At 38.9% G+C, this 144179-nt stretch overlaps 1 protein-coding gene across 6 annotated transcripts; it reads right to left on the bottom strand.

The window, feature by feature from the left end:
* Positions 1-77864: 77864 nt before the first annotated feature.
* On the bottom strand, positions 77865-141144 carry Slc16a9 (solute carrier family 16 member 9). 6 transcript variants are annotated; one of them, XM_058578040.1, is made up of 8 exons: positions 140795-141133; positions 140544-140690; positions 112451-112485; positions 111098-111324; positions 95489-95632; positions 86075-86170; positions 80819-81736; positions 77865-80488 (listed from the first exon to the last, which is right to left on the bottom strand). In XM_058578040.1, coding segments are annotated over exons 3-8 (1566 nt in total). In that variant the 5' UTR covers positions 112453-112485; positions 140544-140690; positions 140795-141133; the 3' UTR covers positions 77865-80309. The 6 variants fall into 6 exon arrangements, with proteins under 6 accessions (XP_058434023.1, XP_058434022.1, XP_046275746.1 ...); XM_058578039.1 differs by having other exon boundaries at positions 140544-141133; XM_046419790.2 differs by lacking the exon at positions 140544-140690.
* Positions 141145-144179: the final 3035 nt, after the last annotated feature.

The following is a 144179-nucleotide window of genomic DNA, read 5'->3' as shown; positions in this document are numbered from 1 at the left end:
CTTGGGAGCCTAAGGCAGGAGGACTGCAAGTTTGAGGCCAACCAGGACATTTTAGTGAGAAAATAAAAAATAAAAAGTGTTGGAGATAAAGCTTAGTGGTAGAATGCCCCTGGGATCAATCCTAGTACCACAAACATACCCCAAAAATCCAATTTGGAAAAGTCACGAACAAGTTTGTTTACAACATTATGTATAAAAACAAAAATAAAAATAAAACTTAATAGTAAGAGAATTATTAGGTAAATTATAATTATTAGTAGCACATTAGTTCTGCACATAATGAGTAAGTCACATATATAGAGATTATTGGAATTGACTGGCAAAGAATATTCACTTAAAGAACATTATACATTAAATTAAATCAGCAAAAGTTATATAAAATATACCTTAAATCTGGTGAGGATACAGAAGTCAATCTGAAATTAAGGAGAAGAATTGTAAATTCTGAGCCTGTAGGCACAGATAGGGACACACACACCCTCACACATGCACACAGGCAGATGGAGAGGGGGAAGCGTATGCATCGCGGGGGCAATGCTTAATGTCTGGGGAGGTTTGAGCTAGTGTGTGGAAGGCTTCTTCCCTCACCAATTTGGGGTAACTGGTAATTTTTTGGCTGAGCAGACACTTCCTCTAACAACTGCATCATTTCTTGAAAGTCTGACTCTACAAATCAAGTCAAGAGCAGAGGAGCTCAAGTTTCCACCTTCAAAACTTTAGTAGCTCAGAAGTGACCATTGCCTGGACGTGCAACTTTCCCCATTAGTCTCTCTTTCAGTAACAGTGTCATTCTCTTTCTTTCCAGAAAATCAAGCTCAAGGGGAACAGGAGCTTTTCTGCCTCTGCACCCACACCAGTGCTAGCACGTAGTAGGTTCTCCATGGACTCATTTGGCCATTCATTTATTCCACAAGTGTTTAACTTGCCTACTAATGTGCTTGTACTTATTCTTGGCCGTGGACTCTGCCCTTCTGCATGTTCAGTGGAAGCACCTGTGGGTTGGTGCTTCCTGCTTTCCTTTCTCCCTGACACAGAATGCACCTGGGCTTAAGGAATGTAAGAAGCCTTCACAACTACCTCCTCACTAGGATGGCTATCATGTGTTGCCAAGTGTTGAAGAGGATGTGGAAAAACTGGAACCTTCATACACAGCTGTTGGAAATATACAACAGTAGAGTCACTCTGAGAAATAGTCTGCCAGTGTCTCACAAGGTTCTCACAATTCTATTCCTAAATATATACTTTGGAGGAATGAAAATATATGTCCATACAAAAACCTTCACGTGAATATTCATAGCACCATTAATCAAATCAGACAACCCAAATGTCTGTCAATAGGTGATGGATATACAAAGTGTGGTACATCTGTGCAATGGGGTATTTTATACAGCCATCAAAACAAATACTGATACATACTACAACATGAAGGAACTTTGCTAAGAAACAAGCTAGTCACAAAGGACCACCAAATGTATACTTGCATTTATATGAAATGCCCAGAATAGACAATTCCATAGAGACAGAAAGCAGATTAGTGGGGTGAGGTTGGGGGTGAATGTGAATCAAACGGGGTGGTGATGGCCAAGGGGAATGGATTTTCTTTTTAGAGTAATGAAAATGTTCTAAAATTGACTGTGGTGAAGTTTATACAACTCTTTAAATAAACCAAAATCATTTAATTACATATTTTAAATAAGTAAATTGTATACTATGTGAATTATATCTCAATGAAGCTGTTTTAATCATTTTTTTTTTTGGCCACTGAGGCACTGGGGTGCTCTACCACTGACCTACATCCTCAGCCCTTTTAAAAATTTTAATTTGAAATAGGATCTACCTAAGTTGCCCAGGCTGGCCTCAAACTTGTGATCCTCCTGCTTCAGCCTCTGAGTTGCTGGGATTGCAGTTATGTGTCACTGTACCTTTATATTAAAAAAATTTTAATGTATAAAATATCAGTATCTGATAGTAGGTATTTGGAGCTATCATAAAATGGTCTACATAAAGTCCAGCAGTTATTTTCATGATCTAAATCTCCCTTAAAAATAACCAAATTGTGGTAGCCGAGAGTGATTCATCATCAATTTTTAACCTTTTCAAAAAACTGAAAAATTGGCATCACATGACAACAGACTTTCTTTTTTTTTTAAATGGCATGAGCATTTGCAAAAGTCACCAAGTCTTTTTTTCCCCCTCAGTGGAAATAGGATAGCTAAAGTTGCACAGCTGGAACACATCAATAGACTGAAGAAGGCTTCTGCTTCCCTGACAACTATTAGCAACAAAGAGTCAGACAGAAAACAGATAGATCTGTCTTTCTGTCCAGCTGGAACATACTCACTGAGTAATAGGTGAGAACAGCAGCAATGTTAGACTTCTTTCAACATATGCCTTAATAAACTTAAATAATTAAAAATTCCTTATTGGATAATGCAGCATGTATATTTCAAAATAGTGTTTAGGAAGCAAAAGCATCTCTTACAAAAATGCAAATGAAACATGGGTTTTGCCATTTGTAGGATTCTAAACTTCATCTATTTGCTGAATTATTATGCTGAAGGACAGCCCAGAAGGGAACTGGCTGTTTGTGTCCTGTCCACCAGCAATCTGCCCTTCCCAGATGACAAGGGAGGAAGGAGCAGCGGCCCATGGCCTCAGCGGGGCTCAGCTCAGTGCCCTGCGTGACTGCAGCCTTCCAGCCAGCTTGATGAGTGATGTTTTATGCCTCATGCCGGGGCGTGCCAAGCCAAAGAGCACTGTCTCCTGTCACCACACAAATGATCCCATTGCAGCAAACCTTGCAACATTTACTTTTTAGTTTTGTTTGTATGAGCTCAAAACCAAAACCATGCTTTGTTCTGCAAGGGCTTGTTTCTGTTCATTTAGGCTTCCACACCATGCAGTGACCATGAAAATCTTTATTCAAAAAATCAAGGCTTCCAGTATATCAGGTGGACTGTTTTAAACAGCACTCTGGTTTTGAATTTAAACAAGGAAGTCCTCTTAGGTGCTTGTGCTACTCATGTAGCACTATTTCTACGGAATACAATTTCATCCTTACCACACGCCTATGTAAACTAAGGCTGAGAACCCCGATGGCAGTAGAAAGAGCAGAGAATGGACACACCTGTCCGAGAAGTCTGAAATGCAGCTCCTAGGTCTCCCTGAGCATCCATTTTGCTGTGTGCTCGCAGGCAAGGTTCTCACCATTCTGGTTCTATAACATGAAGGATTAAATTAGGTGTTTTCTGAGGTCCTTTCCAACTCTTTTCCATCATTTTTCATTTAACTCAGCTAAAATTGGTGCCTGAGAAACCCAATCAATTCTGCTTCTCCTTAGTATGCAAAACTACCTATTGTATGAGAAATTGGCTCTTGGTGACTCATTGAAGAGAAATAATCAGAATTCATAGCAAACAGCATTTATTTCTTTGCATTTAGGATTCCAGCTTTAATTTGAGAGTCACTTCCCGAAATGCAAAATGAAAGAATTTAAAACAAGAAGCTGCCAAAAGATTCCTGGCTAAGAAACTGCTTTGGCAGCATCTTGATTTCTCAAGTCATTTTTTAGACTTTTTTTTTTTTCCTGCAGTTGTGTCCTGGCAAATCTGATCAAATCAATATGTCTTTTATGGCCAGACTGTTCTTTGGCTTCATCTATCATCTGTTGTAGAAAAAGCCATTAAATTAGGAGAAAGAAGTTGTGGGAGATTTTACTGTAGAAAATGAGGTTATTTTTTTTTTTTCAATACAAAACACTGACCCAATCTGGAAAAGTGTGAATATAGCAGTTTCAGGAATCAAAGTCAAGGTCAGTCTTAATCATTAGAAGAATAAAATGTGAGTATTGATGTTTCCAAGACCATGCCAATAAAGTTCTCCCCTCTCCCTGCCCCTCACCTTCAGATGACAATAGGAAGTAGCTCCCTTAGGCAGAAAGGATTCTATTTTAAAATGCAAACTTTCTGGTAAGGCGTCAAAAGGAGAAATGAGGACATGTTAGGAACTGAGGGCATCACAGAAATGGTGAGATTGCAGTGCTGGGCCTCTGGAAAAATCCCCCAGGGTGCCAAGGAGTAGGAAAGAAAACAGTTCCTGAGACACCTTCCCATACGTGAGATTTCATTTCTTTCTTCACAATCTTGATGTTGGTTTTTATTTCAAGCCATCTTATATACTTCAGGATGTATGGATAGTGTGAAATAGAACTATTAACTTAGTGTTGATGCCAATCAGAGTAGAAAGTTCATTGCTTTTTGTTTTTAATTGAAAGGAAAAGCCCTCATCCTTCCTTAACAGACATATAGCTGCATACGCTATTGGGTCAAACTTTGAAGACACCATTTCTTCTCTTCTAGCAGAACTATCTCTAAAAAGGCAACATAGCAGCTCTTGTTAAGTGGAGGCACCATCTTGCCACAGCCCAGCTGGCTGCGGGGGTGATGAGCAACTTGTGTAGATTGATACAGCAGGAGTAGGAGCCGTTATTGTAGGACAGGAGGGGTATATATACATTCCACACAGCTCATCTTAATTAACATAAACTAGATTCAGCAGTCAACCAATAAGGAATCTCCACACTTAATGGCTCGCTGGCGTTACTTCACAAACCACTCCCCCTGGCAAAATGCCAGGCACCATCTTGACTTGTTTACAGACCCTAACACCATCTCTCCACACTCTGCCTCTGGAAGACCAAGATCATAAGCAGCATAAGAAGTGCCATTCTTGAATTGTTTTATGTTCTGTGGGCACTGCACAGCTTGAGGCCCTGTCTGGCACAGAGGAGCTCAAGATGTTCTGGGAATTCTACAACATGAGGAGTGTTCTTGATTTTCTCCCCTTTCAGAGCCACTTCTCTGTGAGAGGTCACTGCTCAAACACATTAAACAGGTTGACAGGAAACCTCGGCTGTATTGTAATCAGCCATCAGGACCCAACTTAGTCTCCTGCAAGGCCACCAGTCAACCGGGGAGAATGGATTCAGTTGGCCATAGGGCCTCCCCTGAGAGATGTTGAGCTGAAGACACTGCAGATTCTCCAAGCTTTCAGTGTAAGGTATGAGAGCATCACTGGGAGAGAGCTGTGATTTATGGGTTCAGATCAATTCACCTTCTCCATGATGAGGCCTTTTCCAACCTCTGAAACCCTCATTTCCTTGTGGCTGCCTTTCTCCAACTTCTTGTATTTCCAGTGTTTACTGTGGCTGTCAGCAGGAAACTTTCTGAGCCAGTGTGGGGCTCAGTAGGAGCCTGCTGGCCATGTCTCCATGAGCACAGGAGAGGAGCAGTGAGATTCTAACCTTCCTGGCTCTGTGCTATTTACCTTATCTTGCTGAAGAGGACATGAAGTCCTTAGGCCTAAATCATATATGGTAGACTCGCCTTATCTGCAGGTTTACTTTCTGTAGTTAGCTATGCACTCTCAACCACAGTCTGAAACTATTTATGGAAAATTCCAGAAATAAACAATTCATAAGTTTTAAAGTATATGTTATTCTGAGCAGCATGATGATATCTTGTACCTTCCCACTGTGCCCTGTTCCCCCACCTGGGTGTTGAATCATCCTTTTGTCTGGCATGCCCACACTGCATACACTCCCCACCTGTCCGGTTAGTCACTTAGTTGCCATCTCAATGATCAGATCTTTAGCTTTAGTACACAGTGCTTGCAGCCACATTACTCTTACACAGTAGCCTAATGCTAAGGCACAAAGCCTACCTCATTCACCTCACTTCATCTCATAACATAGATGCTATGTCATCTCACAGAACAGGGATTTATCATCTCAGGAAGACAGAGAGTACATAAAGTACAATAAGATGCTTTGAGACACAGTTCTCACATAACTTTTATTACAGTATATATAACTTCTATTTTATACTAGTTATTGTCATTAATATCTTACTGCACTTCATTTATAAGTTAAACTTTATCATAGGTATGAATATACAGGAAAAACAGCATATATAGGGTTTTACTTTCCATAGTTTCAGGCATCTACTGGGCGTGCACAAGACTGAGGTTCCTGAAACATCTCTCCCGTGGACAAGTTGGGGACTACTGTATTCTGCTTTTCCCATGCCAAACACAGTGCCTATATATTTATTTTTCTTGACTTGAACTATCATCACTAACTCCCTGCAATCCTAGAGTCCTGGTTGCAGAGTTACATAGAGATCCTATTAGTTTGCTACCCAATTTCTGTAGCCATCTCAGAACTTCTTAATTCACATATATTTTCTCTTTCTTGCTATCTCTTTCTATTGCTTTTTTGCTTGCTGGATAAGTTTGGATGATTGGGGTGATATAATGACACACATTAGAGAACATTACCATATGGTATATAATTAAGTGCTAAATTATGTGGCATGAATTGCAGGGATTTAGGGGTAATGGATACCACCATATAGCCATATCTAGTTAGTTTGTGAATAGGTGGTCTTATCCCTCAAATACTTATTGAGGGATTGTGAGCCAGGTTCAGTGGCAGACACTAGAAAACAACAATGAGCAAAACTGGCATGGTCCTCATGACATTTGCAGGCTCTCTTCCCAGATGTGTGTACACACATGGGTGGGTGCTCTGTGTTTAGGAGCAGGTCTTGGATCTGAAGCTACCACCCTGAACAAACAAAGATCAAGAACCCAGTGCCCAGTTCCTCAAAGAGCATCTCTCACACAGAGATGCTTTGCTTTTATTTTTAACATTCTCAGGTGTAAATGGAATCATAGGCCGTACACACTCTGTTGTGTCTGGCTTCATGTGCACAGCCTACTCATCTGAGATTCATCTATGTTGTGTAGGTCTAATGGTTTGTTCCTGTGGATCACTGAGTAGTATTCCACCATATAAATGTTCTACAATTCCTTTCTCCATTCTGTTGTTTATAGACATCCAGGCTGTTCCCAGTTTGGTGCCTTGTCCCCTTCTTGCCTGTTACTTTGCCTTCTGCCTACTTATACAGGCCTTCCTCCCAGGTTTAGAAAAATGGTCAGATTGTCCAGAGGCAGAGCTATTGATATTGAGGAAGTTGTTAAGTTTCTTCAGGGATAATAGTGATAATACCTAGATAATATCTTATAATGGAAAACAGGTCTAAGAGCAGGACCTGGACTATAGTCAGTGCTTAACAATAGCTTTATTTTTCTTTCATTTACTGTATTGCTTTCTTAGGACTGTCATAACACAGTATTCCAAACCCTCACAGTCCTTTGGGGTAGAAATCTGAAATCAAGGTATAAGCACAATCATATTCTCTAGGTTCTAGAGGAAAGCTTGTTCCATTCTTTTCTCTTATGGCACTGCCAGCAAATCCTGGGAATGTTTGGCTTCTCGATATATCATTACAATTTGTCTCTGTCTTCACATGGCCTTCTTCCTGTGTCTTTTGTCTCTGTGTTGCTTCTTTTCTCATAAGACTCTGTCACATTAGATTAAGGGCCCACCCTACTCTAGTATGACTTCATCTTAACTAATTACAGCTTACAATTACCCTATTTCCAAATAAGTTCACATTTTTGGTTTCCACGTAGGAGTTGAAATTGAGCAGGACACTATCCAACTAAGTATAATTATCGATCCAAAAAAAATGATGAAATGGTGTATTTAAAAGTTGTGCCTTATACAGTATTGTTGTGCATCCTTCTTGCACACTTAGTGGTCAACTGATGTTTGAGGAAGCAGAAATGGATGACGGATTTAACCTGTTCTTTAGAGGACAGGCAAGAAGAAAAGATCCGGGGGCAGGATGAAGTGTAGAATTTTAGCCTCAGTTTGTGTAGCCTTCACTGCCCTCTTTTGGAAGTCAAGAAACTAAAAGTCTTGTGCAAGCAGGTAGCCAGTCAGATAGGTACATGTTTTTCCACCTAGGAGTTTTCATAAAAAGTGAAGTTACAGTGGGTAGTCATAGTGCATGCTTGTAATCCCAAAGACTGTAGAGGCTGAGGCAGAAGGATCTCAAGTTCAAGGCCAGCCTCAGCAACTTGGAGAAACCCTGTCTCAAAATTTATAAAAAAGAAAAAACAAAAACCGGGGGAGTGGCTGGGGCTATAGCTCAGTGGTAGTAGCACCTTTCTCTAGTATTTGCTCTCAAATAAAACCGAGCTGTAACATTTTCCTAGACCTGAAAAATTCCACCTGAGAAGCAGAGATTAACTGCTGAAATACACAAACACAGAGTCATTCACTTGTCAGCTCAGTTCTTTAACTAAGCAGGGAAAAACACATCAAGTTCAAATTCCTTGTTTGTACAAGGATGGATATTAACAGGTACCACATCTATTTTAACTTCCTTTGTATCTTTTCTGTTGTTTATGCAACTTTGCCCTGATGGCCAAATTCCATAGTAGTAGAGCATGTCAAATATCAGAATCAGAACCAGCTACAAGTTACACACAGTTCCAGTCTTCCAACCTATGGTATTCAGTGGGTATGATATATGAAGGCTGCCTGATTTCTTTTGATGGCATTTCATCCTTTTTTTTTAATTGATGAAAAGATACAAAGATTCCCCAGAGTTTCTCAAAGGTGCTTAAATATTAAGATTTCAGTGCCTTAAAACATGATGACAATGATGATTTTTCTCACTGGCAGTTTTCTATGTGGTTCTGCAAGTAACCTAGTTATAGGAAGACTTGTCTGTCCAAAAGACTTAAAAAAAAAGATGCTTTCCTTTGGAATGCAAATGAAATACAACTAAAAGAAATTTTTATTTTTTTCTGAACATGCTACAATTTGGAAGCAGTTTCTCTTTCCCTGCTAAAATGATTGCTTAGAAGGTTGCCTAACTATCCAAACCAGTTCTCATACCACATGAGACATAGAGACAGCAGAAAGACCAACTGTATGCTGAGCAGAAAACCCCAGATGTTTACATAGAGAGGTACGGAACCCCAAAAAAGGGGGGCTCCTCACAACACCAAGTGTAAACCGTGCATGTCCTTCACTTTTTCTGAATTCTCTCCATTATTATCTTGTTTCATTTAAACTCCCAAATATTTGGATTAAAAATACAAACCCTTGAGAGCTGGGATTGTGGCTCAGCGGTAGAGTGCTGGTCAAGCACGTGCTAGGCGCTGCGTTTGATCCTAGGCAACACATAAAAGTAAATAAATAAAATAAAGGTATTGTGTCCAACTACAACTTAAAAATTTTTTTAAAAAAATACAAACACTTGATGAAAAGTTTTAAAGAATTTAATTCCACAAGCCAACTATTAAAAATCAGGTTGTATTAACTTAAATTTAAATAATTATATTTCAAAGCAATTTATCATTTACTTTTATTTTACCACATTTCACTATTATCAACTATACTCAGGTCCTTTAGGACTCTTGTATCCTTGTGGTAGAAATTTTACATAATGGTGTGTCACTTCACATCTCTCCCAACTTTTCTTCAATGACATCAATCACATTTGTAGCTTGAAATTGGTCATGTTGGTGGTATTTACACCACAGAAATCTATAAGTGTGAGGGAAAAGGGAGATATCAGGAAATGAAATTGATCAAATTATATTATGTACATGTACAAATACACCACAATGAATCCATTATGTATAATTATAATGCACCAATAAAAAATCTTATAAAAGAAGGAACTCAATAAGAACTCCAAGTGAGGACATGATTTATCAACTGTCTAGACTTAAGAATATAATAGAGAAGATGTTAATAATGCATATTAAGTCTAAAAGTGTATCATGTCTATAGAGTCATTGTGTCATGAATAATGCAAAACATTGAGAAAACATTCTTTCAGTAGTCAAAAATTATTATCTGACTTAACAAAGTCATTCATATCATTGACAAATGGAATAAGTGAGATTCTAATGCATGAAGCTATATTTAACTTAATGATTTTGTATAGGTATCAGAAGAAGGTTAGCAATAGGCTAAATACCATATTTTATTATATTTAATAGCAATAAATTCATCAGGAAAATGTAGAGGATTGGATGCAACTCCATTTGTCAAATTATGGTTGAATTGGAACATCTGATTATGGATGCAAGAATCATGGATACATTGAATAAGTTCTGAATAATTGGCTAAGTGGGATTCACAATAAAGCAAATTTGCTCATGCTGAGTAAGTTACCCTACCACTGAGCTACATCTCCAGCACTTTTTAAATTTTATTTTGAGATGGGGTCTCACTAAATTGCCCAGGCTGGCCTCAAATTTGCAATCCTCTAGCCTCACAAGTAGCTAACGTTAAAGGTATGTGTCACCATGTCTGGTAAAAACTCTTATTTTTGTCATTATCTTTAAATTGTGCCCACACACACTTTTTAACAGTAAAATTAGATAAATTATGTAGTGTTTTTTTTTTAATTTCTCTCTTTTGTTTTTGAAACTAGAGATTGAACCCAGGGGTGCTTTTCCACTTAGCTACCTCACAAGCCCTATCTATCTATTTATTTATTTATTTAGAGACAGGGTCTCACTAAATTGCTTAGGGTTTCCATAAGTTGCTGAAGCTAGCCTCAAATTTGGGATCCTCCTGCCTCAGCCTCCCAAATCTCTGGGATTACAGGCATGTGCCACCATGCCCAGCTTATGTAGATTTTTTTTAAAGCAAGTTAATGATCAGACATTGGACAGTATAGCATTACCTTTAAGACTTAAATAACTGAATCTTTAAGAAAAAAAAGAAGAAGAATATCACAGATTGCTTAGGGTTAATGTGAGGTTCTCAGTGTAATTCCAGGTAAAGAGTAAGATCAATAGGTAATGGCAATTATTATTTATGGCTGACAAAACTGAAGATTGTAGAAATTAAGTCATCAGCCTAAGGTTGCTTAGTAAAATGATCCACTCTCCTGGGAGTTGTTTGAAGGCATGGACTTCATTTTACTTCCTCTCAGTCAACTATGAGATATTCCCAGCACCATAAGAAAAAAAAAATGACATATTCAATCTTCCTGCAGAAAATAATTTTGAGGATACTATCTGAAGAAAGAGCTCTAGATTGGTTGTTGGAAAGACTGGGTATAGGTGTCACCCCTGCCACTAACATAAGAGAAAACTTTCAGAAGCCATTTACTGAACATCTTGAATGCTTCACAGTTATGTGCAATTTTGATCACCCTGTAAAATTCTTTTTAAGACTGAGTATATATACTGTGATAGCACCATCAATCAGATTAAATGTTGAGCTTAACAGGCCATGTAATGCTTTGTTACATGCATAACCCATTGAAAGTCAAGGTTAAGAGATACAGAGTTAAATTAATGCCACAGGAAAAAAAAAAGTATTTATTAGAACATGCAAGAACTTTACATTTGATTATGTGTAAGTCTCTCTGTATACACTTTCCCCTTGGGCAAATAAATAAGAGTAGAAGAATGGAGTCATATCACAGGTGTATGTTTAACTTTTTGACTGCTAAACTGCTTTCCAAAGTGATTATAAGATTTTATATTCCTACCACAAGTGTGAGAGTCTTGAGTTACTTCACATCCTCAAGCACAATTATATGGTCATTGTGGGTTTCATTTGCATTTCCATAAAGATTAAACTTAGTAAGCCTCTTTACATGTGTTTATTTGCTTTTATTTTTCTTTGGTGAAGAGTCTATTTAAATCTTGAACATTTGTAATTAAGGTATTCTTCTATTATTGAGATGTAAGAGATTTTTACATATTCTATGTGCATGTTCTTTGTTGGATATATGTTTTACAAATATTTTCTCCCAATCCATGAATTGTCTTTTCATTTTCTTAAGAGTGTTAAAATTAGAATTCATGCATTTTTTTGCATCATATCTAAATATTTCCCAATCCAAGGTCACTAAGGTTTTCTCCTACATTTTCTTGTATAAGTTTTACAGTTTTCATTTTTAACATTTGACAATGAATCCATATCCACTTGAGTCACTTTTTATAAATGGTATAAGGTATGGATCAAAGCTACGGTTTTTGGTTTTTGTTCATAAAATATCTCACTATCCGGCACCATTTCTTGAAAAGATCTTTCTTTCTCACTTTGCTAGTTATAAGACCATGGTTAAAAAAAATCTGTTTCTGTATATTAAGCATTTCTGGATTCTTTATTTTGGTTCCATTGATCTATTTATTTGTCTTGACACCCATACCACACTGTCATGATTAATGTAGCTGTATAGGATGTTTTAAAATCAGGTAGTGTTAGTCATTCAGTTTTGCTCTTAATTTAAAACTTTGTCTTGACTATTTGAGGCCCCTTGCATTTAAAATCATTCTGTCAGTATCTTTAAAAAAAATGTTTTCTAAGCTTTCAATTTGAAGATGTTGGATCTATAGATAACTTTGAAGAGAATTGACATATTAATAATAGTTTCTTTTGACACATGAATGTGATATGCTTTCCTCACTTAATTAGGGTCTTCTTTAAATTCTCTCAGCAACATTTCATAGTTTTGAATGTGCAGGCCTTGCACATCTTTTATCAAACTTATTTCTAAGTATTTCTTGTTTTGTTATTACTATAAGTGATATTTCAATTTTCAATTGTTCCTTGCCAGAACAGAAAAATATGATTAAATTTTGTATTTTTACCTGATTTCATTTTAAAGTAATGCTAAAAAATGTTTGCTTAATTATTATACAAATATATTTAGATTGGATTGATTTTTATTTTATTATTTATTTTTATGTGGTGCTGAGGATCAAACCAGGGCTTCACAAGTGCTAGGCAAGCACTCTACCACTGAGCCACAACCCCAGCCCAGATGAACATTTTTATATAGCAGGTTTTTTGTAGGTCTCATAAGATTTTCTACAAAGATAGTCATGTTGTTTTCAAGTATAAGACCATTTTCTTTCTTTCTAATGTACTTGCTTTAACTTTTTTTACTTTCCAAGTGCCTTTGCTCTTGTTGCTTGAATTTGTGGAAATACTTGTGGTTACACGGGTCAAATAAATATCACTAGAGTAGCTAGGTTTGAATCATCTTGCTGAGAGCCACCCAAGGATCTCAACTCTAAAGGGAATTACTGTAGTAATAAGCATATGAGATGGATGGCTTGGAGCAGGAGCTGGGAACAGATCTCCTATGCCAAGGAACCAGCACTGGTCAGACTTCTACCCCACAAGATCCAGTAATAATACTTGCCACCCGGTGGGCTTCAGTGGTCAGGCAGTTAGCATGGATCAGAAAGGCATTAATAACCAACAGAGAGAACAACATAACCAGTCAAATAAGAGACTTTTGTCCTCTATAGTCCTCTTCTCTGTTCCAAGACAATGAAGGGTTTGAGCTCAGAAGAAGAGGGTAGGAGACCAAATGAGCTCATTCTATTCTCCAATGTGAGGGAGGGGAATATAAAATAAAAGATCAGGTCATGTGCTCTCTAGCCACCACCTTTTCTCTCTCTCTCTCTCTCTCTCTCTCTCTCTCTCTCTCTCTCTCTCTCTCTCCCTAATTCCTAGAGCCACAAGCTTAGCCTATGACTGGAAAAATTTTTTGACTCTGATATGATATTGTAATTGTAAACAAATCAGACTTCTAATAACCAGAGTGACCAGGAAATTATGAATTTTTCCTAAGATGTCAGTAAGGAATCCACTATCCTGCAGAGAAGGGAGATTCAACGTAGGTTAATAGCAGATAGTGGGAGGGTGGCTGTGACAATAGAAAAATAACAGTTCAGGTTTATACCCCATCCAGTTTAGATAGGATGATAAACCAGATGTATCTGATTTGAATCAGGGCAGTCCAGAGGTCCACAGTGGCAGATGACTGGATGAGGCACATATAGGGCAAGGATCACGCTAAGACAAGAGTAAACATGAGAGCAAAGCACTACTTTTTTGTAAACAATTAGCACAATAGCAATTAGTATTTCAGCTAGTCTCTAAAAACCATGAAGATAGTAATTCATAATTGTATCAGTGAAAAATAGATTGAGTTTATCTACATAGGAAATTAGGAAGATTTGTAGGTCTATGAGATTGGGCTCAAATTGACTCAGGACAAACTTGTGACTCTAGAGTCCTTTGTGATCATTATTAGGCACTCCCACACAAGAACTCTTCCCTTATAGTTTCCAATTTTACTTACTTCTGGTAGGGCTGACACAAATATACATCTTAACTTACATTTTAAAAAAATCATTGTCTTTCATTTTAAATGTCCAGTGCTTTTATCATACATTTAAGTGGGATCACTATTAGAGATGTCACTCTATTAAATTTGTTGACTGAATATACATAATGAATTTATATAGAAAAAAATGTTAGAAAAACCTTCTTATTTTTATGCCAGAACAACCTCTCCTCAAAGTGGAGATATCTCATGACCAGGACCCTTGTGCAGGGCTGAAGGGAACACCCATAAGCTCTCAAAGCAAGAGATCTTGACTTAGAGTGAAAGATAATGGACTGAATTCTATCTGAAGTGTTTGGAATTTCTCTTCAAGACAATCATCTATCTGTTCCTCAAGGAAGCTGTATGCATGCCCATGGACTTTGGCATAAGTTGCATTCCTTCGTTGGGAATGCCTCTTTCCCACTCAGCACCAGGGGAACACCACCTTATCTTTCATGGTAAGATTCTGTGAATGCCCATCTCCTCCCTAGGAGAGAAGGATTGCATGCCCAACTCTAATTCCCACCATGCTCAATTTATCCCTCCATAGCAGAGAGTTCTTCTTAAAAGGCAGTGTGTTTTGTCTGTTGTCTTCTCTTTAACCCATCTCTCGTTTGAGGAGAAAAACTCACCTTCTGGACAGTGCATAAGTAATGAACTTCACCATATGAAATTTGGGTAATGGAAGAACGATAAAAGTAAAATCCATCAAAGAAATGGAATTGATCTATATAATAAAGAGACAGGCCTAAGAATAGACTAGACAGCACCAAGGAAGCCTCTAGAAGCCAAGTCTTTGAGAATTTGGGGGGATTGGCAATGAAAAAGAGGGAGCACTTTCAACAAATGGTGCTGGAATGATTAGATATCCAGATACAAAAATGGTCCCTGCACCATTGCAGCTATTGCAGGTGATATGAGATGCACGGGGATGGAGGAACTGATGTTTTTGTTACGCTGTACAAATGGGATTGCCCTTGGCATTCTTAAAGAAACTTCCATAGAACTGAAATTGTTTTTCTGTCATTGTACATTCAAGTTATTGTGTCTTTGAACACAACTGTGTCAGTTGTTAGTTTCACATGGCATGTCAGTTTTAGCAACTTGGAATTTCCTTTCATGAGTCTCCTCCTTTCATTGCCTCACCCCTGTCTCCAGACTCTCCTTATTTATGCGTTGTTTATTTGTTTCCCTGCTACTAGACCAGAATCTGACTATAGCTCCTAATAAATTATTCCTGTAGAAGATGAGAACTCCTCTGGAATCCTACCTGGAGTCCCCAGGAGAGTTCTGGAAGAACTGGATGAGGGTTAACCAAATGGATACATAGGGAAGGTTTAGGAGCTGTGGAGTCAGACAAATATGTATTCTAATCCAAGCTCTGCCATTTAGTAGTTGTGGGATCTCTAATTCCTGAAGTCTCAGTTTCTTCGACTATAAAAGGGAGGCAATCCCTTTACCAGCTATGTAGAGTTATTATAAGGATTAAGTGAAATTGCATATATTAAATACTAAGAATGGAGCCTGACACATGCAAGTATGTGTATTATGAAGATAGATAAATGGATAGATGATAGATAGATAGATAAATAGATAGATATTTTGCATCTAAATATATTCAAACATACAACATGCCTATTCAGCTTCCATTTTAGACCTTTTCTTAGAAATGCCCTAAACTCTTGGTTATATATATCGTAAATCCAGCATTATTTCTAAAAAGGAAGAAGCACATCAACAATAACAATACCACAATTATTTATAGATATGTTTAATTGACAGCATTAGGCACAAGAAACCCAGCTATGCATATCATTTAAAACTATGAATCTACCTCATTCTGCATCACACACATAACCTGTCAGGCAAAGGTTAATAGAGAGTTTATGAAATTCCGAATGCAATTAAGTCTCAGAGGAATCTCAGCTGGAGGCCATGCCAGTTTCTATGGCAACCAAAGGGCTCAGGCAAAAAGTATGTGTGTGGGGGTGGGGGGATTAATTTAAAGGCAAGATAGCACATAAATATAGCTCTTGTCTACCTTTCCTACCAAGCTCCAATAAGCAATCCTTGCTTATTGAATTTAAACTATTATGCAAAGAAGAGTATAAATCAGATTTTTTTTCATTTCCCAGAATTAAATACATTTCGCCAAATGTCTAAATGTGATTCCTGTTTTTTAAAATGCATCACTTCTCTGAGTATCCAATTTATAAGTGTGTCAGGTGTGATTCTCAAATTTCTCAGGGGAGAGGGGAAAAGGAGGGAGATTAAAAGAACAGAACAAGATGTTGAGGGTAATTAGGCTGCACTGTAACCAACCTTCTCAACACCAGTTAATGAGGTTTTACTTATGATCTCAGAAGTTGCAATCAGGCCAATGGAAGAAAATGTGGCCACAAGCAGAATTGGTCTTCCTGTCACGAATTTCACAACACCATTAAATTAAAAGAGACTTCAGTGATCACCTAGTCGAAAACTTTAATTTTGTCACTCAGAATGAAAATCACATAACGTAAGAAGTTGTTTAAGCACAACCAAGGCTGGAATCCAGGAATCTGGGACGCCTGATTGCAGCTTGCATTGAATTCTATACACCATTTTCTTCTCCTTCCCTCCTTTCCTATGTGCAGAATTTAGGAACATTCTTAACCATTTTCCATCCCAAGTAGTTTCCAAATGTTGAATTTCCTGATCTTCAGATTATTGCAGATGGTTGAATTTATTTTTTTTAAATCAGATGAATTTTATTTTGATATACTCATCCAAAGCTCTTAACATGGTTCACATTTGCCAAGCAATTTCAGATTTGCCATGAATGCTAGTTTATGGAAGTTCTGTAATTACTCATCTTTTTTGTGCCACCAGCCTAGTAGCTCTGTGTTCATTGGTAGCAAAGGGCATATGTATGGTCTGCACTCAGTCTATGTCCTTAGCATGAAAGAGAGAAGGGGCCAGAGAAATTCACACAGAGAGCCAGGTATAGTGGCACACACCTGCAATCCCAACAGCTCAGGAGGCTGAGGCAGGAAGATGGTAAGTTCAAAGCCAGCCTCAGCAACTTCACAAGGCCCTAAGCCACTCAGCGAAATCCTGTATCTGGATAAAATTTTTAAAAAAGGGTTGGGAAGGTGGCTAAGTGGTTAACCACTTTGGGGTTCAGTCACTGGTTAAAAAAAAATCACTTGGAAGTCACAGTGTATCAATAAAAAATAGAAAATAGACATCATGACCATCCTAAATTCAAGTCCCTAAGGAGAAAATTTGCCAATGAAAATTTCCTCCCATCCTTCAAAAATTATAAATTGCCTTTTGGTTGTATTTGCTATGGAGTTTCCAGGACCTCAAAATTTCATTAACAGTTAAGGAGGTCAATATGCCAAATGAAAGCCATCTGTGATGACAATGGTCAGGAAAAAATATCTGTTTGTCACCCACACCAGTAGGGAGACAAAGCTTAGGTAAAATTCAGTCTTTCATCCTCTGTCCTCCCCTCCGTCTTGCTTGTTATTTTCCACTGCATCTTCTCACAGAGCATTGCAAGTATCTGTTCTCTTTGCTGCAGAGGGCAGCTTCTACCTTATGGCTATTGTCCTGCATGGTGCCTGGGCAGAGCAGGTTTCCAGTCAGTGGAGTGAAAATCCTGGGCTCATTGGGCTGCATCCCTTCTCAGTTCTTTCTCCTCACTGTCCAGCAATTAATCAGCTCTTGAGAGATTGGGATGATGTGAAAAGTTTCTGCTTTCTGCATGAACAGAATACTTTCCTAACACTGACATCGTGGATGGTTTGGGATCATTATGAGAATCTGAATGGAATGAATCAAACCTTGCCTGGTTGAAAGTAAAGAACATAGAACATCTAAAGACTCTTGAGAAATTCATGAAAATTCTATTGTATAGCCTTGATCTTTCGTTTTGTGACCTGAAGTTATTCCTTTGTAAAGGGAAGATACATTTGGGTAAGGAAAAATAGAATGGTGTCATAATTCAGCCAGCATTGTGAAAAACAGTGAACTCCTAATATGCCATAATGAAACCCATTATTCTGTAAAATTAAAACCCACAAATCAGAAAGAAAAAGCAACAGCAACCATCAGCGAGCTCCTGATACTTTCCCAAGTTTTTCATTAAATAAAATCTGTAGTTTTTTATTCAAATAAATACAATAATTAAATTGCATAATGAATAGCCCATAGTATCCTCTCTGGAAAAAGTGTGGTTGGTACAAGTAGATATGCAGCTGGATTATATTCATTTCTTCAAGTCTAATATTCTAAGATTGGGAAAGGATATCAAAAGTATGATTCACATGCTGTGTTTTTCCTACAAACCACATCCTCCCTGAACTTCTTTTTTCCTGATAAAAGAATAGAGATTATCTCTGTCAACGCTGTGTCCCAATGTTATTCTGTAGACAAAAATGAGATCATGATTGGAGACATTAATTTAATATGAAACTCACCCTGTCTCCCCCACCCCCATGTATCCTTCTAAGGGATACTTTCCCATGCACAGAATTTACTACTACTAAGTATGCAGCCATGTTTGTTTATGTGACAATAATAATTTTCACACACCCACAAGTCCACAGAAATATATTGGCTGAAACAAAAAGCCACTTTTCCAACATCTGAGCAAAGACCTAAGAATGTTCAGGGTCAATCAGACTAAACTTCCCAGAAAAATGAGCTGATACATGGAAAAAATTGACATGTAAGATGTGAGACTTATAACTCAAAGGCCCCAATGGACTGAGAAAACTCAAGTTAGGGGGGGCAGAAAGGATGAGGAAGGAGGAGTCAGTTGGATTAGAAAATAGAGGACACTTAGGAGGATAGCTGAACTCCACTGAGAGCAAACAGAAGAGTGGAGGCTCAGAAGTTGCTCTCACCAGGGCTCCCAAAAGTTTGCTGGAGGCAAGATTCACCCAATCTCATTTATCACATCCTAAATAGATCTTTCCTTGTCCTCCATTGCCACCTTGGTCCATTATTATGAAATTAGTTTATAGTTAGTTGATTAACATCCCCCCAAAAGTCAACATAAAAATTTAAGCCAACTTTACAGGTACCAATTAGAGCAATTGTCAACAATCAGAACTGGAAAAAAATGTTTTCTTGGCTAACCCTTACTCTTGACTTAGAAAAAATGACTTTGTTCAAGTTCATAATACTTGACCTGAGTGTCTGGACCTGATAAGCTTGTGAATAAGCAAATAGGCAGCAACATTGTGAGTCAAGCCTAAGCAGCAATCATGCTCTTCCTTACAAGCATCACACACACACACACACACACACACACACACACACACTCCCTTCTGTACCATTGCCTGGAGTTTCCAGCATTATCATGACTTATCCTGGACAACACATTTTATTTTTCCATTTGAGATGTTTAACACACTATTTGGATAATTAATTAGAAGGGATTTGCTTTTATGATTAGATAGTTTCCTGTCTGTTAAAAGTAAAACAGTACACAGAATAGCAACTAAGTAAAGGAGGAATGTCTCAGTGAGGTTAATGGGACTTAGAATCCAGGAGAATTGAATTGCCAATAGTCATAGAAAGGTTCCAAGATAATCAGGAACGTGGTTTTTACCTGTGTATTGAATATTCCCACAGTCCACAGAAAAGGAAAGTGTCATAGAATATCTCAGAAAAGACTTCTGAGGTCACCTATTCCTCCTGTCTTAGTACATTTTGTGTTGCTATAAAAGAATACCTGAAGCTGAATGATTTATAAAGAACAAAAGTGTATTGGCTCACAGTTCTGGAGGCTGGGAAGTCTAAAGTCAAGGCACAGATGGGTTTAACATCTGGTGAAACCATTCTCTTCCAAGATGGTGCTTGCATACCTTATCCTTTACAGGGGAAAGGCACTGGATCTTCACATGGCAGAAGGTAGAAGAGTCAGGAGTGCAAGAGTGAACCCACTCCCACAAGACCTTTCATAATGGCATTAATCTTCTCATGAAGGAGAGCCCTGGTGACCTAAATACCTCCCATTAGGTCCCACCTCTGAGGACATTGCACTGTAGATTAAGATTCCGTGCATGCATTCTGGGGAACACATTCAAACTATAGTTCCACCTATCCCATTGTAAGAAAATGGGCACGACAGGCAGGTCACATAACTTGTCTCAGTAACACCACTGTAAGACTCACAAACCGAAATAAAGAACCTGCTTTCCCAGCTGAGACCCTCTCTACTGCAGCTAATGTTTATGGAAACCCAGCTCCATTTTGCTATGAACAATGTTTAATAGCAAATAATAATATTTAATTACAATGTTTAATAATTCAGCCATTAACAATATTTTAGCAAGATTTCAAACACCAGCATTTTTGAACCAAGGTTTGGTACACTGTATCTCACCTACATAAGCACAATGGTGTTCCAAAAGTAGAAGCTCTTTGCTTGAGAGATACTTATCAAGACTCACAGAAGTTGTTCACAGAGGACATTTCCCAGCCTGACCTTTCACAACTAAGGACAACATCCAGGGTGATCTGCAAGGGTTGACTTATGTTTACACTTGGTCAAAGGTGAGGGAAGTCACAACTGATTTTTCCAGAGTTTCTACTTTTCTAACTCTGAGCAGAGCTATTTCTCTCATATCTTTAGTTTGAGAGAAAAGGAGATAATGACCATGAACTTTCTGATTATCTGATTTGAATCTCTCAGCCTCTGATGATACATTAATTATTCTGGGCTTTTTTTTTTTTTTTTAATTCTTCTTTCATTCTTTCCCTTGCACTATACACAGGATGGTACCTCTCTCCCACGGGTGCTTCCATTTCCCTGCCTTTGATATGTCATTCACATAACAAAGAGACACTCCCACTTTGCTCTGCATTCACAGATTTATGCAGTAATTGGGCCCCTAAAAAAAGTTTTCTCAGTGTTTCAGGATATTGTGCAGATGGCTTTGTGTGAGTCATGCTGTTAACTATTTAGCAGTTTTCATTGTTCCAAACATCTCTTCAAAGAGGTTTTTAAGTAGTTCCTCCAAACCTACTTATAACACCACCATGATGAATAAATGGCAAAAATTCTAAGGTGAGTCTCTTGGTGAGTCCTTAATATCATTCAATAATATTTTTCAAGAAACTGAAACGCTTCAGTTGACTTTGCAAAGTTACACATTAAGTATGCAGAAAGCATGCAAATGCTGCAATGCTAATCACATGGCACCCAATAACTGCAGGTTTAGGTATGCTTTACTACAGTCTATTTTGGTAGGAGAGGGTACTTGATGGAATGCAAAATCTAAGTTAACTAAAATATTCAGTCTTTCTGAGGGGCACCAAACCAAGGCTGGGAGACTAGGTTCCAGTATCAGCTTTCGCAACTGACTAGCTATGTGACCTGAGGCAAGATATTTAATTGCTCTGAGACTAGATTTTGTAATCTTCCAAATTGTGGGGAATTTAAAAGTTCTCTGATGTTTCTTCCAGCTCTATAATTCTACCATGATGAGATTCAGAGGGAATTTAGAATCCCATAGTGCACAAAATTATCTAAATTCAATTCAGCAAACATTTATTGAGGACATTCTAAGGCGGAATTAGAAAGGAACCTATGAGAAAACAAAGGGCTGAGTAGGACTTGATCTCTGCTCTCCAGTTATACCCAACATAGAAGGGAGGAGAGATGTGCTGGGAATCATCAACCACAATGCTTTGTATCCACTCCAAAGAGGACCATGGGAAAGCAGGGCCCAGACTGGGCTCAGCTGCCAACTCCACCACTGCACTCAACCTGATCCCCCTGTCCAGACAACCAGGGCTCTGCAGAAATGAGTCTGTGTCTCCAATTGGAAATCACACAACAGAGTGACATAGGGTGAAATCTTCTTAATAGATATCCAAGGATTGTAGAAAACAGAATGACAAATGCACAAATCGATAACATTTGAGGGTGAGGGGAGCAACTGCTTTCTTCCTCTACAACTTGACCGGTTGCTAAGTTGTTCAGCAACATAAATAGCCAAGGATCGGAGAGCAATACAGAGAACTATGACCAAATTGTGAGGAGGAGGAGAAAAAGGCAGAAGAGGAATCAAAAGGAGTATGAGGATGAGGAGAAAAGAAAAAGGAGGAGAAAAAAGGCAGAATACTTGGGGACAAGGAGGTCTGTTATATAAGGATAACCAGTGATTTGGAGCAGCAGAGGCTGATGCCTTGGATCCTCATGCCTACAAGAAGTCATAGGCCCTCAGCTGTTGTGCTAAAATCTATTGATGCTCACTGCCATCAGCTTCATCCTCCGAATGGCACTGGACAACTGATTGCAGTGAAAAGTCCTAATAAAATGAGCAAGAAATACACACAGCACCAAGCTGTGAAGCAGGTCACAAAATTGCTAAAGGACAAGCTGACAACTAAATCACTGTTGGAGAAGCCTTGTCTAAACTCCCTGGGAAATCCTAGAGCTATCTCCTATAAAGAGCAGGTCAGAAGCCATACAATCTAGTATGGCCACCAACATTATTTAGTCTCTGGCATGATTAAATCATTGAAGAAAGTATCCCTTGAATATCTTAGGAAATGCTGTAGTTGTGGATTTGTTTACTGTTTACCAGGTCAGGAACAGATGGGTGACAATTGCAACTAAAGCATTCTTGTGAACTTGGCCTTCGTTACAACTCTGTGAGAAGATCTTAGCACCTGTATCCTGGATTCCTCCCTGGTTCCAGACCCCCACCTCCCACTCTTATTTGTTTATCAGGAATAGAATTGGGTGCACATTTACTTTGCTCTTGTATGAAAAATGACAAAGGGAATTTGACATTGCAGAACCCTTTGGGTGGTGATATAACCACAGTAATAATGACTCCATGTATATTGAGAAACTGTGTTGAGCAGATGCCTTTGAACTTCTGTAGGCAACACAAACTATACAGGACAGCCAAGACCTGGATCACATCTTTCCTGGAAACCACTGATGAACAGCTAAGTCCTTTTAGACACACATGTACTTAAGCGTTTCTTCAAATAAAAATCTGGAAACAATCTGAGATAACAAAACTCAGTCAGATTGGATTGAGACCTGTAATCTGTAATCATGTGAGGCTGTGTCTGGAGCAGGGAACAACAGTCAGAGGTGTCCCCCAGAGTCCCTGAAAGCTGGGGTGAGGGCTCACAGGCAGCTTCTTTCCAATATGGCACAAAGTGTAGAAGGTGTGGGGAAAGAGGAAAGTCTGGGAAGTTGGACTGCACTAGGCTCTGACCCATTCTTTGTTCTGTGAAAGCCCATTCTGTTCTACCCAGAGACTTGAGGTCACCTCTAGAGGAGCTCTTGCCCTTGAGTTTCATTTGTACTAACAAAGTAAATATTTAAGGATAAATTAAAGTTTCATGGAAAAGGTTAAAAAATACTACAGATATGGCAATACAGCTATCTAAAATAAAACACATAAAGTCTAAGGAAAAAATGAACAGATTAATAAGTTGCAAAAAAAGCTTCAAGCCACCTAACATACATGTAGTGGAATCCCCAAAGGAGGAAAGAGAACTTTACCAACCTGACAAAAGGAATTTGTGAAAATCCTGCAGCTAACCTTATATTTAATGGTGAAAATCTGAATGTCTTCCTTCTGGAATTTAAAATAAGGCAAGAAAGTCCACTTTTACTTCTTCTGTTCAACGCAAGATTCCAACCAGCCTAATAAGGCAAGAGAAAGCAAAATAAGGCATTGAAATTGACAATGAAAAGAAGAAATCTCCTCTATTCACCAATCATATGGTTTCCTATATGGAAAAATCTGGCGAAATCTTCTAAAACTTACTGGTACCAATAAATGAATTCATTTAAGCAGGTTTGCAAGCTACAAGGTCAGTGTACAAATATCAATTGTATGTAATCGAACAATCCAAGTTGAAAATTTTAAATTACCATTCACAATAGCATCAAAAATACACAGTATTTAAGAAAAAATATGTAAAAGAATTTAGAGATCTTATCCTGAAAGCTACAGAGCATTGCAGAAATAAATTAAAAGCAACCTAAACAAAAATGTAAGATACACTAATCTAGAGTGACAGAAAGGAGGTCAGTGGTTGAGGGGAGAGAGAGAAAGGAGTAGGAGGGAGAAATTACTAAGGAACAAAAGAAACTTTTAGAAATAATGTTCATATTTATTATCTTGAGTTTGTGATGGATTGTCAAGTGCAAACACTTGTTAACACTTCAATTTAAATATGTGAAGCTCTTTGTTTGTCAATTATAACTCAGTAAAGCTGTTTAAAAATATTGAGTTAGAATACTACTAATTCAGAACAACTATGTGTAGAAATTAGTAAAGTTAAATTGAGTCAACATACTCTTCATAACTGGAAATATAGGAGGTAAAAATCACAAAGTTCTTTTTCTTTTCTGCACATTTCTCCTCTTATTACATTTTTATGTTCAATTTGGTTTATTTATGTTAAAGAAATCAATTAGTAGCAAATAGAGATAATTGAAATAAAGACAAAGAAGAAAATGGGACTATTTAAATTGGGAAAGGAAAAATTTAGCACTGTTTTATTAAGAGTGTTATATTTAAGTTGGGCTAGGTGGTGCAAATTGTAGTTTCAGTGACTGGAGATGATTGAGCAGGAGGATTACAAGTTCAAGATCAGCCTCAGCAACTTGGCAAGGCCTTCTCTCAAAATAAAATAAAAAGGGCTGGGGGTGTGGCTTAGTGGTAGAAGATTCTAGGTTGGTTCAATCCCCAGAAATACACACACACACAACACACACAAAAAAAAATGGGAATATTGTAAGACTATTATTTAGCCAGATCATCTGTTCTCCGTTCTCTCAAAGGACAAGAAACTAATCTTCACAAAGGTAAAATATAAAGAAATATAAAAGAGAAAATTCATAAAAGTGATGGTTTTTCAAACTGCAATAGCTTTCCATGAAAGCAATTAATTTATAAAGAAATACGTGATCTCGATGGGGCTGAGGGATGGGTAATGTGACGCTTATGCTTCCTTCCTGTTTTATAACCATGATCTGCAGGTCTATGACTTTACCACATTTTTTTTTATCTTACTCAAGGAACACAGCCTGAGAATATTGGCTTTTTATTTAGTCTTTGTATTTGTCAAGGCATATTGTTCAACCTCTGCATAATGCTCACCTGACAAAAACTCAGGCTAATCCTGATTGATTAGTCAGGATTAATCCATTTGTTGATTGATCTGATCAGAGCTTCCTCACTATAAATAGTTTTCTGGGCTAGGAGATGGAGTGCATAGATAAAATGAGTTGGATTGCTGTGACTGACACTACTTCCTCACTGGTCAGTAGAGTGATGGAATGGACGATGTGGGGACTCTGAAGATTGCAACCACACTTTCTAGGGATTCTTATTGCATCCTAAAGACTAAGAGGTTTTGTCCCTCAGCATCCATGGTCACCTCACTAGCATGTCCCTCAAGAGCCTCTACTACAGAGGTCTTAGATATTTTTTTCCTAAGCAATCTGTTACTGCACAAGTTATATTTTATTCATAAGTTCATTATCCAAGTCTTCATCTTGCATATGATCACATTAGCTGAAAACATCCTCACTTCTCTCAATGGTCCTCATTTCCTATTATATGAGGTCCTGCCTGGGTCATTACATTCCCTAATTCATTATTATCTCATCTTTGAAGCTGTAACTTCAAAAATATCACCACAAATTTCTTCCAGTCTCCTGATTTTCTTGAAGATCTACTTGATGGTGTTAAAGAAGCAATGAATTGGGAACTTACTATTGCCCTTGGTACAGAACTTTGATATGAAATAATAATCATTATAGTCATTTATTCCTACATAAGTCAATATATCAAACCAAGGAAAAAATTAATCAAAAAGCCTCAACTCCATTGCTTACTTTTCTTTCCTAAAATTTACCTACCCTTGTGAGCAGACAAAGTAGACTTTTGTCAAAAAATTACATCTATATGAATAAATAAGACCTGCAATCAACAAACTATACTAAACTTAGTAGAGTCTTCTGGAGGAAAATCATTCTCCAGCTGATCTCCAGCTTTCTCTTTGAAAGATCACCCAGCCCTTTGAAGAATAGCTGATTGTCCAGAGAATTGTGGATGATAGAACAGACTCAGGAATCACAGAGCTTGACAAGATCAAAAACAATTATACTTTTGTTTGAGCAATACTTTGCTCCCTGAAACTGAACACATGATAGGAAATAATGCCCCCCAAGGTTGGGGGCACAGGAATATGATCAGACAAGGAATTTAGAAGGTTAAGAATATGAGGAGACTAGGTAGCAACTTATCCTGAGTATATGGGCAAGTGTTACTGTTTCTTGGTGACTTTCTTCTCTTCATTTAAAGGTCATGTTAGGCCAAAAGCAATCTTTTCATTCCCAGGTATCATGAGTTTCTAATAAGACAACAGAACAATGACTTTGTCTGATCCTCACAGCAAAGGGGGAGGTTTTGAGGCACTATGACAGAATTTTCCCTTTCCCCCAGCACAGAGCCCCTTTCGCTTTCTCTAAACTGCAACTCAATATTGTCGAAGGTGGGAAACCAATGTGGAACTCACTGTCTTCCTTCTTTTCTCATGAATCCTAAAGAGGAAGGGGCCAGATGACATGTATGTTTTAGTAATGAGTTTGAGAGAACACTCAAACTTAACCTCTCCTGGGCGTGTTACTGTAGGAGTCTGGGGCATATGAAAGAAGCATATGAAAGGGAGCTGGGGTGAGGGTGGACAGAGGATGTTGACAGAAGTGAGGTGGGAAAGTTTCTCAGGCTGTGGTGTGGGCTTTCCCACCAACAGAAGTTAACCGTGCAAGCTGAAGAGGTCAGTCTCTGCTCAATGCTCTCACCACTTCCACTGATTTTCATGAAAATGACCATCACTCAATTATCAACCAAACTCCCCTAAACTGACACCATGTAGAGAAGCAAGCACAGGGAAAGAGAAGTAACTGGAGGTGGTATGGGAGCTCCAGGGAGTACAAAGAGTAGCAGTGGTCCCCATTAAGAGATGAAGACTAAGTTAGAAGATAGGCAGAGACAGTTATAATTGAACCCTCTGATACCAAGGTATTTTACTTCTAAGTTCCTGAAACTTTCAACCTTCAAGAACAATGAGTTTGAATATTATAATAAGCTCCTATTCATCCTATTTTGACTTAACATGAAACTGCCAAAAAAATAAGTGGCTACATTCAAGACGGCCTAAGGTCCTCATAGAATTGTTCAGAGTTAAAGAAAGTAAGACCTCTTGGCCATCTGCCTATCTCTTAAGAAAAGCCTAAACTAACTTACCAACTAGGTGATCTTTACACAGGGATCATTGATGGGCACAAAAATCACCAGAACAGTTTGTTTTCGTTTGTTTCAGACATGTTCAAAAATGTTTATTCAAGCACTTTTAAGATGTCTGCCTTAAAATGCTTCCAGATTACTTCAACTGCACCATCTCAGTAACAGTATCTGTTGACTTTCTTCTCTTATTTGTGATTTTCCTGGTTCTTGGCATGAAGAATGATTCTTTATTGAATTCTGGACATTTAGGCATTAGGCTGACTAAAACAGTGGAAGAGGGTCAGCAAATCTTTACTGCTTTGCCATTGGGAGGGACTGGAAGTCCAGACTGCCCACTCAGCCTTCCTGCTGCCACGTTGGCCCCACTTAGCCCCACTTTGTTACCAGCAGGTGACAGTGGGAGTTATACTCCTGGAGTGGCCTCCATTGCACTGGTAGGGAGGTTTCCAGGAAGGGGAGCCTCCTCACCACAGAGCAGAGGCAGGAGTCCAGTTTTCCCATTAGGCTTCCTCTGACACCACTTCAGTGTGGCAGGGAAGCAGTGGTCCATTGCTTCCAGGTGAAGTGGAAGTCTGGGTCTTCTATCTACACTTTTCAACAAGGTAAAGATGAAGCATGGTTTCTTCCCTGGTGTTTTGCAGAAGTAGGGTACTTATTGCCAAAAAAGCTTTGTATATGGTATTTTATACATAATGTCCAGGGTTTGGGACTATTTGTAGTAGGAAGTTTAGGGAGAAATGTATTTACTCTATATGTCTGAAATTGAAGACCCCTATGATCTGTTTTTGTAAATGAAGATTCCTTCCCACCACCCTTCTAAGAAATTCTGCTTCCATTACATCAGTATGAAGCCCAGGAAACATGGAAGACAAACACAGAAAAAAGAGGACACTCTTTAAGTTCCGGAAACAATGAAATGAACTACCATGGTTATTAAATGTAGATAGTAGTAAAAATCTGTTTGCAGATGATTGTCACATTCCATGACCCTTGGCCTTATAGCATTTTCAGGAGAAGAATCCAAGGTAGTGATATGACTTGTTCCAAGTCATGTGGTTCATCAATAGATTTGAAGGAATTGGAACCCAGTTCTGATTTCTGGCTCATGTTCAGCCTACCTTAGCTTTAGAATTCTTCTGTATTTACCATTAAGTCTAGCTCTCCAAATCTTTTTTTTTTTTAATGTCAGTGGTTCTTAACCTGTCCACAATTAAAATTGTCTGGGGAGCCATAAAATTATGCTTCTCCCTGAATGTCCCCTCCTCTCCTGTCCCTGCTATAGGATAATTTCTGGACATCAGGATTTTATTTCATCTTCCTGGCAAGAATGGGAATCACTGTTTTTGTATTTGCTTCTACCTCAAATAATTATTTGTGCCCTAAAATGATAAAATATTTTTGCTCATAGCAATAAGGAGAAAAAGCTGGAGGTAAAACATGATCCTGTAAATTCCTCTTTTTTTGCTAAGCCTTTGTTATAACTGTGTAGCTACTAAGCTGCCACTGTAAGTCACCTCATAAAAGCATTTATGAGGATGAAAAGGTTCAGAAGGTATTAAAGGAATATTAATCATTATTAAAGCAATAATGAACTGGCCACCAAGTTTGCTATAAAGTGAGTTGGTAGCTGGCAATCAAAGGGAGTAACAATATCCAGGGCTGGAGCTTGCTACCAGCTCCCAATACTGTTACTGTATGATAATTCCACTGAGATTCCCAAATGAATATTTTTAAGAGTTATAAAAACAAGAACACTGCTGAGGGCTGAGGTTGTGGCTCAGCGGGAGAGCGCTTGCCTCGCATGTGTGAGGCCCTGGGTTCCATCCTCAGCACCATATAAAAATAAATAAATAAAATAAAGATATTGTGTCCAACTACAACTAAAAAATAAATATTAAGAGGAGAAAAAGAAGAAGAACACTTCTGACATAAGGAGCACAATACTGACCCCAAGTGGAATGAAATCTAAGTGGTACTTCAATGTCCCTAGCAGAGGTGAGACCCATAGGATCTGACAGAAGAGAAATATCACATGCATGACAAAGCTGCTGAGCTTTAAAGATGCTTGAGAAAGACTAACATGATTTGATTTTTTTTCATTTATAATAAGCTTTTGGGGGAAGTTTGACTTTTATTCACAACTACTCTGGATGGATGATTGATCCCCAAATCAAGAGGTAAGCTGCAACTGCACAAGGACCAGCAGAAGACCTCATGCTCTTATGCCCTGTGTTCATCCATCCACTGAACAGCCAGGTTAAGGAGAAGCAAAGAGCAGAGTTCACCCAGGAACCTTTGGCAGGCAGAGGCAAAAGCTGATCATGGGACACAGGAGGACAGTTCCACAAAAGCCCTTGTGTAAAGTGTTTAATTTATCAAGAAAAATACAAGATTTCAGTGACACCCCCACAAAACAAAAGAATTTTAAATTATTTAAATTAAACAATAGATGAAAGATGAAACAGGGAAGTTAAATTAACAGAATTCTCTAAGAACAAACCACTTTTATAATAAGCTTTGATAGTGAAGACAGAAGAGTTCTGCTCTCAGGTAAAATATTCTACAGAGTTATTGTGTACATAAATGACTTTCCAGATATTAGTCTGTATGGACAAGGTTAATAATCTTTAGTTTAGATAGACATAATATTTCCCCTGAAAAACACAAGCAAATACTGTGGACAGTCTCAATGATCTGCCCTAAATAGAAATAAAACAGTTTAGAAATGGGGGAAAAAAAGTTTTGAAATTTGACTAGAAATTTAGAAACTCATTTCTGGGTTCAGGGCTGAGAGATGGGAGCAGGCACTCAGACAAACACGGAAGCTCAACTCAAGGTGCTTCTTCTTATCTTCCTGTTTTGTCACCCAAACGTGTTCACTTACCTAGTTGTGTTACGAATAGGATGGAAACAGTAGGAATCACTGTTTTTGTGATTGAATGAGTTTATAAAATCACTCAGAAAGGAAGAGAAATACTGGGGAATGATACTGGCCAACTTACATTGTGATCTGGTGTGAATATATGAATATGTAACAACAAAGCCCACCATTATGTACAACTATAAAGCACCAATAAAAAATATGGGAAAAATCACTCAGAAATACTCTCTCGGCATCAGATTTAGCTTCACCTGTTTCTTCATGCGCATCTCTTGGGAAATGCTCTATGGCCAATGAACTCTCCAAAATGTCTTTTGATCAAGACTTTATCTTATTTGCTATCCCAGGGTTCCTTGAATCTAGAACAAGAGGGGAGAAGAAGCCAACCAGCATCATGTGTAGAGATAGGAAGGGAACAGAGATTGGAACAGGTAAAATTAAAGTGATCAATGAGGAAAGGTTGCTACTGTGAACTTTCAAATGTTCTTGTCACTCCTGATCAAAAAAATAATGCAGTATGAAAAGGTGGGGGAGGGGGCAAATCTTCCTCCAAAAATGCATGAAACTAAACCATAAACTGATATTGGAAAATATTATCTCTTCCCACACTTTGCCAAGGCTCTGCCCCAGACCAATTAAGACTGAGTCTTTGGGGGACTTAGAGCAGGGTCCTCAGTGTTTTCATATGTTAAGAATAGCAAAAAAATTATGAATGTCATGCACTCCTCTATTGTGATGTATGTAAGAAATAATAAATAAATAAATATATTTTTTTAAAAGAATAGCCTGGGTCCTTGTTAAACTTAGAAACTCTCATGTCTCCCAGATCAGATCTCTGGGACCTGGGAATCTATTTGTCACATTTCCTAACTTATCTAGAGTTAGAGAGAGATTTATAAAATAATTATGTAAATATATAGTGTTATTACAAAGAACAAGATATGTGTACATTTAACTTAGTCTAAGGAATCCAGAAGGACTTCCCAGGAAGATCTTCCCAGCAAGATCATTAAAAACATAGATTTAAAGATGAGTAAGTTAACTAAGTATGATGAGGACAAAGGCCAACAAATATTTCAAGTATACAGAAAAATCATAGGTAGCTTACGGTCTACTTGTCAGTGTCAAACATGTACCACAAACGTTGAATAACATGGTAATAGGTCATACGAATCATGAGGTAGGAAGACATGCAGAATGCAATAAAAACTCGGAGGCAGAATGGTGAGTGGAACAGTGTGGGGGTGAGAGTGTTGAAGGGTCATAAAATTTCCATCCTCAGAGATCAGACTTTCTAGGTAGGAAGGAAAGGATAAGCAGAGACAGGGAGACCAGAGACAATGAGGACTGTCCCTGAGCTAGCAGCAAAGGGGGTGTGCAGAAGGAGGGCAAGAGGAGCAAACAGGTGTTGGAGGAGATCTCAGAGGGCTTGAAAGATGATTAGATATTCTTCACCCTGCCTCCCATCCCTTTTTTTCCTTCAGAACTAGGAATCAAGCCCAGGGCCTGGAACACGCTAGGCCACTGAGCCACTTCCGCAGGTCTATTTAGGGATATATATATATATATATATATATATATATATATATATATATATTTGTCACATTTCCTAACTTATCTAGAGTTATATATATATATATATATATATATATATATATATATATATATATATATAGTAGTGGAAGATAAACATTCAAATACTAAATATATATATATATGGATATATATATATTTTTTTCTCTCCTGAGTATTTTTTCTTCTATGAGTCTTGGATCATCTAGAAATTCCATTTTCAGTCTAGCTCTTGAGATAATTTTACCTATTATCAATGTCCCTACTTAAAATATTTTCATCTCTTTCAATTTAAGTACATTTTATAATCATTAGGAAATATTGATTTACAACAGAACTCTCACTAACTATCCTCAGTTTCCTAGCAAATAAAAAATGATAGCAAATCTATGTGAATATCCCTGCACCCATATAAAAAAAAGCAGTAGTATAGATGACTTTTGCTTGTTCTTTTCTTTTGGTCCTTGTATTTAACTCAACTCAAAGTAGCTATGACTTTATTTTCAAATTAGTGTTCTCAAAGGAAAAAGTATTAGATTGAGGCTTTTCATTTGGAAAAACCATAATATTCTCATTACCATTTCAATGTCCATTTGGTTATTAAAAGTGATAATTCATGCTCAGGGGCAGCAGCCCTGAATCCAGGCCAATAATGAGTCTGCAAAACACGAGGACACAGGCTTCTCAGTCTCATGTAACCCAGCCACAGTCAAGGTCTGCCTTCTCACCACCCTGAGATGGTCACGTAGATGATGTCAAGGATATCCATGGCATGGTGCCACCTGTAATGGATTTTAGGATTCAAATGCATCTCATTGTAGTTTTATCTAAATGGAATAATGACTGTGGCCCGAAACCTTACTGATGAGTCTGGCTGTCCCATTTCAAGGAACAGATTCACTCAAGAAAATAAGTTTGGTGTAAGTCTCTATACAGAGGCAGCTAAGGCCTAAATCTAAATGTGTTCCCCAAAGTCCCCAAAGCAATGGTGTTGGGAGGTGAAGTTTTTGGGGGAGATGTTTAGGTCATGAGGGCTCTGCCTTCCTGAATGGATTACTGTCATTATGAAACATTCCACAAGGGAGTTTGTCCCCCTTTTCTTGACATTTTGCCTTCCACCACATGAGGACACAGCATAAAGGCTTTTACCAAAGGCTGTCACCTTGATCTAGGACTTCTCAGCCTATCCAGAACTGTGAGACTAAGAATCTGTTCTTTATTAATTTCCCAGACTGTGGTGTTCTCTTACAACAGCACAAATGGACTAAGAGACTAAGGGAAGAAGACAGTAATCAACAACTCGGGTGGATCTTAGGTCCAGCTACTCCCTCTGTCCCTCTTCTGGGCTACTTGCTTCTCTCTCATGGTATCACTGTTTCTCTCTGTTTATGTGTTCTCCCTCCTCTCTCCCCTCCAACCTCCAGTTTCTTTGCATCTCAGTCTTTCAGAGTCCACCCTGGCCACAAGCCTTTTGAATGTTTATCTTCCACTACTAAAGGCCTCACTGTCTTGTGTTCCAGGTACAAATGGTTGAAAGAGAAAATATGATTGGCTCAGCTCATCCTATTGCAGCAAACAACTATATGCCAGGCTGAGTTGTCATCCAAATTACTGTAGCTATCAGTTAGCTGAGCACTCACACTGAACAATGAGAATTGGTGCTGGCCTGAAGCCTAGAGCAGGAGTTGCTCAACCTGAAGCCTGGAGCAGGATGTTCTAAGGGTTAAATACAATTACTGGATCATGGGGAATTGATAGGAAGGTAGAGCTCAGCCAACCAGGTCAGTGGGAGGACACCCAGATGGCTCAGGGCAGCCACGCTTTCCAATGCATTCAGAAATATTTTCATATTTTAATAAGCAGTATGTCCATACCGGTGCATACCACTAAATCCCTGAAGGTAGGAAGGGGCAGGGACATAAAGAACACAATATGGCTACCTTATGAGGCAATCTGGATTTAATAGGCATTTGAGTCTTAACCCATCTAATATCTGTGAATATATTTGGGAGAGTTATGAACCATGAGGACAGTAAGGACTTGTGTGTTTAGTATGTATATTCAACTCCCCATAGAGCTATTCATGCTCTCCCACACTGAGGGAAACTAGTGAGCCATTTTCTATTATCCAACTAGTGATTGAGGGTTCCCTTGGGTCTACCATTCATTATGCATATATCTGATTATGTGTCTGTTGATCCACAACTTTAAAGGGGTGAGTTTGTTTTGTGTAGACTCTACAATACCTTTCCTAATCAGATTCCTTTATGTTCAAGGTGTTTATTTTAAGATTTGTGATCAGAGGGACAGTCAATGCCAGCTTCAACAAGGGGAAGAAAGACAGTAAATTAACATTATTTGGAAGAATTCAGCATTGTGGTGAAGAATATATCATCATGGTGGCTCAACCAATTGAAGCACGTATAACCTTGAACAAATTACCATCTGTCTGCCTCCATTTTCTCATAAAATGGGAATAATAAGCTCTCACGGTTTTGTTATGAAGAAGAAATATATAAAGTGCTTTAATCAGGGTCCATCACCCAACAAACACCCAATAAATATTAGTCAATGTTGTTTGAAGTCATACTAAAAAAATTTCATAAATTACATAACTTAAACATTTCAGTTACCACACAAGATAGGTGTCATTAATTCCATGTTATCCGTGAGAAAAAAACTGAGGCTGAGAGAGATACTTTAATTTACCTAAGTAAAGCATTGGTCACCTTTTCTCTTTTTTTTCTACATATTTTTACAACATAGCTGTACATAATGGTGGGGTTTATCATTATATATTCATACATTGGTCAACTTTTTCTTAAAGGGCAAGATGGTAAACATTTGAGGCTTGGCAAGCCATACAACCTTCTGCCACGAGTACTCAACTTTATCACTATAACGGAAAATAGCCAATAATAGTAAATGAATGAGAGGGGCTGTGTTTTAATAAAAATTTATTTACAAAAACAGGCTGGCTGGCCCTTGACAGTCAGCCATAATTTGCCAATCCCTGACCTAAGGTCACTCAACAAACAATTGGCAGTTGGGATCCAAACTCAGAAGAGAATCATTCTGTATGCAGTACACCAAAGATTTTATAATTCTATTTTTAGTCATAGAAACATCTATTGCAATTGAAATTTTTATGCAGACCTCCAGGATATAAATTAAAGCCAGAAGGTGCATTTATACCAGTTTCCCCTTGACTATCCCGACTGCTGCTCATGTTCAAGTCAGTGATTCTCAAACCATGTGTACTTTATTTTTAAATAGAGATTTGGAGGTCCCCACTTTATAGCCTCTGAATCAGATGGCCTCAGTGGTGCCTAGGGATATGCAATGAACCCTCTTACTTATGTCGTAGGTATCCTTGGTGCTGATCTCATTAATTCCAAGTACATGGAGAATCTTTTCCTAATCTGGCTATGATTCTAATGAGAAGCTATAACAGTAGAGCAAGTACTCCATAAGATTAGTGATAGGAAGTTACCTCAAGAGCTGACCTTTGAAAAGAATTTTCCCAAGAGCTCTGACACACTTCCAGAGAGTAATGACAGGATTGAGACATCTGATAAAGAAATATCAATGAATGCCTAAGCCAGCAGCTGGGGACAACTCAGGACAAGGAGAGCTTAAACACAGCGCCAGACAGGCAGCATGAGCTGATATCTAGTTCCATTTTCAAAAGAATACTATTAGCTGAGCGAGACACAGGCATTAAATTTTTAATATCACTGTAAGTGCTGTAATGTCCTCATAAAACTTGAAGATGTGTGCTTTCTGGACCCACAGAGAACAGTCTGTACTTTTCTAAGCTATAAACTTGCCTACGGGGAGCACTCGTAAGAAGGGCCATCTTTCTTTTGGCTGGTCTCCCACTTCCTTGGCCTCTCCGAGGCCACCTCCAGAAGAGAGTTCCAACCACCCCGAAGAATACTGTATTCTCCAGTGGGTGCCTGGCAGCTGGAGCCACTAAAGATGGAGCCATTAAAGATGGATCCACTAAATATGCCCCAGATAACTAAAATCCAGAAAGAGTCTGGGGTTTTTGTCTGTGAGGGTCTCCACAAATTTCTTTCTGTTTTAGCACATTTTCTACTAAGACTTAAAGGGGAACTTTATGGAAAGACTCTTGCCTTCCTGAAAAGCTGACAATCTGTTCCCTCTTTAGGGTTGCTTCAGGGGATATGATAGCACACTAGCCTGGAAATTTGAATATTACAATAACGCCTGTAGCTACAATTTATCAGAGGTCTACTATAGGTCAGGCTTTTTGCTAAGAACTGTATTTATACTAGTTAATTTCATTTTGCCACAACCTTGTGCATTTTTTTTTCTCTTTGCTATGCTGATATTCAACCTAAGGTCTCACACAATGCAAGACCCTAGGTTGAATACCAGCCAGCCCTTGACAAAACTCTATCACTGAGCTACCTTCTCAACTCTTCTATAAATTTTATTTTATAAATAAAGGCAGGTTCTTATTAATTGACCAGGTTGGCCTCAACTTTTAATCCTCCTGCCTCAGCCTCTGGAGTAGCTGGGATTACAGGTGTGTACCACTGTACCAGGCATAATCTCACTACAGTCTAGTAAATTGTATTGCATAGGTTCTTGCTCCTCAAAATTTGGTTCACAAGTTAGCAGCACAGTCCTTACCTGAAAACTTGTTAAAGCTACACATTCTTGGACTTAAATCTACAAAACCAGATTCAGTATTTTTTAATCTGCTCCCTGGCTGATTTTTATGCACATACAGTTGGAGAAACACAATTATAGCTCCCAAACAAACTCGGAGCTGAATCATCTACCTGCCTTAACATTGGCTTTTTTACTCAAAAAAACAAAACAAGGGGATTGGTAATAAGCATTTCCACTTGTTGAGTACCTTGCCTTGCACTTGTTGCTGCTAATCTTCACAAAGGCCTTGAAAAACTGCCACTTACATTTCCATTTAGCAAATCAGGAAATCAAGGCCATAAGCAGTAAAAACAGCTTCCCATTTGCAAAGTTAGAAAGCAGCAGAGCCAGGATGCAAACCTTTCCCTGAGGGACTGAAAGATAATGCATTTTCCTCTCCATTGCATAACACTTCTCAGATCATCTCTGAGGTCATTCAGCTCTTGGCCAACATCTGGTTTTACTCAGTTGCTTACTCTACAGACATATCAGAGTGTGCCCTGACTTCCCGCCAGTCATCCCCAAATAATCCCTTGTTCTTGTTTGACTTCTTGCCTGCCTCAACCCATCCATTTATCCACCCCTGTGAGAACCAGGCTCTTCAGATCTCAGATCAGCAGCCTGAAGCTTAGATGACTGGCACGTGTTTTCTAGAGTTGTGACCACTGGTCACAAGAGACTCTCAATCATGCATGTTTGAGTGCAGATCAAAACCCAGCCTCAATTGAAAACTCTCTAGGAATGGGCCTCCCCTTTCCCATCCTTTGCTGGAGTACCAGGTACTCTTAGTTTCTCATCATCAAAGCTAGCTCAAGTATAAGGTGTCACTTCATCTGAGTCACTGCTAGAGAGGAGAAAATACTACCACATTAGTAGCCCAGCTGCATGTCATCCAGTACAGCCTGTCATTTTATAGCACAGTTTGAGGGCCAGAAAGTGGAAGCCCATTTCTTTCTTCTCCCAGTCAGAAGACCTTTGTAATCATTGTCCTAAGTGTCTAGCAATGAAATCCTCGCCCATTCTATTCTATCCTATACTACAGTCATTATTGTTTATCATGTCTCTTCAATAATAAAAATTTCAATGTGTCCTATTGTTCTAAAGCCCTATAGAATTATAAAGGCTTAAAAGGGAAACAAAGTCAAAGAGGAAAAAACAGAAACTATAAAAGAAATGAGAAAATAAGGGACAAATTTTGAATTCATTTTCACCAATTCAGGAGTGGAGTTAATTGAAATTCTTTCATAGTAATAGTAAAAACCACTGCCCTTCCTTGTGAATATATAATGCATTAGGCATTCTGAAGTATCCTCCAGCTAGGAAGTTTATTAAATCCTTATAATTCCATGGATCACATACTATTATCAACCCCCCAAAGAGGAAAGTGAGACCCAGTAGTTTAATGACTAACCAAAGGCAACTAGTGATTGACTGAGATTTAAACCCTAGTCTAAAGCTGATATTCTTTAATTTAATGTCACAGGAACCAGGAGCTTCCTCTCCCTTCCCTACAAACCTCTGGAGGTGTCCAGGAATGCTGGGTTTCATGGGATCATGCTGGCCCCACACCCACAATCAGCAGTGTGACTGTGACCATAGGAGCAGTGTTCCCTCTTTTCCTGGATTCACGGGCAGCTGTGGATGCTTTGGAAACTGACATTTAATAATGCTTAACTCCTGCCCTTCCCCCCACTGGAAAAACAGAAGGTCCTCTAGTTCCACATTAACTGGTTTCTCATTATGTACACAGTGCAAGCCATCTTCATTCAATTTATTGCTACATTAGTCCCAAACCTGGCGAGCGAAATACATTAACTTTTAATAACACGCCTTTGATGACATGTAGAAACCAGTCCCTCCAGAGCCATTCTTAACATTTATCCTTTAGAATCAGAGAGCAATGGTGGAGGGGGGGTGGAGGGAGTGGCAAATTAAAGCTACTGTCCTTCTGCAGCTAAAAGAAAGAAAGAAATTCATAGAAGCACATGGTAGTAAGTAGCCTTGCTAGCAGATTTCTGATACCACACATAATTTACTCAAAACCTGACTATCACACCAAGCAGACACAGGGAAAGGAAGGGAGTTACTTAGAGAATTTCTTTGGGAATTACTCTCCTTGATCACAACTCTAATTTCCAAGGTGAGGAGCAATTTTGGTTTTATGCATTGCTATAATAAATCTGAAGTTAATTCAGACTCTAATCATAACAACAGCCTGAGAATCAATCTAATTTTGAGTCAACATCATTATCCTCACCATCAACAAATGTTTATTAAGCATCTAGGACACCAGATACTGGGAATACAAAAAAGCCTGAGCCCTTCCTCCTACTCTGAGGGGGATTCAATAGGGAGAAAAATAATAGCCTGTGTTAGAATTCACTCAAGATAAAAGGTGTTACAGGAGATAGACTGGAGGCAGGAAAGAAAACTCAGCAAGAGGAGATGACATGGGCAAAGGGCATAGAGGTCAGAATTTAGAGAGCATGCTCTTAAAGCAAAAAGGATCATCTATTTAGGAAAAAAAAATGTTTATGTCAGGATTGGTAAAGAGAAGCCAGGAAGAGGAAGTTTGTGAAGGGAGCATGTTGAGATGCTATTGTTTTCATCCTCTGGCACTTGGAATCATAGAAGTTTCTAAAGTGGGAGAGAGATTTATGCAGAGAGCATTTAGGAATATTTCCAATGGGCATGTGCAGTATATAACAGAGGCTGAGAGTTGGGGAAACAAAGACTCATTTGGAAGTGGTCCCCAGGTTAAGTAAGGCAGGTACAGCCTCTAGGGTTGAATGAAGGAATATGAAATAAAGGACCACTATAGATACCAACAAAATTAAGTAAAATACCCATAGTTCCCTTCTACATGCCTCTAGAATTATCTGCAATTTCCCACTTAATTTCTATGACAATAAAATGACAGGAACACTAAGTTAAATATTTGCTTTTCTTCTCACTGATCCGATACTCTCAAATAAATTTTCTTTGATTTTGCCTTCTCTCTAGGAGTATTTAACTTTTTGTGTTTTACCATATTTGCAAAAAGGACTTATGGACAATCTAACTTTAATAAGACATCTTCCTCAAGAGACTCTGTGAAGGTTGTTTATCAAGTTGACAATCTCAATCAAGTGTTCAGTGCTCTTCTAAAGAAAGATCTTGGCAGATATAGAACCAACCACAGACCATTGGGTTGGTTTGCTGCCCAGGGCTTTATTCTTTTAATTAGCATGGGGATAACGGTGGCTTCCAGTACTGATTAACTCTTCCAAACAGCAACAAAGCCAAAACCATTTAGGTTGAATATCCCCAAGTGATGAATGGGTTGTTTGGGAAATATGTGAATTCATCATTTGAGGACAAAGCTTTCCCATGAAGGAAAAAAAAAAAAATATTCCCTAGCAGAAGCAGTGCATGGCCCATTACTGTGCCCTTGCACTGCAAAAGCATTGCTCTCAGGTTTTCACATAAATTATTTCATCTGTTCATCACAGCAAATTCTGTAAGGTTGATGTGATTATCATTCCTATTTTCTTGAAGGGGAAACTGGGGTTTAGAATGTAAATAATACAGCTAAGAAGTGTCAGCAGCTGTGGATCCAGGCTCTTAACCACTGCTCAGTGATTCTAAGCAGGGATAAGACTAGGGTGAGGCAAGTAAGGCACTGAACTTATCTTGAATGTAAAACTGAAGGTGTTTGCAAACAAAACAAAACTTCAGCCCCAAGGAGCCTATCTAATCCCTACTGAGGCCGTATTCTTCATTCCATAGGGTGTGGTCAACTGGGGCCAGCCAGTACATTCATCTAGACAAATCCATTGGCAGGTCTCAAAACTAGTTTCAGAATCAACTTGTTAAAATTCAGATCTGAGCTTCACCCTAGGAAATTAGAATTTAATTATGCTGGGATGGGCTTTGTACCCCTCTCTCCTCTGCAGCTAGCTTCCTGATGTTGACCCCCCACCTGGATACCCACTTGAGATGGAAAGCAGTGATGGGTTAAGAAGGGCAGAGAGGTCAGTCTGAGGACACAGCTACTTACCAGAAGAGCAGAGACGGAGAGAGATGGGACAAGAAATCAAGGATACGCTGCTTCTGGGGCAGGATAACAAAGTCTACTCTGTACATAATAAAGGATAGTGCTATTAGTCTAGAGAAATATGCTTGAAAAACATTCAGAATTAGCCAAAGTGGTACAGCTTTATGGAACAACATTGTAACAGATCTTGCCATTCCAAGAAAGTACATGCTGTAGATACTGATTAAATGCAATGTTCAGATCTAATCTGAAAAGATTTACTTGTGCATTTTAAAATATTTCCTTGAGAAAGCAAATAAATGATGTTTTTTTTATCAATGTTTAACTCTTTTCCATTCTTCAGGGTTTACACCACTAAAGAAATACCAAGAGAAGGAAAGATACGGATTTAATATTTAGTAGTCAGTAAAACGGTATCACTATATACACTATATATACTACTATATATACTAGGCATCTATAGCATATCACTTTATAGGGTTATTCCACTGAGAAGAAAACTTCCCTAGGGAAATCCCATGTCTGTCTGTTTCATCATTGGCTTTCCAGTGCCTAGCAATGAACCTGACTCACAAATAGTACCCACCCAATTAAAACAATCGAATTGAATGCTAAATTCCATCATACAGGATTAAAGTTGTATAGAAAGATCAGAAAATCAAAAGATAAATGCAATCTAGGTAATGACAAGCTTTGAAAAGAAAGAGAAACAATCTGAGTGTGGAAGATTTTTTTTAAGCTTATAGACACCTTCCCTCCCTTCCCCCTCCCTCATCTCTCCTTCCATTTCTCATTTTTCTCTTTCTGTAACAACTTCATGGTAACCATATCCAGTCCTATGATTTCCAATGTCATCTATATAGCAGAGCAATTTCCAGATTCATATTTCCATGACTCAATTCTCTTCAGAAATTCAGTCGTATATCCAGCTGCATATCTGACATTGCCATATGGAGTTCTCAAATTAAACTTTTAATAAGCCCCACCACACAACACTACTGCCAACTCTACCCATTCTTCACCATTTTCATAAATATATACTTCATGTCACAAAGGGCATAAACCTTGGACTCATGCTGACCCTTCTCTCTCTTTGAGTCCCCACTTCTCAAATGATGCTTGTTTGGCTATATATGCATGATACACCCATAATCTAGCCACTTATAACTAACACAGTCATCTCTGGCTAGGATTTTTCCTATAACCTCTTGACTGGCTACCTATTCCCATTGCTGACTCCTTCTAGTCCTTTATCCTACAAGAAATAAGGGGAACCTTTTTACTGACTACAGGACATGAAACTTTTGTTCAAAGTCCTCACTGGTGAATCATCTCAGAGCAGAAGAAAATGCAAAGTCTTTTCTGTGACCCCACTGATCTCGCTCATCTGCCTCCTTTTCTCTGCTTTAGAGATCAGTTTAAGTCATACTAGCCTTTTTGTGATTCTCAAATCCTCCAACCACACTCTAGCCTCTGGGTCTTTGAACTTGCTGTGTGTCTGTCTGGGAGACTACTGCAGATATCCGTGTAGCTCACTCTTTTACCTCATTCAGATCTTTGCTTAAATCTTCCTGACCACAACTGAAAAATAATGCCTTACTCACCTCCATGATTCTCTTCCCCTTAATCTCACTTTAATCTTGGAACATTTGATTACTTAACTCACAGAATAAATCCATAAGAGAAGGGACTTTGTCAGATTTATGACTGTGTCTCCAGCCTAAGCATAGTGCCTTGCACATTGTAGGTCTTCAATAAATATTTGTGTAAATAAATTAATTAAAAAGGAAATTTAGTGTAGTTTGATGTAAAAGTCACAGTTGGAACTGTGAATTATATAAATTATATGGGAGCAGACAGGAAAGAGCAGGGCTATAATGTGGTAAGATATTCACATTAATAAATAGTTGGAACCTATTTGGTTTAAAGTAAATTTTTAATAAGATATATTGAGATATATCCCTTGAGATTACCAGGGAAGATAAGCACAATATGTAATCCTAAACAGAAAGAAAGATATATGATACATATCAATGTACACAAAAAGAGAAACTAGCAGAAATTAACAATAGTTACCCATGATAGGTAGAGTTAATGGTAATTTTAATTACTGTCCTTTTACTTTTCTGAGTTTTCACATTTCCATAAGTATAAACTAATTTTACACCGAGAAAAATGTGTTTTGAATTTGATTCAGATTATTAAAGTACTGAAAGATGAAGTCCAATGGAAAGTCATTATCCTTTGTATGCAATATGACTGTTCAGTGTATGCCATAGATAGATATATAGATAGATAGATAGATAGATAGATAGATAGATAATTAAATGGAATAAGAGTTGTAAGAGTTTCAGGATCTCTCCCAGAGGGGACTTTTGAGCCAAAACTTGAATGACCATCAGAACCAGCCTTGCAAAGGGAAAGAATTTTCTGGGCGGAAGGTATAAGTACAGGAAAGCCTCCAAAAATGAAATAAATTTGAAGTGTTTGATGCATGGTAAACTTGGAGAGGGGTGGTAAGACCTAAAGCTGGAGAGGTGGGCTGGGGATGTGGCTCAAGTGGTAGCGCGCTTACCTGGCATGCACGGGGCTCTGGGTTCGATCCTCAGCACCACATACAAATAAAATAAAGATGTTGTGTCCACCAAAAACTGAAAAATAAATATTAAAATATTCTCTCTCTCTCTCTCTCTCTCTCTCTCTCTCTCTCTCTCTCTTAAAAAAAGTTGGAGAGGTAAGTATGCAGTAGTAAGGTGCTTAGATATTATTCTAAAGTATAATGGGAAGTCATTGAGACTTTTCAACAGAGTAGCTATACAACCAAATTTACATGTTCTTTCTGTTTCATGAAAAGCAGAAGCATAGGATGAAGTATAAAAGGCAAGTACATAAACCTATGGCTGGGCCTGGTAGAGATGGAAAGAAATTATATATTTTTTTAAATTTGTATTGGTTCTTTTTAGTTATTCATGTCAACAGAATTTATTTTGATGTAATTATAAAAGCATGGAATACAATTTGTTCTAATTCAGCCTTCAATACTTTCCTTTCCTTTCCATTCCTTGCACCTCTTACTCCCTTCCCTCTATTCTGCTATTTATTTATATTTTTTTAAAAAATTAATCTCTTGTGATGAACATGATGGTGAGATTCAGTGTGGTCTACATAAATGTACATAAGAAAGTCATTACCTATCCCATCCCTGCTCTCTCCCCTTTGTATAGTCCACTGACTTTTCTTCTATTATTTTATTCTATCCCCCTCTCCCTGCATCTTATTTTGAATTAGCTTCTGCATATAAAAGAAAACATCTGACCTTTGACTTTGGGGGATTGGCTTATTTCATTTAGCATGATAATCTCCAGTTTCTTCCATGAAATGGTATGTACTTTAAAGGCTAAGGAGTTTAAACTTACTAAGTGTTTGGTTGTGGAATGTACAGGAAAAAAAGAGAAATGAGGAAAATTACTACCAAGTCATAGGGAATCTAACAACTTCTGTGGAAATATGAATTTGCCTTACACTTAGAGCATGTCATTGAAACCTCCATACTGCTGCTCTAAAGGCAGCTACGCCCCAAAGACAGAAGGGTTGGTTATGTACTGTTAGTAAATGCACACGGGGTACTAAAATACTGGTAGGGGACATTGTTAAACATGGTGTAAAAGAAAGAGATGGGACCAATTTTTTCTATTGAAATTTATGAACTTATAAGTGAGGCAGAGAAAGAACAAATATATATAAACTCGAGATTTTTATGTACTTGAGGGTTGATGTGACCACGTGCACTGATTAATCAAAGAGGCTGATGTACTTAGCAGTTTCATCAAAAATTGTAACTCAGAAATTATGATCAAAAATCCAACTCTGTGGTATATAATTACAAGGTCAGGAAATGATCACAGTTAAAAAGATATTAAGGCACATATGGAAGTCAATCCCACATGCCCATCTTTAGCATTCATGTTTGCATAATGGCCTGTCATTGAATGACAGGATAGTTATTGTTTTATTCTTGAGCTGAATGTACCCAGCACTGAAAAGAAAAGGCTATCAGAAAAATGGACATTTTTTTTTTTACTTATCAAACTTGTGTTTTGGATTCTGCACTAAAAAGAGCACAGAGTAAAATAAAAGAAACTTGCCTTCTGGGGAAGCTACCTGAAACAAATTTGCCATCAGAATAAAAACAAATATAGGTTTGTAAAACATGTCTGATAATTGTCACCTGAAAACTCATTATTATGTAAGAATGAACTATGAGATGGAGCAAATTTTTAAAAAACTTTCTTTTTTTTTTGGTAATTATGGCTTAGTCATTCAGAAGCAGATAATTCATTAGATTCTGGAAAATTTTTATCAAATAAAATGAATGAAAATACTTATCAAATTCAGCATATGTTTTTACTCTAAATAATTTGTACCATTGAATCTAAACAAGCTACAGCAATAGATTGATCAATTTACTTTTCTTTTTCACCCTCATAGTTGGAAATATGATTCCTGATTTCATTTTTCACATTTTTATTCACTATAAGAAAGAACAAAAATTTATCAACTTATTCAATTGTCAAAAAACCTAAAGGTATTAATGGTACCTGGAAAATTTCCTTTCTGAAAAATGGGTGTCTTATTTGGAAGATCCGTCATCCATTTTTCCTTTATCTGGAGGCTGCTTACAAAGAAATCGATGCAGGACAATGGTTAGGGACACAGGAATTATAGTTAATATAAGTTCTAAAACCAACTACTCCATGAATTCACTGTGGAACCTTGGGCATGTTACTTCAGCTCCCTCATATGTAAAATGGGAATCCTGAGGAGATTAAGGGAAATAACATATGTCAAGTTTTGAGGACAGTGTCAGATGTATAGGTGTTCTAAATGGGCTACAAGGATCTTTATTCAAGAACTCATATTCCCTGTATTGTTACCACTACCACCACATTTTCCCCAGATTTTTCAGCTCTTAAAATGTGCTCACTCCCTGTTCTGCTGTGTATACTTTCATTTAGTAAACAATTTCTATTGAATGATTATTTGTGACAGATGTTGGGACAAGGACTTAAAACATAGCTATAAACATGATAAACAAGCTCTCTGCCGGCATAGTTTTATGGCCTAGTTGGAGCTGAGAAAATATAACATGATACTTGCCTTGAGATGAGAAATTTAGGTTATAATTGGATTCCCTAGCCTAGGGTATGTTGCCACCTGGACTGGGATCAGGGAAGGCTTTCTTGGGGGTTAGTATGTCACATTGCAAATAACAGGAAAATCAGGACAAAGTAATAGATGGGAGGAATAGTATTTCACCTAGAGAAATAAATATAAGCCCATGGATGAAAGATGGCATTCACAGTGGTGAAAGTAGAAGGAGGACATGTGATGGTTTTACAGATAACAGAGCCCAGTTGTAAAGATCCCTATTGCTTTTCTCTACACAGCAAACTCTCGCCTGCCTTCCACACAATCTAATGATTTCCACAGGGACGGCCTTATTTTCTTCTATCTTCTCCCTCCCTACACTTGTTGCAACTAGTAATAGACAGATGACCAAAGCTCAGCCAATGACCATCTTCCCCTGGGTTGCTGGTCTTCCATGTGATCAGAATAACATGCGCTCTGGTCCCGGAGCAGTGAATTATAAACTCAGAAGACACCAGCTTGAGTTTTAAGCCACATGGAAAGTCAATCTACAGCAAGTGAAAGGAGACATGGAAGGCAGGATAAAGTCCCAGTTGTGTTCTATTTTCTAGTCCGTATTTCTAGGGCTCAGTGGCACCTCTGTCACACCATGGCTAGCTTTTTCCATGAGTACCTCAGCATCCTGCAATAAACCTTTTTTATTTTTGCTTAACCTTGTTGAACTGGGTTTTTATCAACAATCAAAAGAAGCCTTAAAAACACACCTTTTTTAAAAAATTTATTTTATTTTTTATTAGCTACACATGACATTACAATGATCTTGGCAATTCATACATTTGAATCAATTGGGGTATAATTTCTCATTTTTCTGATTGTACAGATCGCAGAAACTAAAAAAATTAAGGATTTTAAAGTTGAATTTTCCCACTCATTTTTCTATTTCAAAAGTAGTCTTATGCTAGTGCAGTCGTACATGCCTGTAATCCCAAAGGCTTGGGAGGCAGAAGCAGGAGGATCACAAGATCAAAGCCAACCTCAGCAACTCAGTGAGACGCTGTCTCAAAATATAAAGTAAAACATCTGGGGATATGGCTCAGTGGTTAAGTGCCCCTGGGTTCAATTCCTAGTGCCATAAATAAATAAATAAGTCTTATTTTGCGTTAAGTTCATTTATACCTCTTGTTTGATAATGGAAGTAAGATAATAGAAAACAGAAAGTTTTTTTTCAATCCAGCCTAACTAGCACCAATCTCCACTCTCCATTCCATGATAAAACTCCTTATAATAAAATACATAAGATTGTGTAGGTCTGGCAATTAAAATAATTTTATTAACTATCTGAATGATAGTGAATGTACAATGTATGAATTTATTATGAGAAAGAGGGCATATTAATTAAAAGATTCTCTGACAAATTGTATAGTATTCATATCACTCATCATAAATTATAAACATTGAAAAATAAATATTGTTAGGAAAATTGGGAAATTCATCGGGAGAGCTTAAAGTACTGATTTGAAATATTTATATAAAAATATAAATGGAAATATATCCAGAATCCTGATTAATGAATTTACCTTTTTGTTGCCTTAATTTTACAGAAAAAAAAATCTGTAAAAATTAACTTCTCATATTGCTTCAAAATTGATTGATTCAATCCTGTCACAATTCATATAAAGAAAGGGCAAAGAACTTGTACAGATTTTCTGTCCTATGTCAAGCACCCTAATCAGGGCTTTCTACATATGGTATTTTATTAATCCTAAGAGCCCATTTATAGAGGAGGAACTTAAAGCTCAAAGATGTTAATCTACTTGATGAAGGTCACCCAAATGTTTAAATGCTAGAAAATAAAGCCCTTAGATTACAAAGCCCATGTTTGAAATAGTAAATTCCAAATCATTCTGTAATTTCAATGTACCAATCATAATTCAAAATAAACTGTTCACTGGAAAACATTGAAAATATTTTAAAATGAAAATTGTCTACAATGCCGCAGTCTGGCTGGGCACAAATCACGAGCCACTGAAGCAGGAACAAACTTTATTTCTGAACTCCACCAGCACACTCCACACACGCTCCCAGGGAATTCTCCCGAACGCCACGCGGCTCCTCCAGGAACCACCAACCGGAAAATCCCTCCTCCAGCACTTCCCCAACCAATTAGAACTCTTCAGGAATCGCGAGAGCTCAACCGGAACTCAACGGGAACTCCGCGAGAACTCGCTGGCGTCACCTCTCAACCACTACTTCTGGCAAAAATGCCATGCGTCATCCCGACTCGCTGTGGCCTTCAACACTACAATTCTTGAGTAAAATAGAAATAATAAAATGTATTATTTGGAGGTGCCTTAATAAGAGCCATAATTAATAAACAAAAATGTTATGGTATAAAATAAATTAATTAGGATTTTTTAAAATTTGAGGTATTGGGAGTTAGAGGAAAAGATGATGGTGACAGTGATGGCATTGTTATTTTTGGTTTTTATTTTCAAGTTTTTGCCACATGTTTTGTTTTAGCTCATGATAAAAGCTGTATTGCATCTGCTTTAGGGACAAAGATTTAATACTAACAAACCATAAGAACAAATGTGTTCTTCAACTTCAATTTTATTTTCATCTCCCTGTCAAAAAACATTGTTGTTACACTGGGAAAGGTGAAACTAATATTGGTAAGAGAGCATCAAAGCCACATACAAATAAGGAGATTGTAAACCAGACCTAGCTGCTTATAAATGAGTTTCAAGCTCAAAGAATGAGTCCAAGGGATGCCGAGGGAATTGCTGCGGATAATTTTTGAGAAATCAAAGGAAAATAAAGCATAATTATAGTTCCTATTGTCACAAATGAAACAGTGGAACCTACAAGCTCCAAGTAGTTTAAATATACAAACAGAAATACTGTAGAAGGCCTAATGTGATCTACCAACTGTGCTAATGGATGCCTGGCGACTGGGAGGTGACCAAAGAAATGGAACCAGTTCCTTTTCATCCAGTTCATGTCCTACAAAGTTGAAGTGAAGGAGAACGGGATGTTCACTCAATATTTGAAAAAAAGAGCAGCGATTTAGAGCAAAGATCCATAAAATGGCCTGGGTTGAGCCCCCAAGACTATGGAAATCACATCCTATGAAGCAAAAGGGAGGAAAGCTAAGCAACAGGGAGGAAACAGGTGAGGCGATCAGACCCAGTGACTTGTACATTCTTCCTCAAGCATCAGCAGGACGATGCTAGGCCTCCAGATACATTAGGCATGACCAGGGCTCCACTTCCACAAACAGAACATGGAACAAAAGAATAGGTCCCTAATACAGAGTCCCTGGCATATGCCAGGTCCCATGTTCAGTGCTCACAGTAACCCTATGACACAAGTTCCACAATTCTGCAATTTTACAAATAAGGAAACTGACCCTTAAAAAGTCAACCAACTCACTCCACAAACACAACTGGTGGGCTGGGGTTGTGGCTCAGTGGTAGCATGCTTGCCTAGCATGTAAGAGGTACTGGGTTTGAGTCTCAGCACCCCCATATAAATAAATAGATAAATAGATAGATAAAATAAAGGTCCATTGACAAATAAAAAAATATTTAAAAAATAAAAATAAAAAAAGTGCATTATATTCAGGATTCTTAAACACACACACATATACACACACACATACACACACACATACACACACACAACTGGTAAATACCTGTGAGGATCTGAACCCTAGCCTACATAGCCCCCAAGCAAGTACTATCTCCTCTATACTTGAACACAGAGAGATTTTGACATGCCAGGTATCTTTTCCCCACCTTTCAACATACTGCATAGATCAGGTCATGAGGTACGGCCCTAATGATGGGATTAATGCCCTGATAAAAAGGAGATACAGAAATGAGATAAGCTACATAAAGATTTCTCATAAAACAGCATACTATGAAAAAAAATTCCTATTAGATATTTTGCCATTTAATATTTTCCTTAATATAATTTTTAATGATGATATAGTACTCATTCTATCTTAGAGATGCCCCTTGGGAAAAAAATATCTTTCCCATTGTTGGACATCTAGTTTTTATGATGAATATCCTGATATATATACCTGATAATTCACAACCTAAATAGAGTATGTAGTCTAAAGGGGAAAATAATTGGAACAAATGTGATAGTCAAGCCAAAGTGACTCCATTTTGGTTTGTGACTCCATTTTGTAAAACAACCATGCCAAGTAGAAGGGTCATGATCAGAGCAAGATGTTCTTTTCCTTTTGCTATAGAAACCTTTAAGAACATGGACTACCTAATGGGGCATTGTTTCTGTAACTAAGGTAACAGGGCACTGTTTCTGTAACTGGGGTGACTGGAATAATTGTGACTGGCTAAGTGTCCCGCCACCTGACTGCACTCTCCCGCTTCCGTAACTTGGCTTGCTTGCATTGGCTAGACCCTCCAAACACCCCTTTTGCAATTTTCGGGCTCATAAGGAGCGCCCTTGCAATTGTTCAGGGCTGATCAGCGGAACAGCTTTATGCTCTGGTCAGTCGCCACTGGTGTGCTTCAATAAAGGTTTGATTAGATTAGACGTGAGTCGTGAGTGGTCTGGAAGTCAGTTTATGAAACCCAAGGACAAAGCTTTAACTATAACACAAAATATAATCCCAATCATGAAAAGTACTAAGAAGTAAAAGGTATAAGTTGCTCTGAAATTCATAACAGGGAGACATTCTAGGGTAGGGAAAGTCAGGGAATAATGCCCTAAGAAATTAGCCTGGAGCTGGGCCTGAAGACAACATTGAGCCAAATGAATGGGAAGGAAAGTAGAAAGAAAAGAGGTTTTCAGCCAGGAGGAACATGACTGATGGCCCAGAGGCAAAAGAAAGAATGTCCTGTTCAAGGAACTGAAAGAAGTCTGCCATGGTTTAAGTCAGTGAAATAATGAGAAGAGAGATAAAAACAAGACTAAGCAGTTGATAGCCACCCTTATAGCTATGTTAAGGAGTTTATATTTCATTCTAGGACAATAAGACGCCATTAATTTATTTTTGACTGGAGAGTGACAGGATCAGATATGCAGCTGTAAAGTATCACTCTACATTCAGGGTTGAGAAGTGACTTGAATGGGGGACATAGGAGGTGACCATGTCGGGAGCTACTGCTTTTGTTAAGACTAGAGAGTGTGGCAGTTTGGACTAGAGTGTTAGTCTTGAATAACTGGTGCAGGTAAATTCAAGAAATATTGAGGTGGTAGAAATCACAAATCAGTGTGGGAAAGAGTAAAATCTAGGTTAACCTCCAGATTTCTGGTATAAGTAACTGGGATACTATGGTCTAAATGATCATGTTCCACTCAAATGCATGTTGACATCCTAACCCTCAAAGAGATGGGATTAGAAGGTGGGCCTTTGGGAGGTGATTGGGTCATGTGGCAGGAACTCTCACAAATGAGATTAGTGTATTTATGAAACAGGCCAAGAGACAGAGTTTGTCCCTCCCCACTATGAAGATCCACCAATATGGCACTATTTATGAATAGGTTCTTACCAGACACAAAATCTATCAGTGCCTTAGTCTTGGACTTCCCAGTCTTCTACTCAGTGAGACTGTTATAGCAGCCCCCAAATGCTCAAATATGGGTATATAAGTGCCACCATTACTGAGGCTCAGACACTGACCAACAAACAGGTTTACACAAGAAGATTTTTATTTCATTAAGGCCTGGGAATGGATGAGAAGACCCATAAAGGGAGTATAGAGTGAACAATGAAAGGGGCCTTTGGCAGGAACCACAATAGTGAGAAATTGTAAATTAATATCTTATAAGAAGGAAAACTTCCTGTATGCAAAGGATCTCAACTTAAAAGAAAGATTAGACTGTCTATACATGCTTTTTTCAAGGTTGATCAAAAGGAAGTGGTCGACAGAGACTCTGCATCTACTAGAAGAAAAAGTTGCTATAAATCTCAGTCATGTGGGTTTAGGAAACAAATTCCTCAACAAGACTCTGAAAATTAAAGAAGTAAAATCAAGAATCAATAAATGGATGATATCAAACCAAAAAGCTTCTTCACAGCAAAGAAAAGAATCAAGAATATGAAGAGAGAGTCTACAGAATGTAAGAAAATCACTACCAGCACCTCAGATAGAGCATTAATCTCCAGGATTTACAAAGAACTCAAAACACTTGACACCAAAACAAAACACAAATAACAGAATCAATAAATGGGCTAAGGAATTGAATAGGCACTTCACAGAAGAAGAAATACAGTCAACAATATATGAAAAAATGTTCAACATCTCTAGCAATTAGAGAAATGCAAATTAAAACTCTACACCCCAGTCATAATGGCAATTATCAAGAATACAAGTAACAATAAATGTTGGCAAGGATGTAAGAAAAAGGTTCACTTATAAGTTGCTGGTAGGACTGCAAATTGATACAAACACTCTGGAAAGCAGTATTGAGATTCTTTAGAAAACTTGGAATGGAACCACCATTTGATCTAGTTATCCCATTCCTCAGTTTGTATCCAATCTGTATATATAGTGACATAGCCACATCAATATTTATAGCAGCTCAATTGACAATAGCTAAACTATGGAACCAACCTAGATGCCCTTCAACAGATGAATGGATAAAGAAAATGTGGTACATATACAATATATAATATTACTCAGCCATAAAGAAGAATGAAATTAATGGCATTTGCTGATAAAATGGATAGAACTGGAGACTATCTTGCTAAGTGAAATAAGACAATCCCAAAAAACCAAAGGCCAAATGTTCTCTCTGATATGCGGATGCTGACTCACAATGGGGAGGTGGAGTGGAGGTTCACTGGATTGGACAGGAGGGAGTGGGGGGGAAGGGGGAATGGGAATGGGAAAGAGAAGAATGTATCAGACATAACTTTCCTATGTTCATATATGAATACATGACCAGTGTAACTCCACATCATGTACAAACTCAGAAATGGAAAGTTACACTCCAGGTTCATATGATATGTCAAAATACATTCTACTGTCGTGTATAACTAAAAAGAACAAATAATAAATTTAAAAAAATAAGATTCAGTGGTTGAAAGTTAAAGATACATTTCGATTTACCAACTGTAAGAATTTTCTAACTCTTCTAGCGCTCCAAACAGTTATGGGTTGTCTGAGAACTACTCCAAACACTTTTCATGTTACCTCATTTATCTTATAATCCTGAATGGTAGACATTCCTTTCTTCCTTTTGCAGATGGAAAAACTGACTGTCAAAGAGAGTATGCAGTTCACTTGAGTATACACTGCTAATAAGTGTTGATATTGAATTTGAAATTAGATCTCTAAACCTATATTCTTTCTATCTACCACTCTGAGAAGAAAGCTGAATTAAGCTTTATAACTCCAGGAGTCCACAGTCTTAAAACAAGGAGGAAAATATGACTTCCTTCTAGAAGGATTGCTGTATACAAGAATTTATGATTTCATTTGTAAGTACAGAATAAATGAACCACTTGAAGAAGCAGTTCTGACATACACACCCCATCTTCCGTGTATGCGTGTGTTTACAAAACTTTTGCTGAAATGATGTTTGACACCGAGGTAAAGGATTGACACCTTCAGTACACAAATCTCTCTGACATAACTGAAAACATGTTTTGTGGTCATTTGGTGTAGAATATTCCTGAAAGGGAAAATTCGGTAAGAACAAATAATAATCGGAAAATCTTACTGTGGGGCTACAATGCTTTTGGATTTACTCTTTCAACAAAAAGCTGCAAGTTTTTCATGTGTCATTTGTGGTATTGGATGCAAGACATTTATAATTCTATCATATTTCCACTTAAAGCTGAAGAACTGTCAACCTCATTTCAAAGGAGCATTGGCACATGCAACCTGAATTATGCTGAGAGTTGAAAATTATAACCTTTCAGTAGCATATTAGTCTTCATTTCCCAATTTATTTGCAGCATTTTCAGACAGCAATTCATTTTTACAGCATACATATATTACCATAGTTATATAAAAGTCACATTTCATTCTAAAGCAAAGATGGATGATATATAGCCTGTCATTCTCTGTTCCCCTAGCGAAAACAGATTGTGGAGTATGGGCTTACCAATATAATTTGAGACAGCAATAGAAATGAGATAAAGAGTAGTTTAGTGAGTATCAGAATACTCAATGGTAATCAAGAGGCACAGCTGTATCTCTAAAATTTATCCTGTAACCTTGAACATCTTAGTGTTTTATTATTCATCTTCCTTTTTGATAAAATGATAATGATATTCAGATCTTATCTATCTCACGGGGATGTTCTAATGCCATAGGAGACCACACCACAAGGGAATCTGCAGGGATGCTCAAGGTCCCTGCCTAGTTTTATCCCTTAACTCACTCATCACAATTTTAAGGTTCTTTTTATGCTTCTGTGGCTCTTACTCCATGCCTTGTGTTACAGTGTTATCTCACTGATTATACCTATTGCTTTTATAATGATTTTTTTTAATTAATGAACTTTGTATTTTAATTTAAAAGAAAAAAAATACAGATCTTAGCCATATCAGGTTATAAACTGAGATTATAGGAGAAAATAAATGTTTTAGTTGGCTGATGCAGAAATCCACTGAACTTTCTGATACCAGTGGGTTCCCAAATTGTTCCAAACTAGTGTTTGTCCATATGTAGTGGGTGCCCTCTATCCTATAGCTCCTCTGTGTTTACCATTTCCATATATGACTGCCCAAATTGTCACTGCCAAAGCCTGCAATTCGTTAAGGCCTTTCTCTGAGCACAGGAACCCACTCTGCTCCCACCATGAAGACCAAAAAGTGCTGGGAAATTAATGATGTCTGGAAAAACCTTTAATTAATGACTGCTAAGAGCTGAAGGGTAAACCCTACAACCCTAACCTGGTGTCTACAGCAGAATTGGTTTTCCAATCTGTAGCCAATTAATTAAAGGCATTTTACCTGCAATACCAAGACAAATATGTACAAAAGTGATTCCCTTAATCCCACCTAAAAATGGCCTACAGTCATTTACCCACATAACTATACAATGAGGAAAGGGGATTGACCAGATTGCTTGAGAATTCTTTGATATGGGGTCTGGGCAAATATGGGGGAATGCAAATCACCAGAAGTTTCCCTAATAGAAGAGGGGGAGCAGTTGGCCTTTAGGTGATAAACGAAGTCCTGGCCTAAGTCTGTCTCACAATGGGTGGTCAACTTCTCAATTGCTAGATAGAATAAAGATGATAACCTTATCCCAGTTAAAACTCTCACATTCGTTTAAATCTGGGTAATGAGGATGTGGATGGGCCTAAGGTGAGGGTAATACTTTTATAAAGGAAAATGGTAAGTGTTCCACCAAGTCTCTCATTATGGACAGGTAGGGAAAGGTCCTAGGGACCCAGATCCTTGAAGGTAAAGGTGAGGATTCCCCTCTACATATACAACCTCCATGTGCAGAAGTGCTGGCTTGCTGGCTGAGGGTGAGGGGCATTTAGAGTGGACAGTGGAGGAAGGGGATTATAAGTATCAGTTATGTCCTTGGGACCACCTGCAGCCAGTGGAGACTATAGCTTGTCTGTGAACTCTTCTATTGTTAGAACTTTTTTTTTTTTTTAAACTGTGACTGGCCACAAATTCGAAGAAACAGTATGTGATGGAGTAAACATAACATGGGACACAAATATATCTCTGAGGGGCAAGGGACTGTAATGGCAGCCATGAGAGCCTCACCCATGTCCCCTTGACACCATCTTCTTGGCTCGACTTCCAAAGTCTACCACCTCCAACTTCCTGCCTGAGGGCTTTCTTTGTCCTGCAATGGATGAAAAGTAACTGGGATTAATGCACCTTTATTCTGGTGCAACTATTGATCAGTGTCAAGGGAATTGATGGATGAAACACCCAGGTTCCTCAGTCCTCCAATGAGGTAATTCAAGTTTGTCTTCTATACTATCTTCTAGAATTCCCAGAAGAATTAAATTCCTGCTGCCCATACAGCAGGATCTTGTTGGTCAATGATTCTTGTTTAGCTGCCTCTCCTTCCTGTTTCATTTTTCCACTCCACTTTACCAGTGTTTTCTTTGACCATCTTCCAAATAACTTGAATCCTTGTCTTGGAAATTGCTTTAAGAAGACACACTTGTTAGGAATGTATTTTCTGTTACACAATTACAAAAGAATCGCCTCTTTTGTTAGATTGATCACCCAATTTTTTTTTTGAGGCTATTGTGAATGGAATACTTAATTTCTCTTTCAGTGGATTCATTATTGATGTATTTATTTACTGGATAAAACCTAAGAGGATCTGCTCCTCTTCTGGGCATGAATCCACTGTTTTCATCCCCCTTGGGGCAGTAGGGGATTGTCAGAGGACTGACTTTTAGGCTTCCCTGTTCTTAAAGAGTTTGGTAAGGGAGTGATGGTAGCTATGAAACTTGAAAATTCTTTATTTTAGGTGAAAATAATCAGAATACATGCCAAAAGGAAAAGCTAAAGCTGTTCATAGTGGTTCCTGCCATAATCCCAGCTATCTAGGAAACTGGGGTGAGACGATGGTAAATTTGAGGTGAGCCTAGGCAACAGAATGAGATTCCATCTCAAATTATAAAAAAGAAAAGGAAAAGCTATAACCATAATAGGTAATACTTATTCGGCTCTTCAATAAACCGGATCCTCTATAAACTGCTTTACATACTTTACTATATTTTGATCTCATGGTGACTTTGGGATTGTTAGCCCCATTATATTGGTGAGAAAGTGGAAGCATGAAGAGTTCATACAGCTTTGAAGAGTCAAGTTTGGGCATGGCCACCTTGGAATTCCACACATGTGCTTTCTCCCTGTGATACATAGATCTCCTGCTATAAAATAAATGAGCCTTTGTACAGCTAGTAGCCTAGGCTTGTAGCTTGGATTATGTACCAAGTAGGTGCAATCCTCAAAACCAAAACCATGACAGAGCCTGAGAAAGAACATCAATTGTGGAAACACAGAGGAAGGTATCTTAATAAATGCAGTTGATAATTACCAAGGCTCCAGACATCACCTGCACTGCACATCTGACTATAAAAGAAACAATCCAAGTTCACCCACATGAGCAATTAGCTGAAAGTACAAAAAAAAATGCTCTGCTCAAAGTTTTCCTTTTAACTATAAATATGCATACCTCAAGAAAATATATAGAAAATAAAGTGGGATATCAAGAGTATGATCCATAAAATGAAAAAAAAATCAATGAACTGGAAATTACCACAATTAAAACAAAAAAAATTAAGCTTCCACACTGTGAAATACCCTGTGAAGAGGTTGAGAGGACAACATATAGACTGGAAAAAGATATTTGCAAAACACAAGTCCAACAAAGGACTTGTATTTAAAATGTATATAGAATACTCCCAACTCAACAGTGAAAAAAGCAAAATATTAGAAATAATAGGAAAATAGGTAAAAGACATGAATAGTTATTTCACTGAAGAGGATTGCAGGTGGCAGAGGATCACATGAAGAGTTGTTCGACATTATTAGCCACTAGGGAAAGGCAATTTAAAATGCCAAAGCGCTATCACTTCATACCTATCTAAAGGGCTAACACAAGAAATAGTGATAACTGTAAAAGCTGAGAACTAGATTACTCATACATTATTCATGGAAATGTGAAATGGTACAGCCACTCCTAAAAAAGAAGTATGGCGGTTTCTTTCAAAACTAATCATATATTTACAGTGTGACTCAGCAATTTCACTCTTAGGCATTTATCCCAAAGTAATGGAAACTTAAGTTTGCATAAAAATCTATGAACAAAGTCCACAGCAACTTTATTGATAAGTTTCCCAAACTGGAAGCAATCCAAATTGAATGCCATGCGACCAATGCATGCTTTAACAAACAGTGCCATGTCCATATGATGGAATAATACTCAGCAATAAAAACAAATTAAAAACTGTTGGTATGTTTAACAACTTGAGTAAATCACAAAGGAAATAACCTGTGAAAAATTTCTCAAAAATTACATGCCATGTGATTCCATTTATACAGTGCTCACAAAATGACAAAATTATAAAGATGAAGAATGGATTCATGGTTTCCATAAGTTGAGGTAATCGTGGCTCTCAAAAGGCAGTATGAGGGTTCCTTCTGATGGAACTCTTCTGTATCTTGGTTATGGTGCTAATCCCACCATTCCAAATAAGTGATAAAATTGAATAGAACTAAATGACATGCACATGTACACACACACACACACACACACATGCACACAAATGAGTGCACATGAAACTACTGAAATATGAACAAGGCCAATGGATTATAGTAATGGCAGTTTCCTGGTTGTGATGTTATACTATAATTATGCACAATACTACCATTGGGGGAAACTGAGTAAAGGACATATGGAATCTCTATGTAGTATTTCTTACAAGTAGGTCATGTAAATCTACCAAACATGAGTTCAACAGACCTCTTTTCTTTATAAAGCACCCTGCCTCATCTATTTTGTTATAATAATTGAAAGCGGAATAATACATAACAGAATGTACTTTTACAAAGCTATAAAATACAATGTTCCAGTGGAAAACAGGACTAAGGATTCAGGCTGTTTGTACTGCTTAAATAATCAATGCTGTTTATTGGAACAATCTGTTTCCATGTCCAGCTCTGCTCCTACAGTTTATTCTCCCAAAATGGAAAATAGAAAAAAAAAAATAAAAGCTAAGTGCTGAGACCAGTCTTTCTCATTCTGACCACACCTGTCTTGTGGTTTCTGCCTGCAATACTCACTTAAGAAGTACTTGCAAAATGATCAATCAACAAAAGAGTGAGTCCCTAAATCTCTTAAGAATGCTGAATACCAATCCAAAAATGTGGTTAAGAGAATTTTCTCCTAGGGTGCACTGGATTCAGACAGAAACTCTGATTTTGCATAGAACTTTCTCTTTTATTTCCCCATGTGTAACCATTTTTTGCCCCTGTAATTAAACTTTGATGTTGAATTAAGAATTCTCATATGTCATATGAAAGTTCATAAGTACATTTGGATTTTAATTCATTATTCCAAAAAAAAATGGGAGAGTTGTGCATGCAGGGAAGGGCATTCCCAGAGAAACAAAGCACTCTTCTCAGAGGATTCAAGCGCAGTGGGCAGATGGTAGCTGCCTCACTGTACCCCTCGGTGCCCACAAATATAATAGATGGTAAGTAAACACAAAGTGAGTGATCAATCAACTAGTTGAGAAGACTCAGATTCCCATGTTAGAAGGCCCACTACCTAGCTGTCTGCCCTTCCGTGACCACCTGGTAACTCTTGGCTTCCATTTTTCTCAAGCAGGGATGAGGGAAGTTGTTGATTCCAACCATTAAAAAGCAAAAACATTCTTGCATACTTTTTACTGAAAGTTCACGGTCTTCAAAATATGTTCCAGGAACCCTACTGAGAAAATGTCACTGCTGGGTGAAAGTAGCCAGATTGATCACAGTTTTGTGACAGTCACAGAAAACATCTAGGCTGCCATTTCTAGCTGCCTCCACAAATTGCTCCTGAGGTTCAAAAGGGGAGTGAGAACAAACAGTGCAGCTGTTCTTCAAGGCTCTTTTCTAGACCAAGCCAAATGTCAGCAAAATGGAGAATTAAACAGTTTTTTGCTTTCCATTCCTCTTCCCTCTTTGTGCGCTCAGTCTAAAAATTTTCACCTTTAAAGCAACTGTTATGACAGAAACAGAACACGTGCCTTGTAGAAAATGATAAAATATAAGTAGGTAAAACTTCAAACATAAAGACATCACAACCCCATGCAGAGGTTGCCCCAACACTTTAGCATGTGTCATTCTGGATCATTTTCCATGTGTATATCGACATACGTGTGGGAATGAGGTCGTGGGCCACTTATTACCTCTGTTTACCATCAAGAAATTTATTTTATTATTTAGAGGATATTTTATTAGTTTTTGTAATGAAACTCACACAGATAAGACCTTATATATTTAATGCAATATAAAGGGAATACATATGAGATTAAGTTTAACATTCTAATAAGACTGTTAATTTCTGTACAATGCCAACTGAGCGTAGTAAACTTGAACACTTTTTCCAAAGTTGACAGCACAGATAAAGTTTCCAAAAATTCGAATTTTATGTATGTGTATCTATGTATATAAATTGTGCGTAATATATTTCTACAGTCAGTCAATATTCTTTACATTATTATTTCAACTAAAATCCAGACAATATCCACTTTTCCCAGCTGACCCCAAAATGTCCTTGATCTGATTTGTTTAAACTAATATTTTACCCAGGATGTTGATGGCTTTTTTAAATTAGATTTTTAAAATTCTCTCTTCATCCTTTTAAAATCTAGTTTAGACCCTGGATCTGTGAAATAGCCTTGTTTGTCCCTCTTTCTGGGTTTGGACTTGCTTTATTTCTCTATTGTAGTTTGTTGTTTTTATTTTTGAAGTTTTACCTATTTACATTTTATTATTGCTTTATTTCTCTATTTTGTAGTTTGTTGTTTAGCTCTTCCTGTAAACCAGAAATTCAATCTAAAGTCTTGATGGATTCAAGTTGCATCATATCAAAGGACATATCTTAACACATTATTGGTGATATTAAGTTTGACCCCTGCATTGGTGACAATCTAGTATCACATTGTATTGTAAAGTTTTCCCCTTGCATCTGCAAGCAGTTCTGTCAGACATTACTGTGGCCCTCTCCTTCTGCCATCCATCCAAAGATATTTAAGCACAAATTGACTATTTAGGTATGAATCAATAATTTCCTTATGAGTTTCCAAAACCATATTTTCCTATTTCTTTCCTTCTTTGCATATTAAAAGTATCCATTCCCCTTTGAGCATCACTGCTGCGCGACCAGCACGCTAGCTTCATACTAGAGGTTCCAAACATAGAAGTTAACTAGTGAGATCAAAATAAAGACACAGAAAACTCAATTTACCTTTTTCTTGCCCAGCTAAGAGATGGCCCTTCCTGGCTCCTGCCTGGAGCCACCTAATGTGATAGCAAGGTTTACACAAGAGACCAGCAGGAGAGAGAGGGAGCATGCCAGAGAGTGGGCTTTTATTGGGGAACAAAAAATTCAGGGGAAAATTCCATTCAATGAAGGTCAAGGGGGACAGCATTCCAAGGTCAGGGTCAATGATTGGTTTCAGGGTCAATGGTCAGTCACACCCCCACACGGACAGGCCCTCGCACCTGGAAAGGGGTGGGGATAAAGCTCTGACACAGCTGGCCTGAGCACCTCACACCCAGTCAGGGAGGTAGACCAATCACGTGCAAGAATGGCTTCCCACACATCACAAATGTCCCCAATCCCATAGTGAATTTCCAGGGCATCATGTTAATGGTCCCTTTAATATTCTGGCTAATAAGAGCACATATGAACGTATGGGCTTCCACATTTGCCTTGCTCAGCATGGAGGTAGTTAACTGTGGTCACATCTTCAGAAACTATCACCCCATGCCTGTCTGTTCTAAAATGGCACTCCCCTCTCATGACCCAACAACATACAAGCATTGGGGCAACAGACTCCTGAAATGCTTGCCCTGTGGATGCTGGAAATGAAAGAATATAGTTTTATTGAGTCTATCTTGTATATTGGACATTCTGTTAGGAACATAATTCTGGAACATGCATTTATGAATATAGAAACTGTAGAAAGAGATATTAAGGCTCTTGCCCTGTGTTTCATACTCTGAGCTATCTTTCTGCCCATGTTACCTCACTACTTCCCGCTGGCAGAGGGCACCTTCACTCCAGAAGCTAAAAACATCACATGAGCATGTGCACCATCCAGACCAGTGGTATTCATGGAGCAGTCTTCAGACTTCTGAGATATGCTTCCTTCTCTCCTAGAAAGGAATGCCTGAGAAATGACCCTTTATCATTTTCTTTGTCTTTGCTGTGATTATGTGAGAATGTGAGGCCTGGAGCTATGGCAGTCATCTTATACCATGAGACAATTTTTTGAGGATAAAAGACAGAATTCTGATTAATGATGACAGAGCAGAAAGACAAGACTTTATAACATCAAGTGAGATAGGACTGGTGGATCTGATGGCATAAGTGACTAGCCTTGGAACTGCCCTGAGGTCCAACCTGCTCTTACATGATATAATAAAGTTCATCTACACATCCTAACTGAAAAACTACGTGTCAGTTCCTTGCTTAGCATCTGGATGGCCATCTTAAGTGACAGCCACCATTTTAAGAAAAATTTTGCTTTCCCACCCCAGGGTGTTTCTGAGAAAGGCTCACCACTCCCTCATACCAGCCCCACCCTTAACCACCCGCAGTAGGACCTGCCAGGCTCTAATCCCTGACCGTGCCCAAACCCCAAGCCTGTTTTGCCTCTCTCCATCTATGGTGAGATGGCCTTTATTTGTCAGCTCTGACAAACTTGTGTGTGTATCTCTGCCTGGTCTCCGTCTTACATTTCTTGCTCACCTGTCTCCCAGTTCCTCGCTTTCCTTTCACTAGGAAAGCCAAGGGTAAAGGTTTGAACTCTATTCTGTCTCCTTGAAAACAGAAGTTTCAATTGTCTGCTTCTCTTGGACTGTAAAATATTCAAAGGAAGCTCAGAGAGTCTACTCCCCCTGCCAGGTTCTACCTTGCTGTCTTCACACCTGTACCTCATATTCAGCTCCTCACCTATGTTTGCTTCCCTCCTGAACCAGGCCCACTGTCCAATAGTTTGGTTTATGACTTATCAACTAATGTTGGCCCTAAATCTGCCTCTCCTTCAAAGCTGTAACATGCCATTAGGTTCCAATTCCAGCAGGACCGCCCAAGCATTAAACTCCTCCTACTACAAGGACCAACTGAAGTGTCCAGGTGCTGTCCAGAAGCCCAAGGCAAATGAGAAATAAATGATAGGCAAATACTCTGGTCTCATGTAGCATAACTTTCTGCTCCTCATAGACTCCAGACATTTCTCCATCAGATATATATATATCTTGAGAGAGAGAGAGAACGTGCAGAGAGAGCCGATGAGCAGCAATGTTCCTAATGGTCCTACCTCTTGCAGTATTGTATGCTGACATTTTCTTTCAGGGAAATTCCCAAATTTCATGCCACTAACTTCCATTAAAACTCATCCTCCACAGAACCCATATAAAATGTACTTTTATGCTAAGGTTAAAATGTCACATAAAAGCTTAAATTGCTCCCTTAGCAAAATTGTGCTTTTAAGGCCTTCCAATGCTTTAAAGGAAAGGAGAAACTCAGTCAGGAATTATGGGTGCTGAGGCCACCTGGTGGGAAGGAATTTTTATTTCTGAGTTTCTTTTCCCCTGGTCACTTACGTCCCTCACATATTGTAACCAGGTGTGACTAGTACAGCAGCTCATGAGCCTCAGCAAAAATTTGAAGAATGAGACCAAGAGCAGACATGTCTTGATCTTGTGTGGCCTTTGATCTGGGAGCCTGCAAAGTCAGGGGCTGGGTCTGATTTTATTTGGAATCTGAAAGTACAGATGCCTTCAGACTCTAAGGTATAGGGGAGCTACAACACCCAGGGAACCATTAATCTGGGGGATTCAGGGAGAGGGTATTAGTAGATTGGCCCTGTCGAGTACCATCATTGTTCCCAGCCATCATTGAAGTACTTAGTTCAAATCCTGCAGGTACATGTGCATTTCTTTGTGTCTGAGCTCATCGCTCTGGACCAGGGCTACCAGCTCAGTTGATAGCAAGGAAGGGTCAGAGAGACTGGGTTCAGCCTTATGAGGTCATTTCCAGGCCACTTTTTTTTTTTCTTTTTGAAAATGCATTCACCTGAGATAATGGATCAGGAGTTAATTCCTAATTTGGAGCAACTGACAACATTAACTCACCATTTTACAGTAACAGCAGATAGAGATGCCAAGTTCTCCAGCTAAGCGGAGTCATCTGTGAAATGTGGACACGGTTGAATTTAAATAATAGAGCAGAGGCAGCCAGGATTTATGTTCCTGCATGATGTCTGCTTAGGTCAAATGGGAGCCTCTACATTGCCTGATTTCCCAGCATGCAGTTCAGTCTGTGGGAGACATTCCATAATCAGTAACAAATGTCTTTTCCTCTCAGACTTAAGGAAACAACAAAAGCCAGATGGCCCTTCAAGGCTGTTTGTTCATTATGCGCAATCATTCCAAAATGGATGCGACCCATCTCTGGGTTTTTTTTTCCTCCTGCCACAAGATGGTGGTAAAGCACAGGAAATGTTTCGTAAACTTGCCACTGTCACCTGCTTGGAGGAGGGAAAACTGGAAACAGATCCATCATCTCAGGCCTCAGTGCACAACAGAGTCCCCCTTAAACTCACCAGAGCCTGATTTCAGGAGCTCAAGTTTGCAGGCACATTAGGTCTGAAAATTCAAAGGCACCTAAGAGGGCAATTAAGTCTTTAATTTAGTAATGAAGGCAGTGCTAAGCAATAGGCTGGACAATTAATATAATTGAGCTCAGAGCTGAGAAAGCCACCATGAGGCTACCACTCTCTGTTATAAATTCTGCACCTGTTAAGGGCTGTGCATTTTTAGACATGGGCTAGCAGTGAAGGAAACCACAGGCCGATCCTCCAGAAGTCCCAGACACCATCTCCAAAATCCAGAGAGCGAGGAAAAAGAAACAGCCTTGCCCACACCCCTTCCTTAGAGCCTTGTGCCAGTCACTACCGAAACCACACGTGACTTTGGAGCTCTCTGAATTAAGATGGGCGCTAAATTCACATTGAATTTCCAAAGCAAAACAAAAAAACACATAAACTAGCTCATGTTGCATATTAATTGCATGCCAAAATAACATTTCTCATCTATTCAGTGAATAAAATAGAAAAATTAATTTTCTCTGTTTCTTTTTACTGTTTTAATTTGAATCCTTAAAAATTGTTTAATCACATACGTGGTTCACATTACCCTTCTGCTGAATAATGATGCTCTAGCAGCACGGCATCAGTACAGCCATATCATTTGAAAAATTCTGAAATACTTCTTTACCACCAGGATAACAGCAGCACCTCAGTCTGTCCCCTGTCTCCCCCGACCCCTCACGTCCCTAATGCCTTGGCCATTCAGTCCCTCAGAATCCTGCGGTACCTGTCACCCCGTCAGCCTAAGTTAAGCCCTTCAGCCCTTGTGTTCATTCTATCACCTCCAGAATGGATCCAAAGGAGGGTTGGCATTGGGGGTGGTAATGCTGGCCCCCTACAGAAAACTACCCTGTGCCCATTTGGCACCCCTTAGTCACCCTACCATGGCTGTTGCAGTGACTCTATTGGTTGTCAGAGATTTTGAAGAGTAGAGATATTTTGAATGGTAGAGATAAGTTTATGCTTATCTTTACTATCATGACATTTATCAACTTGCAACCAAATGGCTACAGTTAGGATCCCTTACTGAGGCTTCTGGCTGGGTATATTTTATTTTTTAGTGTGTAACCGAGGCCATGAATCAGCTAAATTATGTGAATAGCCAAGGTTGAAAAACACTCTGATTCAGCATATTGTGCTCAAGGTCATAAACGTTTACTTGTGAGCATGTGCCCTCTGATGTGACCTGTGGGCAGTATGCCTTCATTGTTTGACCTGCATATAAAAAGGGCCTATGGAAAAGATGGGAGCTAAATGATACTGATGGGGGCTAAATGGAACTGACTGTGGACTAAATGACACTGATGGAGGCTAAAGCTACAGCTGGAGGCTGGAGACTGGAGGCTGAAGGCTGTTGCCACTTCTGAATAAAGCACATCTACTATCCTAACTGCCTCTTGGGTCTTCTTTCACCTGCCAGAATTCTGAGTCTGTTTCCTAGGTCTGAGCCCTGCATGACCCAACCTAATTGTACTTGGTCTCTTCATAGGTGACAGGAAAAATCTTAACCAGCCTGCTCCCAGAACTGTGTGAACATGCTCATGTCCTTTATGCATACATTCTTGGTGTAGATGTTGAAGGTGAGTAAGGGAAAGACCCCAAGCCAGTATCAGGAGGCTACCTGGTGCCCCTGGACTCCTGAGGCCCTGTTGACCAAGTTGCCTCTCATATCCAGAAAGGAGGCTGTTTTCCCCACGGAAGTACTGACTCAGTGTCCCCCTTCATGTTAGTCTAGGGAAAAACACAAGGCAGGAAATCTTTGAAGAGTTTACATGGGGAAGAAAGCTGGAATGTAGAATTGAACTGTTCTGTTGGGACTCTCATAGCATGAAATGACCAAGTCACGTTCATTGTGGGCTTCAGTTCCATCTGAGCTAGTTCTTTAAACCCCCTTTCATTCCAATTTCCCATTTACTGAGGTCTGTTTCTCTCCAAGCTCTTACTTGTGTCAAAAAAATCCAGGACACAGAATTAGTTAAGTTTTCTCCTCTCTGATTGTAGGTCTAACATAATCCTTGCCACAACAGGCCTTGGAAATGAAGTCATTGCCACCTAGATCAATTGAAGAAGAGCTGCCTTTGCCACCTGAGGTCCCTAGGGAGGAATCCCTTGTCAGATTGAAAGGACAGACAGTGGATTGATTCATTCATGCCCTGAGGGAGACTTAAACTTGTCAGCAGACCTACAGGAGTTTATGGCCCCCATACCTGAACAATCACAGGAAGGACTGCATTGATATGGAGAATAGAAACTCTGCTCCAGGGTTTTTTTTTTTCTTCTTCTCAGCTCTCTAATCATAAGTGTGGAGGGGAAAGGGCTAGCTATCTCTATGTAGAGATGATTGGTGAGATTTCTCAGACTCCCAGGTGTTTCCACTGGGTGGGGAGGCAGGAGCAGCAGATATCAGCACATAATGATAAAAAATGCAGGTGGCTTTCATTAAGAAGGAACAGCTCCTTCCCAAGAGTAGAGTCCCCAGTCATGGCCAGCCTCCCTGCTACACTGTAATGAGTATTCCTGAGGTCCCAAGCTCTGTTCCAAGGGGGTTCCAAACTTCACCCAACGACCTAAACAGAAAGATAAGTGCTATTATCGATCCTCATTTTTTTACACTTGGGGAAACTGACAGGTTAAGCCGCTTATCACCGAGCAAATCGATTTTAAGAATTTCTCTGCTCTGTCTGAAGTCAAAGTCCAGCACTTACTCACGACAAAATGCTGCTTCTCATATGTAAGGGCTGTTAATTATTCAAGAAGAGACTGTGCAAAACATTGGCCTGACAGAAGATAAGTCTCATCAACCCCTGTCTCTACATGCGGGCAGTGGGGCTTGGCCTGGAGGGAGGATATTCAGGTAACACTGTCACAGCTGACACCTTGTAACTGTTCTCCAACTCAAGTGGGTGATCCAGGAGATGATTGATGAGCATAACTGACAATCAATTGTATGTGAGGATCCACTGCTACTTAATTAGAGGTACAAAAGAGAGTGTGTTGAAGTACATGTGCATACCACTTACCCTAGCATCATTTAGGGGAGAGGATGGAGGCTCAGAGATGTTAAGTGATTTGACAGTTGTCACATGACTAGTGAGGACTTATCAGCTTCTATAGTAACAGGCTGCTTCTTCCCAGCCTGGATGAGATACCCTTTCAAGGTCATTCTGAACCTTATGATTGTGTGACCACAGGAGAAATTCAGGTGCCAAAAAAAAGAATTTGAAATTACAGTGCCTGCCAAAGGTAATCCTTATTAATTAAATGTCATCTTTTCTCTGTATTGTCATAGCCCATTGAATACAGTACTTATATTTGTACTAATTAAAAATATCGATGGGAATATAATCATCTGAGAGATTTAGAAGGGATTTTTTTTTTCTCCTTAGAGTCACAGAAAGTACGAGTTAGGAAATGAATGTTGATTTGTAGCCTACTATGATTAAACATTGAACTGAATACAGTTTAGTGACACACAGAGGACTTCTTCCCTACCAGTCCTGGTAATGTTCTGGCAGGACACAGACACTCAAACTTTTCATTCTCTCTTAACCTCTCACGAACAGCTCATCAAGAAGTCTCACTGAGCTGGGTGCAGTGGCACATGCCTATAATCCCAGTGACGTGGGAGGCTGAGGCAGGAGGATCAGAGCCACCTGGACAACTTAGCAAGTTGTCTCAAAAAATAAAAAGGGCTGAGATGCAGCTCAATGGTAAAGCGCTCCTGGGTTCAATCCCAAGTACCATTAAAATAAAAATTAAAGAAATAAAAGTCACTGAGTCAGCCTCCTACACATGGCTCCATCACAAATACCCATTGCTTTCATCTAGACCATTCCAGCCTCCCTGCCTCCACTCTCTCCCAGGCAATCTGCCATCCCCTCAAGACTGCTGCCGGAGGGAGATTTCTGAAATACAAACTTGACCCTGTTATTTCCTTTCTCAAAATTCTTCTATGCAGGGAAGAAGACAAACAATAACAAAATGTATATCTACTTCTCCCAGGAGACATAAAAACATATTCACAAAATATTTGGACAATAATATCCCCTGCAGCTTTATTTATAACAACCGAGCCCCCACAAACCTAAATATCCATTAATAGGAGAATAAGTTATTAGATTTTGGTCTATTCATACTATAGAGTACCATTCAGCATTAAAAAAGAATAAAACAACTATTTAACACAACGATACAGATTAGGGTTATCAGCTTTAGCAAATAAAGACAGAGAAGTACATGGAACACTTTTATTAAAAATGAATTTTTGTTGATTTGAAATTCAAACTTTAATTGGGTGTCCTAAATTGTATCTGGCAAACAACATGGACAAAAAATCTCAAAACCATGATACTGAACAGACAAACTCAGATACAAAAGAGTATCTCCTGAGAGATTCTGTTGTGTGAAGTTCATGAGCAGGCAAGATACATATATACACTCAAATACACACTTAATAAAACTCCTCAGTTGGTATACTTACCTCGAAAAATAAACACTATCCCCCACGAATTTTCAATATTGAATATGTTGAATACAGCACAGCAGGTCCTTTCTTCTCCTGACATTATTTATCATTAGGCCTCCTCCTCTTGTTATCCTCTGTGAGTCCAAGTGTGGTAGAACTCTGACTCAACATGTCAGTGTCTGCCCTGACTCCGTCTCCTGTGAGCTGAGGACTTGTTAGACTCACTTTCTTCTCTGGTACCCAGCGTCTTGCAGTCCACTTCCGTTATAAGCACTGACCCGCTGCACTATTTTTGTCACTCTTTGCTCTCCACAAAATTGTAAATTCCTCATTAAAGTAGTGACCTTTCCTCTTTGTAGTCACATCATACAATGCAAGACACCTAGCATCCATCTATAAGCGAAAGGGCCAATCATTCACTGCAACTGCTATCCTCCGTTTCTTCAATACTTTCATTTAAAATATTCTCCAGCATAATATTAAATACATATACTCTATATACAAATATTCAAATGGCCGGGCACATGCTTGTAATCCCAGTGACTCTGGAGGCTGAGACAGGAGCATCGCAAATTCACAGCCAGCCTCAGCAACTTAGCAAGACACTGTCTTTAAAACAAAAGCTGACGTGGCTTGTGGCTAGTGGTTAATCCCTGGGTTCAATCCCTGGGACCAAAAAATAAAAACAACAATTTTTTTTGTAATTTAAATGATCAGAAGAGAATGAAGGATGAATTTTCTACCTACTCTAGTTGTAAAATTGCCCTTGCCAAAAGCAATCCCTATTTCTATTTTCTTCTGTATCAATTCAGAAATTTTTTCCTAACCATGCATATTTTGTGCATTTGTGTATATGTCTATGCCTCCTTTTGGTGTAAATGGGAGATAGTGTGCTATTTATTCTTCATCTGCTACTCTTCATTCTCCGTCCAGTTTATGTCTTATTCTTTACCTCCAGAAATGGCCCCTGTATACCTCATGACCTGGGATCCTGTGCTGTCATGTTTCCAGTTGGGATTTTCCAATGAGAGATAATGGAAGAGGATTGGTGAGCAAAAGATGAGAAAATGCAGGATACCCATTCCTTCTCTGCTTTGGCAACTCCATCCCTACACAATTTCAGTCCCTCCAGGCTCCAATACCTTCAGCCCCTTCAGCTCTAGCACCTTGAACTCTAGATTAGATTTCCTGAAAACAAATTGAGATGGAGTCGTACATGTAGGTGGCTTATGGAGTAGTGCTCTGGGAGACACACCTATAAGAGAAGGAGGAAAAGAGTCTTGGTCAAAGGAAACCTAACCTGAAATACAATTCAATGAGGCCTTGGCTGATGCTGAAATGGTTGGGGTTTCTCTACAGAATTATACAAATTTGCCACAGATGACTCAAATGTTGTGATTTTAATGAATGAACCGTGAGCACAGATGTGGGCAGGGCACATTTAGATGCTCAGACGCGAGCACCACTGGGACACTGTTACCACTCTGTAGTGGATACGATGGTGCTCCATTCAGGTCTCCTTTTCAGGGGTGATGCACCCATCTGCAGGGCTGGGAATACCAGTGGTTATTGGATCACACTGGGAATTACCCTTAGCCACCACATGGACAGCCCATTAAGATGACACCTCCTCCTGGGGGTGGCTATGGCCAATGGCTGCCTGATTCAGGGATACAAAACGCCCAATACCCTTAAAGCCCAACACTCTTACCTCAATTGTATGGTATGTGTGTCAGTCAAATTCTGTTTCATGATAGGATCCTGACTGACACACATACCACACAAACACAGCACACACACACACACACACACACACCTTCACTTAATATATCTTGAAGCGCATTCCATATCAGCTCATCTCAGTCAGATTTTCTTTATTGGCTACATGACAGTTCCCTGTAATCAATATAATGTATTTATCAAATCCCTTACTTTAGACATCAAAGTTGTTTCCAGATTTGCCCTTACAAACAATGCTGCTCTGAGAATTTGTGCAAAGATTTGCATATATTCTTATTAGTGAAACTGCTAAATCAAAGGATATGTATATTTAAATTTTGATAAATATTGTCAGATTGTCCATTGCAAGTTTACTCTGATATCTGGCATCATGGTATGTGTGTGGCTGTCACCACATAGTCACCAAAAGTGTGTCTGCCCTTAAGGGGGACTTTTCTTTTGTCCCCTGTGTGTGCCTTCTGTGGATCAGACTTCTTGCTGAACTGGAGGAAGATCACTCTTGGCCTACATGTACCTTCACCCCTGTTTTGTCCACACTCTTATTACTATCCTCACAAGACTATCTTGTGATTCTCAGGGCTACCATGTTAGATGTGATTAGTTGAGAAGTTTCCATTTTCTCTCCTTCCCCTCTGAGTTCAGGATGTCTTTAGTGATTCCATTAAAGTGTTTAGGGGGTAGAAAACTGGAAGTTAACCTGGAATCATGAGACTGTCATAGGTAACTACATCTTACTGTTTGGCCAGGAATTGGAACAGTGCCCACATTTCTCACTCTCACTCACTGTGTGTTTGCTTCCTGGGAGTAGCAACACCTCTCCTATGTGTCTTTCTGAACCCATTATCACATATCAATGGAGGAATGATCAGATTCTTTTTCAGAAAGAAATTCAGATTCATTAATTCTGCCTCCTGAGTTTCGAATGTCCCCTTAATGCCCTCCCATCTACACATAACATATAAACGTTTTGTTTTCTTTGACTAGGGATATTAAAATGAGAATTATAGCCTCTCAAAGTAGTTCTAGAACATTCTTGGAAATGGGAGAGTAGTTATATAATCTCAGCAACACAAAATGAAATGCTCCCTGTTGTGCTTGTGTGCAATTTCATCTAGTGCTTTGATCTCTTGAGCTTAAAAGGAGCTATGCTTGATTTTAATGGAGGTAGATGGGATCCAGAGCAATCTGATAGTCTTCTCATCTCTTGTCCAAATTTGAGACACAACCTGTGACAAATAGGCAATCTGGAGAGGTTCAGAGAGTCAACTTTTGCTGGAGTCGACTTCCAGAAACTGAGGCAGGGCGAGGCTGCCCCAGGCTGTGAATGTACCAGGCTGTGAGAGCTAAAAGCCATCCTTCTCTCCCTTCCTGTTACCAGGAAGACATAGCACAGGAGAACAAATTCAGGCTGCTACTCACAGTAGCTCTGTGCAGCAGGGCTGAGCCAGCTTCTAGAATCTGACCAAAAGGGAACCACAGGAGACAGGTAGTCAGCAGTCCTGGGTACTCATCCTAGCCCTGTGCCTTGAGGAAATTCCCAAGCCACTGGAATCTAAGTTCCCTCCTCAGTAAAATAATCAGCATCATCACCCTGGCCTACATCTGTGATTGGTATGCGGATCAGATGAAGAACAGAGTACTTTGCAATCCAGGCTGTACTACAGAATCAAAGGAGGCTATTATTTTACATCCCCATCCATGTGACTGCCACCCAAAAGGTCCAACCAGAATGCTTTGTCCCAGTTTATTCCATTCAATGGAGATACCTTTCAGGGAAAGGGATCAACAGTTAGCCAGACATTTCAGGTTGTTTATCCAGGACTGTGAATGAGTTTGCAATGATTTGTCCACACTCTCCCAGTAGTGAGTATGATGAATGATCAAAGTCAGGAATTCATTTTTGACCATGAGTCAAAGCAAAACAAACTGGCCCTGAATTTAAATCTCACTTAGGGATATAAGCAGAAATTTGGGGCTAATTGATACCATGCCCAAGTCAGGCAGCAGAGTTAATGATATTCTCATCATAAAGCTCCCTTAGAGTTGATATTGAAGGTTCCTAAACACTTTTCCCCATTCTCCCTTGAATCCACTCTCATCAGACACTTGTGTGCTGACTGTTCCTCCAAACTACTTTTCAAGGTCACCAAAGGATCTCCACTCACACTGATAAAGTCAACAATGTGTGTACAGTCCTCACCTTACTTGACCCATCTGCGTCACTTAGCACAAATGGTCACTTCCTTCTAGAGTCACTTTCTTCACTTGGCTTCACAGACATTCTTCTCTCTTTTTCTTCCTATTTTACTAACTGGGTCATTTTCAGCCTCATTTGTTTGTTCCATCTTATCTTCCAATATTCTAAACAATGAAATTCCAAGGCCCAGTCCTTTCCCTGGTCTCTTTTCTATCTCTTCCAGACTCATGTCTTTACATATTAATATAGGACTGATAACTTGCACATCCACAGACAACATCCCTGAACTCCGTGACTGACATCCATCTACCTACTCATCTGCACTTGAATGTGTTCTTAACATATCCACAGCAGAATTCTTATTTGTATAACTTGCAAAACTTTTTCCATCTCAGCAAATGGCACCTCCAGGCTTTCAAGTGCTGAAGCCCCAAACCTGAAAGTATGCTTTCCTCTCTCCTTTACTCCCCACATTGAACCCATCAACAAATCTTATTGGTTCTACCTTCAACGACCAGAGTCTGATTACCTCTCACCACCTATAATCTGTTCCCATTTATCCTCATCTCCCAACTGAATAACTTTAATTTCTTCCTACCTTGTTTTTCTGCTTCTCCCCTTGTCTCCATACAATTGTTCTCAACAAAACAACCAGAACACTAAACAGATCAGCCAGTTTTCTTTTGTTCTTTCCTCCCTCATTTCCTGTCCATTCTCTCCCTCCCTCTCTCTTTTCCTGGTCTCAACCTCATTCAGTGTAAAAGCCAACATCCTTGCAATGGATTCTGAGACCCTATATAAAACCCATAAGTATTTCTTTCTCTAATCTCAACTCATCTTCATGTACTCTGCCTCCAGAGTTAATGCTCCTGCCTATGCCCTTGGTACTTCATTCCTCTACATAGGTTGATATCTGCCTACATGGTCTAAAGCTTGCTCTCTCCTTATCATGTCCTTATTCAAATGTTAACCTCTCAGTGAAATATTTCCTGCCATTCATATTAAAAAACACACCATCAGAGCTGGGGTTGTGGCTCAGCAGTAGAGCTCTCTTCTAGCACATGTGAGGCACTGGGTTCGATCCTCAGCACCACATAAAAATAAATAAATAAATGTCCAGCTACAACTAAAAACAAAACAAAAACACCATCATACCCTGTCTGCCCACACCCACCCAATATCTATTTGTTTTTTTTTCTCTCTTCTTCACATGAAATCTAAGCTTTCTAGGGCCAGTATGTGAATGGTACATGGTAGGCAACCAGGGTTTGTGTGTGTGTGTATTTGTGTGTGTACACATATATTTATATATATATATATATATATATATATATATATATATATTTATATTTATACATATACATATACACACACATACATATACATATAAGCAAGTACACTGAAGGCCCCAGTTTTCAGAATAAAAAGAGCTGTCACATAAAAATATGTGATTTCTCAGCATAGGGTACATGGATTTTAAGTTACATCCTATACTATTTGTTTAGAGGCTTTAGATGCACAGAAGATATGACTTTGTGAGTTCGTACACTGTGGGTTTGGTGTGATCTAAGCAATGTGAGTTGAAGGAGCTGTCTGTCTCACTGTGGCTTTATATGATTGCGAAAGAGAATTGGCCAGAAGCTCCTGAAGTATCAGCAGGTTTTCTTAAATTTCTTAGGAAAACTATAACAAAGTTGATTTAAAAGAAAAAATATTTAATAAATAGGACATTTAGCAACTTTGGGAGGGAAACAAATTTGACCCCTAACTCATTGTTTACCCCAACATCAATTTATGGTGGAGCAAAGGTTTATGTGTAAGAAATGAATCTGTGAAACTGCCCATTGCTGATTTCTTTCTTCTTCCTTGCTCTCAATACCTCGATTATGTTCAGATATTCTTCAGGGCCCTCCCAAATCCCAGTGTTAAATCTCCATGGGTCATTTTGAGTTTTCTCTCTAATGCCATTGACTGCATTGGAAATGGGCATGGGACATGATTCAGATCTGAGACTTGCCATGGCCTTCTGAGATGATTTTCTACTTTGTCGGAACCTGCAGTCTGAGGAGGAACCTCAATTTTCTTCCTCTGTAGTTGTCTACATGTGATATTTCAAAGGTGGACATATAGCCTTCTCAGACAATGAAGAGAATTAACTCTGAAGCTTATGACTGCAAAACAGAAAGACATAAGGAGCCTTGGTCCCGGATGACATCACTGAGCCACAAAATGAACTAGCTCCAGATTTTTTTGCTATGCAAAATAATAAATACTCTCAATATACTTTAAGTTTTTAATTTGATATCTTATAATTTATGGTGAAACAATCCTGACATGCATTTGTAAAAATAATCTTGGGGAGTGAGATTGGCCAAAATGTATTGTTATATTGTGTGCATATACATATATGTAACAACAAATCCCATCATTATGAATACCTGTAATACACCAATAAAAAGTATGGGACAAAACCTGACATAATAAACTAAAAATATTATTTGAATGAAAAAAATTAACAAGAAAAAATAATCTTGGGGTGGAGAAGTCCTTTCTAATTAAGACAAAAAACTCATAATGCAACAATAAGTGTTGGTGAGGATGGGGAGAAAAAGGCACACTCATACATTGCTGGTGTGACTACAAATTGGAGTAGCCAACGTGGAAAGCAGTATGGAGATTCCTTGGAAAACTGGGAATGGAACCACCATTTGACCCAGCTATCCACTCCTCGGTTTATACGCAAATGACTTAAAAACAGCATACTACAGGGACACAGCCATATCAATGTTTATTGCAGCACAATTCACAATAGCTAAACTGTGGAACCAACCTAGATGCCCTTCAAAAGATGAACGGATAACGACAATGTGGTATATGTACATAATGGAATATTACTCAGCAATAAAGAGAATAAAATCATGGCATTTGCAGGTAAATGGATGGTGTTGGAGAATATAATGTTAAGTGAAGTTAGCCAATCCTAAAAAACCAAATGCCAAATGTTTTCTCTGATATAAGGAGGCTGACTCATAGTGGGGTTGGGAGGGGGAGCATGGGAGGATTAGATGAACTCTAGATGGGGCAAAGGGGTGGGAGGGGAAGGGAAGGGGCATGGGGGTAAAAAAGATGGTGGAATGAGATGGACCTCATTACCCTAAGTACATGTATGAAGACACAAATGCTGTGAATATACTTTGTATACAACCAGAGATGAAAAATCGTGCTCTATGTGTGTAATATGAATTGTAATGCATTCTGCTGTCATATATAACAAATTAGAACGATAAAAAATACCACTTAGAAAAAATATATATTTCTCTTTTTTTGCCAGGAGAAAGCATTAAAAGTAAATGACTCTATAGGACAAAAATACATGCAGTAAAAAGCAAGTAATGTCACTGTAATCTGCTGAGAATAGAATCCCAGAAGACTTGGCAAGACTTTACATTCCCCCAAGAGTAAGTCTCAGAGGTGTCCTGGAAAGTGGGGTGAGGTGGCCCCTGAGCTCAAGCCAATTAGCACTCAGTAAACAAATCAGATTAATTTCCTTTCTACCCAATTTCAAGCCCACTTTCTGAGCTGCTCACCTTAAACTTTTAAGGCAAAAAAATAAAAGTTCAAATTTCCATAGCAATTCAACTTGAAAGGTGGATTCTGTTTGACTGGTGAAGGAACAGCTTGTGTTTTGTTTTGTTTGCTGGGTGTCAGAGCTTCTGAATGGCAATTCCAGAAAAATCTGCTGAGTCATGAATCCCTGAGGATAAAAGATTTTGACAGAAACATTCTCCGGGGAGGGCAAGAGCTGTGACAGTTGGACAAGTTAAGGATAACAAAAGGCTCATTATTCTCCTAAATGAAGCCTGTTACTGCAATCATTTACCCCTCACCTGTGCCAGGAACATTGGCCGCCTCCTGCAGGTACTGAGAAGCCATAATCTTAGAATGGCCAAGAAGAACAAAGGCTAATGTTTACTGGCTGTCTATCACATGTCAAGGATCTATGTACTATTTAATTCTCAAAATAGCTCATATATATAAGAAAATGAGGCTTTGAGAGCTAACCATTTTCTCACTGTCACCCAGCTACAGGCACTGGACTAGGTAGGATTTGAACCCAGGCAATCTGCTTGTGGAATCACAACCTTCCCCAGTGTGTTTACTGAATCCCCAAATAGCATCCATGTGTTTGTTCATAGGTCTCTGATCATTTCACCTGGCTGGGCTAACTCCAAACTCAAAGAGGGATCTTACTAACTGCACTTCTGACAAAATTAATCAGACAGCAAAAGGTCCCAAGATTTTGATCAGAGAGAAAAAATGGTGTAGCACTGCTAATGTAAATTGTGTTTTTTGTGTTTAATGAACTACTCCTTCTCAGTAAAAGTAAGAATTATTTCCTTCAAAATAGAGCTCTCTTTCATTTCCTGGAACATCCTGATGGTGTTGAGGTTACCTGAGGTCATGGAACTTCTAGATCAGCACTTGCCATCCAGTCATGAACTCCTCATGCTGAATTGCAGTAGTTGGGAATTGTTCCTCATGGGGCCTTTACAAGTTAGTGGCTGAAACTGTCTCCTGAAAACAAGATTGCCCTAGAGACAATGAGATCAGCACCTGGCTCCTTAAGGCTCATCCTGAGAGGGAGGAGGCAGAAAGGAGTGAGGAACTGCTAAAAAAAAAGTCAGGGCAGAGGGCGACTGACAAACTCTACACCATACTTCCTGAACTCAGCTTGAGGCACTTCCAGGGTCCAAAAGTATCTTTCAAGTCAAAAAAGAAATATTTTATTCCAATCAATATGATTTTGTTAAGTATTTTTTTTGAATGCTAAATCTTAGGAAAAAGGGCAAGTCCTGAATAATTATTTATATAACTAGCAGAAGGGTCGCAAGTTTGAGGACTGCCTGGGAAATTTAGTGAGACCCTGTCTCTAAAGAAAATGGAAAGGTAATGTAGCTCAGTGGTGGAGAGCTTGTGTAATGTATGTGTAGGTCCTGGGCTCAATTCCCAGTAGTGTAAAAAAGAAAAAGAATTCCAAAAATGTTTAGGCTTTCATGGTAGCATGCACTTGTTGTCTCACTGTAGTACCAGCTACTTGGGAGACTGAGGCAAGAGTTTGGGGGCAGCCTAGACAACATACCAAGACCTCATCTTAAAAAAAAAAGCCTTAAATGATTGGTGGGATCATTATTAAGAATCTAAAAATAATCTGTCTTTTCCTCAAGAGGATTCTGCAGGTCTGATATATTAACTTTGGGGCAGGCAATGATCAAATTAGTTAAGCAATTTGACTTTTGAATATTCTGTTACCTGGTCATCAAATTCTGGAAGTCTGAATTACATTATGAAATGTATATTTGCATTCAAGTGAAGTGGCACTATAATTGAGAAGAAAACTAATAAGACAGAAAGCAACCAAACTGATACAAAACAAACTGATGTAAAAATATTTATTGTGACTTAAAATTCATTCCCTAGACAATGGATAATGCCCACGTTGAATGGTATTAGTAGACACGGTGGATACATTTGGATAATTATCAACATTGATGAATGCAGAGACATCACAAAAGTCAAACTTTTTCAGATTACTTTCTAGAACATAACATTGGCAAAAAAGGAACTTTCAATACAAAAACATGTAGCTGTTTTTTTTTTCTTTTAAATGTCACTCGTTCATTTATTTTGCTAACCTTGAAACCGACTAAAGAATGAGGTACAGAAAACTTTCCAGAAGTCTGAGTATGGAGCAGAAGTCCAAGAGGACTTGGAGCCCCTTTATTGCATACTGAGTAGGATTAACTCCAATTATGAATTCTCCATACTCCAGGTTTACTACACAGGAAAGTACTATTTACCTACCTCACAGAGGTGTTTCGAGGGCTCAGATTAATAAAGTGCCTCAGATGCCTTTGAAGAAAGGCAAAACAGAAGAACAAAAATAATCATGTATTTCAAAAGAAATGAAAAGACAATTTTGGCACAATGGGAAGGATTCTGTTTAAAGAATACTTGGCTATTTATAAAAACCTCAGACCTTGTGGTTTTGTTTTTGTTTTTTTAAGAGAATAAATGTCTACTTATTGTCAATCTTTTTAACAGTCATTTGCAACCCAGGCCTTATTATTAGAATCATTTGTAGAGTTTGTTAGAAATAGAGATGCTTGGCCACAGCCAAATAGACTTACAGAATTAAAACATTCAGAATTAAAATTTCTAAGCATATCCATGTCCCTATAATTTTTGAAGGATCTATAGGAGATTCAGATACATGCCAAAGTTTAAAACCCCATTTCTTTAGAGGGAAAAACTATCAATTTATTAAACATTATTTTCTTTCTAGAACATTGTTCTTAAGATTAAGTGAGATTGGAAAGGGTATCAACTTATCAGGATTTTTTTACCTTCCCATGTTCCACACAGACTCAGAGCACACACACACACGCACGCACACACGCACATACATACACCACACACTTTTTAGTTCTGCCCTTGAATTAAAAAATGATAGTGGTAAGATCTGATAGTAGCAAATAAATGCTTTTTCAGGAAGTTATGCAAAGGTTTGCAACCCATCACCACTGTGCCCAAAGCAAATGGATATTTCCTATTTGCTAGGAGGAATGGTTAAAAAAATACATTTCCAATTTGGAAATGGGTAAAATCAGCACTTCTTGTGAAATGTCAGCTGAATGGATGATGACAAACACAAGTGAGTGAGGTTCTAGTGGACAGCCATGAAGAAGGGCTCTGGTGGCTGCTGCTGGAGTTTGCCTGCATCTCAGCAAACATCTTAGGAATCAAAACAGTTGATGCACCATGGGCCCCAAACACCATGTGAGTAGTTCAAGGTAAATAAAACAGAATAATGGAAACTGATGACTATAATTTAAAATTTTTTTAAGTGATCAGTTTGTTCCACTGCAAGTTTTAATGCTATTTTCTGTCTGTTTGTTTGTTTGATAGTACTGGAGATTAAACCCAGGGGTGTTCAACCCTTGAGCTATATCCTCAGTCTTTTATATTTTACTTTGAGACTGGCTTTCACTAAATTGCTGTGACTGGCCTAGAATTTGCAATTCTCCTGCCTCAGCTTCCTGAGTCATGAGGATTACATGCATGCACCACCATGCCTGGCTTAATGTTGTTTTTATAACCACTTTTATTTCCAGAAATGAAATGGCTTTGATGTCTTCTACTGACTAGCAGCAGGTGTAACAGAGAAGGAAGTCATTTACTTCCTAGTGACCTTCACACATCTCCCATCATGAGGCTTGCATCAGTTTTATTTATTTTTATTTTTAATTTTGGGGGATACTGGAGATTGAACCTAGGGATACTTTAACAATGGGCTACATCCCAGGCCTTTTTATCTTTTATTCTAAGACAAGGTCTCACTAAGTTGTCCAGGTTGGCCTGGAACACAAGATGCTCTTGCCTCAGCCTCCTGGGTTCCAGAAAGTATAACTGGTGTGTGCCACCACACCCAGCAGGCATCAATTTTAAAATTGAAGAGAGTCCTCTGGGTGTTTTGTAGTGGAACTAAGGGGGGTTGGCAAAGAATTTATACTTCTTTACGCAGAGAAAATCTTCAGAGGCTGGACAAATGTTTTACAATATGAAAAACTAATGAATAATAGTAGAACAGAATAGTCTACTTTGGGGGAGGGAGGGAGGGGAAACATACAGGAGACAGAGGCTACACATACAGTACATAAAGAATAAAATCTGTTTTAAAAAAATCCACATTCAGAGTCAGCCACAGTGAAATTTTGTTGTGAGAAAACAGTCTTTAACTGTAGAGAATTTGCTTGAGAATTTTTAAAAAATATGTTTTGCTCTATGGTATAAAATGGCAAAAGAATGGCTTCCAATATTCCTCTAAACATTAGAAGCAACTTTGTACAAAAATGTTGTTGGAGTTGGCTTAGGGAGTTTGTTGTTGCAGGTATCCCAGGATGGCAAGGCTGCCAGCAGCAGAATAAAACCTCCCAGCAGAACACAGAAGCCACTAAAATAAAATGCAATGTCATAGGTTTGGGTCCAGTCATAAAACCAACCTGAAATGACAGTAAGAAAAAAGTGAGTCTCATAGAAATAGTACGAATACCAACCCCATATCCAAGTTCATCAATTTTATATGCAGTTAGGATTAGGAAAATTTTCTATATGTTACCCCACTTACTTCTAACATGGGTGGGCAGACATTTCTCCCAAATAAAGAATGGGGGCCACGCCGGAGAAAGTATGTTTGGTTCCTCAACTATATCAAAGTGATCTTGAATAATGTTGTGCAAATCTGCACTATTATCACAATATGTATTTCTTTATCTGGAGATGTCACAATGAAGAATAGTAAAAGTGAATTGACTTGAAGAGAAATATCTTACCAACAATTGGTGGTCCAAGGCTATTTCCAAGTCCAGCAAAAAACATCAGTATTCCATAGGCATGAGCTAGTTTTTCAATTCCCACAGTATTCGTGGTCACATATGGAAAGATGGACCAGTTACCAGTAAGGAACCCCAGGATCGCAGAAAGTATTGCTAATGTGACATAACTTTTGGCAAATGGAATTGCACACAAGGCCAGGCCCATGATTATTAAGGTAGCTACATAAAGATATAAGGTGTTAATCCACTTGAAGTCAGCCAGTATTCCTAAAAGGAGCTTGCCAACTGCCGTCATAATGCCTATAATGGAAATAAGAGGCATAAAAAACTCCTCTTCTTTCACATTCGAACTTCTTGCTACATCTTCCATAAGTAATGAAGGTGGAAACCCTCCAATGTCAAAAAGGAAGATAGCGATGAAAAGAGCTGAAAATACTTTGTTTTTAAAGAGAGACACGGTCTCGCCACAGTAGTTTTTATATAATTGCCACTTCCTCTTGGCAAGCTGTTTGCAAAAATATGTCTGTTCAGCAACTTTCTTCTTGTATGTCTCAGGCTCTTTTGTGTGAGTCATTGATGTGGAGTTTTTATGAAGTAGATTGTCCTGTTTCCAGTCACCATTGGCCAAAGTGCCCTTGCACTTTTCCTCGCTACTATAGCTCTTTTCAAGAATGTGAATGTTTTCTTCCAGGTTCTTTTCTTTCTCACTGTAAATGGAGTATGTCTCTGCCACATTTTCCAGAGCTGTTTTTTCAGGTAAAGGGCAATCAGAAGCCTGGAGGGGTCTCATCAGACTGCCACAGGCTAATATATTTAAAGCTAAAGCACCCACAATCAGCAAGCACCCATCTAGTCCATAGAACTCAATCAACATCCTCTGTAGGGCTGCATAAATAAAAAGGCCAACACTTGAACCTGAAAGGGAAATGGGGGTTATTTAGTCTTAGTTTCCTATAATTTGGGGCTCTCAGCACAAACATTAGTATTTATCACAATTCGATTTATATTTACTCTGATATTCATAGGTACCTCCATGTTAAAATCACAAGAATATTAAAGATAACAATTGCAACAACAGTAATACTGATATACAATGTTTATATAATTCTGCTAATAGTTTTTTCTTTTTAATCCTTTAAATAATCCTGTTGAGTAGTTCCTGTTATTATCTCTAAATTACAGATGAAGTAACTGAGGACTAGAAAGCTTGAGAAATTTGCCAGAGATCACAAAGCTATAAATAATGAGTAGGATTCATCCTCAATTGGTCTGATTCCAGGAGCCCATATTCTTAACAAATATCATTATGTAACTACTTTTTGCATTTATTATGTGCCAAACCCCATGAAACATGTATTTATCGCCACTGAAAAAGCAAATTTTCATATTTTATTTTTGAGACGAAAAATACAGCTTAGTTTTAGGTTAGTTTTAGGATATTTATAGTGGTTTGTTAGCTAAAATCCATTACTAAATCACTAGAATGACTGATTCATATTTTAACACATTACAAAATTTGGAGAAGAGTAAAGTAGAATTTGATACAGTATTTTAATTACAAAGTGTGGTGTTTTGTATATCATGTAGTAGGACATATATGCCTCCTTTTCAGCATTAATCATACTAAACACACCAGAATGCCAAGTTATATTGACTCAATTAATTTGTACTGTTCTCATCTGGTTCTAATTTTGGTTTTAGTTAAACATCAAGTATTTTAAAATTTAAGTATCATTGGAAAATGTCATATGAAAAAGCAGGAGAAATATAAACGGATCAGTTTTTTAAAAGTCTACACAATTTGACCATATATTTAAAATGGATATCTATCAAATTATATTATAACCCCAACAAGACACAAGTGGAAATATGCTCTGACACATAAATGATGACATGGACATGCTTGTTGTAAAAACCCATGTTATTTTTTAAAAAACTTGATTTTATAAATAACTGAATAGCTCAGTGTCATGGAGTTGTAAGAAATTTGTTTTCTTAGAGACCTCAGTTGTCCCTTTCTACTTTACTCCTTAATTCCCAAAGGAGGAAATAATTCTTTTCATGCAGACATTAATTGATGACTCAGGTTAATGTATTGGCAGCTGAAATAGTACCATTGGTGGGAGAGTAAGTGCCCTTGCATTTTTCCTCCTACTGTAGAACTTTACTGACTGTTGAGAGTAATAGAAGAAAAATTTAACTCTTTATCTTTGTAAAAGTGGAACATGACAAATTAAAATGATTGAATGTAGCAGGGCAACTACATGGACCATTGTTCTACATTAGCATCCATTAACTGTCAATTATGATTTTTCCCTACCACTAACTTTGTACAGATTCTAACAAAATGTGACACCATTATATACTTTAAAAAGTTCTTGGTGTTTGGAATGTTCTATGTATTGACCTTAATCAAGAAAAAAATAACTTTCTCATTGTTTGCCAACCAAGTTAATCTGCCAACATCTTGAAATATAAGAAAACATATCAAATAGATACTTATTAGATACCTATGATATGCTAATTATATGACAGATGAGGGAAAAAATCAAACTATACACCTCAGGCTACATCCCACAAGAACATGGCTATGGCTTTAAAAGATGCAGGAATTCTTTCAGGGTAAGGGACAGAAATCTAAGAATTTCCTTGTGCAATTTTATAAACTATAAGACTCTAATTTTAAATTTTCAAAAAGAACAACCTAATTGGAAAAATGGTCATGTAAAGAACTAAGCGAAATAAAACACTAATTTTGCTTTCATTCTTGTCTAGGTTTTACATTATTACAAAGAGGGAAAATATTAATTGGTGCTCAGAGAAACTGAAACAGCATGACTGAGAAACATGAGTTAATCAAACTCATGTGTTGATTAACTCATTGGCACCACGGGTCAGTAAACTTTTTCTGTAAAGGGCCAGAGAGTAAATATTTAAGGCATTATGGTCTCTATAAAACCTGTCCAAATACTCAGCTCTGCCAGTGAAGCATGAAAATAGCCAGACACAATCCATTAAGGAAGGAGCATAATTGAATTTCAATAAAACTTTATTTATGGACACTGAATTTCATATAATTGTCATGTGCCATGAAATAGTCTTCTTTTGATTTTTGAAAATGTCAAAACCATTCTTAGCTCCTGAGGCATATACAAAACAGTGCAACAGAATTGATATTTGGGCGTCCATTTACCAACCCCTGTCTACCACAGAGAAAGATGGTATACCCAAAATTTTGTTTTCTGCCTACATTTTTCTTCATTTCAACTAAATCAAAATATTTAAGATATTTTGATTTGCGGTTTCTTTTTAATTAAAAAAATTTCTACAGTGACTTTTCTTTTGCTTGCCTGAAGGTAGATTGCTTTCACTGAAGGAAGATTCATGCCTCTTCTTAATCTCACCTCACCTAGCTCTCCTGAGCTGAAATTGAAAATGCCTTCAAATCTGAATGTTCATAATTGTTCCATTTTGATTCAATGAGGCACAGCCCCTGTGTCCTGCCATCTAGACTGAGTGAAAAGCAAAAGTCACTTTCACAGCATACAATCTCCAACATCTTCAACACAAGTAAATTTGGTCATTAAGGGAAACCTCAGTCAATTTTAATGACTGGTACTTTTAGAACCCTCACCCTGTGTCTTACACATACACTCCTTTTTATCTTTAATAACTTAATATGATGGCTAGTAGCACTATCCCCATTTTTTAATTCAGAAAATGGAAAAACACAATAGTTAAGTATGTGATCCAACACCAGACAGCTAGTGAGTAACAATCAAGATTCAAAATCCGGCAGTCTGGCTCCAGGGTCTATTTTTTTGCCTCCACAAAAAAAAACAAACAAAACAAAAACATACCATTCAGGTGATATCTTTTGTCCTTTAAGTTTCCATGCCTACTCTCACCCTCTTGTGTACATGTGGGGATACTGACCAGTTCAGGTCACTGACAGGTTCTTTAAACTGCATTCCAACTGCTCTGATTTCCCCATCATCTGTGTTTTGGATTTCTTCTCCCATTTCTGCTTTAACCATGTCCTCAGACTCTGGACATGTCTCCTCCTGGACCATGGTTCACATTTCCCACCTGGCAATGCTTCCTTAAACTGCTGTGGGTAAGTGGGCACAATATCGCAGGCCTACAATCCCAGAGACCAGGGAGGCTAAGGTAGGAGGATAGCAAGTTTGAGGCCAGCCTGAGCAACTTAGAAGATCCTGCCTCAAAATAAAAAAACGAAAAAAGAAAAAGGACTAGAAATGTATCTTCATGGTAGAGCATACCTGGGTTCAATCCCCAGCATGGGGGGTGGGGAGATAGGACTACTGGGGGTAAATATTCAACTCAATTCAGTTGAACCACAAATCTTATTGCTCCTAGGTGGCAATACTAACAAAAAATAGTGTGGATCCTGTTGCCAGAATAAATACTGAAGTTCTTCAGCCTATCTTGAAGTCTGATCTCTAAGGAATACTGCCTATGAACAATTAGCTTATGTAAACTTACAGCTTTTGATGACAGCTATATCCTCTCAAGATGCTCATAAAATATTGGCCACAAAAAATTTGCTAAGTTCACTAAACAGTTTAAAGAATAATCTGAAAAGTAAAACACCACTGTGCTATTTCTGAGGTGTAGAGACGGCCAGCAGTCTCTGACAGTGGCTCTGGGAGTATTCATTTTCCTTCTCAAGAATAAGCATTCTATACAGCATTCTCTGCTTCTCTTAGCAAAGCCCTCCCAGCATGGGGCTCTCAATATACTGGGCCCATAAGCTTCCTTTTTATATATGATGTTGTACATACAATGCCCCAGAATTTTCATATATGCATCTTAGTGGGGTTTTTGTTTGCTTGTTTGGTTTCAGTACTATGGATTTAACCCAGGGGTGCTTTACCACTAAGCTATATCCTAAGCCCCTTTTCCTAAATTTTGAAACAGAGTCTCACTAAGTTGCTCAGGGCCTTGCTAAGTTGTTGAGGCTGGCCTCAAACTTGCCATTCTCCTTTTCTCATATTCCCAAGTTGCTGGAATTACAGGTGTGTGCCACAATACCCAGTGATTTTAGGGCTTCTTTGAAAGTTACTCCTCTATTTACAGTGGAAAATGAAATTTCCTTCTAGGAGTAGAGTAAACAACAGTTTTGCTACCTGATTGTTAGCTGGGTAGTGGTTGGTTGAACATATCTGTGCTTGGTAACTTTTGTTTAGAGGGATGACTAGTGGTAACATTGTACTTATTTTGAAAGTGTACCTGTTGAAATCAAGCCAAGTGCAAGGCCTCGTCGGCTGTCAAAATACTGGCACGTAATGGTCACTGTTGCAGTGTATAATAAGCCACATCCGAGACCTAAGCATAAGAATATATTACACATATTAAGACAGATTGAAATACTTCAATTAAAAAAAAAAGGAAAGGAGAGGATCGGAAAAAAGAAATAGGGAAGAAAGAAGAAAGAAATAACCAAGTATTTCCAACAGGGCATTGCTACTGCTGGATAAAACCTCAGAGTTCAGGTTCTTGGACCCCTCCATCTGTGTTACTTCTGATGCCCCAATGAAAAAATTGGGCAGTTTTCACCCTACACCTATCTTAAGGTCAGGGTCAAATTTTTAAAAATCTAATTTCTAAAGCATAAATCAATCATGCAAATGTCATTTAAGACATTATGAGGAGACAGAGAAAATGGTTCAAATATACACCAACTAGTAAAATTTAACCAAACTTGCCCATTGAGTATCTGTTTTTCTTTCAAGTCAATGCCTCTAACTCAGTGTTACTCCTCTAGGTACCCTAAACAGTTTCTAGATAACCCCTTTTCAAAAGCTATTTTGTTGGAACTTGGCTTATCACCAGGTCTGCAAAGCAAAGGTCTCAGGCAGTACTTCTGGGGTGCTCAATCATCTCATAACAGAACAATTAATATTTGTAAGTCTTCATCTTTTAGGGATGCACACTTTATAACTTAGAAGAAGCATTGGTGATGATGCATTTAATTTAGTCTAAAGCAAATTTGGGTGTAAAAAAGCAAATATGATAAAATACTAAAAATTGTTAAATTTAAGTAGTGGTTATTTAAGTATGATTATTTGCTATACTATTCTGTAATGTCCTGTAAATTTGAAATTTTTCATCATTAAAAAAATCTTACAACTAAATTTCCCTTCTTGAGTCTTAAGGGTGATATTTATCTCCAGATTATATTACATTGTCTGTTAGCATAATCTTTTTCTCTCTATGAAGTATCTGATAACCCCAGTTTATTTTTCACAGAATTCTCCTTTTTCTCTAATGCATTTACGTTTTGCCTGTCTTTTTCAACATTATGACTTTGAGGCTCACTCTAAGCCAAGCGGAAAACTGAATTTTAACCATGACCCATTAAGTGAATTAAGATCTTTTCCAGGTTGGGCAGTGGTGCATGGCTATAATCCCAGTGATGCAGGAATCTGAAGCAGGTGGATTAAAGCAAGACCCTGCTCAAAGTAATTAATAATAATAATAATAATAACAATAACAATTTTACAAAATAACTGGGGATATAGCTCAGTAGTAGAGTGCTCCTGGGTTCAATCCTCAGTACCATAATACTTTATTTTTGTATGTTTGAGGGGGAAAAAATCTCACTAATTTAAACATTAATTGGATTAATTTATACAGCTGTCATTACAACATATAAAACACTTCATGATGTAAAGTAATACTAGTTCTAAAAAGTCAATTTTGTGAAACCAGAAAGTGTCAACCTTAACTGAGACTCTTTTTGAATGCTTTTGGAGGAGAAATGGATTTAATTTTCTGTGATTTGATTGTCAGGGTTCTATTAAATATGTGGCATTGGAGACATGAAAAAAGACATTACAGATTTCTAAATGCCAATGCCCACAATGTTGAGACAACAACTTTTAAATTTTTAACCTTAGGTTACATAGAATTTTTGAAAAATAATTTCAAGTTCATGGATGTCAAATAAGATTATTTCACTTTTTGCATTTGTTTTTTTTAATTTATTCTTGAATTTTACTGATTTCCAGAAGTTGCAATGCACTCAAGGAGAAATCATCTCAACTGCATTATTAATGGAAACTATATTCCATTATTAATGGAAACTATTTTTAACAATGCATGAAAATCTCAAAAGATAACTGATTTAGAATTCTTAGCATTTTGTAATACTATGTACTCTGTATTTCCAGTTATTTTCTTTGTGCTTTTAATAGCATTTTCCTAATGTTTATGCTATTTTTTTTAACGGAGCAGAAATTTAAAATGCATTTTCTTCAAAGTTTTCAGAAATGCAGAAAGTAGCACATTACTCTCATACCTCTATTAGGAAGATCTTAAGCCAACAGTTATTAAAGAGAGGTTGTGAAGAACTACAGTCTCTGAGATGCACTCATGGAGTCCATGAAGCCAAAAATATTGTTACAAGAATGCCAAGATGTTGTTTACTTTTTTCACTGTGTTCATATTTATGCTGATGGTACAGAAAAAAGATGGCAAAAAATTGCAAAAGACTTAGCAGAAATCAAGGTATTTGTACCAAACTTAATATCTCATAGGCTTTACCACCACACACTCACAGTGAAATCAAACAAAATTGCTTTAAATGCTTCGTCTGTTTTATAAAAATTGCTCTAAAGACAAACACTTAAGCAATTGTTTCAGTAGCCAGCTAAAATAGCCACTGTTTTTTTTTTTTAATATAACCCTGTGTTTTTTATTTGTACAATGTCTAATAAATAAACTGTGACTACTCACTCTGTGTATTTGGCAGATATTTCCTTAAAAATGGACTAACAAGGGAAGCAAGCGACAGCAATTACCACCAGTGATAACAGCCAAATTTTCCAGTTAAAAAAAATAGAATTTTAGAAAACTTGTATCTTGCACCATGAATTTTATAGCTTTCCAACACATAAAGATTTTCTAATGAGCTTGTTGGTAATGTTAACGAAAGTGATTTTTGATGTAAAAATGAAATATCTTAATATTTTTAAGTTCTTGCATTACTTAGAAAACTAATGTTTTTCAAATAAATAATAAATAAATAGTAATAATTGTTATAAAGTCAAGTTTGAAAAAAATAATCAAGTTACAAAATAAATGGGGTTAATATAACAAAGTACAAAAATGTATACTGATGTGGTATCAGGTGTACATTGCAATTAATCTTTTAGGAAACTATCTCCTACAGAATTTTCATATAGTATCAAAGAATATGTCCACTTGACTGAAAAAGCTATTAAAGACACTTCCCTTTTCTACCTACATCTTTTTGTAAGATCAAATTTTCTTCATAAAACTCAAAGCATAAAACATGAGTTAAAAAACATATTGCAACAGAGTCAGTACTGGTATACATATGAGAATCCATGTCTTCTATGAAATTAGGTACTAAGAGATTTTCAAAAGTTTGAAAACAATACCACTCTTCTCAGGCTGGGGGTGTAGCCCAGTGAAAGAGCACCTGCCTAGCAAACCCAGGATCTGGATTTGACCCCTAGCACTACAAAACAAAATAAAACAAAACAGACAAACAAAAAAGCAACAATAACAAAAACATTCTTCTTACTAAATTCTCACTGAATTTTGTTTTGTTTTAGAAAACAGAGATATTTCATATAATAAATGTGTTATTTATGTTAACATGTACTGGGTTTGCTTTCTTTAAATGAATTACTAAGCAAATATTTTTTAAATTTCTTATCTTGTATGCAGTAAATTCTTATAGAATAAAGAAAAATATAATCCACATAATCAAAAGCTCCTTGAGGTCCTAAATAAGAAAGTAAGATGAAAACATCTGGTAACTACTGCTTTAAAGTGTTCCCTGGTCCTAATCAGTTTTGATCAGACTCAAAAAATTGATGAGCATCGAAATCCAGTAGAAGCATAATTTTAAAATAAAATATCCACACTGCTGACAATTCAAAGCATAAAACATGAGTTAAATACAATTGTTTCCCTTTGCTTAAATAATTAAAACTAAATCTAGTTAGATGTTCTAACATTTATTTTCCGCATTCTTTGTTTGATTTCACACATCTTTGGGTAAGACCACAATTCCAGAGGCCTCCTTTTCCCCATCTCCTCATATTTATAAAAGATGTCAGGAAAAAAAAAGAGTCACTTTTGTCCATGTATAACCAGAAACTAAATAAAGGTGGGAAGTTATAAAAGAGAGGATCTCATGCATGAATGCAAGAACTATTCACAAAAGATACTGCCAGATCTACAACTCTGCAAAAAGGCCATGAGAACCAGAAAGAAAGAGAGAAAGAAAGAGAGAAAGAGAGAAAGAAAGAAGGAAGGAAGGAAGGAAGGAAGGAAGGAAGGAAGGAGGAAAGAAAGAAAGAAGGAAGGAAGGGAAGAAGAGATGGAGGGAAGGAGAGAGAGCAGGGGAGGAAGGAAGGGAGAGAAAGAAAGGAAGGAAGGAGGAAAATCTTCTGCAAGGACATCTGCCCAACAACTGGACAGATGCCACCCTTGTTATTGATTCTTGTAGCCAAGGATCCTTGTTCCAAAAATCCTATATAATCCTCCTCATTTCACCTTTAAAAACTTCCCCTTCCTTCAACCTCCTTAAATATGTTCATCACTTTCTGCGGCATGAATATCCCCATTTCAATGATAGTATACTCTCAAATAAGCTTAATTGATCTTTAGAGAATCTCTCTCTGATTGTTATTTAGGTTAGCACATCCAGCTGTTTCTCGCACCCACTCTCTGCATTATCAACCACCATCATCTCTCCCTGCACTGCTATTGCCTCAGCTGACCTCCTCCAGCTTTTCTGATCTGACTATGGCCTCCTAATTAGTAGTTGTCTCAACCTCCAATGCTGTCCCCGCCAACCTAAGCTGCGTTCCAGCGGTACTCATTACATAGTGCTCCTGCAAAAAAGACTACATAAAATTTTTTCTCATCAGGCCTCTATTGTGCACCATGCTTTGATATATTTACAGTTCCCCATGTGACTTGAGAGAGAGAGAGAGAGAGAGAGAGAGACTGCTGTTATCCATTCTATCTCATGCTTCTAAGCATCTGGGCTCTGAAATGTCTTCCTCAAACTACCCTTCCAATGGATATTCAGCTGTCCTTTAAGACTCCTTTACATTTCCATACCCTCTTCCTGCACATACATAGTACACCAGTGCTGAATGCTGGTTTCATTTCACTATTGTACTTATTGTGTTACATTTATAATTCTATAGTTTTATGGCATTGTATAGATTTAACCTCAGATTGTATTAGAAAATTTTAGTTCCTTACTACAACTGCATATCCATGATGATCAAAAGACTATCTTTAATGATATAACCATTTAAAAGGAGGAGTGTAGGAGAGGCTTGTAAAATTCTACTTTTGCCACAATTAGAGTAAGAAAGTCAGATGAAAATGAGTTTTTCTCCTTCTATATCAGTGGATTATACAGATATCAAGAAAATTAAGGAAGATCAAACTCAACAATTTGACAAGGTCCTTAGCAACTCAGTGAGACTCTGTCTTAAAATTAAAAATATAAAGGACTGGGAATGTGGCTTAGTGATTAAGTGTTGAGAGCCATCCATGGGCTATGTGTGAACTACACTGGCATTGTAGCCTTTGAATAGGAACATCTGGTATTTGGTAACTTCCCATGGCAATCGAACAAGGTAAGATAGCCCAAATACATGTGAATTTCTATTCAGCTCTGCCTGGTCCCACACAGCACTGGAGATGGGGTAACCTGGTACAGCCACACAGCCTCTCAGAGATAGGTGTGACCTGCCAAGATGCCAATCAACCTGCTGACTGCAGGGCTTAGAGAAGCAAGACTCCACCCCTGAAACCTTATCCCTGCCTTTGATGTACTCCCTTAAATAAATCACGGGAGCCAAATTTTAATTGTCCAGCTCCAGCTCCTGTGTAGACTGGATCTCTCAGGCACTCTGCTTCAAAACTATAATTCTGACTCTGTTTCTTATTTTTTCACTAATTATTTCTGACTTATTTTCTCCAGTGGCTTATACCCTCCTGAGCAAGAAAAAGGACCCCCTGGTGAGGTAATGGTGACCTCCCCTTAGTTAAGTGCTTCTGGGTTTAATCCCTGGTACCAAAAAGAGAGGAAGGAAAGAAGGGAGGGAGGAAGGGAGTGAGGAAGGGAGAAGGAAAGATAGAAAATGAAGGAAGAATAAGGAAAAGAAATCGGATTTTTCCAAAAATCAAGAAGGGGATATTAAGAAAATCATAATCAAGCAGCCAAGAGACAATATATTCCACAGAAAAGAGAGTTCTGCAGAAACAAATTAGTTTGGAATTATGCTTTTCAGAAAAAAAAATTATTAGAAAGAGACTTCAGCAATTCACTAATGGTACATTTTCTACATTACCATCCCCTGTCCCATCTAATCTCCAATCTCACACCACACTGTCTTCTTCTGATTTAGTAAAGTTATTGAGAAAATAGGAGTCTAAATTACCAGGATTGACTGTAAGGCTTACAGTTATTTGAAAACTAGACACAATTTTATTTGAGCTGAAAAAGAAAAAAACCTAAACAGGATAACATATTTTTAAGATGATATTTTTTAAAAGATCAACTATTAAAGAGAATTATGCCAGTTAATATACTTTAGTAATTATTTTGGCCTTTTAGGTTGAAATTAGATATCCAATATAGGTTTGATTTCTTTTTTAATATTCTTTAATCGATTACACAAATACTTATGATTCAATACAGCCTCTTGGACAGCCAAAACTGCTGCCATAGTCTTGAAGTCAGAAAGGAACTTAAGAATAAAGGAACAGCTGGGTGCAGTGGCACATGCCTGCAATCCCAGTGAACTTGGAGGTTTAGACAGGAGCATTGCAAGTTCAAGATCAGTCTCGGCAACTTAAGGAGACCCTATCTTGCAATAAAAAATAAAAAGAGCTGGGGATATATCTCACTGGTTCAATCCACACTACCCCAAAACAAACAAGAAAATAGAAGAAACAGAAGTCATGAAACATGTTTACAGACTGACAGCTAGGAATTGGCTAAGGCAGCCCATGGTCTGACCCCAGAGCCTGCCTGTTAGCATTAGCTCTTTGCCTGTGCTATACCCTCTGTCTTATGAAGCCATCTAGCTCATTACACACACATGAGAGTTCTTAGAGTATGATTCTTCGCAAAACTTGGGTTCAGTAAATGCTACGTTTAGACTGAACTTTTCTTGTTTTTTTCCCCCCTAAGGAGCTCATGATACAGAAAGGAGATGAGAAATTTGACTGTATAGTAATTTCCTGCCATTTATTTTTCAACTGGATACATTACTTCAAATGGTGACAGAATGGAAGTGGTATTGTACATCATTATCCCATTTCTCTGTCCCACAAATATTCTATGAGCCCTGTATCATGAACATATAAAAAAGTAAAACCACAAAGAAGCCAATCATGGGAGTAAGTATTAATAATACACTAGCAAGAAATAGCTTGCAGGACCCTAACAATTACCACAGTGAATGATTTATTTTTTCATTCATTGAAATCCAACTCAATTCTTTTACTTTTTTATTGTTATTAACGTTGCTTGACTTCCTTTAGCCCTCACAAGACCCATATGAGGTAGGATTCATAGCCAGTCTTCACAGATGAAGGGAAGGTCATTCATGAATATTAAAAGGCTTTTTCAAGGTCATAGAACCTACATCTCTTGTCCTGAAGTCCACTGTTTGCTTCATAAAGTGATCGCTTCCTCCTAATCTCTGGGATTCACCACCTATCAAACATGGGCCTGTTATCTGAATCAGAACCCTTAACTTAAGAAGAGGCCAGGATTTGGAAGGAAGGATATTACAGTAGGCACTATGACACGTATGTAAGTAATGACAATCTGAATTCTCCCCTGAAGATAGCTATCGCATCTTATTTATTTATATACTGGGGAAAGTGAAAATTCTTTTGTGCATTGATGGATACAGAATGAATGGGTTGACATTGCTAACTAAGGACCTGAGGAGTTTACAAGGCCTCCTCTTGGAGTGGGCTCCTTTGAGTGCCAGGTAATATATGGGATCTGACTCAGGTCTTATTAATAATAGGTCCACCGGGCCAAGGGGCCCATCCAACTTTCATTTCTCTAGACCCTGATATTTAGTTTAAACACAAAAACATGATAGTTGGTATAATGCCTGTATTGTTCCTTGGTTCTTTGGCCAAATAAAAGAGGTGGTGGTGGTGCTGGGCTGTAGCTCAGTGGTAGAGGGCTTGCCTAGCATGCATAAGGTCTTGGGTTTGATACCCCAGCACCACACCCACACACACAAAGTGTAAATGATATTAGCTGCTATAATTTCCAGTACTCATTATTGGGGAAATATTTCCAAGTAAAAAAGAATATTGGTAGTAAACAAAATTAGGTTCTTTCAGATACTTAGATGAAACTTTTGGAAGTTATAGGTCATCTTTTTCAAATTTCAACAGCTATTAGGAATAGAGTCCAGTGATTTTGTTTTTTTATTTTTTTCATTTTTTAGTACTGGGGATTAAACCCAGGACCTTGCACATGCTAGGCAAGTACTCTACCACTACACCATGCCCTAGCTCTTCTTATTTTATTTTGATGCAAGGTCTTGCAAAGTTGCCCAAGATCTCCTGCCTTAGCTGGGATTACCGGCATGTACCACCTCACAGAGTCTGGTGATTCTTAACATTGAATGCAATTAGTGGAACACATTGGCAAGTGTAGCCACCCACCTCCATTGTCAGCATCCTTAGGTCATGAGCTCTCTACTCTTGGCTCTTCTGTAACCAAGATCATTCATCAGTAATTATCCCTACCACAGTTTTCTTCACTCTCATGCTTTATTTATGTTTTTTGTTTGTTTGTTTGTTTTTTATTGGAAGGGGGTGTACTAGGGATTGAATTCAGGGCAATTTAACCACTAAGCTACATCCCTACTCCTTCTTAATTTTTGTTTCAAGATAGGGTCTAAGTTGCTCAGGCTGGCCTGGAACTTCTGATCCACCTGCCTCAGCCTTCAGAGTCACTGGAATTACAAACACCCTCCACTGCACCTGGTTCATGCCTTATCTTTAAAAATAATGTGTTATAAAATCTACCTTATACTTCCACGGTAACTTTTGATTTAGACCCTGGCAATAGGTATTGTGTAACACAAACGGTTCGACAGAGCCCTGCTTGACTGCCTAATATGAAAGGGATCACTTCTAGGTCTGAGAAGCAACAGATGCCATGACATCTAAGTTGTATGTTTCTCCTCTCTTGCTTTTCCTTTTTTGTGCTTACAGCAAGACAAGTGCTAGCATGAAAACGTGCTTGTGCCTTACAAGCAGACATAAAGTGGATTGTTCAAATGCTCATCCTCTCACACATTTGTGTGTGTGTGTGTGTGTGTGTGTGTGCGTATGTGTGGTCAAGGATCAAACCCAGGACTTCGTGTGTGCTAGGCAATAGCTCTACCACTGAGTTACAACCCCAGTCAGCCTTCCCTTTCACACACTTTGATTCACTGAGAAGATACATTGTTAAAGCAACAATTTTTGGAGAATTTTCACTGAGTGTAGATTATTACTGAACATTTTCACTCCTTATCTTGATTGAATAATAATCTTGACTCTGGTGAAATGATGTGTGATTTGTGAAGTTAGAAAAGTCATAGTGACCAAGCTCCTTACCTACAACAATGCCATAGGAAAAAAGCAGAAAGTAGATATTGGGAGCAAAACTGCTCAACATCAGGCCTCCAGCCACCATGAAGCCACTGAAGATTGTGACAGATCTTGCTCCAAAAGATGAGACACAGAGACTGCAGACAGGACCTTTAAAAAAAAAAAAAAGAAAGAAAGAAATCATCACTTACTTAACATTAATCCCTTTCCCACAATTATATGATCCAACCAGCATAAGTTCAAGATGACCTTTTTTTCTATCATAAAACACACAACAACAAAAATAACCCCCATGACAGGTGTGGTGGTGCATGCCTGTAATCTCAGCTACTCGTGAAGCCGAGGCAAGAAGATCCCAAGTTTGAGGCCAGGCTCTGCAACTTAGTAAGACTCTGTCCCTAAACTTAAAAAAAAAAAAGAAAAGAAAAGAAAAGAAAGAAAGAAAGAAAGAAAGAAAGGAGGGAGGGAGGGAGGGAGGGAGGGAAGGAAGGAAGGAAGGAAGGAAGGAAGGAAGGAAGGAAAATTAAAAGCAGGGTGGGTATGTTGAGCAGAGATAGAATACTCCTGGAAAGAAAGGAAAGGAAAGCAGGAGAGGAAGGGAGAATGGGTTGCTTTGGAGTCACTTAATTCAAATTCCAGCATAACTACCTGCTAGTCATTTGATCTTGGACAACTTATTTTATCTCATTTGATTTAGTTTCCTCATCTGAGAACTAAAATAATGAAAGTGCCCTCCTTATAGTGTTACTCTGCACTGTTGGCAAAACCGATCACTACCTGGATTTATTGTTCTATGTATGAGAAGGTAAGTGCTCATGTAATGGAATTTAAATAATAGTGAAATTCCACTAACACTGTACCAGAATTACAGAGCTATGAAAGGATATTAGGGTCTCATTTTAAGTGAAGGAAAAATGAAGTTCTGGTAAGTTGTCCAAGTCCATAGTAGAAAAAACATTTGAAGCACAGAGAAGTATACCTTAACTGAGTTAACAACACTGCAAGGTACAGATTATAATTTCAATTTTCAAAAAACACATCTACCCACATGGCTAAAGGCAGTCAATATTGTTAATAAATATGTAGAGCAAGCAGGATCCTCATAATCTACTAAAGATGAACATGACACAATGTGAAACCCAGAAGTTCTAATTCTATGAATATACCCAAAAGAAATACTATTATACCCAAAGTCATCTACTAAAATGTTCATAGCAGAGCTATTAATAAAATCAGGTAACTGACTTTAAAATCAGCTCAAATCAGGTAACTCAGACATTCATCAGCAATAGAGTATATGAGTTAATTCCAATTTATATTTATAATGGACTACTTATGGTAATAAAAATGATCTACAACTACACAAATGATAAGAATATAATTTCTCAAACATCTTGAAAGACACACAATGCAAAGGCATGAACCATGTAATTACAACCATAAAAGTATAAAAACAGGCAAAATGATCATTAGATCAGACATGGTGGTGCACACCTATAATCCCAGCAACTGTGGAGGCTGAGGCAGGAGGATCACAAGTTTGAGGCCAACCTCAGCAACATTTGAGAGCCTAAAGCAACTTAGTGAGACCCTGTCTCAACCCTATGTTCATATATGAATATACTACCCATGTAACTCCACATCATATACAACCACAAGAATGGAAAGATATTCTCCATGTATGTATAATATGTCAAAATACACTCTACTATCATGTATATCTAAAAAGAATTTTTTAAAAGATCACTGAGATGTGGCTCAGTTCCACCCCCTGGGTTCCACCCCCAACACTAGAATAACAAACAAACAGACAAAAATAAAATAAAAAGAACTGGGATGAAACTCAGTGGTAAAGTGACCCTGGGTTCAATCATCAGTACTGGAAAAAAAAAATCTATGGTAAAAGTCAAGGATAGTGTTTTCCTTGTAGTGGGGAAGAGTACTAACCAGAAGAATACACAGTTGAACTGTGTTCCAGGTACAGCTCATGTTCTGGGTTTGCATGAGAATGATTACATGGCTATGTTATTTATGAAAATTGATTAAGCTTTACTCATATGCTATGTGCACACTTCTGTATGTACTGTTGGCTTTTTTTTTCTCAGTATTGAAGACTGAACCCAGGAGTACTTTACCACTGAGCTATTATATCTCCAGCCCTTTTAATTTCTTTTTTATTCTTTTAAATTTTTGAGACAGGGTCTCACTAAGTTGCTGAGGGCCTCACTAAATTTCTTAGGTCCTCAATAAGTTGCTAAATTATTGAATTTGCCATCCTCCTGCCTCAGGCTCCCAAGCCACTGGGATCATAGATGTGTGCCACTGCACCCAGCCTTTTCCTTCTTTTTTAAGTAACCCTAGACTGAGAAATAATGGAAGCCTTCCCAATTCACACTATTAGTTAGTGGCAGAGCCAGGATCCCATGTCCCAAAGCCCAACATTCTTCCCAATATCATGATTTACACACATTTAAAACTGAATTGTGACCATTGAGATTAAAACCACATAACTTCCAACCTAAGGATCACCCACATTCCTCTCTGGCCATGAACTGGCTTCTGCCATTTTTAGGCCCTCTTCTGTGAGCAAATGCAGAATAGCAGACATATTTATATGACAAACAGAGAGGAATATTCTGGGGCTTGGGGGGTACCAGGGATTGAACTCAGGGGCACTCAACCACTGAGCCACATCCCTAGCCCTATTTTGTATTTTATTAGAGACAGGGTCTCACTGAGTTGCTTAGCACCTCACTAAATTGCTGAGGCTGGCTTTGAACTCACGATCCTCCTGCCTCCACCTCCCCAGCTGTTAGGATTACAGGCATGCACCACCACATCTGGCTGAGGAATATTCCGCACCAGTGTTTAAAATTGAAAATCCACTTGAAAGATGAAACTTAACATCCAAGAGTTGAGCTGTTTGTATACCCAATGAGAAATACTTAGATGTTTCAAAAATAGATATGGTTTTAAGAATCAAATTTCATAAATGGATGTCTGACAACATAAAGGCATGACCCTTCTCTGTTGTTTACCAAACTGCATTGACACTGAGAGTCACTGTTTATAAATTTAACAGCCACAATGGAAATGAAGCACAGAGAGATTATTACTGACACGCTCGAAAGATTTCAAGTTGAATCTTCAAAATAAGACTTTAACGTTTATTAATGCCACAAAAACCACACAGTTGGGGTGTCTGGAGTTAGTGATAAAAGTTAATCATTTTATAAAATATATGACATCTTGGGACATGGTGGCACATGTGGTGACTTAGAAAACTGAGGCAGAAGGATCATGAATTACAGGTTTTTAGTGATACCCTGTCCCCCCCCCAAAAAAAAAAATTAAAATGGCTGAGAACAGAGCTCAGTAGTAGAGTACTCCTAGGTTCAATTTCTAGTACCAAAAAAAGTAAAGTAAAAATATAATATCATAATCAATTATGTGATAAAATATTAAATCATGATTCTTTCCAGAAAACTTTGAGCTCTAAGAAGAAATGAGCAAAACTTCTTTGACAGAGGAAAACAATAAATGAAAAGCTTTTTTAAAAAAAATTATTTTCACATTGCCATCTGCTGCTTACTTAGAGAAAAAAAAATGTTGATGTCAGAGATTAAAGACAAAAAAATTGTAAGGCTGGGGGTGTAGCTCGTGATAGAGTACTTACCTAGTACACATAGGTCCTGGATTCAATCCCCAGTACCACCAAAAGTTAGGGAAAAAAAGAGAAAAGAAGACAAAAGAGGCATTGAAATAGCTCAAACACCTCATTTTTAAATGATGAAACTAGAGCTCAGAAAGATAAGTAATTTGCATAAGACCCATACATAGTCAGTCAAGGCCCCAGCTAGGGCCAGAGTCAGACCAGCATTCTTCTCACTGAGACGTATTTCAATCAGGATCTTAATTTTTTTCCCTAAAAATCAAAATATGTGTGAAAAAAATCACGTTTGTTAATATCTGAACAGAGTAAGTACTTTTTATAAATTTATATCCAATTAATACAAAATATTTATGATCACTTGGTATTTAAAAATTTAGAGCAAATTGTTAGAATCCTCATCCTAAGAACGCGGGTATTTATAGATTCTCTCTGCAAAGATTCAAAGAATAATAGCTTCATATCTCAACAAAAACAATTAGATCAAAGTACCACTAGTAACTATCAAGTCACATCTGTAAAACTGTATTTAGTTGTTTTAGTTGTTGTCATAACACACAAGTTCTCCAAGATAGTAACCATGCATTTCTCCTCAACACTGGATAAGTTTCAAGAGATGAGTAAAATCAAAGGACTATTCTGAAGGGAGATTTCTTATGAGGCTTCAAGTCTTTCACATTGCACAAGGGACCTTTTGAATAGAAGTTAGTTAACCCATAATATGAATCAGTAACCTGAAAATTTTAGGAAAAAAAAAGCAGTTTCCTTATTTTGTCATTGACATTTTAAAATGCAACAAACAACCAGGAGGTACAGTGGCACACACTTGTAATCCCAGCTGAGGCAGGAGAATCACAAGTTTGAGGACAGCCTCAGCAATTTAGTGAGAACCTAAGCAACTTACTGAGACCCCCTTCAAAATTAAAAAAAAAAAAAAGGACAGGGGGAGGGGGGCACTGGGGATGTTGCTCTGTGGTTAAGTGCCTTGGGATAAATTCCTGGTATCAAAAAATAATTAATTAATTAACTAATTCGATGACCATCCATTATCACCACCACTTTCCTGGAAAAGGAGAAATCTTTTAATAAGGAAACATAAGAAGGATGTCATATCAGAATGAAATGCAAGACAATAGAAAAATAAAATCTTACACATATACACACACATCCTATGACTGCCTTTACATTCTTTGCCTTTTCTCTTTTTTCCAGAAATTTTTTCTGGAATTTAAGGTGTGTGTCAATGTAAGAGCCATTATTAGTAGTGTTGGAATTGGTCTTTCTTTGGAAGCCACTACTACTATTATTACCTGGGTTTTGGAGATCCCTCTTGTCTGGTTGGCTGAACTGTTAGCTGACAGAGCTGGCAGCACAGAGGACTGATCTAAGGAAGGCAGATGGAAGCATGGGGCAATGGGAGGTAAATGGCTCCATCCTTTCTAGGCCATGTGACGCAGTATCTTGTAAAATATATTCTACCCTCCTTCATGGTACCTGGGCACCATTATTTTTGGTACAATGCTGGCACATGCCCTCAAAAAGGTAAAAATGTGTGCATTGGGGAGAACAAATAACCCAATCAAAGTGAGGAGCAAAGAAATAAAAGAGAGATGAGATTTTGAGTATTGTGACTTCTTAAATATAAAACAAAACAAAATACAGAAAATACTTCTTTACTAGTCAGATGCATTGATATAATTTTCAACCAATGAGGGAAAGGAAAAAGAAAAGTCTAATTGAAGAAGTATTTTGTTATGATCACAGGTGAATTAGGAAAATGAAAAGGATGAATCACTTCTAAACAAGTAAGAAAGTAAGAGAGAGCTTTGCTTCCTTTAACCCTTCAGAGAATTGGGGAAGAATCAACAGAATTTGATTTTTGCTATCAAAGTCTGTGTGGAGGTGAAATACTTGCCTAGCAAGTTCAAAGCTCTCTGGTTCAATACCCAGCACAGCAAAAAAAGAAAGGAAAAGAAAGTTAGTGGGAAGGAAGAATTACTTGACTTTTTAAAACAGGTAATAGCATCATATTTAGGTCTATGAGTAAATCAAAGAGAAAATGAATAACAGACCATTGTCATTCCTTCATTATTTACCAAGCATCTACTAGAGCAGTGCTGTATAACAGAAATACATAGAGTCACACACGTGAGCCACATTTGGAATTTTAAACTTTCTAACAGCAATATTTAAAAATAAAAAGAGTTAAAATTATTTTGAAGAATACATTGTATCTAACCTAATATACCCAAAATATCATTTGAATATCATTAATTAGGCAGGTAGAAGGATCTCAAGTTCAAAGACAGCCTGGGCAACTTAGTGAGACCCTGTCTTAAAATAAAAATAAAAACAGAATCATTAATGAGATATGTAACCCCTTCCCCCAGTACTGGGGACTGAAAGCAGTACTGCTCTACCACCGACTACATCAAAGTCATTTTTATTTTTTGCTTTGAGACAGGGTATCTCCAAGATGCCAAGGCTGGCTTTGATTTTTCAAACTCCTGCCTCAGACTCCAGAGTGGCTATGGTATTATAGGCATGTGCCACCACACCCAGTTTATACTAAGTGTTTGAAAGTCCTTGTGTATTTTTATGCCTACAGCCATCATATAAACCAAATTTCAAATGCCCAGCAGCCCAACCACATGTGTCCACTGTATTAGAACACTAGCATCTCATACCATGTTAGAAGACAACACAGAAAAAACACACATAATCCAGGACCTAGACTAGAAAGCAAAGCACACACACATCAAGAGTTAAACCAAAGCCCAAGGCCACATGCAGAAAGCACCAAGACAAAGGTTCAAACCATGCATTTTGAGATTTCATAAGAGAGAGATAGTCCTGGGCCTCGTAACTGAGACGTACGTAAACTGGGCCATGAAATATGGTTATATCAACAAAAGGATGGGGCTGGGGTTGTGGCTCAGCAGTAGAGCGCTCACCTAGCATGTGCGGGGCCCTGGGTTCGATCTGCAGCACCACATAAAAATAAATAAAGATATTATGTCAAATTAAAAAATAAATATTAAAAAAAGAATTTTAAAAAGGATGAAAACACATTCTATATGAAAGGAACAGAAACAAAATGCAATTTTCCAGTTTGTGATTAATATAAGGTAGCTTTGAGAAAGAAATTATTTCCTTTGGGAAATAAACTCAACCTCCTTACACTTTGCCCCTACCCCAAAAGTCTCAGAGAGACTCCAGAATACAAGGATGGCCAGGTCTGCTCTTTTGAAGCTATTAACTAGCCTCTGGGACAGTAAGAAATACAATACAAACTGGTAGTCAACCTGCCTCACGGCAAGGATTTCCTATCAGAGGGGATCAGTTAGGCTCATCAGAGCCCTCCCCTCCACCTAAATTGCAGGGAGCCTACAGTGCTGGCTGCCCTCAACTGACAGGTCCTCACTCCTGGCTCAGCTGAGATTGGGAATCTCAAGTGCATCTCCCTGAGAAAGAAAAAAAAACAGTACGAAGGAGCTGAATCCCACTGAAACCCTTGATCTCATTTGTACTGACTGCCTCGTGGGTCGGCTGGTTTGGTGATATTCATATAGAAGGGAGGAAAGGGTACCAACACCCAGTCACTCCCATTCTGGAACTGCAGATTACACTGAAAATTGGCCAAGGCAACAGAATCCTGTGGGTGGCAGGAATTAGTCCACCTTAAAGGAATTATCAGGGTTGGAGGGCTAATGCTAAAACCTGGCTATGCTGGCAGTCAGAACTCTTTCAGCAAATGGGGTTTCCTGTGTTGGTTCATTCTGTGTACCTGGGGATAAGTTTACTGACTCATATTAGGAGCTAGGAGGCTGGAAGGACAAAAAAATAGGGGAGGAGACTGTGAAATCTGCTTTGAGTACAAAACTACAGAACAGAAGATTTCCCTGCTGTTTCAGCAACTAGGTTGCCTGAGAAGTGGATCCACCCTTCTGGGATTTGAAGATGACAAGTAGCCAAAAGATGCTTTAATGCATCATTAAAAAAAAAAAAAAAAAAAAAACTGCAAGGTCATGACTGTCCTCCAGTTTGGCTACTTCTATTCCTTTCATATTTCAGGTTTCACCCAGAGGAACAAAATCAGTAGGGAATAAATATGAAGAGATTTATGGCAAGTAATTGGTTTGGGTGAATAGTCAGGTGGCCTTTGACAGGACAGGAAAGTACAGAATCCACAGGGCAGGCCACAGGAAGGGCAAGTTGGAACTCTCAGGCAAAGTCTGCAGCGGCAGCCCTCAGGTAGAATTCCTGGGAAAGTTCATTCCTGCTCCTAATGCCTTTGATGGATTGAATCAAGTCCACCAGGATTAGCTAGGAAAATCTCCCTTTTGAAACTTCACCATTTATAGACATTATTCATATTTACAAAATCCCTTCACAATGATATTTAGATTAGTACTTAAATAACCAGAGAATGTGGCCTAACCAAGGTGACACAGAAGACTGATCATCATTTCTCCTCCCCACCTCCCCACACATTTCTTCTTCTACAGCCAAATTTCCTCCACCAAGAGCTGTCACCTGTGTGTAAACTCCAGACCTTTGCATACAGAAACCTGCACAGAGAGCCCTCTTCATACCTGTCCACCTGTAAAACAGTGCAACCTCCTATCTGGCTTACTTCAAAGGCTGAGATGGTTAAACTGGACAGGTTAAACTGTGATTAATGTGGGAATGAGTGTTGCTTCAAACAGGATGTAGATAAACTATAGCAGGGTGGCTCTTTTGGAAACTCGTCCTTAATAGTCACTTTCATTTCCCCCTCTCTTCACCTGACTTCTTTCTATTCCTTTTGGGTCCCTCCTTTCTCTCTGGTAGTCTAAATTTTAAAGAGAAGCTCCACCTAAATAGTTAGGATGCTACCTGCTAAATCTTTCTTTAGATTTACAGAACCCAAAACATCTGATGACTTTTGCAATGCCCCTCCTTAGTCTTTACTTCTGACTAAAAAGAATTACAAGAGCTAGCCCCAGATGGCTGAGGTCCATAGGGTTCTATTCCAGGAGAAGAGAAAGGAGAAATGCCTAGATGATTCTGCTCAGCACACAACCTTGCTGCCTGTCTCCTTCCCTCCTTCCCTATAAAACGTTTTGTGCCCATGAAACTCCCAACATGCATCTTTATAACCCTCCACCTTTCAGCCCTTGAATAGACCTCATTCCTTCCTACCAGCTCATCTTTGGAACATTGGCCTTCTAGTGGTGGGCAGCCCAGACTTATCCCAGCAACAAAATCAAAAAGGAGTTTCAGGGTTTAGAGCACTTTAGAGTCAGGAGGCCATAGTTAAGCAGACCTCAGACACATCCAGAGCTGAACCTTTGAACTGGGCTGCAGACACACCCACTCCTGGATGCAAGTTGACCAAGTTTGTCGCATGTGTACAAGGAACCCCTTTCCCCACACTACCTAGATACTGAGACCACGCCCAATCCCTTTCTCATGAAACAGTTTAACTTCCAACAGCACCAATCCTAATTCCAGATTAATAAATGATGTCATTCCCAAACCCCTTGTAGTTTAAAGCTATCATTTTGTTGTCAGAACACATTTTCAAGATGCTTGAATCTGTTTTCCTGATTGTGATCCTAATTAGCCCCAAATAAATGTAATTTTTTTGGTCTTGACTAGGTTGATTTCATTCTCAGTCAACAAATCCTAGAGATTTTCTCAACCTTGCTATTTCCTTAGTATTTGTGAAGTTTCAAATTAATCGTTATTTTTTTATGTCTCTTCCCTGAGATTACTCCTTATAAGCATGAATGGTGTCTGATATCTTGGTACCACTAGCACAGATGAGACCTTATGAATGTGTGTCATGATGAAGAGCTCATTTGCAATGTACAAGCCAGGAAGTGAAGACCCTCTATGCCCAGATTTACTCACCCTGGGGTAAGAAAGAAGAAATTTTAAAAGAGAGGTAAAAAGAAGACAAAAGTTTTGAAAGTCTTGTGCTAAAGTTCCTCCTATCTTTCCTTCCTGAGCCAGTTATCTCCCAGATCTGTCACTCTCAAGTTTCTGGGAAATCTACAAATCTTTAGCCATAATCTTAAAGTTACTAGAAATCCATTAACTTATAAAAATTGACCTGTAAACTGTTTATTAGTGCACTAGCATATGTGTTTGTTGGATAGCTGTTTGTTTGTTTGTTTGTTTTAACTAGAGTCCTTGACTAGAGATTTGACTCTGGAGATCCAATAAATCAGGTCTGGGTATTCACCCCCAAAAAATACAAACAGAAAAGGTAGCAGTGACAAGCATGAAAGAAATATTAGAACAGCTACTCTGGGAAGACCAAGGTAACCATGCCCTCAACTCTGTCTTCAAGGAGCTGAAAATGACTTTGAGGTTCTAAGAAAGAGGAATGAGGGCAAGGGTTGTGGGGGCTTTTCATAGCTGCAGAAGCAGCTGATCTTGATCTGGTGTTGTCTGTCCCTCAGTGTCTCAAGATAGGTGGGGCAGGGCCTTGTTCCAGATAAAATCATAAAAGTTGCTATTGCCTGGGAGTCAGCTTCGACTGTCACCAGATTTTTATTGGATCAGCACTATTCCTGGAAGCCAAGGTAACTAGAAACAATGCAATGGAGGCAGAGATGCCAAGTCTTTGATCCTGTTTTTAGCCACCCATCAAACATTTGCATGTAAAAGTGAAGCGTCTAAGTCCTTGTTACAGTTACTTTCTTAACATTCTCCATTGATGAGATAATGGAAAATACATCAATACAAGGATCCTGAGAATTGCCAGACCACCATAAAACATCTTGTGATCACCAGACTGATGTCAGCCCCACACACCTCCCCATGCCCCACCCCTCACTCTAGAGATGGCCCACATTCTTCCTTGACTGTATACTGCTTGTTTTCCTAAATAAATCCCTGTGCCTCAACATCTGACAAGTGCTGAAATTCTTTTCTGTCTTGTATGTCAAGGACCCCATTGTCCTGAATTGAAGTTCCCTTCTCCAGGACCTACTCATACCACCTCCAGTGACAATCCCAAGGATCATCTGGATAAACAAATAATTCAGGTCACATGCTGGGTACAGTGGTGCAGACTTGTAATCCCAGGTACTTGAGACCCTGAAGCAGGAGGATCACAAGATCAAGATCAGCCTGTCTCAAAATAATTAGAGAAACCCTGTCTGAAAAAGGGCAGGGGACAGGTAGCTCAACAGTAGAGCACCTCTGGGTTAGATCCCCAGTACCAGAATTAATAATAGTAATTCAGGCAAAAAAAAGTATTTTCTCTTCAATTCAAGTTTCAAAGAAGAGCTATTAAGAATTCAGGTTATGGATCCTCAGCACAACATAAAAATAAAATAAAGGTATTGTGTCCATCTACAACTAAAAAAAATTTTTTTTTAATTAAGGTTATGGAGAGAGGAAAGTTTAGAATTGCATGCCTGTCTCTTCCTAGTTCTAATATGAAGAGCGACTGTCCAAATCTGGCTTTGTCAGCTTTGTCAGAGATAAGAGATGGGTTTTTAAAGTCCAGATGTTTAACTGCAACCCCAGGAAAGTTCTGGCACTCTTTGCTAACCCTTTCTTCCAAGAAGTGTCTTTGTCTTTCATTCTGAAGGATCCCTTTCTTTTTCAGGTTCTACAGTTTTATTGGAACTACTTGGGTGAGTAATTTTACTTGTGAGCGATTTCTTCTCTAACACCTAACATTATCAAGCACTTACCATAGGTCAAGCATTATCTCAATTATTCTACACAATAATCCTATATGGTTGGTAGTTTTATTATCTTCAATTTAAATGTGACCAGTTTTGCCAGGTTAGAAAAGCCTGATCTCAGGTACTACTCTTCCCATTAGAGAATGTACATCTTGAGCATTGTCCCTAAAGCCTTGAGGACAATAATACCCACTTCACTGCACTGTGATGAAGATCGACTGAGATAAAACAAGTAAAAGTGACTGGTAGAAACCAAGCACTCAATGAATAGTTGGAGAATTTAATGGAAAATTAAGTACATGAAAAGCAGAATTTGTATGTTTCTTGGCAAATGCCCTTTTTCTGCTATCATAAAGTTCTAGAGGTCAGATCACAGAATTCATCAAGCATCAAGTCTTCTAGGCCTTCTCTGGACAAAACTGAATAAAGAAAATAATCAATGTATCTCAGAGATTGCATAGCCTACCTGCATCAGAATCAATGGGGGAGCTGGTTAAAATGCAGATTCCCAGGACCATACCCTATTCCCATCTTCACTTCCACCTCCATCCACTGATGGGTAGGAACTATGCTTTTTAGACAAACTCAAATAATTTATACATATCCCTGAATTTATGTATTTTTTCATACATATCCCTGAATCTATGCATTTTTTTTCACTATAATACTACCAGAACCAGGGTCACTGGAAACATAATTTATTTTTCATAACTTACATGGCATGAGCAATGTCACACCCACAAAGAAACTTGAGAGTTTATCAAAAAAGTACAAAACCAAAATATAAATAGAAAATGTTTCAGCCAGTATAGTTCCCAAATAAAAACCACTTTTGAGACTTCAGGGGAAAAACGGGACTGGGCTTGTAGTTTAGCGGTGGAAGGTCTGCTTAGCTCAAGTGAGGTTCTGATCTGATCCCCTGCATGCCTGCACATGCACATGCTCACACACACAAGCGCACACGCGCATACACACACAGGGACGCACATTAATATACCTGGGCCCATCACAGCTGAATTAGAATGACTAAAGGGCAAAATCTAAGCAATCATATGCTGAAATTTTTCTATAAATGATTCTAATTATCTCTCAGGTTAAGAACCACTAGTAATCATTTGGATTGCCAACATGAAACATGCTTGTCCCACTTCCAAAGTAATATTTATCTTATTTATCTAGAACAAAGTTGTCAAAAAAGCAGGTTTTCAGTGTGACTTACATACTGCTAGACACTGCTTGCTTATACAGTACCACCTCAGCTTTCAAGATTTGTCTCTTAATTTATGCTACAAAGAATCACGGGGAAAACATCACATATTTTCAGTGGCTTGAACTATGCTCACAGCTGGACACAACGTCCGAAGGACACACACGCAGTCCCATAAGTATTAGCTTTTTAGCTGTCTTGTTTTTCACTGCTTCCTCATCTTGAACTCTCTGTTCTCTTTTTTTTCTATGCTCATCTTCAAAAGCTTAGATTGGCAGGTCCAAGTGCCTCCTCATCAAACTGATGACATCAGGCCTAGAGAAATAAAGGGCTTTGCACAAGGTTCCGCAGCTATATGGTAGCAGAGCCAGGACTTGAGTTAGCCTCTGACTAAGCTTCTCCAAGTACTGGTTCTCTCCCTGAATTTTGGTAAGATTCTTCATCACTCCAGCCCCTACAAGCCAGGTTGGCCTCTTGGACTTATAATCTAATAAGGTGCACAAGGCTCAGCTCTTAGAAGGTCCCCACATTTTATTTAATGCTCTGCAGTCATTCTTTAAATTATTAATAAGTTTTTAAACAAGGATCCTGTATTTTCATTTTGAACCAGGGCCTACAAATTATGTACCCTCTTGCTTAAAAGTAAAGATGGCTGCCCCTGGCCCTGGAGAAAACTGAATATCCACTAGGAATGTGAAGAAAGTATATAGCTACCCTTCAATTTTCAAGGGAAAATTGGCCTCACCTCAAAGAGACCTCAGCTTTCTCTTACCTGGACAGACTTCATGAAAAGAAGCCTCATTCTCCAACTAGGTACTAAGGAAGATGCCATTTTAAAATTATCCTTGGAACCTTGCTGGAAGGTGGATAGCTACATTTCTGTTTAACTTAAATATTTCCTAATGGAAATAGTAACTGTGTTAGTCAGCTTTTTGTCACTGTGACTAAAATACTTGACAGGAATAACTAGAGGAAGAAAAGTTTATTTTGGCTCCAGGTTTTAGAAGTCTCACTCCATGGTCGGCCATCTCCACCCCTGTGGGCTAGAGGTAAGGCAGAACATCATGGCAGAAAGGTATGGTGATTCCACACATGGAAGCCAGGAAGGCCATGGGAGGAGGGGGGTGGAGAGAGAGAGAGAGAGAGAGAGAGAGAGACAGACAGACATATGCAAGGAGCCAGAGACAAAATATAATCCCTAAAGGCACACCCCCAGTGACCCACCACCTTCAGTCAAGCCCCACCTGCCTACAATGACTACCAGTACAGTAGACCTTTCAAGAAATTAATCCACCAAATGGGTTAATATGCTAATTAGGTCACAGCTCTCATAATCTAATTATTTCACCTTTGAACATTTCTGTTTGTCTTAAGTGAGCCTTTGGGAGACACCTCATGTCCAAATCATAACAGTGACAAATTAGAAGACTTTTAAAAATTTCTTCATTTCCACTCCAGGTTGTTTTCTAGAAATGAGTACTTTCAAATCCCTTTATTAGCACATCATTTACCATCCACTTGTACTTTGACAACTTTATAAACAGTCCCTATTTTGAAAATTTCTTTCAAATAAAACCTGGGTAAACTTTTCCTATTTCTTTTGTGCTCATAATGCCAATATTATTTTCATTTCTTTAATTATGCTTAGTTATCTTACCTGTCACAGCCAGATCATTAACATTATTTTTCAAGTCTTGTTTTTAATTTGAAAAGGTAACACAACAATTGGAAGCACTTGCTTCCTGACTACACCCCCACCTCCCGCCCAGAAGTCCCTTTAACATCCAAGAGACACACATATTTAAAAGAAGGAACAGCTAATGCACTTTGTTATTAGTATTTTAGAACTCAAAAACATCTAATAAATAACCAATTCAATGTTCTTATTTTCCTCACAAGAAGAAAGAATGTGATTTGCTCAGCAAATCATGTCAAATTCATGACACACAGGAAGAGATTCCAGGGCTACTTACCCTATCTAAGTCACTGTCTTAGCACATTTATGCTTCAGTAGTTCTAAGTAAATTACAGCAAAGATCACTAAATATTACTGCAGAGTTCAAAGAATGATGTCAGAAATTGAAGTAGAATATGATGGCAAAACAAAATTAAAAATCCTCTAGTGCATAAAGATGACAGAAATCAGTATTATATAATATGCAACCATTTATTCAAAAACTTCCTTTCAAAGACACACAAACTACCACACATTTACCTTTTACAGAACCCGGATTAAAATCCTTAATAACATCATCATTGTAAGACAAGACTACAATTTGCTGTGTCATATTTTTCTTATGAAGCTGTCATGAATATAGGACATTTGATCTGATCAGGGTAGCAAACCAGAAGAGCAATCAAGAGTCATGTGGAAACGACTTAGACATCTCCTGTGCATCTTTTGGTCCTTTGGTCACCAACACATCTTGAATATACTTAGCACACTCCCTTCATCACTGATTCATTTGTACTCAAGAAAGTATATAAGTCCCCTCATGAAACTGTGAGCTTCATTTTTTTCCCTGCGTGGTGCTAGGGATCTAACCCTGGGCCTCAGACATGCAGAAAACATGCCACCACTGAGCCACATTTACTGAGCTTCCTCCTCAGCCCCAGACTATGAGCTTCTTAATGATAGGAACCTTGGGTTTGCAGTTCATTTTTTCATTTCTAGATCTAGTGCACTGCCTGGCACACTAAGATTTCTGTCCTCTTTAGGGAGAACAGTAGAGGAATTCATTCATTCATTCATGAATAATTTATTATTTTATGGAATTCCTGTGTTTTCATATTGATGTATTAGAAGAAGGGGCAAAAGAGGACACATCAGGAAAATATGTTAGACATTTTATTTTCAGTGCTTGCAATCAAACCCATAACCTTGTGCATGCTAAGCAATACTCTACCACTGAGCTACACCCCAGTCCATGTTATACTTAAAAAAAAAAAAAAGCCTTTCTATGCCTTGCACAATGTTAACAATGCACAATGCAGCAAATGTAATTAAGGATGAAACAGTAAGGAGGGGCATACATTTCTCCACTTACTTGCAAGCAAGCCAACTCCACTGGCCAGGGATCCCACCCAGGCTGTTTTTCCTTTTCCTTCACCAAAGACATCCAACCATTCTACATATAAGACTCCAACAGCTAACGGGGATCCGTAACACAAAAACTGAGTGAAGAAGGAGACCAGCACGATTACCCAGCCCCATCCACCATCAGGTGATTTTTTAAATTCCATTGTAAGGTGAAATTGGTGCTTTCTGTAGGTCCTAAAAGGAAAAAAGCAGAAAAAGAAGGCAAATGAAACTTAGATTGTGGTACCACAGTATTTTTAGATTAAAATATCTCTTTCTAAATTAAGAAATAAAAAGAGTCTCTAAATATATATGAACAGGCACAAAATACTACTGACATATCAAGTTAGTTTTTAAATTTTCACTTATGAAATCTTGGATCCATTAGTACAAAAAAAATCTAATTATAAAAAGGCAAAGAGTGGCAGGGCACAGTGTGGCACACACCTGTAATCCCAGTCACTCAGGAGGCTGAGGCAGGAGGATCAGAAATTCTAGGCCAGCCTGGGCAACTTAGCAAGATTCTTTTTCAAAATAAAATTAAAAATTAAAAAGGGTTGGAGATGTACCTAGTGGTAGAGCATCCCTGGGTTCGAAAAAAAGGGCACAGAGTGAAATGAAATGTTGCTTTTTCAACCTTGTCCCCTTTCACCAAGTTTTCATCCCCTCCCAATGGCAGGGAACCCATGATTTGAGTTTCGTGGACTCCCCTGGAAGTAGACTCTTAGCAAGAAAATAATTTATTAGGAGTGTCACTGTGTCTGCACCTACAGAAGGGAACACAGCAGAGGGAGCAGATAAACCACAAAACAGTTAAAAGGAGGGGGTTCTAAAGTTGGGATGACACTTCAGAGTTGCCCTCAGGACCTCATACCCAGTGCTGTTCATTCACTGGATACAGGTCAACCCAGGAAGGAGTAATGACGTGATGACCCCAGGGGGGCAATCAGCCCATTGGGGCAATCAGCTGATGGCCATCTGCCAAGAGCAGTCCCAGCAGCTGGGGCAAGGAATCTTTCATTCCTGACAGGGGCTGGCGGGTGCTGGCAGCACACCACAACATTTGCCAACTTGAGTATCCTTTCACATATACAAGCAAAACCAAGCAGGTGCACTTAGATTTCCCTCTTTTTTGAAACAAAACAAAACAAACAAAATAATAATCATATTATACATCATATTCTGCACCTTTTTTCATGTACTTAATATCCTTAGAAATTTTTTTTCCTCAAACACCCAGAAAGCATCCTTACTCCTTTGTTGTTTAAATCAGCACATAGTATCTCACTATATGGTCATGTTTATTTGTTCTTTTACTCACATAGTAAACAGGCAAAACACTTGTGTGGTTCAAAACTGAAAAAAAAAAAAAAGGACAAAAGGTATATAGCGCCCATCAACCTATTTCCCATCTAATCCCCATCTCCACAGGTAACAAGAGCTTGTCTTGTATATCTACAGTTTCTTTATGCACACACAAGCAGACTCAAACTTAGATTTCCTCTGTTTTACAAGGCGTCCTGTACACACCAGCATCATATCTTGAAGACCTTTCATATTAATGCTCACTATCTTCCTCATTCTTGCTGTTACACTGTATTCCAGTACAGGGCTTTCTCTTAATTTGTTTAATGAGTCCCCTGTGGCTGACCTTGTAAAGCAATGCTGCAGCGACTAGTCTTACATATGCACACATCTCTTTTTGCACATGCATATCTGTCAGGCAGAACTCAAGAGGAATTGCTGTGTCAAAGGGAGGGTTCCTTTGAAATTGCAAAAAATGTTTTTAAAATGTATGTCAGTCTTTAGTGGGGTGAAGTTCCTTCCCTCTCCATCATTGTAATTCTTTTCAATAGTTTCTAGTTATTCTTGTTTACTTTCTTTTTAATTAATTAATCAAATTAATCAACCTAATTAATTAATTTATTGCAGTAATTGGGGATTGAACCCAGAGGTGCTCCACCACTAAGCTATATACTCAGACCTTTAGACAGGGTATCTCTAAATTGCTTAGGCAGGCCTTGAACTTCCAATCCTCCATCCTCAGGTTCCCTAGTTGGTGGTACTACCGGCATGAGTCAACTTGCTGGCTTACTTTTCTATATAATCTTCAGAATCGGCCTGTTTCCAGCACTACAAACACACACACACAGAGAAACACACACACATATAGACTAGGAGAACTGATTCTTTTATGATGTTGAATCTTTCTAACAACATGATGTGTTTAGCATTTATTCAAGTTTCCTTTTGTGTTCTTAGTGTTTAAAATTTCCCTCAACACTTCTACTTACCATATCCTTACATATCTTCTTTTTGCTAATCTTGTAATTGGGTCCAGTTGTTTAATTTGCCTTTTTTTAATATGGATGAAAGCTATCAGTATCTGTATGCTAATTCTGAATCTCATTACCTTACTAGGTCGGTGGAGCACTGACCCGTGGGTTCAATCCCCAATTACTGCAATAAATTAATTAATTAGGTTGATTGATTTGATTAATTAATTAAAAAGAAAGTAAACAAGAATAACTAGAAAATATTGAAAAGAATTACAATGATGGAGAGGGAAGGAACTTCACCCCACTCATTACCTTACTAAGATTCTCCTCTTAGCAGTAGATTTTCAGATGATTTTCTTCATTATATATATAATTTATAATGCAATATAGTTTTACAATCACCTACACAGTGGTAGTTTTAACTGCTTATTTTGAACATTTCTACTTATTTCCTTCTTTTTCCTTTGCTTTCACTAGTCATCCAGAATAATGTTAAATAGTTATTTTAGTCTAATTCCTAACCTTAATGAGAATGCCTTCAAATGCCATTGTATTGCCTCTGTAGCTGAGATTTTTTTTTTTTTTTTTTTTAATTTTGGTACCAGGGATTGAACCCTGGGGCATTAACCACTGAGCCACATCCCTAGCCCTTTTTACTTTTTATTTTGAAATAGGGTCTCACTTGCTTAGAGTTTTGGTAAGTTGCTGAGGCTGATTATGAACTTATAATCTTCCTCCCTCAGCCTCCAGAGTTGCTGGAATTACAGGCATGTGTCACCTCATGATTTATTTCATTAAGTTAAGAAAGTATACTTTTCTATTTTTAAGTGTTATTATACAGAATAATTATTACATTTCATTAAATGCATTTCCAGTGAACAGTTATGATGACAATATGAATTTTCCTCTTTAGATTTTAACATGATAAAATTTATATATTCTACTATTGAAATATTCATGAATCATTGAATTAAATCTTCCTTACTTAATGCACAATTCTTACCATGTTGTTCTATTTTGGGGGAGGGATTTTTAAATTCACAGGTGATATCTATCTACGTTTGGTTTAATTTTCACTAGGTTTTGTTTTCAAATGATATTTAGTTTTAAAAAAAATAAAATTTTTCCTTCTCTGGGTTTAAAAAGTTTACATGACCATGGGTTTAAAGACTGAAGGCCTAACCTCCATGTCTCTAATAGGCCTTCCTATTTTAACCTATTCTTTCAGTGTCTCTTCACTATGCCAGTTTTATAGTCAGGTTCAACAAGAATCTTGTTTGCCTACAGGTTTTGCCAAGCCATTCCCTTGGCTGTGGTTTTATCAGATAATAGGTAAGGACAGTAGAATATCATTCATCCATTCATGCACTTTCTTAATTAGATGACGATGCATTTGGCTACCTCAAGAGTCATGGATACACCCATCATTTACCTGGGCTGTAGTGAATTTCTTCACTTCAAATTCAGAGCACTAGGCAAAACTCATGTCATGACCTGCCAAAGGCCTTTGTATGAAATAACTTTCCATATTTAATAACTGAAAATTGAAAGATGTTAGAATTTGTACAGAAATCTGTAGAGTCTAAAATGTAGACAGTCAAACACACAATTGTGTTAAAAGGGAAAACAATTCAAACTTCCAGACATGGAGATCATTTGAAATAATCAGTAATATCCCTCCATCAGAAGTTTACTGTCTCTAATACTTACTCCATTATAAAAGTAAACAGTATGGTTTTAGTCCTTCTAATGACTATTTAGTACTTTAAAATTCCTGTTCAGAATCCCCTTTATATTGATTCAGTATAATCTTTTTACCCTAACTAAATAGATAATATGTGATAGAAATAACCAAACATCCAACTTAGTGAGAATTTATTTCAAATTTTTTTAAAAAAGGGATGAGGATATAGCATGTAGCTCAGCAGTAGAGCACCCCAGTGTTCAATCCCCAGTATGACAAAAAAAAAAAAAAAAAAAAAAAAGGAAAAATCAAGTCAAAGAAACTGATGAGACTAAGAATTTGTACAAAAACAAATGCATACGGGATCATCTTTCAGAAATTCTCAAATTTTTGCACTTCAGAAAAAGTACACTGACACAGGCAGAGCAGCAGAATTATGAAGAAAGCTTGTATTTTCCAGAAGATGACAGTGGAGAGGATTATCTCTCTTATTGGCTTTCAAATCTAAGTAGATAGAAATTCCTTTTATTGCCCAGCCTGGTGGCACATGCCTCCCCAGCGACTTGGGAGGCTGAGGCAGGAAGATCTCAAGTTCAAGACCAATCTCAACAATTTAGTGAGGTCCTAAGAAACTTGGCAGGAAGCTGTCTCAAAGAGAAAAAAAATGGGGCAGTGGGACTGGGGGATGTGGCTCAGTGGTAAAGTGTTCCTGGGTTCAATTCCTAATACTACAAAAGAAATAATAATAATAATAATACATGAAATTCATATGGAAAAATAAAAGACCCAGAATAGCAAAAGCAATGCTAAGCAGGAAGTGTGAATCAGGCGGTATAGCGATACCAGATTTCAAACTATATTACAGAGCAATAGTAACAAAAACAGCATGGTACTGGTACCAAAACAGGCGGGTGGACCAATGGTACAGAATAGAGGACACAGAGACTAATCCACAAAGCTACAACTATCTTATATTTGATAAAGGAGCTAAAAGCATGCAATGGAGAAAGGATAGCATCTTCAACAAATGGTGTTGGGAAAACTTGCCGCAGTCTGGCTGGGCACAATCAGGAGCCACTTGTCAAAAGAAACTAACTTTATTTTTAGAACCACACACGACAAACAAAATAGTCTCTCAGGAAAAACCCTCAGAGCCTCAACTGCCACCACCGGCTTTCCACAAGCCTCTCTCTCCCCCACAAGCTTCTCTCCCCCTCCCACAATCCTCCTGCTCTTGAGGCCGATTGGCTGGGTCACGTGGGCGGAGCCAAAAAAGTCCCCCAATGAGCAGCTCCGTGGTCTGAAAGGGCAGGGAAGCAGTCCAATGAGCATCACCGCAGAGGAGCCAATCAGCTAGATGTTGCTGGGGCCGAGGAGCCAATCAGCTAGATGTTGCTGGGGCCGCTGTGAGCCAATCATCAGCCAGCAGCTGGAAGTTTGCTGGCAGCTGGAAGTTTGCTGGGGCCCCTTTGGCTGTGGCTCTCAACATCTCCCCCTCTCTGTTTAAACAACAAGCATGTGGCTTAGGGACCGTGCCTGTTAGGCAGTCCAATTCAACATATGGTCCTTACCCGTCATCGGATGAACTGACCTCTAGGCGTCAGCCTCCTGTCTTAGGTTGGTACCACTGCAATTGGATCATACCCGTCACTGACTACCGGTCCAGCATACAGCCATACTTGTGGATAGGCCTTTGCACCTGTGGGGGGGTGAGGTTCTTTGCCTCACCTCTGTTGGCCCCCAAATTTTAGACCATCACTAGTAGAGGAGGATGCAAAATGCCATGACATTAAGCCAATTGAGGGCTCCTTTGAAAAATTGTACCACCGGTGACACCATCAGCAAAAATACTCCAGCACTACCACAATTCGCTGTACCAACAGATAGTTCACAATGCATACAGGTGAGCTCACAATGTGTCCAGGCAAGTTCTGCAAGCAGTTCAGTGATGGCTATTGTAGAAGCTGTAGATTGGTTTTATCTTTCACTTCACCAGCACTGGGATGAAGATAGGAATTCTGGCAATAATGGCTAAAGAAAAAATTATGTAACACTACAGAAGGCACTAAAAGAAAACAATTTTCTTAACAATTTACATTATCTTTAAGAGAATTATTAAATATAATGAAAAGGAAAGGTAAAAGTAAACAAACAGATCTGTTAACCTTCTTTTTTGTTTACATATTAAAACAATCCTCAACAGTTGTTTACCCAATTTAAATTAAACCATATAAATCACGTGAAAAAAAAATATTTGGATCCATTTTATCATGAGCGCTCATCATATATGATATATGGACATACGTACATTCAAACATATAACACAAAACACAAGTGTGCACACATAATATAATACATACAACACATAACATTATAGTAAAGGCCTTATAACTTTTTACAGGTGAAATCTCCATTGCAATGCTTAAAAACTCTATAGTCAAAAAATAGAACTGATCAGCAAAACATTAACCTAGGTCTGTATGAGCTCAAAAAACAAAACAGAACTTCATGATATGGCAAAGGGCAATAATAAAATAGATATTGAAAAAAGCATCCTGGTTCTGTTGCAGATGTAAGAATAGCCAAACTGGAGTTTTGGATATCAGTTGTTATGGATTTGAGCCAAATCATCTTCTTTTTGGTCTGTAGAAATCGCTTTAGTTAATCTTTCTGGAATCCAAATCGGCTGCTGTTCTCCCTGTGGAAACACATAAACAGACCCCCGACTCCAGACAATCACTGGGTCAGGACCTTGGTTAATCTCTCTGGAATCCATATCGGCTGCTGTTCTCCCTGTGGAAACACACAAACAGACCCCCGACTCCAGACAATTACTGGGTCAGGACCTTTCCATTGTCCTGTTAGAATATCCTTCCAAAGTACCTTGGGCTTATGTACATTTTTTGGACACATATGCCTTTCCGCAGCACTAAGTCCTGATGAATCCAAATTTAAAAAGTTTAGAGTAAAAAGGGTTATTTTAAGTTTATCTTTGGGGAATATATACCCCTTCCCAATTCCTTCTTTTTGCTTTAATAAATACATTTTAATAGTTTGATGAGCTCTTTCAACTATGCCTTGTCCCTGTGGATTGTATGGGATTCCTGTTATATGAGTAATGCCAAATGTTGAGCAAAATTGTTTAAAAGAGGTAGAAGTATAACCAGGGGCATTATCTGTTTTTAACTGTTTTGGAACACCCACAGTGGCAAAATTTTGTAAGCAATGAGCTATAACATCTTTAGTTTTTTCTCCGGCATGAAGGGAGCCCATCAAAAATCCAGAAGAAGTATCAACTGTAACATGCAAATATTTTAATTTTCCAAATTCTGGCAAGTGTGTGATGTCCATCTGCCAAATATGGTTAGGTATCAATCCTCTAGGATTGACTCCAAGATTAACTTGTGGTAAAAAGGTCACACAATTTTGACATTGTTTTATTATTTGTCTAGCTTGTTCCTTAGTTATTTTAAAACGCTTTTGTAAAGTATTAGCATTGACATGGAACTTTTTATGAAAATTTATAGCTTCTTATCAAATGAAACATTAGATTTACACATGATTATTGCCCAAGTATTTAACTCATTAGCTAACTCATCAATTTGATTCATAGTATATGGAGTAATAATTTTATTGGGAGAAATTCCAAACACTCCCTTTGCTGCTTTTATTCCTTTGAGTATTAATTGTCCTACAGCCTCAGGATACCTAGTAAGAATAGTGTTAGGAGAATAAGATAAATGTATCCATAATAATGGACCTTCTTGCCAAAATACTCCTGTAGGAATATTTTTTGTTGGTAGTACAATAAATAATAAAGGCAAACTTATATCAATTCTATCCAAATGCATATTTTCCATATATGTTTCAATGATTTTTAATGCCTTTCTTGCTTCAGGCGTTAACATTCGGGGTGAATTTGGATCTGATGGACCTTTTAGGATATCAAATAAAGGTCCCAACTCTCCTGTTGGTATACCTAGATAAGGCCTTATCCAATTTATGTCTCCTAATAACTTTTGAAAGTCATTAAGTGATTTGAGTTGATCTACTCGTATTTGAATTTTTGGTGGACGGACCATGGTTGAGGATAATAGAACTCCTAAATAATTAATTGGAAAATTTAATTGTACTTTATCTATTGCTATCTCTAGATTATAATTTTTTAATAAGTTTGTAAGTGTGGCATAACATTCTAGCAATGTGTTTTTATCTTTGTGTGCTAATAATACATCATCCATATAGTGAAATATTTGTAGTTCAGGATTTTGATTTCTAAGTGGCTGGATTACTTTGTTAACATAAATTTGACACATAGTTGGGCTGTTAGCCATCCCTTGAGGGAGTACTTTCCATTCATATCTCTGATCAGGACCTTCATGATTCAGTGCAGGGATAGTAAATGCAAAACGTGGACTATCCTCAGGATGAATTGGAATTGAAAAAAAACAATCTTTAATATCTATAACTAAAACATACCAGGTTTTTGGCAAAGCAGACAACTGAGGAATCCCTGACTGAGCAGGTCCCATAATAACCATCTCATTATTAATGGCTCTTAAATCTTGCAATAATCTCCATTTACCAGATTTCTTTTTGATGACAAAAATGGGAGTATTATGGGGAGATACAGAAGGTTGTATATGTCCTTCTCCTAATTGTTGTTTGACCAGGTCATGGGCTGCTTGTATCTTTTCTTTAGTCAGGGGCCACTGAGGAACCCATACTGGTCTTTCTGATTTCCAAGTAATTTTTATTGTCTCAGTGGCCCTTTCTGAAAATCCAACCCATGTCTGTCTGTTCCTTGATCTATTTGTATTGGTGCTGTTATACCTTGTTCTTGTTTTTCTAATCTTTTTCCTTTCCTAAAACCTTGTCTAGTCATAATAGTGGGTGCATTTTGGTTGATGTTATTTGTTAATGTCAAACCTAATTGATCTAGGACATCTCGTCCCCATAAATTTATAGGAAGATGATCCAATACATATGGCTGTATAGTTCCTTCACATCCTTCAGGATCCTTCCAATCTAATACCATTGCACTTCTATGGGGATTAGTCGCCACTCCTAGGCCTCGAAGCGTTTGAGTGGCTTGTTGTAATGGCCAATGTTTTGGCCATTCTTGACGAGAGATGATGCTAAGGTCTGCACCTGTATCCAGTAGTCCATTAAATTCATGTCCTTGAATATTTAGTTTTAGCATGGGGCGAGAATCTAAATTTAAAGAAAGCATAGCCCAATCTACACCTGTGGAGCCTAATCCCTTGGAACCTCTTTCTACAGTACGACTGGAAAATTTATCATGTAGGCTGGGTATTATTAGTAACTGTGCTATTCTATCTCCTGGTGAAATTACTGATATACCCTTTGGAGAACTGGCTATAATTTTTATTTCACCTTCATAATCGGGATCAATTACCCCAGGACTTATCATAAGTCCTTTTAGAGTAGAAGAGCTGCGTCCCAATAATAAGCCTACTGTTCCTTTGGGAAGAGGTCCTTTCACCCCTGTGGGAATGATTTGAACTCCCATCTCTGGAGTTAGTACTGCTCTGGCGGAGGCGCAGATGTCCAACCCTGCGCTCCCTCTGGTTTGTCTGATGAGGGATCTGATGGACAATGTGTCCTGGGCACTACCCTGATGGGGTTGCTGGGTTCCTCCAGTGTGCAAAATTCCTCATTGGCAACCTTCCATAACAGGTATTGTCCTCCATTTAGCACAGCTTTACACATATTAGCCCAATCTGCTGGCGTCATGTTCAAGTTGTTAATGGATTCGACCATGCTTACAGTGAAGGGTGCTTGAGGACCATAGGTTGTTACAGCCTCTTTTAGCTGCTTCACTGTTTTGAAATTTAAAACTTGGTAAAATCGCTGCCCTCCTGCCTCAAATACAGGGCATGTTAATATTTGAGACCTTGTCTCAGGATCCCAACTATCAACTGCGGGGGTTGGGGGCCTCCCAGCATATGGAGGTGGCGCTGTTGGTTGGACACTTACGCCCTCTGGTGATAGAAAGGTGTTAGTAGCAGTCTCCTGTAGAGGTGGTGCTGTTGGTTGGACCCTTACACCCTCTGGTGATAGAAAGGTGTTAGTAGCAGTCTCCTGTTGTAACTTTCCCCCTGATGGCTTTTTCTGTTTTACACTTTCTTTCTCTGTCTGACTAGCTTGAGAGGCCTTCTCTTTTACTTGAATCTTTTCCTCTGTCTGACTAACTTGAGAGACCTTCTCTTTTACTTGAATCATTATGTCTTCTCCTTCCTCTACCATTGTCTGAACTGAAGGCTTTGGACTAAGCAAACAAGATACGAATGTCCACAATGGCAATGTGCCAACTGGCAGAGTCCCTGGGCTTTTCTTTTCTATTCTTTTTAAATCTTCACCATGATGGTTCCATTGTGATATATTCAACAACTCCTCCTTAAAAAGCCATGGGCTACATTTTTGTATTGTATCAACGTATGCCCTGACTGCTCTTGATTTTACTGGGATGCCTCCTTCCTCTAACAATTTACTTAACACTCTTTCAGTTTGTTTTTTACTAATTTCTGATCCCATATTTCTACTATAATACAACCCAACAAGATGACGCCAAAGCCGAGACAGAATGAAATAAAAAGGGAACAACAAAAAGTCATTATAGCCTTTCTATCCTCCTGACATGTGCATCCGTCCTTTCTCCCTATCTGTTCCTCAGACGTAAATAGTTTTTCCTCAGATGTGAGCGGTTTTTCTTCCGTCTCACTCATCTCCAGGGACAGGCAACTTAAAACAAAAGTGAAGCAAAATAAAAGAGGAATCTTAAAATGGCTACCCATCCTCTCGCCCTGCCCTCAGGGGCGAGCAGTTTCACTTACCCTCAGTCGCTCCCCGTGCGAGCCACCAAATGCCGCAGTCTGGCTGGGCACAATCAGGAGCCACTTGTCAAAAGAAACTAACTTTATTTTTAGAACCACACACGACAAACAAAATAGTCTCTCAGGAAAAACCCTCAGAGCCTCAACTGCCACCACCGGCTTTCCACAAGCCTCTCTCTCCCCCACAAGCTTCTCTCCCCCTCCCACAATCCTCCTGCTCTTGAGGCCGATTGGCTGGGTCACGTGGGCGGAGCCAAAAAAGTCCCCCAATGAGCAGCTCCGTGGTCTGAAAGGGCAGGGAAACAGTCCAATGAGCATCACCGCAGAGGAGCCAATCAGCTAGATGTTGCTGGGGCCGAGGAGCCAATCAGCTAGATGTTGCTGGGGCCGCTGTGAGCCAATCATCAGCCAGCAGCTGGAAGTTTGCTGGCAGCTGGAAGTTTGCTGGGGCCCCTTTGGCTGTGGCTCTCAACAAAAACTGGAAATCCATATGCAACAAAATGAAACTGAATCCCCTCCTCTCGCCATGCACAAAAGTTAACTCAAAGTGGATCAAGGAGCTAGATATCAAATCAGAGACTCTGTGTCTGATAGAAGAAAAAGTTGGCTCCGATCTACATATTGCGGGGTCGGGCTCCAAATTCCTTAATAGGACACCCATAGCACAAGAGTTAATAACAAGAATCAACAAATGGGACTTACTTAAACTGAAAAGTTTTTTCTCAGCAAGAGAAACAATAAGAGAGGTAAATAGGGAGCCTACATCATGGGAACAAATTTTTACTCCTCACACTTCAGATAGAGCCCTAATATCCAGAGTATACAAAGAACTCAAAAAATTAGACAATAAGATAACAAATAACCCAATCAACAAATGGGCCAAGGACCTGAACAGACACTTCTCAGAGGAGGACATACAATCCATCAACAAGTACATGAAAAAATGCTCACCATATCTAGCAGTCAGAGAAATGCAAATCAAAACCACCCTAAGATACCATCTCACTCCAGTAAGATTGGCAGCCAATATGAAGTCAAACAACAAGAAGTGCTGGCAAGGATGTGGGGAAAAGGGTACTCTTGTACATTGCTGGTGGGACTGCAAACTGGTGAGGCCAATTTGGAAAGCAGTATGGAGATTCCTGGGAAAGCTGGGAATGGAACCACCATTTGACCCAGCTATTGCCCTTCTCGGACTATTCCCTGAAGACCTTAAAAGAGGGTACTACAGGGATACTGCCACATCGATGTTCATAGCAGCACAATTCACAATAGCTAGACTGTGGAACCAACCCAGATGCCCTTCAATAGATGAATGGATAAAAAAAAATGTGGCATTTATACACCATGGAGTATTACGCAGCACTAAAAAATGACAAAATCATGGAATTTGCAGGGAAATGGATGGCACTAGAGCAGATTATGCTTAGTGAAGCTAGCCAATCCCTAAAAAACAAATACCAAATGTCTTCTTTGATATAATGAGAGCAACTAAGAACAGAGCAGGGAGGAAGAGCAGGAAGAAAAGATTAACATTAAACAGAGACATGAGGTGGGAGGGAAAGGGAGAGAAAAAGGAAATTGCATGGAAATGGAGGGAGACCCTCATTGTTATACAAAATTACATATAAGAGGTTGTGAGGGGAATGGGAAAATAAACAAGGAGAGAAATGAATTACAGTAGATAGGGTAGAGAGAGAAGATGGGAGGGGAGGGGAGGGGGATAGTAGAGAACAGGAAAGGTAGCAGAATACAACAGTTACTAATAGGGCATTATGTAAAAATGTGGATGTGTAACCGATGTGATTCTGCAATCTGTATTTGGGATAAAATTGGGAGTTCATAACCAACTTGAATCTAATGTATGAAATATGATATGTCAAGAGCTTTGTAATGTTTTGAACAACCAATAAAAAAAAAGTCACAACTGATTCCATAGAAAATAATAATAATAATAATAATCCCAAACCTTTGCTCTCTTTTGTCTTTTCTCTGGTGACATTTCAACATATAGGTCAAGAGCCAAAGAAATTCTTCTTTGTGTTAAATATTTAGAAATACATACCTGTGAAATATAAAGTGCCCATGCATATCAACTTAAACTAAGGAAACATGTGTTTATGGAGATGACTAAAAGCTTCGGATCTGTTGTCATCTCATAATTTAAGACATATATGGTCTAAAAATACCATTTAGCGACTTCTCATTTTCACCTTACTCCTGTAGTTTCCTCTATTGCTTACATACCTCTCACCTGCTATTCCTCTGATGGAATAAGGTGATTCCAGTAATAGACCTAGTCTTCACCTCCCCCTTTTTTGTATGCACTTCCTTCAATAGGAATTTGCTAATTGTGTTTTGGGGAACATACGGGATTTGAGGCATATGCCAACTGCACCTGGCTATAACTTGGTTTTTATTAATTTTACTTATCTATTTATTTTGCAGTACTGAGGACTGGACCCAGAGCCTCAGGCATGGTAGGCAAGTGCTGAACCACTGAGCTCTATCCTTACCCTCCTGCAGCTATAATTTGGGTCTTAAATGTCCCCAAAGGACCATGTGTTAAAGGCTTAAACACCAGTTTAGGGAGGCGGTGGAAACTTTAAGAGTTGGGGGCTAGTCAGAAGTGGGGGATGGGACTTGGGGTATTCCTTTGAAGGGGACAGTGCCCCTCTTTCTCTTTTGTACCTTGGCTACAAGGAGAGAAGCTTTGCTTTGCCTCCTACCCCCACCATGTTGTACAGGCCAGCCAATCATTAACTGAAACCTCTCAAACTGTGAGCCAAAATAAACCTTTTCTCTTTATAAGTTGATTACCTCAGGTGTTTGTTACAGTAATGAAAAGCAGTTTCAGTCTGTAATTACCAAGGGTTAAAAAGTACAACATCTGCTGTCATCAGTGGTGTCCACATACTTATTATCTACTTTTTACAACAATTGTAAATAGCAGCAAGCTTTAAAATAATAGAAGTTCCATCTAGATCAAAGACATATTGAAAATGAATTCAACCTATTTGTTAATCTACATATGAGTGAGTGTTGTCTCACCAACATTTGTCCTTTGGAAGTTATAGACGCTGGGTCAATTTTTGTCACTGTCCACTAACATTCAATAATTTTTGTCTATGATTCTTCTTCTAAAGTCAAGTAAACTTAATTATAAATCAATATCAGTTTTGTAAAGAAAAGGAGTCTACATTGTAAACTGTAAAATCGTATCACTGTTCTCATGATATAGATATACTGAGTTTATATCTACAGTTCTATAAACATTTCTATAATGTGAAATAGCTGTATAAGCTATTATTTCAAAAAATATTACAATAGTGATGCACTCCTGTAATCCCTGTGACTCAGGAGGCTGAGGCAGGAGGTTACCAAGTTCAAAACCAGCCTCAGCAACTTAGCAAAGCCCTAAGAAACTTAGCGAGACCTTGTAAAAAGGAGGATTCTGGGGATGTAGTTCAATTCCCAGTAGAGCCATACACACACACACAGAAAAAAAAATTAGTGTTATCAGAGTTGGGAATATGACTCAGTAGTAGGGCACTTGCCTGGCATGAGTGATGCCCTGGGTCTGATACCCAGCACTGCCACAGATGGTGGCACATCTGTAATTCTAGCTACTCAGAAGGCTGGAGCAGGGAAATTACAAATTCAAGGCCACCCTGCACAACTTAATGAGACTCCACATCAAAAAAAAAAAAAAAAAAAAAACCTTAGCCAGGCACAGTGGTACATGCCTGTAATCCCAATGGCTCAGGAGGCTGAGGTAGGAAGATCACAAGTTCAAAGACAGCCTCAACAAAAGCAAGGTACTAAGCAATTCACTGAGACCCTGTCTCTAAATAAAATACAAAATAGGGCTGGGGATGTGGCTTAATGGTCAAGTGCCCCTGAGTTCAATCCCTGGTACCACTCCCCCCTCAAAAAAAAAATACCTTAAACCAAGGGAATGAAGCCAAGTAAGAAAAGCTTTTATGCATAATTCCATTTGTACAAAATGTAGAGAATAGGCAAATTCGTAGAGACAGAAAGTAGATTAGTGGCTGCCTAAGAAGTTTTGGAGCAGAAAGAGGAGAGACTACTAATGATTATGAGAGTTCTTTTGGGTGTGATGACAATGCTCTAAAATTGATTATGGTGATAGCTGCACTACCATGTATATAGTAAACTCCACCAAATTGTATACTTTAAGTAGGTGAATTGTGTGGTATATGAATTATAATTTAATAAAGCTATTATTTACAAAATGAATATAGACCCCAACTGTCAAAATTCATTATATTTAAAATTGTTTGATGCTATTGTATGTAAATTATGTTTCAATAATTTATATAATTTTAAAAAGAATTAAAATGATGCTATGAATACCCATGGTTACAATGACCGTATATTTGGCCTGGTTTGGAGATCAAATCATCTATATCTATGAGGCACTCCCAGGCGGTGGCCCTTCTCTCACTCATGTCTACACCCCCACCAATATACACACACCCAGGTTTTTAACCTAGAAACATGTTTGTACAAGGGCAATAAAATAGGAGATCCTGTGTTGCTTATTTTACTGACATTGTAGCTCCTCAAACGACAAGGGAACAAAGCTTCTCAGGCACAGTCATGACTAAACATCATAAAAGAATCAGAGCAATTAAAACAGCATAAATCCCAGGTTTCTAAAGCAAACACCAGAGACCTTTGGCTGCTTTATATACATATGGAAAAAAGAAGTAAAAGAAAATCATCTAAAGCAAGTTAGCAATATCTTCCCTTGACAAACTCCCTAGTAGGTAAGGTAAGAGTGGAAGAGGGGAAGTGTGGCTAATATCTGGTTCCAGAGTGACAGAAAGTGAGTGATGCTTAAAAGCATGGGCTTCATTTTTAAATGAAAATCTGCATTCTGATTCAGTCTATGCTACTTACCAGGTGATTATGGGCTAATTACTTAACGGCTCTGAGCCACAGTTTTCTCATATGTTAAATGGTATAAGAGTGGATTCAAAATGCAAAGCTCTATGACTGTCATACAGTAAAATGCTTAATGAAGATTAGCTATTAAATTTATAATCTGAAGGAATGTCTCATAATTTCATACCCACTTCCTCAGTTACTGCATACTCAAGTTACTGGATAGTTACTGGATACTCACTCATTGTTCTAAAAACAACTAGTTCCCAGAGCATTAGAAATCTAGGGCTTTTAGCTGGGAATGGTAGCATATGCCTATAATCTCAGCTACTTAGAAGACGGAGGCAGGAAGATCACAAATTCAAGGCCTGCCTGGGCAATTTAGTGAGACCTGTCTTAAAATCAAACAGAAATAAAAAGGGCTAGAGATGTAGCTCAGTAGTTGAGTGCTTGCCCAGAATGGTCAAGGCCTTGGGTTTGAGCCCCAGCCCCAAAGGAAGGAAATAAATTCAAAAGTGGTGTTTACAGGACAAATATCCTTAAATTCAAAAATCCCATAACTGAAATGTTCCAAAATCTGAAACTTTTGATGGCAACATGATGCCACAAGTGGAAAATTTCACTCCTGAACTGTTGTAGTCAAAACACAGGTGCATTAAAAAACGTTTTCTAGCATTACCTTCAGACTATGTAGATACAAAACAGAAATAAATATCATGTGTAGACTTGAGTCCTATTGCCAAGATATCTCATTATGTATAAGCAAATATTCCAAAATTCACAAAAATCTGAAACACTTCCCAAGCATTTTGCATAAGAGATTTGTTAGAATTTTGTTTCCCTTTAGTTTGGGGGTTCGAGGAGTATTTTATTTTTTTTATTTTTTAATTAGTTACACATGACAGTACAATGATCTTGACATTTCATACATTTGAATCAAAGGGGGTATAATTTCTCATTTTTCTGATTGTACAGATTGCAGAATCACATTGGTTATACAGCCACGTATATACATACAGAAATAATAATGTCTATTTTATTCTGCTGCCCTTCCTATCCCCCCTTCCCCTCCCCTCCCCTTCAAGGAGTATTTTAGTGTGATAAAAATTTTAGAATCCGAATAGTGCGTGCGTGAGTCCGTGTGTGTGTGTGTGTGTGTGTGTGTGTGTGTGTGTTACATCCTGGTCCTTTTTATTTTTTTTATTTTGAGATAGGTTTTCTCACTCTGGTGCCCAGGCTAACCTTGTTCCTCCTACCTCAGCCTCCCAAGTAGCTGGAATTACAGAACTGTGCCACCTCCCCTGCAGATCTGTGCATTATTAAAAAGGCACCCTGTGGTTCTGACCCAGGTCATCCACACTGACACTTTGAGAAACTTCACCAAACCACAGTGATTCTCAACCTGCCTGAAATTCTCTGCAGAGCTATACAAACCTGATGCCAAAACCCAGCACCAGACTGCTCCAGAAGGGTGCCCTCCCCCTGCTTCCTTCAGAAGCTTCTCAGGAGTCTGATGTACAGGCAGGGGTCAGGATCACTGCCCCGTGAAACCCTCTTCTAACTCAGAGGGTAAGGAACAACTGACTCTGGTTGCTGCAGGGGGTGGCACAGCGTCCTCTATGTTCAGAGTTTCAATGTTGCTCCTCACAGATTCATATGTTGAAATCCTAGTCCCAAAGGTGATGGATCCTCAGGCTAGAGAGGGAAAAGGATAAGCAGCAGCTGTGGGCAAGAGGGGGACTGGAGGAAGTGTAAGCTCTCACGCTGTCTTAGTCATTCCGGCTCCTGTAACAAAACCCACCAGCCGGGAGGTTAGAACCACAGAATTGCTCCGAGTTCTCAGGAACTGGAAATCCAAGATCAAGGTAGATGCACTGTCTAGTGATGGATGGTTCACTTCCTGGTTCATAAATGGTGCCTTCTCACTGTGTCCTCACCTGGTTCCAGGAGGGATGGGTATTTTTTTTCTATAAGGACACAAATCCTATTCATGAAGCCTCCACCTTCTGAACCTAATCATCTCCCAAAGGCCCTACCTCCTGACATCATCACCTTCGGGACTAGGATTTCAACAAATGAATCTATGAGGAGGAACATTCATACTCAGAACATAGAGCACCCTGTGCCACCCCCTGCAGCAACCAGAGTCAATTGTTCTTTTAACTCCACTGTTCCTCACTGTCAAGGGCATAGCTTATTTAGCTCACCACTCACTGATCTTACTTAATCTTCGTATCTGGGTTTCAAATAGAAATGAAAACAAATGCTTGTAGGAAATGTTACAGGGCAAAGGCCTGCCAGGAAGCTGAAGCAACTACAGCAATCCTTTCTCACCCTGATTCTTGCGAACACGACAATAAATTTTCAGACATGTCACTCAGAGTAAGCAGCCCTGAGTTTGCTGAAGAGAGAGGAAAATGGAAAAGGGACATTCTCAAGGGAAAGTGGACCTTCTCAGAGAGAAGGACAGGGTACCCCTCCTGCCATCCAGTTTTATTGGAGGTCTCAAGGAAGTTTCCAGAGAATCCCACCCAGGTCTGCCTCTTGACTTTTGACTGACAGCCTAGGAATTGCACAGACCACCTCAAGAGAGGAGGGTGTAGTACTCACAGAACTGCAGCTAAGGAAACTGAGTCCCCCCAATTCTTGCCTCAGTTCCCTCCCTCCCATTTAATTGGTTTGTAACCCTTTGAATAGCCCTCAGAAAACATTCTCTGTGAGTGGGTTTAGACCAACCTGGAAGGGTATGACCTGATCTTGAAACAATGGTTTTCCTTAAAGAGATGCAATTATGGGTGGGGGAGGTTTTCACAGACTAGGCACCCCTACTTGTCTGTTAGATAAAGTTTCCTGTGGTTTTCAGTTCTCCCTCTTTGTTCTTTCTCTGCTCACCGGTTCATGGCTGACTAACTGCCTAACAGAGAGGATGGCTATGGAAAAAAATGTTTTCTTGATTTTCTACAAAATTTAGGGGGAAATGCAGGAGAACACTGCCAATGATGAAAAATTTAAAAGATGAATATATTCATTTATCAGCAGATTTGCAAAGGTTTTTTGTTGTTTTTGTTGTTGTTGTTTCGCAAACTGGAGAAAGTGTTATAAGAGAGTGTATCAAATGGCTCTTTAAAAAGATCTCTAACATGCCATTGAGCCTGAGTGAATTGTGTCATTGTAGAAAAGCAAGCACCTCTCTCCAAAGGAGCAAAATTTGGCACAAAAAGAGAGAACAATTGGACCTTCACAGGAGAACATGGCCTTTTTCCTAAGCACACTGGAGCAGAGAGAGAGAGAACAGAGACATGAACAGTCACCTGCTCCCTCCTCACTTGGGGTATTTGGCTCTGTCCACACGGGTGGTAACAAGGCTATTAACCCCACACTTGGATGTGGCAAATGTCCAGAATCTATTGGCTGCTCTCTGGTTAGAGAATGAGCCTAGTTTTACCCTTGCAGCTTCAGAGAAAGCCAGCACACACCATCACCAGCCAGAAGAAAGTCCTTTCCTATCTTTCCTGTTGTCCACAAAGGCCAAACACGGGCTCAACCACCCCACAGTGTCATCCTTATGCTGTTTGGCAGCCAAGGTAAGATCAAGAATCTCCAGACAGCCAGTGTCAAGATACTCACCCCTACTTTCCTGGTCCACACCACATTCCACAGCCAGCCTCTGCCGTCCCCAGCATAGCAGTTATGGGGTTATCAGGAAAAACCCTGAGAAGATTCTAACTATGATGATGGTGTTGCTGAGGAGGAGGATAATTATAATAAGGCAGTCAACATGGTAGTCACCTATTAATTTGTTCACATTAGCAAAACCACCTCTCAGTTTAGGAAAGGTTGGGAAGCTATGATCTTCTGGTAACAGTGTCATGTGGTTCACAAGAAAGGCTGGTAGGATTTTCACCTCAGTAACTATAGTTTTGCAAGAGTACACACCCAGACATTATTATGTAGAGATATAATTCTAGAAAATGCAGTATAAGGAATGGGAGCACAGGCTCGGGACCTAGATAAACTGAGTGCACTTCCCAGCTGTGGTATTATGTAGCAGTGTCACTTTCAGCAGGTCACTCATATCTCTCACTTGCTTCATGTATCTAGTAGGGGAATGATAGGATTTACCTCATCAGACTGGTGCAGTGATTATGTGAGTTAATTTAAATAAAATACTTAGCATGGTGCCTGGCATACAGTAATCTTAACATAAATCATTATTTCTTATACCTTTCAACCTAATCTATTTACAAAATGATTTTTTTAAAATACTGGCACAGCTCCTCCTAAAATCTGAAAATACTGAGCCTATACAAAAAGTCTGGCCAGAATGTCTTTGACTGCCCTCCTGCCCTGACACAACAGAACATCTTCTATTAGACACTTGGTTCTAGAATTTCATTATCTCACATTCACCAGCACTGAAAACACCCCACACGTACATTACTACACCCCCTAAAATATCGAAATGATATTTTCAACATCCTTTGGCACAATTTCTTAACAGAAAGAAGAAAAGTCAACCAATGGGAAGAAGGCAGTCTCAGTGAGAAAGGACCACAATGACAGTGACCAATTGTCTGTTTTTCAGATCACCAAGAGCCCTCAGGTCAAAACAGCCATGAAAAGTTAAAAATAAATAAATAAATGAAACAAAACAAGAGGCACTGAAATCCAAACAAGGTTTGCTTTCATATTCTTTCTTTCATTTCCTTCCTTTCCTTCCTCCCTATTCTCTCCCACTCTCCTTCTTTCCTTCCCTCTCCTTTTCTTCTTCCTTCTTTCCCTCCTTCCCATCAATCTTCTACCCCTCCCTCCCTCCCTCTCTCCTTCTTCCTTTCTTCCTTTTCTCTTCAGTGCAGGAAGTCCCAAGGCTCATGAGCATCCTTCCTCCAGACACTGCTGAACAGGATGCTTGTGATAGGAAGCAGATAGACATGGGGGTGGGCATGAAGTTCAGACTGGGCCTACCACAGCCACCCACCACATGCTTTCTCTTAAAAAGCTCTTTACCTAAGGCCATTCTGGCTCTGCTCTGACTTAAGTCAACAGGATAGGTTACATTCCTGGCAAACAACCTGTTATCCATAGAGCTATATCTCTTAAGGCTCTTGATTTTAAGATTCCTCCCTGCTGATAAGAACATAAGCTACCCTGAAGGTGAGACTTTTATGACTCTGATCAAAGCCACCTACCATAAAAATCTGTAAAAACAAGTTCCAATTAGAACAAGTTAGTGCACACCAAGGTGACTGAGAGTTGCCTTTACATCTTTAGCATATGATTTTAATCCCACCTCCTCCATGAGTTTTGCTTGGGCACGTGTGGGTAAGAACAAGCACAGCAAGAACTTAAAAATCTGATGTAATCTTACTGTAAGTCAAAAGTTGACAGGTGGTACCTGGGTGGGACTTTCTATAAATTCCCCTAAGACTTCCAATAATAGGACGCATGCAGGGCATGGTGGCTCAATGTGTAATCCCCAGTGACTCTGAAGGCTGAGCCAGCAGATCACAAGTTCAAGGCCAACCTGGGCAATTCAAAAGGCCCTGTCTCAAAATAAAATTTTAAAAATGGTCTTGGGATGTAACTCAGTAGCTAAGTGCCGGGTTAAATCCTTAGTAAAACACATACACCCACACACACACCCCTAGGAAACAAAGAGGCCACAACATTTCTCTCTTCTCTTAAAGAGGGCCCACTGTCTCCCCTGCTCTTGAGAGTGCTTTCATGCTATGTTTTTACTACATTTCATGCCTTGCCTGACAATTTCTCCTGTAAAAACACAGGAGGCAAAAAACACAACACAATCCCCAGACTACCAATGGTAATTCTTTTTGGTAAAATGAAGATGAAAATTAATCTTCAAAATTGACAAAAGCTACCTGTGACTTTAAAACCAACTGCTTTGTCTCTTAAGCATGTCAACACTTTGCCATTACATCATTCATGCCCCAGTTTTCCTCTTTTTATCCAACTCAAAGAGACCCCTTTCTTCTTCCAAAGATGTTCAGGATCTTCCTTTCTAAACCAGTTCTCAGAAAACAGGTAGCAACTCAAGGTGTATCAAAAAGGAAATGAAGGACTCTATTCCAAGGTCACCACTCCACATGAGCATGTTTGTATTAACAATCAAGATCTATACTGGAGCTGGGCATGGTATGGTGGCTCACACCTGTAACCTCAGTGCTTTGGGAGACTGAGAAGGAAGGGGGATCACAAGTTTGAGGCCAGACTTAGCAACTTAGCAAGACCCTGTCAAAAAATAAAGAAAAATAAAATGTTCCTAGGTTCAATTGCCCATACCACCTTTAAGAAGAAAAAAGAAAAGCCTGCACTAGCCTGTATGGAATTTCAAACATGGCTGCGAAACACTAGGCTCACTGCTTGGAATAAAGATTTAGTAAATGTTATATATTGTATTACAGTTGCATTGTGTGTGTGTGTGTGTGTGTGTGTGTGTGTGCGCGTGCACGTGTGCCAGGAATTGAACCCAGGAATGCTTAATGATTGAGCCACATCCTCAGCTCTTTTTATTTTTTATTTTGAGTCAGGGTCTCACTAAGTTGCTAAGGGCCTCACTAAGTTGCTGAGGCTGACTTTGAACTTGTGATCTTCCTGCCTCAGCCTCTCAAGCCACTGGACCTCTAGTTGAATCTTTTACATATTTCCTTAGAAAAAAAATTGAAAGAATACTCCATTTGCCTCCATTTCCTCAACTCAGTATGTTGTGGTTTCTGATGCATCCAAACAAGAAAAAGTCCTTGTTATGGTGTCACCCTGCACCTTCTTAATGCAGTCTACTCAAGCCTAACACTATTTACACCTCTTCTTTGCACAAAACCAAACAAGCCCCCCAAAATCAAAACTTCCCCAGTAGCTTTTGTTAACTCACTCCCACATATGACCCTCCCAAGCTCCAGTAAGATCACAGACAAGCAAAGCAAGAAATCTGACATCTCCAGCTCTGACCTCTCTTCAGAACTCCAGATCCATATTTCCAGCCAATTTCTCACCATTGTCCATGTTGAGATCTCATCTGGATGTTCTCAGGCCCCTCACACTCAACATGTCCCTTATCTCTCTTCCTGAATTCCATCTGGAAACCAACATCCCGTAATTCCATCAGCCTAAGCACAAAGCCTCCTCTTCATGGCATCCTGGCTCCTCCTTACCCAGTGTCCCAGAGTCCTTCAGACAATGACCTCTGTACCATACTCTTCCTCTCCATCTCCTCCACAAATCCTTGGCCTGTCACAGTCACCTACTTACTGATGGGTCCTCTGCTTCCACTCTCTCCCTGATGCAGTTCATCTGCCGGGCTGCTACCAGACCCATGCTTCCAAACCAAAGTTCTTGGATCATCTTAATTGTGCTTTCAACTTTTCAAATCCTCCCATTGTTCATCATCACCCACTATTTTCTCATGAGCAGAGCAGAGGGTTTTGTTTTTGTTTTAATTCTTTTTTTAATCTCATTTATTGTTTAAAAGCACACTAGGAAATCGTTAATGATCATTTGACCCTCAGGAAGCATATCATTTCCTTCACTGAAACTGTGATGTTATTCAAAAATTATAAATAAAAATGAAAAATATTTATTTTATAAATCCATGTTTTATCCATGTTACATTAGATATTTTTACCTTTAAACACTCAGCTACCCTGGGGGCAGTGGTGAATGTCTGCAATCCCAGCAACTCTGGAGGCTGACAAGATGAATGCAAATTTGAGGCCTGTCTCAGCAACTTAGCAAGACCTGTCTCAAAATGAAAACCCAGGGCCTAATACATGCTAGGCTAAGTGAGGGCTCTACCACTGAGCTGCAACTCCAGCCATGACGAAGATTTGAGCACCATGAGCCAAGTGTACAAATACACTTGGTCCGAGTGGAAACCAGAATCAATTTCTTAGCAGTTTATTATTTCACTCTGGGGCAGGAAGGAAAATGTTTAGAGAACCAGCTCTGGGTCTCTGGGTCCTGGAATTAAACCATACTATTGTGCCTGAAAGGGATAATTAACATGAGTTAACTGCTGGGATCTCTAAATTCTATCAACAGCATGGCCATGGGAAAAGGATATCCTTTGACCTTGAAGGTTTTGTAGATTGTCACATGATTGCCAAAGAGCTCCTCCAAAGGTATTACCCTGTGGATATAGGGAGCAAGACTGACGTGTTTCAGCAAAAAGGCAAGATAGGTTGGAGATAAAGTGGATTTGGTCTAGGGTCATAGAAGCTGAAGCCAGAAGGGACCCTGGACGTCATCTAATCAAAGACTGGCAACACTAAGGCCAATCTCATCTCTAGGGTGTCTCTGTGTGTGTATGTGTGTGTAATGTGTGCCTGTGTGTTTTCACCTGCTCAGTGCTAATGCTTTTGTTTTTGTTTTTAGCAAATTTGAATAAATTGCCAGTGTTTTAAAACTGAAAGATTTCAGTCAAGGGTGGTGGTGCTTGCCTATAGTCCCAGCACTTGGGAGGCTGCGATAAGAGGATTGTTTGAACCCAGAAGTTTGGAGCCAGCCTTGGCCTCATCCCATATCCTCTCTCTTCCCAAAGAGTTTAAGAGTTTCTTTTGAATGGGTCATTGAAGTTCACGGTCATATAAGAGTTTTAGGGTTTATTAAGAGTGAAAAATGTCCCATGATTAAATATGTAGAGGGAAAATAATCAGAATTATGGGAATGAAGATGCAAAGAAAAAAAATTAGAAGAATATTCCTATGGTACCAGGTCCAAATTCTAACTACTCTTAATAAAGATTATCATGTGTAATACACTTGTTATGTGATAGCACAATACTTCAAAGAACCGGCTCTGGAAGCAAATTGCTTAGTGAGACCTCATCTCCAAAAACATGAAAAAAATTAAAGAAGATTTCTCATAAAAATCTGAATTTTAGAATTCACTCAAAAAGTCAGTATAGTAACACTGGGCTATCATTTTTATATAACAATTAATTGGACCTGAGTAACCTTGGCCCTCAATGGATGAGGCTTATTCTCTCCAATTCTTCCTACTTCCTAAAATCTCCCTGACAAAGGGCCAAGACTGAATTGCATTGGGTGTTTGCATTTGTGCAACCTCCCACCTTCCTCATGCCTCCCCCTCAGGCTCCTTTGCTCACTTACAAAACGTGTCTCACTTGGGTGAACCTCATGAACTTGCCACCATGGATCATATTAATTTGATTTACACAAGGAGACAGATTTAAAGATGTCATGTGGGGGCAGAAACCAGTGTCAACATCTCTTACCAATCCAGTGAACTGTCATCTATTTCTAAGTCCTGCTCTCAAGCTCAGATGAGAAGGCAGCAGGCTTTGTAAATTATTCAGTCTGAGAATAGTTGGAAAGGTCTAGAAATTTAACAGAGTTAAACACAGGCAAAATGAGGGTCATCCACACAGATACAGATTGGCACCATCATCTACCTGCTTCCCACATTCTTGTCATGCTCTCTGTGCTGCCAGACCCTTGCTATAGCTTATCTGTCTTCCATACAACCCTCCCCAAAGCTTGGCCAAGGAGTGGTGTTCTGGTACAGAAATCCGTGACCATGCTATGGACCCTGAAGTCCTCTTCTGCTTCATATAAACTTATACATGATCATGTGGAGTCCAGACTGTTGTCTGAACACACTTTAGTATTCTATGTACAACTAGTACGTTTGCTATATCACCTTCAAAATAAAAAAAAAAAATTAAGACATAACACTGATGTGTATGGGATGCTGAAATAGAAAAGTATCTGGTGCATTGGGGGAATAATGAAAGTACTGAAATCTTCCAGAGAATCTGTCTGGTTTGGACCTCATATTTGAGGCTATCACATTTGCGAATGTTTTTCTCATCCCATATCCTGTCTCTATTCGAAGAGTTCATTTCTTTTGAGTGGGTTATTAAAGTATAAGATCATATGATAATTTTTTTTCAGTACTAGGGATTGAATTCAGGGGCACTCTACAACTGAGCTACATCGCCAGCCATTCACATTATTTTTTTTTACTTTTAGACACAGTCTTGCTAAGTTTCCAAGGCTGTCTTTGAACTTTTGATCCTCCTGCCTTGGTCTCCCAAGTCAGATCATAAAATAGTTTTAAGGAGTATTAAGATGTTGAAAAATGCCCCATTACTGAATGTGTAGAGGGAAAATTGATCTGAATGATGGGAATGAGGATGCCAAGAAACAAATGGAGGAATACTCCTGCAGGTACCAGGCCCAATTTCTAACTGCTATTAATAAAAGTTACCATGTATGACACTCTTATTAGTGATATCACAATAGTTCAAAGCATCAGCTCTGGAAGCAGATGGCTTGGGTTCAAATTCCTGTGCTACCATTCACTTAATTGATTTGCCTTATCAAAATTCTCATCCTAAAATAAAAATAATGTCTCCCTAGGTAACATAAGTGGCTCCCCTTACATAAGTATGTTTAATAAACACTATGACTTTAACGATTGAAACAGATAATAGAGATGTTTCCCTATCACAATTTGAATCAGCTAAGTTATTATACCATAAGATTGCCAACTTGGGGGGAAGCACTGTTGGATATGACTAAAGTTTTGAAGGCTATTTGGAACACATTCCTTTTTTATAGTGATAGGAAGCAAACATCATTGAGATTTTAACTGTTTGCTCATTTTAGAGGGAAACTTACAAAACTGAATTTAAAGTCAAAAGGAGGTAAAGGATGCTAATGCTAAGATTGTTGGTATGACTATAATAATTTTTGTCACATTTTAACTTATTAACATGACTTTTCTTGTTCTCCATACTTTACCTCTATTCTACCTCCCAGTATTATCTAGCTTAAATTCCAGTTTCCACCCACTTCAAATTGCTCCGTTTCTTTGGATCACAACAGACTTCCATACCTCTGTGCCACTCTCATTCCAGTGGCCACTTTATAACAGGGAGCTCCCTTCTCAAGACCCAGCTGAAATGCTGCACCCACCACAAACATTTCTCAGTTCTTAATGAATGAACTTCTCTTTTTCTTTGTCATCCAACAGCACCCCATTGATGTTCTGTCCTATGACTCCATTCATACTATCTTGTATTGTTAATATTTAATAAACATGCCTATCTTTCCCATTAGCTTAAGTCGTCAAAGGAAAGGATCATTCTTTCTCTTAAACTCAATTTTAAGTTAGAGTTCAATTCTTTTATCCATAGAAAGTTCATTGGTGTGTGTGCATGGCGGAGGGGGAATTCTCAAATAAAACATCAGCTAGCTCAAAAACTATGTGTTTTTGCAACAATCCTTCTTTTTTTTTTGAGTGGGGTAGTACTAGAGATTGAACTCAGGGGCACTTGGCCACTGAAACACATCCCCAGTCCTATTTTGTATTTCATTTACAGACAGGGTATCACTGAGTTACTTAGTGCCTCACTTTTGCTGAGGCTGGCTTTGAACTCACAATCCATCTGCCTCAGGCTCCAGAGCTGCTGGGTTTATAGGCATGCACCACCATGCCCAGCTGCAATCCTTAATTAAAATTAAACCCTTAACAAGGGATGGTAGGAAGGGGAAGTATAGAAGTTCATTGGATTAGATGAAGGGGATTGAAGAGAAGGAAGGGGATATGGGAATACGAAAGACAGTAGAAAGAAGCAGATGTAACGTTCCTATGCTCATATGTGAGTACATGACCAGTATAACTCCAAATCATGTACAACAACAAGAATGGGATCCTAATTGGAATGGGTTGTACTCCATGTATGTACAATATGTCAAAATGTCAAAAACCCTACTGTCATGTATATCTAAAAATAACAACAACAACAAAAAAAGATTGAAGTCATGGGACTGAGGATGTGGCTCAGTGGTACAGAACTTACCTAGCATGCCTAAGGCCCTAAGTTCTATCCCCAGTAATGGGGGTGGGAGTGGGGGTGGGGGTGGATCTAAGTCACTAGGTGATACATTCCTGTAAAGTTGTAGTTTCTCAAGCAAGACCTTGTCTCATTTCATCTTCCCACAGGCCTTCTACACTCTCCTGCATTCTATGAATAAAGCTCACTGTAGAAAAGAAAAAAATATATATATTTGAGGGTTCTAAATATTGGGGTGAGAAGGTAAAACTTGAAAATCTGACCACATCTAGTTGTTATCTTCTAGCTCTACAATCTGTCCAGATAGATTCAGACACAAACCAATGCACACCACCATCACTACCAGTTTCTCAGAGTCCAATCCCAAACCAGTAAAGATTTCCTAATGTCCTGAACTACCCTCACCATACCTTTTGCCCTTCCAGAAATTCATCCTATAGATCTGAAGGGCCCCTGTCATCCCAAGAACCTATACACAAATGGAACAATCCAAGGATGCTCTTAAGCTGCTTAGTGGAACCAATAATATGAGTTGGTGCAAGATTTCAGGTTAAAGAATTTTATTATCTAATTTCTACTTTCAAGAAACTGTAGGGAGAGAAAATCTTGGTTTTGGTAAACTAAACCTATTATCTGCATTTACATACCACCTGAATGGGACTGTAATCATGTAATGTATAATCTGTCCTTCCATTTCATAATCTTCTCTAGCTTCTTCAGTGATCTGTCTATATCTACCTTAAGGATTTGTTTTTTCTTTTTCAGTACTGGAGGTTGAACCCAGGGTGTGTGTGGGAGCAGGGAACTACACTCCCATCCTTTTTATTTTTTATTCTGAGACAAGATCTTGATAAATTGCTCAAGATTGTAGCTCAGTGGTAGAGTGCTTACCCAGCAAGAGGAAGGCCAGGTTCAATGCTCAGTACTGCCAATATACATTTTCAATCTTTTTTTTTTTTTTTTGTACCAGGGATTGAACTCAAGGCCACATCCCCAGCCTTTTTTGTGTGTTTTAATTAGAGACAGGTCTCACTGAGTTGCTTAGTGCCTCACTAATTGCTGAGGCTGGCTTTGAACTTGCTATCCTCCTGCCTTCCCCAGCCACTGAGATTTCAGGCTTGCGCCTGGCTTCAATATACATTTTCTATGTATCTCCAAACTGTGGTAGCCCAGGAGATTTGTCCAATGAAAGTTATATCAAGTAGCTTACTGTATAAGTTATATAGTTAGTATGAATGCTGTCTATATTTCCTGGATGGTTTGTGCCAGGTAGATTTGGCATCCCTAGAAGGCAAAGCACTGATTTGTTTTTAAAAATAGTTATCATCTCTCTGGTAAGCCTCTGGGCGGTTCTGAAGCCAGGGTTTGTTACCTGGGTCGAACCACAGATAGGCATAAGCAGCAAGTTCCGCTGGGTGATCAGGTAGCAGAGGTGCCAGTGCCTCTCGAGATCATGGAGAAGGCAGGGCTCCTCCGCTGGCCCAAGGGCTTTCCCCAGTGGTGCTGAACCTGGCGAAGCCAGGCGTAATCTGCCAGCCCTGAGCCCTGCGTGCTGCTTTCCTAGCAGCCCAAGCGCACCCGGTGCGCCCCAACACCGACTCTCTCGGGGGACCTTGCTTGAACCCAATCCTGACCAGAGGCCTATTCTCTCTCTCAAGGAAATGGGGGCCCATCTGGATCCCACGCCTTTGCTCTGCCCCCAACTCCAGAAACTATCTCCGGAGTTCTAAGACATAACGCCGCTAGCCCCATCCCGGGGCACCGTCCTCCCTCTAGGACCCCCTTTCTTTTTCTCTGCCTGTTCCACGCACAATGTAGCCCTCAGATTCCCAGGGAAATGTGCTCACCGCGGAGAAGCACTCCATCCAAGAGCCGGGTGTTAGCGATGGTTGTGAGAGCACCGCGCACACTCAGCTCCCAGCACATACCCGAAACAAGAAACCGGTTACAAGTTGACCGTCCGCGGGTGACAGCGTCGTGGCCATCTCCTTCTACTGCTCAGAGTGCATACGAGAAGTTACTTCTCGCCTCCAGGAGGCTAGGCAGCAGAAACGGCCGCACACCCTTGGGACCCTCCCCACGAGCCCTAGCCCTTTACCTGAGTACCGGCCTCGGAGGGGGCTCCGGGGCGCAGCACCCGGCACAGGCCGGGCAGATGGTGCGGTAGGGACCACGGCTGCCGCTCTCCCCTGCAGCTCGCGGCCAGGCGGCTATTTATCCCGGGACCCGGCCCCTGCAGCTGTATTGGGCAATCCGTCCCACTACGCCTTGTCCCGGGGGCCGCCGCCCTCTGCCCCCGCCGAAACCTGCGGCGGCGGCGGCGGCCACATGGAGCTGGGGAGCCTGCCCTCTCTTTTGGGCTCCACCTTTTTTCTTCTCTTCCTCCTCCCTGCGAAGTTTCCCCCCCCCAGTATTTCCCCCTTGTTTCTCTTCTTTGCCGGGCACCCTGGCCAGTCTGAACCGGTTGTGACTGCGCTGGTGGCTGGGGGAAGGAGGAGGAGGAGATGGAGGCAGAAAAGCGGGCGGTAGGGGCGCTGCGCCTGCTCTCGTGGCTCCAGACCGGCCTGGCCAGGAGGAGGGAGGACACTGCCTAACAGCGGCTGCGCCCAACACTGAGCCACCAAGGCCGCAGGAGAGGTGGGCACCGCTGGCTAGGCGCCCTCTCCATGCGGACACACGCGCGTTCCTTGGCACCACTGAGCCCCGCTGCCGCCCACTGTGTGCTGTAGTCCTGCAGGCCATGGACCGTGTGCATTTGTGGGGATCCCGGGTCTGGCTATGAATGCAAGTCCCCCCTAGTCTCTCTGGCTTCCAAGGCCACCTGGCGCCCTGCTGGCATTGATCCAGAGAAACCGGTACCAGAACTTTGTGAAGTCGATGCTCCTGGGCAGTGGAAAGTAAAAAATGCCAATTGTTGTCTTTTGTGACAGCTCTGCTAGAAAGGATGGTGTCCTGCAATGCACAGGAGAGGGAGGGGGGGAGGCAGAGAGAGGGAAGAGAGAAGGAGTGGAGAGAGAGAGAGAGACTGATACTGCATATGAGGATGGTCAGTCTGCCCAGTAGTTGACTGAACAGCACTAACAATACCATCTTTGGCCGTTAACGGGAGCTAACACAGATGTGTGCCGTATTCCCAACAAAAAAAATCAGTGTAACAAACTGGACATAGTTCCTAGATACCAGTGGTTCACCAGGTGTGGGACCCCAACTCCAGTGATTGGCACTTTCTGTATTAGTGTGTGGTATGTGGGTGGTGTGTTTGTGTGTGCACGCGCTTTTTTTTTCTGGGAAGCAGCACTGCTTTTCTACTCAAAGTAGAAAGGGGACTAGAGCCATGCACCAACTCAGTGAGTATCCTCTTTACACAATGAAGGATTTGATTTCAGACCTGGGCAAAGACTACATCTTGTAAAAAAATTGCTGTCAGAAAGCCAGATTAAGCTTTGTAACTCTCTTGAGCCTTATATGTTATAAGTTTCCTTACTTATGACATTAGAATGAGATTCCCAGACTCTTGCTTGCATCATGGAGTCTATGTGAGATGAGAATTAAAAAAAAAAAAGGCCTGTGGAATCTGACTGGTGGAGGTCATCCTTTCCCCCATGTGATTCCTTTCTATTCAATTTACTGACTTCCAGGTTATGAGAAAGGAAATGAGCAGGTTTTTGTTTTTGTTTTGTCCCCCTCCCCTAAAAGGAAGAAAGAGTAAGGAATATATTACTACAGTAAGAATTGGAGAGAGGTGGTCTCAAATAGTTTCTGGATGGAAAACAAATGAAAAGGTGGTGCTGTTGTTACCAATCTTTGTCCCCAGATTGGTTCCTTTTTCTCTCTTGGAATTGCGGAACTAGAAATAAGACTGAGCTCAACTGGGCAGCTGAGGAAGGTTTATTCTTGACCAATAATAAGAGAAGCAGGGAGAAAGGCTCAAAGATCAGCCTCTCTGTTGGGGATTGGAAGGTTATAGATATAAAGGCAATGAGGGAGAAAGATAGGCTAATAAAGGAAGGAATATAATGCCTTTTCTGAAAATGGGTGCAGATTTTCTGCAAATTTACATGCTATCTCTTTCCCTTCCTTTCTTGATTCTTTCTGGTCATTTTCAGGATGATTAAGAACCTCATAAGGATGTGTCATTTAGCATGCAGAAGGATTTATAATGAAGTTTGCATTTGTCTGATGATTCCTCTAGCAGCCATCTTCAATCCCACTGGTTTCAGTTAGCCCACCAGAAGAGAAACTTCTGGCTCTTAGTAATACTGTCCTCAAAAATAAGCAAGAGTAGGATGGGATAGAAGTTCAATGGTGTCCCACTATTGTAATCCCAGTGAATCAAGAGGTTGATGCAGAAGGATTGCAAGTTCAAGGACAGCCTAGGCAATTTAGCCATCTCAAAATAAATATTTTTAAAAGGATGGGACTGAGTGCAGTGTCATAGTCTTCAGCACCTTGGGAGGCTGAAGCAATTGGATTGCAAGTTCAAGATGAGCCTCAGCAACTTTGTGATTTTTTCAGCAGCTTAGCAGATCCCTGTTTCAAAATAAAAATAAAAAAGGCTGGGGGCGTGGCTCAGTGTAGAAGTGTTCCCTGGTTCAATTCCCAGTACAAATATATATGTACAAAGGGGGATGGGGATGTAGCTCAAAGGTAGAGTGTTTGTCTAGCAAGGGAGTAGCCCCTGGGAGGAAAAAGAAGTTCAGCTAGGCTACCTAGACAGTAGAGAATAGGGTGGGGTAACACTGTCAAAACCATCAAAAACTTATATCTGAAGAGGAGGTGGACCTAGTAGGGGCTGCTTATCACATTCTATTTTTGACCCAGCTTGTAGTTACTCAGGTGTGTTAAATTTGAGATAATGTGTTAACATGTACACTGGTAATTGGTGAACTTTTTGTATATGCTTTAATAAAAGATAGTGTAGAAAGTTGTTTCTTTGATTTAAATAGATTCTAACATCAGAGCACATGTCTTCTTGATCATGGTCAAACCACTCAATGTATGTGAAATTCTATGATAGGAACACAAAACCCTACTTGAAAAATATTTCTTCACACCAAATAGCTTCTGAAATCTATGTACTTATGTAACTGAAAGCTCAATCCCCATCCTCAACACCAATCCAATAACAAAGACAAGGTATTGAGAAAAATGAAAAGAAGGTTTATTTCTTTGCTAGCAAAGAAGAAACACAGGGGACTCCTGTCCCAAAGATGTGATTCTGCCTATCCACAGGTACAGGGGGGCTTTTATAGAGGTGATTCAGAGAAAATGAGAATAGGGAGGAGAGATCAGGTAGGAGAAAATCAGGGAGGAGAAGTTTAGGGAAAAGAAGATTGGGGAAAAAGGAAAAAAATGTATAAGTTTCAAAGCCACAAGGGATATAGTCTAAGCGTCAAGTGAACCCTTGTTACACTTACCCACACCAAAATTTGTTCCAGATCTATTTTAGATGCAGTAAATAGCCATCACTCTCATTTCTACCC

The sequence above is a fragment of the Marmota monax genome, unplaced genomic scaffold (genome assembly GCF_021218885.2).
Source record: "Marmota monax isolate L192 unplaced genomic scaffold, Marmota_monax_Labrador192_F-V1.1 WCK01_AAM20220418_F8-fsc00019, whole genome shotgun sequence".
Lineage (NCBI taxonomy): Eukaryota > Metazoa > Chordata > Mammalia > Rodentia > Sciuridae > Marmota > Marmota monax.
The sequence above is the reverse complement of the archived record's forward strand: the minus strand, read 5'-3'. Positions and strand labels throughout refer to the sequence as shown.

Coding starts and splice junctions, on each gene's coding strand:
- Slc16a9 (XM_058578039.1), bottom strand. Junction 86,171..95,488: donor TTCCTATGGCATTGTTGTAG/GTAAGGAGCTTG, acceptor TCTTATGCTTAG/GTCTCGGATGTGGCTTATTA. Junction 81,737..86,074: donor ACTTGGCTTGATTTCAACAG/GTACACTTTCAA, acceptor TTTCCCTTTCAG/GTTCAAGTGTTGGCCTTTTT.